The following is a 144,179-nucleotide window of genomic DNA, read 5'->3' on the forward strand; positions in this document are numbered from 1 at the left end:
TCGCTGATAATCCGGGATTACAGAATATCCGCATCTTTCTGGGAACAGCGAGTAATTTAATTAGAAAGCAACTAATGCAAATGATGGAATTAAGGAGAACTCCGCCTCTGCTGCGGCTCTAAATATAGTCCTCCTCCGACGAGAGATCTGTGATTAAGCTGATTGCACTGGCGGTTTAGCACATGCCCTGACGAGTCTGCGGCTACTCTGCGTCCCATTTCTTGCTTCCTTCGAAACGTGGTTTATTAACCACTTTATGTCCAATGACGAGCATGCTCATCGGGCAAAAGCCATGTCCTAAGAGCATTCCCAGCTGAGGCCGAGAGAAAATGCATATATATATATATCTATATAGATAAATATACTCGTGCTTTAAAATGCTGATTGTGTTTTCAGAAAAGAATTCCGAAGAAATCACAGCGGCTTAAGACCTCATTCACACGTACGGTTTTTCTACGTACGAGAAAAACGGACCAATTATTTTGATCAGAGTGAAGTCCAAGTCTTGGTTGCAATTTTCATATTTCCAGATTTTGTGTGATTCCAAGGTTTGTCTTACAGTTACATAATCCTAAGCGTTGCTGAGCCTTCTCTCTGGATTGTGAAGCTGATCCACTTTAAAAGACTGAAAACGGCCATATTTTTTTTTTTTATTACGCGTAAAAACCACAGTCCGAGCTTCATCTGTGTTTTTCATCCGAGTTTCGTCAGTATTTGGTCCATGTGTCAGTTTTTCATCAGTGAAAGTGCAAAATAACTAATGTTTGCGGTGTTAATCATGGAAGATACACGGACTGCACCCTGAAGCCTACCGTGCGCTTTCTCTGATTCTCAAAGGGCAATTTCGATCAGCGTCGCAGATGAAAAATGGACATGTCTTTCTGATTTTTTTTTTTTTTTTCTGGATATTTGGTCCTCGAAAAAACTGCTCCATAAATTACAATGGTTGTGTTCTATCCATGAAAGTCACGGATAGGACACGTATGTGGAAAAATAGAAGTTTATAATGCTGTTTATACTGAATTTTTTTTCCCAATGAGGTTTTGAAAACCTCACCATAAAAGTCATGTCACTTCTTTGATGCAGATTCCTCATAAAATCCACTCCAAACTAAAAAGCTGCAAAAAAATGGGGGAAAAAACAACTACAAAAATCGCATTTGGTCTGAGAAATGTATTTTTAAAAAAACAGCATGAATTTCTAATGACTCTTGTCTTCAAAATCACTTCCAGATTTTCCTTCTCCAAATAAACTGCATTTAAAAAATACCCTAATGGCATGTGCACATGTGTTTTTAGGCAAAACCTGAGCTTAATGCACAGCAGTGCAAAAGCGACATTGCTATGCACATGTTCAGTGTTTTGTCACTTTTTGCCAGCATCAAGATTTGAACAGTGAAATTGTAAAAAGTGATGTCACTCTTCATGTTGCTACTTTTATAAGCCGCCTGCTTTCTATAGTGGAATCAATAGGGAAAAGATACTGGTGGCAAAAGATGGGAAATAGGTAAAAGATGCTGGTGGCAAAAGATGGGAAACAGGGAAAAGATGTTGGTGGCAAAGATGGGAAATATTGAAAAGCTGCTGCAAAAAAATGATGGCATTACCCCAAACAAAAACCTTTGGTGGCTCCGCAGTCAGAATTAGATTGTTGTGTGCACATAGCTCTAACGCATGCATTTCATAACATAGGAGAAAATAAAGCTCTGTGGTTAAAAAAAAATGCTGCCACAAACTCCAACTGCCTAATGTCTTGCATTTCACTATTAACAATAATAAATTTTATTTCTATAGCGCCGACATATTTCAGAGGGGATTTGTACAGACAATAGACATTACAGCATAACAATAATCACATAGATTATAACAGATACCAAGAGGAATGAGGGCCCTGCTCGCAAGCTTACAATCTATGAGGAAAAAGGGGAGACACGAAAGGTGGGTGGTAACAGTTGCCCTGATTGTATGGACCAGCCATAATGTTAAGTGTGTAACAGTACAGACACAGAGGGCTAATGGATGCATAAAGCATGTGGGAACATGATGCGGGGAACCTGGTTATGGTAAAACTTTTGGCTGTGCCACACAGGGATAGATTAGGTTAATGTGTTGAGGCGATAGGCCAGTCTGAATAAATGCGTTTTCAGGGCACGCTTAAAATTGGGATTGGGGACTAATCGTATTGACCAGGGAAGTGCATTCCAAAGAATTGGCGCAGCACGTGTAAAGTCTTTGAGACGGGAGTGGGAGGTTCTCATTATTGAGGATGCTAACCTCAGGTCATCAGCAGAACGGAGGGCGCGGGTAGCGTGGTATACTGAAACAAGGGAGGAGATGTAGGGTGGTGCTGAGCCATGGAGGGCTTTGTGGGTGAGGGTAGTAAGTTTGTACTGGATTCTGGAGTGGATGGGTAGCCAGTGTAATGACTGGCACAAGGTAGAGGCATCGGTGTAACGATTGGTGAGGAATATGATCCTGGCAGCTGCATTTAAGACAGATTGGAGAGGGGAGAGTTTGGTAAGAGGGAGACCGATTAGAAGAGAGTTACAATAGTCAAGACGAGAATGAATAAGAGAAACAGTAAGAGTTTTTGCAGAGTCAAAAGTCAGAAAAGGTCGAATTCTAGAAATGTTTTTGAGGTGCAGATGACAAGAGCGAGCCAGTGATCGAATGTAGGGGACAAAGAAAAGCTCGAAGTCAAGTATGACCCCAAGACAGCGGGCCTGTTGCTGGGGAGTAATAGTGAAACCACACACAGAAATGGCAATGTCGGGTATAGGTGCATTAGTAGAGGGAGGAAACACAAGGAGTTCAGTCTTTGACAGGTTCAGTTTCAGATATAGTGAGGACATGATGTTAGACACAGCGTTTAGACAATTGCCGGTGTTTTCTAGAAAGGCTGGCGTGATGTCAGGAGAAGAAGCGTATAATTGGGTGTCGTCAGCAAAGAGATGGTACTGGAAACCAAATCTACTGATTGTTTGACCAATAGGGGCAGTATACAAGGAGAAGAGGAGGGGGCCTAGAACCGATCCTTGAGGAACCCCAACAGTAAGGAGAAGATGAAAGGATGAGGAACCGGCAAAAGAGACAGTAAAGGAGCTGTCAGAGAGATAGGAGGAGAACCAGGAGAGAACGGTGTCCTTGAGGCCAATGGAGCGGATCATAGTGAGGAGGAGCTGATGATCCACAGTGTCGAATGCTGCAGAGAGATCCAAGAGAATTAGCATGGAGTAGTGACCATTTGATTTAGCTGTTAGTAGATCATTAGAGACTTTAGTGAGGGCAGTTTCAGTAGAGTGTAAGGAGCGGAAACCGGATTGGAGAGGGTCGAGAAGAGAGTTATCAGAGAGATAGCGGATAAGACGGGAGTGGACCAGGTGTTCCAGGAGTTTAGAGATGAAGGGAAGATTAGAGACAGGTCTATAGTTAGCGGCACAGTTTTGGGCGAGGGATGGTTTTTTAAGTAGTGGATGTATGATGGCATGCTTAAATGAGGAGGGAAAAATACCAGAAGAGAGAGAGAGGTTAAATATTTTAGTTAGGTGAGGGGTCACAGCAGGGGAAAGGGACTGGAGGAGATGTGACGGAAATGGGTCACTGGTGCAAGTGGTTGGGCGAGAAGATGCAAGGAGCCTGCTTACTACTTCTTCTGTGACTGGTTCAAAATCATAGAGTGAGCTAGATGCAGTGGGGGAGGGAGGACAGTGCATGGTATGAGGTGATTGGGAGATAATTTCCTGTCGAATCTGGTCAATTTTTTCTTTGAAGTAATTGGCCAGATTATCAGGTCGGAGCTCCGTGGTTGGGGCCTGCACTCTTGGGCTGAGTACTGACTCCTTGCTGGAAAAAAGGCAACACATTTCATTAAAAATGTCCTTTTTACTAAAAGTTCTGAGGGAAGGCACCTTTTGTTATGTTAAACTGGGCAGCTATACTGGATTAAAAAAAAGCAAAAAAAACTACTCAAACTTAAGGAAGTTTTTCAGAGTAATTAAAGTGTTTTTTTTAATATGACTTTTGAAGCAGAATCTGCACCAAAATTCACATCAAAAACCTCTTCAAATACTCTCTGAAAACACTTATTTTTTTTTTTTTATTTAAAAGGGAAATCCACATTGTTTGTAACCCCCTTCCCCCGGCGTTTTTTTTCTTCTTTTTTTGCGCTTACATTTTTCCTCCTCTTCGAAGAGCAATAACTTTTCTTTATCTGCCTTCATAGTCGTGCAATGGCTTGTTTTTTGTGGGGCGTGTTGTAGTTTTGAATGACACCATTCATTTTACCATAGGATGTACTGAAAAATGACAAAAAAAATTCCAAGTGAGTTGAAAAGGTGAAAACATTTATTGCTTTTTTTTGTGTGCAATCTTTGCAGTTTTCATACTATGTTAAAAATAATCTGGAAACCCAATTCTCCAGGTCAGTGTGAATGCAGCAATACCAAACTTGTATAGTCTTTAAGTGGTGAAAAAAAACTTTGTAAAGCTAAAAGTTTTTGGTTTGTGTCACCGTTTTCCGAGTCCAGTCGTTCTTTTTTTTTGTCTTTCTGTCGATGGACATGTGGTTGCAGTATACAGTGTAAATCATGGTCTGCTATGAAGCCTCACCTGGCGTTGAGCTTTGTAGGAGGACCTTCAGCAATACCCTGGCTGGTGCTCCGTGATCAAGTTGCAGATCTTTGATGTGGATACCAAGTGAAAACTGCACCAATGAAGTCAAAAGGCTGCAAAAAATGCACATGGTTAAAAAAAAATGCTTAAAAAACCCAAGCTAGAAATGAAAACCTCTTAAAGGCCATGTGCACACTGAGCTTTTTTTGTAGGCGTTTTTGGAACAGATTGGAGATTTTTTTTTTTAGGAGGTTTTTGGATCAGAAACTAACTGTCCTTTTTAGATATAATTCATCTGGAAATCAACTGAAAAAAAAGCTCTGCAAAAATTGACAAAGTAAAAGCAGCAGTGCTGTGCGCATGTCCAGTATTTTATTGCTTCTTGTGACCTCTTCAGGGTTGGGAAACTGTGGAGCAGTTAGAAGAGTTATCATGTTCATTTTTGGGGTGACTTCCGCTCCGAAGCCTGCTGCTCTCTCAATGAACATAGAAGGGAAAAGACGTCGGCATCGCAAAAAAAATTAGCAGAGCTCCCGGTGGAGCCACTTCAGGGGCAAAAAGACACCGGCTTTATCCTAAATTGACTTCGCCTGGGAAAACATCTAAAGGATGTCGTGTACGCCTTTCCTGAATAGGAACTGAGCAGAAACTTTCCTTCTCCAAAACTTGGAGTTTCTGCCGTGAAAATGCTTTAAAAAGACTCCCATACACACAACCATACACTTGACCCTAACTTGGATTTTTGAGCCTCAAAAGAAACTCTGAAGTGGATAACACTTTACCAACTCTCATCGAAATGCTGCTCGGACATTGTCCCGCTGTGTGCATTTTAACTTTATTGTTTTTGTACATTTTACCCTTCAAAATTCAGATTCTGCCAGAGATTACATGGATGTGGATGGATCCTTCCAGTAGAGATAAGAGAAAGGCAACCCGTTTTTGTCACGTGAAATCCCAGGTGGGATCCCCGGTTTCCATAAAGAGACCCTGGCGTTGGCCGTTATTGCCCAATAATTGAAATTAAAATCTATAGCTTCATACCACTACAGCCAAATAAAAAAATCTTGTTGAGAATTGCTCTCCATGGGGTGAATTAACAGATGATCCCATAAACTAATTAGTAAGGGACCACTAAGACACACTTAGCTTTAAAGCGATTGTCTCCTTTCACCTTCATTTTTTTTTCCCTAAGTCTTAGTGATGTTAAAAAAAAAAAAACCTTTATTTACCCTACCCTGGGACAACACAGTCTCCACTGCTGTCCTGATCTTTATTGATTGGCTGCAGCGGAGATGTCATATCGACAATGCTGCAGCCAATCACTGAGCTCAGCAGCATGGCTGTTGAAGTAGGGCTTAACGAAGACTGTACAGAACAGTGCCAATATTCTTGCTTAGGCTGGTTTCAGATTTGCGGATGTCAGAGCAGCGGAGGGCTGTGTAGCTCCTCCTACTGCTGCACCTCCTCCGTTCAGCTCCGCCTACATCTGTATCTATCTTTAACATTGGGTACGCAGGCCGTGCGGATGTATGTGGATGCGTCCGCTTGCGTCGTTTTGACGCTGCGGCGACCTGCGTCGAACGCAATATGTTGCATTTTGTTGCAGTCACCACATCGTCAAAACGACGCAGGAGGACGCATTCGCATACATCCGCACGGCCTGCGTACCCAATGTTAAAGACAGGCTGCATGCAGATGTAGGCAGAGCTGACCGGAGGAGGTGCGGCAGTGGGTGGAGCTTCACAGAGGAACTATGCAGCCCTCCACAGCTCTGCCGAACGCTAGTGTGAAACTAGCCTTAACTGTAGTCTATATATCCATTAACACTTTCCTGACATCTGCCATACATGTACAGTGTAAGTCAGGAGGGTGTATTGCTGGAGCTCAGAAACAGCCTACCCAATTCTCAGGAGATGATGGCTGTGGTACGTGACCTCAGAGACTGTGTCTGCTCAGTTCCTGGCAGATGATGGCTGTGTTGCACGAGCTCTGAGGCAGAGCCTACCCAGTACCCGGCAGTTCATGGCTATGTTATGTGAGCTCAGAGGCGTAGCCTACCCAGTTCCTGGCAGATGATGGCTGTGTTGCATGAGCTCTGAGGCAGATCCTACCCAATTCCTGGCAGATGATGGCTGTGTTATGTGAGCTCAGAGGTGTAGCCTACCCAATTCCTGGCAGATGATGGCTGTGTTATGTAAGGCAGGTAAATTGGATGCAGCAACACAGAGGCGCAGAGCAAGGGTTAACAGGGGTTTGGTTTAATTAACACAGGGAGGTTTCTCCTCGCAGAGAGAAGAAGGCGTTAAAACAGATTTTAGGCTAACGAATGCAAAGAACAGGTTAACTTAAAGTCACAGTCTAGGCATTTAACTGTTTCACTTATCGTGAGTCTGTGATTGTTCACTTCTCCAGAGATGAAAGTAGGCAGCCGGCTGATGCCGGTGTTGCGATCTTCAGGCTTCCCTGCCCAACAGAACGGTATGCACTCTTCTGGAGGCAACGGGCAGTCTTCAGTCTGACCTGTTGAGCCCCTACTCCATCACACTGCTTAGCAGCAAGGAGTCTTTCACCACAATCTCCCATCTGGCGTGCTCTGCAATCGGGAGTTCCGCACAACACTCTACCGCTTGGCGTACTCTGCAATCGGGAGTTCCGCACAACACTCTACCGCTTGGCGTACTCTGCAATCGGGAGTTCCGCACAACACTCTACCGCTTGGCGTGCTCTGCAATCGGGAGTTCCGCACAACACTCTCCTGCTCAGTCCTGCCTTCACTCATTCCGTCTCCCTAGCGCATAGACTAACTCTCCCCGCAGCTCACTGCAGGTCCCTGCCTTCTCGCTTCTATAGTGGGAACTCTCTCAGTCTTCCAGCACAAAAAACTCCGGTCTCCCTCTCACTTACCATGCCTCCTCTCAGACTGTTATGGGTCCTCTCTGTCCTCAATTTCCTTCCCCCTTGCAAAAAGATACGCGTCCCCAGCAGTTCCGGATCCGGTGCTGTGTCAGCACCCACAGCCCCGTCTTCTTCCTTACAGTTACGTGAGCTCAGATGTTGAGCCTGCCCAATTCCTGACAGATGATGGCTGTGTTATGCGAGCTCAGAGGCTGAGCCTACCCAATTCCCGGGAGATAATGGCTGTGAGTCGCAAGTGAACGAATGAAATTATAAAACAGAAATTACATTCCCTCCCTCTTACAGATATAAGTTCCTTACACAATGCGGATGACGCTGCCGCTCTATATAACACCACAATAGCTGTAGCTTTGGAATCCGCTGCCCCACTTACACATACCAAAACTCGCAAAATCAACAGACAGCCCTGGCACACCAGCCTGACCAAAGAGCTGAGGCGAGCTTCCAGGGCTGCTGAGCGCAGATGGAAAAGATCCCACTCCAACGAGCATTTCATCGCATTCAAACAGTCCCTCACTACTTTCAAGACCACACTCGCCACAGCTAAACAAACCTACTTCTCATCTCTCATATCCTCCCTGTCTCACAACCCTAAACAGTTATTCAACACCTTCAATTCTCTCCTCCGCCCCCCAGCACCTCCTCCCTCCCCACTCATCTCAGCTGAAGACTTTGCCTCATTTTTCAAGCAGAAAATTGATAACATCAGGGACAGTTTTGGTCAACAACCCCCAGAGCCCTTCCTCCCGACTTCCCAGCCCTCCACCTTCAAAACCAACTTCTCCACCATTACAGAAGATCGACTCTCCACTCTACTCTCAAGATCACATCTCACCACCTGTGCACTCGACCCGATCCCATCCCACTTCATCCCAAACCTCACCACAGTCTTCATCCCAACCCTAACCCATCTCTTCAACCTATCACTAACAACTGGTGTTTTCCCCTCAAGCTTTAAACATGCCTCCATCACACCTATCCTCAAAAAGCCCTCTCTTGACCCATCCTCTGTATCTAGCTATCGCCCTATATCACTTCTCCCATACGCCTCCAAGCTACTGGAACAACACGTCTACCTTGAACTGTCCTCCCATCTCTCTTCTTGCTCCCTCTTCGACCGCTTACAATCTGGCTTCCGGTCACACCACTCCACTGAAACTGCCCTTACTAAGGTCACCAATGACCTCTTAACTGCCAAGAGCAAGCGACACTACTCTGTCCTCCTCCTCCTGGACCTGTCGGCTGCCTTTGACACAGTGGACCATTCCCTATTATTACAGACCCTCTCATCCCTCGGCATCACAGACTTGGCCCTCTCCTGGATCTCATCATACCTAACAGACCGGACATTCAGCGTCTCCCACTCACACACCACCTCCTCACCTCGCCCCCTATCTGTCGGAGTCCCACAAGGTTCAGTCCTAGGGCCCCTGCTGTTCTCTATTTACACCTTTGGCCTGGGACAGCTCATAGAATCTCATGGCTTTCAGTATCATCTTTATGCTGATGACACACAGATCTACATCTCTGGACCAGATATCACCTCCCTACTAACCAGAATCCCTCAATGTCTGTCCACTATTTCATCCTTCTTCTCCACTAGATATCTGAAACTCAACATGGACAAAACAGAATTCATCATCTTTCCCCCATCTCACGTGACCCCCCCTACGAACCTATCAATTACAGTAAATGACTGCCCACTCTCCCCAGTCCCACAAGCTCGCTGCCTCGGAGTAATCCTTGATGCTGATCTCTCCTTCAAACCACATATCCAAACCCTTTCCACTTCCTGCCGACTTCAACTCAAAAATATTTCACGCATCCGTTCATTCCTCACCCAAGAATCTGCAAAAACCCTAGTCCATGCCCTCATCATCTCTCGCCTTGACTACTGCAACCTCATGCTCTGCGGCCTCCCCTCAAACACTCTCGCACCCCTCCAATCTATTCTAAACTCTGCTGCCCGACTAATCCACCTGTCCCCCCGCTATTCCCCAGCTTCTCCCCTCTGTCAATCCCTTCACTGGCTCCCAATTGCCCAGAGACTCCATTACAAAACCCTAACCATGACATACAAAGCCATCCACAACTTGTCTCCTCCATACATCTGTGACCTCGTCTCCCGGTACTTTCCTGCACGCAACCTCCGATCCTCACAAGATCTCCTTCTCTACTCCCCTCTTATCTCCTCTTCCCACAATCGCATACAAGATTTCTCTCGCGCATCACCCCTACTCTGGAACTCTCTACCACAACATATCAGACTCTCACCTACCATCGAAACCTTCAAAAAGAGCCTGAAGACCCACCTCTTCCGACAAGCCTATAACCTGCAGTAACCACCGATCGACCAAACCGCTGCACGACCAGCTCTACCCTCGCCTACTGTATTATCACCCATCCCTTGAAGATTGTGAGCCCTCGCGGGCAGGGTCCTCTCTCCTCCTGTACCAGTTATGACTTGTATTGTTTAAGATTATTGTACTTGTTTTTATGTATACCCCCCTCACATGTAAAGCGCCATGGAATAAATGGCGCTATAACAATAAATAATAATAATAATAATAATAATTCACCTATCCTTTTCCCACATTAAAAATAAAAACATAAAAAATATAAAGATACTCCGGGTCTCTACATCTGTTAAAGTCGGATCTATCAATATAAAATTCATTAACCCGACTGGTAAACATCTTAGGCCGGGATTACACATGCGAGCAGGCTCGGACTGGCCCATAGGGTAACAGGGGAATCCCCCGTGGGCCCCTGTGCAGAGCTAAGCCCCCAACCCCACTGTGTGGTCAGTACTTGTCAGAATTCACTTGATTCACTCTGTGCAGAAAAAAGCAGCATCCCATTATCCAAACTACCCAGCTTATTATTATATAGAGATAGAGGTAAATTTGTGAAGGAGGGTAGTGTAATATTTTTATGCTGGTGAAAAGTGGGCCCCCAAAAGTCTGTTACTGGTGGGGCCCTTGGCACTCCAGTCTGACACTGCATGCGAGAAACACGGCCGAGTCTCGCGTGTTAATACCGGGCACTGCCGCCGGCACACGGGAGCGGAGCGTGCAGCTGCATAGAAATACAAAAAAAAACTTAAGCAATCAAAACATTATATCTACTCCCAAAGGGCCCCATTGAACACATTTTTTTCAAAAAACTTTTTCTTCACCACTAAAATAATTTTCCCCATCATCGTACTGACATGAAAAATTGTCATTTTGAAAAAGGAGAAAGAAAAAATGAATGCGGGAAAAAAAAAATAAATTTGGCAGCCTAACAGAACCTTTCATATATATAATTAGTTCTTTATTTTACTCACTTGTATAGGAGGAAACCGGAAAACTCAGAGGAAACCCACGAGAACCTCCTTGCAGATATTGTCCTTGGTGGGATTTGAACCCTGGGCCCCAGCGCTGCCTGGCTGCAATGCTAACCACTGAGCCACCATGCACTTTCAATTTGACCACATTGCAATGGACGGAGCCACCCACTCCTCTTCACCTGGCAGGAAGAATGATGTCTAGGTAGAACAGTAACTACAAGGTTATGTAAAAGACCCTGGAATGAGCCTGCAGCCTACATGGGGCATAATAAGGCGCCAAATGCTCCCTCGCAGCTCCAATGTGATCAGTTCCGGAGACCAGAATGGGCGGTGGACACCCTGGTGTATCTGCCCCACGTTCCATCCAGACTGTCTAGTATATCATTGATTTCCAGCTTGTCATTCTTCATGTGATGTGAAACTACAACTCCCACCATTCTCATAAATCGCACTGATCTAGAAAAATATGGACACTTTTTTCCAAAGACAGCATCACCCCCTGTCCACAGGTAGAGTATAGTATTGCAGCTCATTCACTTCAATGGCATTGGGCTGCAATACCAGACACAACCTGTAGACAGGAGTGGCGCTGTTCATGGATGAGTTTAAAAAAAAAAACTATTGATTTATGAGATTTTTTTTTTTTAAATCATTTTTATCACCTTGAATTTTTTTAACTTTGAGAATTTTTTTTTCTCAACCTTTCTAATTTTCTGTCTTCTGTATCGTACACTTTGTTTGGAAATTAGCTTAAGGTATTAATATGGGAAGTAGGCAGCTGCATCTAATGATTTTGGAAGTAATCTGAACCATCTGCCTCGGTCCGGAGCAGTTCACCCGCTAATCCAGATTATGGCTGACAAACCATTTTTGGCATCTAGTTCCCGGTTACAGTGTGCCCTTGACCAGCTGGTACCGCCGCACACTGCCTGCCTTTATACACTCTTCCGTCTGGGCTTCGTATGGTGGGATAGGCAGCGACATGGCGTTTTTAATCAAGAGCATGGTGGGCAACCCCATGAAAAATTTTGGATTTGGGGAATCGAAAGAGGAGAAGACAGAAGGAGGGAATGAGTCTGACCCGGCTGCCGCCCAGGGAATGACCCGTGAGGAGTATGAGGAGTATCAGAGGCAACTAGTGGAGGAGAAGTGAGTACCAGCTATCTATGACTATAACAGAGGCAGGGTTGTCCCGGTGTAGCAGAGCTGAGTTTGTCAAAATCACAATTTTTGCAAAACTTAGGCTTAAAAAACCAAACATAGCTCTGCTACATCTGAACTATTTTTTGTGGCCGTATTAATTCTGTGTCATCGGGAATAGTGGAAACAAATAATAGAATTTACAACCAAAATATCGAAAGCCGTTTTTAGACTCCTAATTACCGTTAATAATTTTACAGTTTTCATTAAAAATACTAAAAACTGAGATTTGCATCCTTTAATGAAGTCAGAAAGCTGCCGGCACAGAGATGAGGTTGTTATTCGGTGCGTATACAGAACTTAGGGCTAACTTTATACTGCAAGCGAAACTTTTATATATGTGGTAAAAAAAAAAATGATCAGCTCTGCTACATCGGTATATGTAGCGCTAAGAAGTTCTCATCGGTTTAGTTAAAATAGGTAAAAATCTACAATGTCTTGTTATTACTTCTGGTTCCATATATTATTCTTCAAGATCCCTTTCTTTGGTATCAACCAGTCCGTAAGAAGCAGCAAGGGCACATGATATAAGGCCCAACTGGGGGGGGCGTTCTGATTTTTAGGGATCCATTGATTTTAATAGGTCAGTTTGATCCATGACTAGGATCAAAAATGGGCACTTTCATTTTTTTTTTTTTATTTTGCAGGCACAAAAAAATAAAATATGATATGTGAACAGAGCCCTATACCATAACTGATACATGTCCTATCCATTAAACACTCATACATTAAGAACGGAGTCTGTATGAGGCCTTAGAGTACTGTAGAGCTGCTGAGTAATGTGGGATTAGTAGTGACGCACATCCATCAGCCTTCCCGTTGTTTTAAGGATTGCCCCTCGAAATTTAGCCCCACCCACTTTGTGACCATTTGCATGAAAGTGGGCAATCCCAGATAGATTTGGGGGTTGGGCTTGAAAATGTTCCATAAAGGAGGATACAAATTTTGGAACCTGTGGTGATGTCTAAGCCTATACCAAGTACCGCAGCCACCACCTAGGTAGGCTATATCCGTGGCAGCATGTATCGGTCACTGGTCGTAGGATTTCAGCCTTAAATGTTTGACTTTGAAATATACTTTAGAAGACACCGGGAACACTAGTCGGACAGGTGGGTCCCTCGCAGCTTCTCCACGCCCGCTGGTAATGATTGACAGGTCTCTCCCTATACAAACTTGCAGGTAGGGACCTGTCACTCCAGGGAGGTGGGCGGGGAGAACCTAACAAAGACCCGCCTGTCTGACTAGTCACCCGCACGTCTTGGTATTCGGCGGCTTTTAAGGTATGTCTCTAAAGTGCTGCAGCGTTTCAGAGTGAAACGCCCGTTGCTGAAATCCTACAGCCATTGATTGATGTTTGCTATACTATTATGGAAGCCACATCTATGACCCTGGACCTAGCGTGAGACATTGGGTCCTACATATTCTTACGTCATCCGTGGGCAAACTATATTTCACCAAATGTAGAAAAGTTACCGCATCAGAAGCGGGGCTAGGAAACGCTGCATGTTAGACTATTGGCTATTCATATAATGTGATACTCCTGAAGAAGCCTTTTGGTTTGCTGACTTAGGCCTCTTTCACACATCCGTTTTGCACCGTCAGGCGAGAGCCGGCTTTTTTTTGTAAAACCGGATCTGGCGAAATGCCGGATCCGGTTTTCCCCATTGACTTGTATTAGTGCCGGATGGCATTGCGATTCGTCCGTTTTTTACCGGATCCGGCTATTTGGCTCATTCCGGCGTCTGGAAAAAACGGCTACTGTAACGTTTTTTGTCTCCGGCGAAAAAGCCAGAAGCGCCGGATCCGACGCTTCCGGCTTTTTGCCACAATGAAAGTCTATGGGCGCCGGAATGCGCCGGATCCAGAAAAAGACGGATCCAGCCACCGGATCCGTTTTTTGAAGTCTGCGCATGCTCAGATCCAATTGGCCAGCCCCTAGGAAACAGATATAACCTGCTAGATGGATCCGGCAGAAAAACGGATCCGTTTCTACAGTTGTCCAAAATTTTACACCGGATCCGTTTTTTCTAAAAATAGCCGGATCCTGCCTGACGGCAAAAAACTGATGTGTGAAAGTAACCTAAGTCTTAAGAAATTGGATCACGTGATTAGTAAAATTAATCATTATTTACATACTTTGCTTTACCTGCTAGGTCAGTTTCCTTTTTGTCCTAATCCTCCTTATTCCCTCCAATGACCACATTCTATGAGCTACGGCGAAACACTGATGTGCCTGCAATACTATGCAGTGTAAATTCCGGGTTGGGGCCGTGCACACCGTCTGTGGTTAAACATTGACACAAGTGGCAAAATTATGTACATATTGTTTGTGCAAATAAAACCTTGAGAAGAAAGTTAAACACAACCTGAGTACAGGAGCGAAACTCCTCCAACACTGAGTAATCTGCTCCAGTACTTAACAATCACTTCTCTTTATTGCTGGGAAAACAATGAGAGAGGACCTGGCCTCTGCCCAGACGGTGCTGGAATGTAAACTGAGCTGCTGGATCAGGATTTATGTGAAACATACTGTATCTCTAAAACAATTTGATATTGCAGTTTTCACTGTCACCACTAGGCCTAATGTTAGACCTTTACTTTCTATTGGGTACATGGATATTAGGAGCAATGGATAGATCGAGACCCTACTAATTGTAGTGAAAAATTTACTGAATATGCGCTCCTTAAAAGTCATTGTGAATTAAGAAGGAGGAGGTGAGCTGTGACATCTATTGTGAATGAGGTATCCTGTGTTATCAGTCATTGTACAGGAGGGGGAGGAGGTGAGCTGTGAAATCATCTATTGTGAATGGTGGATCCTGTGTTATCTACTGTATATAGAGGTGTTATCAGTCATTGTACAGGAGGAGGTGAGCTGTGATACTATTGTGAATGGTGGATCCAGTGTTTTCTACTGTATATAGAGGTGTTATCATTCATTATATAGGAGGAGGTGAGCTGTGACATCACCTATTGTGAATAGTGGATCTTGTGTTATCTACTGTATATAAAGGTGTTATCAGTTATTGTACAGGATGAGGAGGAGGTGAGCTGTGACATCGCCTATTGTGAATGGTCAATCATGTGTTATCTACTGTATATAGAGGTGTTATCACTTATTGTACAGGAGGAGGAGGAGGTGAGCTGTGACATCACCTATTGTGAAAGCTAAATCCTGTGTTATCTACTGTATATAGAGGAGTTATCAGGCATTGTACAGGAGGAGGTGGTGAGCTGTGACATCACCTATTGTGAATGGTGGATCCTGTGTTATCTGTTGTATAATCCATGTCTAACAATTTAAATTTCTGGTGAAGGTATCAAACCATTTAACATATAATTCTTTAAAATCACTCTTTATTGGTACAATTAAAGTCACCTATACAGTAAAGTGCCAACACACCACAAATGCAAACAAGCATAGGATGAAACCAAGTTATATACTAAATATATGGCACCTTCCTTCAATGTCACTACAGATAAATAAAGGAGAAAGATGTCCCATAGAGAGTGATCTAATTAACTTTGCTTGCTGTATAGTATTCTGAAGGTAAAGAAGGGGGAAACGTTTTTCCTTAACACCTGCCTATTCCGCTAAGGATGGCACCCTAACAAGTTGAGCATGGCGCCCCTGCTCCTCTCCGACTATCCCTGGTATTCCCCAACCTCTCTATTCAGATCAGTCAAGGCGATATCAACTGGCTAAGGTGTCAATAACCGTATAATAACCGAGAAGATGGCACAACACAGATACGAGTAGAGTTCAACATGTAAAACTCTGTTCAAGCTCCCAAGATTACCACAGCAGATAGATGAAGGATCCAGTTAAGTGATGTACATGCCCTTCTCTGGAGGCTTCATACCACCATCTTTAAATTCACCACTCGTTTGATTGCTACCAGAGACAAAATATAGAGGGTAGATAATCCTCTACTTTCCCGCTGTCTTGGGTCCCTGAAACCTACTGCGCATGCGTCCAATGATTATAGGCGCTAGAGGTCCAGACTCCTCTTTCTATCTGCGTACGTGCTGGTCAGCGGCCCCGCTTGTTACTGCGCATGTGTTATACCATACATGTTAGGTATTGAACTACATGCGCAGGCGCCGGTAAAGTGTCCCACTTTCAATCGTGCATGCGCTTTTTAGTTTCTATCGAGTACACACACGCGCCCTCCTCTGTTCTAGAGTTACCAATCCCTCGTGCGCATAGACACGCTGTATTTTCCCCATATTGAGGTGTGGCGCCCCTGAGGCTCAGTCGCCACAGAGGTACTGCACCTTCTCCTAAGGTGTAGTGCCCCACCTTCCAAGTAAGGTGGGAACTCCTTTCCACACTCCAACACTCGCACCCCACACAACAGGGTAGTTCTGCACAACCACATTGCGGCTCAGTGCTTAGAGAGTAGCAGAGCACCTCTGGTGGTTCCCTGCTTGGAACACTGGATGTGCTGGGAGGTGGGTGGAGTTGAGAGATATAAAAGAGTGGTAAAGTGTAGGATGACAGGTCAGTCTGACAGAAGGTCAGTCGGGAAGGAAGCCACTCAGGAGGAGTGGGGATCCCTGGAAGGAGGGATGGAGGAAGGAGTGCTGCAGCTGCCTCAGTGATCTGAGCCAGCTGGCACGGGAAAGGAAAAGAAGGAGAAAGACGTAGAACTGCAACCTAAGCTTCCATAAGAGAGAGAGAGTAAGGAGAACAGAGAGGAGACGTGGGTTGGAAGAGGAACCCTGCCTATAGGTTCTCAGCGCAAGGCTGGGGCCCGGTCCCCGTGGTTGTATGGACACTTATGGTTCTGCAGCAGACACCGGTGGAGTAGTTGGCTATAAATGCTCTTCTCTCATCTAAGACTTGGGGCACAACAGCAACTGATTAGAGAGCCGGGACTCAGGAGAAGGGAGTCCCCGAAGCAGTCTACAGCTGTCTGCCATACGAGTAGAGTTCTTGGGAACATCTGACAGGAGGAACTCCAGAGTACCACGTGCTGGAGCTCTTCACACTTTAAGGCGCAATAGAGGAGTCGTTCAGGAAAGGTACATGTTGGCGGAGTGTTGGAGAGGAGCTTTCCATCTGGCCTGGAGGTTGGCTGAGTCTCTGACCCGGAGGACACGGCCCGGAGACAGGCACCATTGTGTACCGCAGACTGTGAGTAAAGCTTTGGAACTGCATGCCTCGGTGTCCTCCATTCATTCTTGCGCCAACCCGCTCAGCACCGCTACATCTGGGTACCATCCTTTACACTACCTGCTCCTTTCCACAGCCAGTACAACTACACTGCCCTGGGACATCAGCCCTGCCTGTGGAGGGCTATACCATCACTGCTGCATCATACCATCTGTCCCAGAGGATCTGCATGCAGCGTCGGCTTAACACCTCCCTTGCCGAGCACCACAGGTGGCGTCACGAAATATTCCATTCCATTAACTACATTCCCCCATTTCTTGGGCACCCAGGGCCATGGACCGGGTCACCGCTGCTGTGACACATTCCCCTGATACCGGCCCGGTACCGAGTACCCCACAGCCCTGGGAGGGCGACCCAGAGGAGTCATTCATTTCCTGCGCATGCGCTTTATACTACAAGCCGGCACTTGTAAGATGAATAGGATGTGACTACACTGTCTTATGTAGGTGTCAGCCTGGTAGATTTTATAAGCCCAACAGTGGATGTAAAAGGAGCAATCAAATCAATTGATATAAAATAGGTATTAGGGACGAGCGAACGTGCTCAGTGATACTCGGTTATCTCTCTAGTATCTTGGTGCTTGGATGTGCTCGTTACTCGATGATTAATGAATGGTGTTCCATGTCAAACTCGAAACCCCACCCTGCATTTTTGGCGCCTGTTACACAACCAATAAGCATTCGGGGATTGCCTGTGAGTCACTGAAATGCTGTAGCCATCTTGGATGTGGCATTACTATGATTGGCTGGTCATCTGTCATCATCAGATGTTATAAAAGAACAGGCGCTGCCCATCTTGGCACACTGGTGACATCACATAGCTCTGTGACACTTCTTTTTGGAGGGAGACTGCTTGTCTAGGCCTGTGTGTGCACAGTATAACAAATCAGAGGCCTGCAGTGTCGATACTGATGCTGAAGCTGAGCCATCATACTAAGAGCCATTCTAAGGGCTAATCGTTTGCAAAATGTTCAGTTTGTCTGATCTTTCTCTTTATAGGTATATTTGTGAGTAAAATGTAAATTGCTCTTTTATTCTATAAACTACTGACAACATGTCTCCGAATTTCCAAGCACTAAATTTTGTATTTATTTTCACAAAATGAGAAATGGTCAAAATAACAAAAAAATGCAGAGTGCTTGCAGACCTCACATAATGCTAAGAAAACAAGTTCATAGTCATTTAGAAACAACAATACTAATGTTTTAACTCAGGAAGAGTTCAGAAATCAGTATTTTGTGGAATACCCACAGCTTTCATGCATCTTGGCTGCTTTCCACCAGGCTTTCACACTGCTTTTGGGTGACCTTATGCCACTCCTGGTACAAAAATGTAAGCAGTTCATCTTTGTTTGATGGCTTGTGACTATCCATCTTCCTCTTGATTACATTCCAGAGGTTTTTAATGGGGTTCAGGTCTGGAGATTGGGCTGGCCATGACAGGGATTTGATGTGGTGGTCCTTCATCCACACATTGATTGACCTCGCTGTGTGGCATGGCGCATTGACCTGCTGGAAAAACCAGTCCTCAGAGTTGGGGAACATTGCCTGAGCAGAAGGAATCAACTGTTTTTCCAGGATAACCTTGTATGCGGTTTGATTAATACGCCCATCGCAAATATTAACTTGCCCAATTCCAGCCTTGCTGAAGTATCCCCAGATCATCACCGATCCTCCACCAAATTTCACAGTGGGTGCAAGACACTATGGCTTGTATGCCTCTCCAGGTCTCCGTCTAACCATGAGACAACTTCAGCCTGGCTCTCCTTTGCTTCTCATTGATGAAAGGCTTTTTTCTAGCTTTACATGACTTGAGCCCTGCCTCTAGGTGTCATGTCGGACACTGTTCACACCAGGGTGTCCGGCAGACAGCGGTAATACCCTGTTGGGTATTCTGTTCCAGTCGGGATAGGGTTAACCAGGTTGTCATGCTGGCTGAGGGCTGGGCCATGCCCTTGGTCTTTAAATAGTTCGTCCTGACTATGGGCGTCGCCGACTATAGCTTTAGCCTAGTGCTAGCAATACCGGTCAGCAGTGGTGGTGTTGGAGCGTCTGATATCTGGTGCAGTATATCCCTCAGTGGTTCTTTCTCCAATCTGTTATATATATATTTGGTTGCCCTTGCACATTATTGTATTCCCTTGTGTATTAACTGTGTGGTGTTTCTTTTACCCCTGTCCATACGTATTTGTGGGGTCTGGTGTCTGGTCCCCTCACTGGGTGGAGGGAGGTGGGTTCAGCTTAGGGCTGGACAGGAGACAGGGACAGGGTGGAGGCTCAGGCAGGCACACCTTCAGTGTAAACCCTGGGTAGAGGGACAGACAGGGTTCCCCTAGTCTGAGGGACATCGCAGGGGTCCCGGGGTTTTTGCCTAAAGTAACCTAGGCATACCATGACATTATAGTCGGCCCAAATAATAAAGTGAGAGAAAAAAAAAAAAAGGTATAGATAGGGAAAATAGGGTTACTTACTATGGATCCTATACTTTCCCTAACCAAGCAGCTGGAGGCTCTATCCATACAGGTCACTGAACTCAGGGGGGCGGTCCAGCAACAAGGCCTGTCAGCTCCTGTGGTACCTGCTGAGGCTGCAGCCAGGGCAGCTGAGCCCAAGTTTCCCCTTCCTGAACGATTTGCTGGTGATCGTGGTAAGTTCACGGTGTTTCGTGAATCATGCAAATTGTATTTCCGTATGCGTCCACATTCCTCAGGTAATGAGGCTCAACGCGTGGGCTTGGTGATTTCTTTGCTGAGTGGTGACCCACAGGCCTGGGCCTTTTCACTCCCTTCAGACTCACCGGCATTTGAATCTGTAGATTTTTTTTTCTCTGCTCTGGGTTTGATCTATGACGATCCGGATAGATTAAACTTAGCAGAGTCTAAGATACGCTCACTGCTACAGGGTGATCGACCAGCTGAGGATTACTGCACGGAATTCCGGCGCTGGGCAGTGGACACGCAGTGGAATGACCCTGCGCTTAGAAGTCAATTTTTGCATGGGGTTTCTGGAAGGGTTAAACAGACTCTCCTAATGTACGAGACTCCCGCCTCTCTGGAGGCTGCGATGGCACTTGTAGTACGCATAGACCGACGTCTCCGTCAGGGGGCGCTGGTTTCGTTGCCTCCGGGAGGTGGGGGAGTGGTCGGTGAGGTTGCCTCGGGTGAATCCGTGGAACCCATGCAGATCGCTGGTATAGCACAGTCACCGAGTAACAAGCCTAAACGTCCTTGGCACAGAAGGCAGGGGCTCTGTTTTTTTTTGTGGCAAAGGAGGACATTTTATTAACGCTTGCCCCCTGGTACCTAAGAAGGGCGCACCGGCGGAAAACTGATAGGCTCAGAGGGTTTGGAGGAGTCTAGTCTGAGCCTTTGTGTGTATCCTTCGTCATGGTTTCCCAGTGTATGCTCCCTGCTAGGGTGGTACTTGGGGGGCAAATGCTCTCTATTACAGTATTTATTGATAGTGGCTCAGCTGCCAATCTCATTGATGAGAGGTTCGCGCATACAGCGGGATTTCCGGTGGAGAAATTGCCGAACCCCATCCGGGTGGTTACCATCAATGCTTCCCCGTTGTCTCAAGGGGAGATCACAGAGTGTATGTTGGATATACAACTCCACATCGGAGTATTACACTCAGAGCGGGTAACTTGTAAGGTGCTTAGTAACTTACCGGCTCAGATGGTTCTGGGCTTTCCATGGTTGTCAATGCATAATCCTGTTATTGATTGGAAGACCCAGGACATAATTCAGTGGAGCAGGGAGTGTCAGGAGAGGTGCCTGGCTACATGTATTTCCGCTTTGACCCCCAGTATCCCGGAGCCGTTGCTGGACTATGCGGATGTATTTTCTGAGACGGGTTGTTCAGAACTACCACCGCATCGCCCCTATGACTGTGCTATTAGGTTGAAACCAGGGGCCAAGTTACCTAAAGCTAGAATGTTTAATATCTCAGGTCCCGAGAGGCTAGCTCTCAAGGAATACATTGCGGATAGCCTGAGCAAGGGTCATATTAGACCTTCCTCTTCTCCTCTGGCTGCTGGCTTCTTCTTTGTTAAAAAGAAGGATGGCGGTTTACGCCCGTGTCTGGATTTCAGAGAACTCAACCAGATTACGGTCCGTGATCCTTACCCTATGCCACTTATACCCGATTTATTCAACCAAGTGGTTGGTGCCAGGTGGTTCTCCAAACTGGACCTCAGGGGGGCGTACAATCTTATAAGAGTCCGTCAGGAGGATGAGTGGAAGACGGCGTTCAATACCCCTGAGGGTCACTTTGAGAGTTTGGTAATGCCGTTTGGGTTGACTATGGCACCGGCGGTCTTTCAACACTTCATCAATGATGTCTTCTCTCAGCTGTTGGGGAGGTTCGTTATAATTTATCTTGACGACATTCTCATTTTCTCTCGCGACCATGATACACATATAGAGCATGTTAGACAGGTTCTGCAGTTGCTCAGAGAGAACAGGCTCTATGTCAAGCTTGAAAAATGTGTGTTTTTCGTACAGGAGCTACCGTTTTTGGGTTATATAATCTCCGCCTCAGGTTTTAAGATGGACACCGCAAAGGTGCAGGCGGTACTACATTGGGATCGGCCTGATAATCTTAAGGCGCTTCAGCGATTTCTTGGCTTCTCCAATTACTATAGGAAATTTATTAAGAACTTCTCTATGATTGCCAAACCACTGACTGACATGACTAAGAAGGGTACCGACTTTTCTGACTGGTCTGAGCCTGCGGTACAGGCGTTTGAATTCCTCAAGAATAGTTTTGCCTCAGGGCCCATTCTGGTGCAGCCCGATGTCTCCTTACCGTTTGTCGTGGAGGTGGATGCGTCGGAGGTTGGAGTGGGGGCGTAATTATGATATTGGCAACAGGGAATTATTGGCCATCAAATTGGCATTTGAGGAGTGGCGACACTTCTTGGAGGGGGCTGTTCATCAGATTACTGTGATAACCGACCATAAGAATTTGCTTTATTTAGAATCTGCTAGGCGCCTGTCCTCCAGACAGGCTCGCTGGGCATTATTCTTCACCCGGTTCAACTTCATTGTTACCTATCGACCTGGGTTGAAGAATGTTAAGGCAGACGCTTTATCCAGGTGTTTTCCTGGTGGAGAGTTATGTGAAGAGCCGGTGCCTATTCTCCAAAAGGGTGTGGTGGTATCTGCCATCACGACAGAGATTGAGGCAGAGATTGCGGAGGCTCAGGAGGTGGTACCGCCGGGGTTGCCTGCTAATAAATCTTTTGTGCCGCTACATCTACGCTCTAGAGTGTTGGGCGAACATCACGACACGGTACTGGCAGGTCATCCAGGGGTTAAGAGCACTCTGGAACTGGTATCGCGTCGTTTTTGGTGGCCTAAAATCCGGCAGGATGTGGCCTCATATGTGGCTGCCTGTACCACGTGCGCACGGGCCAAGACTCCTCGTTCCCGTCCCGCTGGTAGCTTGCAGCCTCTCGGGGTGCCCAGTAAGCCATGGACTGAGATTTCCATGGATTTTATTACTGACTTGCCCGCCTCGGCAGGGAACTCGGTCATTTTGGTAATTGTTGATAGGTTCTCCAAAATGTCACATTTCGTTGCTTTACCGTCTTTGCCCAATGCTAAGACTCTTGCTCAGATATTTATTCGCGAGGTGGTCAGACTTCATGGTGTCCCGTCTGACATTGTGTCTGATCGAGGTACGCAGTTTGTGGCAAAGTTTTGGAGAGCTTTTTGTTCTCGCCTTGGAATCAAATTATCTCATTCATCGGCTTTCCACCCTCAGTCGAATGGACAGACTGAGAGGATGAACCAAAACCTGGAGCAATACTTGCGCTGCTTTATTTCCGACAATCAGGAAGAGTGGTCAGCGTTTCTTCCTCTGGCAGAATTCGCAATAAACAACCATTGCCAGGAATCGTCTGGGGAATCCTCCTTTTTTTTGTGTATGGTCAACATCCTCAATTTTGCACCTTGCGTCAGGGGTGCTCAGTTGGCGTCCCTGAGGAGGACCAGTTGGGAGCTCAATTGTCGTCTGTTTGGAGGAGAGTCAAGCAGTGCTTGTTGAAGGTGGGTTCCAGGTACAAACGGGTGGCTGACTGCAGACGTGTGCCAGGTCCGGACCTGTGTGTGGGTGATTGGGTGTGGTTATCTACTAGGAACATTAAGCTCAAGATACCGTCACTTAAGTTGGGTCCCAGGTTCATTGGCCCATTTAGAATCTCCACAGTGATCAACCCCGTGGCATTTTGTTTGGAGTTGCCGGCTGTGTATAAGATTCATAATGTATTTCACAAAGCATTGCTAAAGAAGGTCGTGGGTTTGGTGGATGGTTCCCCCGGGCCACCACCTCCCGTCTTGGTGGATGGCGCGTTGGAATTTGAGGTGTCCAAAGTGGTGGACTCTAGGGTTGTGCGTCGCACTCTACAGTACCTGGTCCACTGGCGTGGCTATGGTCCTGAGGAGAGGACATGGGTGCCGGCCTCTGACATTCATGCTGATCGACTGGTTACTATGTTCCATCGTCGCCATCCGGACAAGCCAGGTCCTCGACATGGTGAGGTTCCGGAGGTCCCTCGTAGAAGGCGGGGTACTGTCATGTCGAACACTGTTCACACCAGGGTGTCCGGCAGACAGCGGTAATACCCTGTTGGGTATTCTGTTCCAGTCGGGATAGGGTTAACCAGGTTGTCATGCTGGCTGAGGGCTGGGCCACGCCCTTGGTCTTTAAATAGTTCGTCCTGACTATGGGCGTCGCCGACTATAGCTTTAGCCTAGTGCTAGCAATACCGGTCAGCAGTGGTGGTGTTGGAGTGTCTGATATCTGGTGCAGTATATCCCTCAGTGGTTCTTTCTCCAATCTGTTATATATATATTTGGTTGCCCTTGCACATTATTGTATTCCCTTGTGTATTAACTGTGTGGTGTTTCTTTTACCCCTGTCCATACGTATTTGTGGGGTCTGGTGTCTGGTCCCCTCACTGGGTGGAGGGTGGTGGGTTCAGCTTAGGGCTGGACAGGAGACAGGGACAGGGTGGAGGCTCAGGCAGGCACACCTTCAGTGTAAACCCTGGGTAGAGGGACAGACAGGGTTCCCCTAGTCTGAGGGACATCGCAGGGGTCCCGGGGATTTTGCCTAAAGTAACCTAGGCATACCATGACATTAGGAGCCTGTTGTCAGGAACACCGCACTGCACTTGCTCACTGAGCCAGTGCGCGTGTCCTCAGTACAAAAACAGTGCTCAAAGATACCTGTGGAGCAGGGCAGCAGTGGTGATGATGCATGGTTCAGACTATCACGAACTGAAGCACGTGACTGCTTGGGGCATGACCTAAGCTCCACAGAGCTAGGAGCTGCAGGGAAACTCCTAGAAAGGTAACTACGGGACAAGTTACCAAGGGGCATAGACAGGGACGTAAATCAGATCAAGCTAGGAAAAAGCACGAGAAAGCAGTACAGTACCAAAGGGATAGACAGAGCGAATAGTCAGGACGTAGCAATAGATCAGAAAACCAGAACGGGCAATGGACAGTACAATAGGGACAAACTGTAACGGAGTAACAATAGCCAAGCCAGGAGGTCAGAACCGGAGAAGACAATAATACCAAAGCATGAGACAGAGAACTGAGTGAGGGGACAGACCGGGTCATACACGGGAATCAAACAAGCAATGCAGTATCCACGCACACCAGGGGGGTCAGACACACAGCCAGAATAACAGTATAGCTGACAGGGAATCCTAGTCTGGAGTGAGTATAAATACCCCTCCCAGATCCAAAGAGAGGCTGGCAAAAGTTAACCCTGTGAGAACAGGACATTAACCATGTCCTAACCATGACAGTACCCCCCTCTTAATGGGGGGCCACTGGACCCCCAGGTTTCTCAGGGTATCTGGCATGAAAAGCCCGCACCAGTCGATCAGCGTGCACCGAACTGGCCGGAACCCATGACCGATCCTCAACGGAATATCCCTTTCAATGATTAAGGTACTGAAATCTCCGGCGCACCCACCGTGAATCAATGATGCGCCCTACCTCGTACTCCAGTTTACCCTCTACCAACACTGGTGGAGCCACAGATGAGGGATCTTCTCTAACTGTCCCCACAGGTTTTAATAGGGACCTGTGGAAGACGTTAGATATTTTGAAGGAGGTGGGCAACTGTAATCTGTATGCCACCGGATTGATCACCTCTACAATCTTGTATGGGCCAATAAATTTTGGGCCCAACTTCATAGAGGGTATTTTAAGTTTGATGTTACGGGTGGACAACCAGACTTTTTCCCCCACTGTTAACGCAGGACCCAACCCCCTCCTCCTGTCCGCAAAATGTTTGTACTTCTTCTGGGCTTTGGAGATGTTTCCCTGCACCTCCCTCCAGAGGGTTTTTAACTGTTGTACCATCCCCTCGGCACCAGGGAAATCCGAATCCATACAGGAAAATTCCCCAAACTGCGGAACAAACCCATAATTGACCTGAAAGGGAGACTTTCCGGTAAACTGATTAATACGACAGTTGAATGCAAATTCTGCCATGGGCAATACCTCACACCAGTCTTCCTGTCTGGAGGAGGCCAGGCATCTCAGAATCTGCTCCAACGACTGGTTGGTGTGTTCAGTCTGTCCATTGGATTCCGGGTGATAGGCAGAGGAGAAAGACAACATGACCCCCAACTTCATACAAAACGTTCTCCAAAACCTGGCCACAAATTGCACACCCCTGTCCGACACCACATTCATGGGCACTCCATGCAATCGAACAATGTGCTGTATAAACAAGCGGGCCAAGGTTTCAGCAGATGGTAACGCAGGTAATGGCACAAAGTGGGCTTGCTTAGAAGTAAATCATGTGAGGGTAGATGTCTGAGGGAGTGCATTTAGGTTGCCTCCACAGAGGCTCCCGCTGATCTCTCCTCGCTCCCCAAACACTATCGACAGTATGCGGACGTGTTCTCCAAAAAGGCAGCGGAGACCCTTCCACCGCATCGCCCCTATGACTGTCCTATTGACCTCTTGCCTGGTGCTGAGCCTCCCCGGGGTCGAGTCTATCCCTTATCTCTCCCGGAGACAGAGGCCATGTCTCAATACATCAGGGAGAATCTGGCAAGAGGATTCATTAGGAAGTTAGTGTCACCAGCGGGGGCGGGATTCTTCTTCGTCAAGAAGAAGAGTGGGGAACTACGTCCTTGCATTGATTACAGGGGTCTTAACGCCATCACCGTTAAGAATAAGTATCCTCTGCCCCTGATATCAGAGCTGTTTGATAGGCTACGTGGAGCGAGGGTGTTTTCCAAACTTGATCTGCGGGGGGCTTACAACCTGATTCGCATCCGTGATGGGGACGAATGGAAGACGGCATTTAACACCAGGGATGGGCACTATGAATACCTGGTGATGCCCTTCGGCCTCTGTAATGCCCCGGCCGTCTTCCAAGACTTTGTGAACGACATCTTCCAGGATATGCTTACCACCTCGGTTGTAGTCTATCTGGATGATATTCTCATCTACTCTCCAGATATTGACTCCCACCGGAGAGATGTTTGCAAAGTTTTCAATCGCCTGCGGGCAAACTCCCTCTATGCCAAGTTGGAGAAGTGTGTGTTTGAGCAGGAGTCCTTGCCTTTCCTGGGCTATATAATCTCCGCCCGGGGATTGGCCATGGATCCTGCCAAGCTACAGGCAGTGATGGATTGGCAGGAACCTCATTTTCTCAAAGTGGTGCAGCGCTTTATGGGGTTCATAAATTACTATCGCCAATTCATCCCTCACTTCTTGACTTTGGTAGCACCCTTGGTAGCCCTCACCAAGAAGGGTGCAAATCCCAAGTTGTGGTCGGATCCGGTCTCCAAGGCCTTCTCCTCCATTAAGTCCCATTTCGCTAGCGCTCCCATTCTACTGTACATCGCCCTGATGTAGATAAGCCCTTCATTCTGGAAGTGGATGCCTCTTCCGTCGGTGCTGGAGCGGTCCTGTTTCAGAAGGACACGCAAGGTCGGAAGCACCCATGCTTCTTTTTCTCCAAGACCTTCACACCGGCGGAGAGGAATTATGCCATCGGGGACAGGGAGTTGCTAGAGATGAAGTTGGCCTTCTCGTAGTGGAGACACCTCCTGGAGGGGGATCGCCACCCTTTCCAGGTGTTCACCGACCACAAAAACTTGGTGTATTTGCAAACAGCCCAGTGGCTAAACTCTCACCAGGCCAGATGGTCTTTGTTCTTTTCCCGTTTCCACTTCACCCTCCATTTTCTCTCCGGGGAGAAGAATGTCTGGGCCGATGCTCTCTCCCGCTCCGTGGTGTCATCGGAGGAAGAGGAGGAGGAGCCTTGGCTGATCGTCCCTTCTGAGAGCCTGAGGACTGTGGCTCCGGTTGCCCTTGAGTCAGTACCTCCGGGCAAAACATTTGTCCCTGCCCGTCTTTGACCAGAGGTCCTCTCTTGGGCTCATTCTTCCAGGGTGGGTGGACATTTTGGGATAAAACGGACCTCTGAGCTTTTGGCGAGGACATACTGGTGGCCGCATATAGCCCGTGACGTCAGGGACTATATTCAGTCGTGCATCTCTTGCGCCCAGAATAGGTCCTCTCGGTAGCGGCTGGGCTTATTTTTCCTCTGCCTGTAGCGGACAGGCCCTGGGAGATGGTCAGTATGGACTTTGTGGTGGGGATACCCAAGTCCAGTGGCAGCACGTTCATTTGGGTTGTCACCGACCATTTCTCTAAGATGGTGCACTTGGTACCTCTATCCCAGTTACCTTCTGCGCGGGGCATGGCAGTATTGTTCATTAAGCACGTTTTCCGCCTGCATGGCATGCCGGACAAGATTGTCAGTGACCGGTGTCCTCAGTTTGCGTCCCGGTTTTGGATAGCTTTGTTCCTTGCTCAGCATTGAGCTGAATCTCTCCTTGGCCTATCATCCCGAGACGGGTTGGTAGAGAGAGCCAACCAGACCCTGATCACAGATCTTCGACATTTTGTCTCGGCCAGGCAGGACGACTGGGCATCCTTGCTGCCGTGGGCAGAGTTCGCTTTGAACAATGCTGTGGCCGACTCCACCGGTCAGACCCCATTCCTCCTAAATTACGGTCAGCATCCGCGCGTCCCTGTGCCCATGCCCATGTCATCCACCGACTCCAGGGTGGCAGACTGGGCGGTGGTGGCACGCGACATTTGGGATCGCACCCAGGATGCTAACCGGGCTTCCAAGGAGAGAATGAGGACCTCCGCTGACGCACACCGGCGCCCTGCTCCGACTTTTGCCCCTGGCGACTTGGTGTGGCTCTCCGCCCAAAACCGTCTGGCCCTTCCACCACACTTGGCTATCTCTGATACATTCCACGTGTCCCTCCTTAAGCCTGTTCACTTGTCCCGGTTCTCCGAGTCATCTGCCGGGACATCAGACTTGTCTTCGGATGAGATTGAGGTCAATGCCATCGTGGGATGCAAGGTGATGCGGGGCAAAAAGTTTTATTTGGTGGATTGGAAGGGTCATGGTCCAGAGGCTCGGACCTGGCAGCCAGTGGAGAACATCCACGCTCCACTCCTCATTGCGGCGTTTGAGCGTAGCGAGGCTCCGAGGGGAAGGGGCCCATGTTAGGCGTCAGCTTCCTGCCACTGCACAGCAGGAATCCAGAGCCTTGCACCCAGCGGTCTCCCATTCTTCTTCAGCCGCAGTGGAGCCTGCTCAGCAGATTCGTCGGCCCCGGCGCTCTGCCCAGGCCAACTCCATGGGTTTGCTTGCTGCTGCCACCTCTGGCACAGCTATGACAATGCATGCTGCTCAGCATCGAGATTCTCCAGTCCTCATGTCGGGCCACTGAGCATGCCCGTGGAGTGATCTCCCATTGGAGATCGAGGGTCACGTGCTCAGGTCCTGCTCGTGTTCGGATTGGCCCATCCGAGAAGCCAGGAAGGTCCCGGACGCCCGTGGCTATAAAAGGATCGCATGGCCGCTCGCCCATGTGCTAGGATAGACTGTATTTACACAGACTATGTGGAGTGAGTGATGTATGCACGTATGAATGTATCTGGTCACTGACTCATTATGAAACCCCTACCCTTGGTACGCATGTGTTGTGCAGCCTAGCCTGCTAGCGCCCAGGCTTAGGCATAGGTAGGTCTGAGGTTGAGTCAGGCATCAGGCCTTACCAGGGACTCGGCACGCCTCAGTGCACATGCTCCATAGCCAGCATCTATAGCGGCGCTCGCAGCAGTGATGCCGCGCGTTCAGTGGGCCTAGAAGGACTCTAACCCCGTATCCTTGGGGTAGAGTTCTGTGGCCATACACTGCGCTTTTTTAGCCGTGCTCTGTGAGCACAAACAGGCCCCGGCGTTTATGTCCAGCGGTAGTGCGGCTCTGTGAAGCAACAGAGCCCGCCCCTGTACACACCGGGTGACGTTAACCCGCGTGTGTTCTTATAGTATACCGCCATATAGCATCCGCCATTACTGAGCAGCAGGTTACCACCCCTGCACGGTGGACCCCAGGCTGCGAACGCACCTTATTTCCATCTTTATTATTTGGAGCATTCCGCCAGCCCTAACACCCGGTCTGTGGCCTCAGGCAGTCAATGTAAAAGGGGTAAAGTGATGGGGATAAAGTTATTGAGATGATTCGTGATGCCACCTGTGGTTTCTGGTCAGTTTGACCAGCGCTGCAGGGTAGCTTCTCTAGGACAGATGGTGTGGTGCAGCAATAATGTTGGAGCTCCCCACAGGTGGAGCTGTATTCCCAGGGCAGTAGTAATAGGTCTTGAGGGAGAGGGTGCAGTGTTAGGCACAGAGATGTAGCAGTGCTGAAGGGGTTGCAGGAAGAAGGCAATGACACAACAGGGTGCAGTTTCCTTTACCTTTACTGTGCTTTGTTAGTGCAGTCCAGGATCCAGATCACAGACGGAACAGGAGTTGATTAGCCTGGAAGCAACTCAGGAATCTCTCTATGCAGATGGGTTGTGTAGTCTCCTTCCTAGCGCTTATCTGAGGTACTTGCAGTACTGAGTTACACTGAAGTCCTCCTTGCTTGCTCTCTTTAGAACGCCCCTCGTATGGCAGGCAGCCATAGCCTTCTATCTCTTCTGGCTCACAGACGTTACTCCTGTGCCTCTGAGTCTTAGTTGGGAACAGAGCATTCTGTTCCTCCGGTTTCTGCTGCAGGACCATCAGCATCCATGCAACTTCGGATACCGGACTCCGAACCATGCGCTTGAAGCCAGAAGTGGGCCTGAATTCCCCTCAATCCTCCAGCTCCTCTTTTCCACATCCACAAACTTTGCCCTCCTCACAGAACTAACTTTCCTTCCCGGCCCCCAGAGAGCAGCTCCTCCCCCCCAGTTTGGTTCAGAGCTCCCTCTGCTGGCCTGGAGTGGGAACTGTGCTGTATTTAACTGATGGATCCTTCATTGCTTCCAAGCATGACATCACCCTCCCTAGGAGGAAGGTAATGCCACTGTGGCGACCATACTCCTTGGGGCGCCACACTTTTAAGGACTAATTCTGCATTGTATAGGTTCCAGTGTTAGGCAGGCAGGGGAGTGTGCGTCACTGTATACACATTAGTGCAAGTCTCCTGCAGGCACTGTATGTGTGTATATAGAGCATTGCATATATCATATCTGTGCGTGCTGAAAGTTTAGCCAGTATACGGCTTTTTTCTCTTTTTTGCCTGGCTGTTATTTTTGCTTAAATAAAGCAGTATTTAGGCCAAAAAAAACCACACAGGCCACCCATTTTTTGGTGCGGTATTTTCGTGCCAGCTATTATCTGTGTATGGTGAAAGTGTTGCCAGTTTATGGCTTTTTTCTCTTTTTTGCCTGGCTGTTAGTTTTGCTGAAATAAAACATTATTTATGCCACACAAAAAAAAGGCCACACATTTCTTGGTGTGGTATCTTCATGCAAGCTCTTATCTTTGCATGGTTAAAGTTTGGCCAGTTTACGTTGATTTCCTTTTTTCGGCCTGGCTGTCAAAGTTGTTATATCCAGCAGTCTTTGGTATCCCAAATATAATAAAAAATTATGTTATCTCAGGCTGAGGCCTGGTGTATCTGTGGCGCCCCTGAGGCTCAGTCGCCACAGAGGTACTGCACCTTCTCCTAAGGTGTAGTGCCCCACCATCCAAGTAAGGTGGGAACTCCTTTTAATACTCCGGAGGGACATTTTGAGTACCTGGTGATGCCTTTTGGGCTGTCCAATGCACATTTTGTCTTCCAGTCCTTTATGAATGATATTTTTCGAGACTTTGTAGATAAGTTTTTGATCATCTATCTGGATGATATTTTGATCTTTTCTAGTGATTGGGATTCCCATGTGGAACATGTCCGGACTGTGTTCCGGATTTTGAGGGAGAATTCCCTGTTTGTTAAGGGATCGAAATGCCTCTTTGGTGTACAGAGGTTTTCATTTTTGGGACTTATCTTGTCTCCATCGACTATTGAAATGGACCCGGCCAAGGTACAGGTCATTTATGATTGGGTTCAGCCTACTTCTTTGAAGGCTCTCCAGAAGTTTTTGGGTTTTGCTAATTTCTATCGTAAATTTATAGGTAATTTTTCTAGTATTGTCAAACCACTGACTGATCTGACCAAGAAGGGAGCTGATGTGCTGAATTGGTCTCCTGAGGCTGTCTCAGCATTTCAGGAGCTTAAGCGGAGATTTATTTCAGCTTAAGTTCTACGGCAACCTGATATCTCACTTCCATTTCAAGTGGAGGTATATGCTTCTGAGATTGGTGCAGGAGCTGTTTTGGCCCAAAAAGATCCTGTGACTTCTAAGATGAATCCCTGTGTCTTCTTTTCTCGAAAGTTCTCCCCATCTGAACGCAACTATGGCGTGGGGAATCGGGAATTGTTGGCCATGAAATGGGCATTTGAGGAGTGGAGACATTGGTTGGAGGAGAGTTTCAGGAGGACAAACCTGAGCGTTGTCCCATTGGAAAATTGTATGTTCCTGACCAGTGGAGGAAGAGAGTGATGTCTGAAGTTCATTGCTCCGCATTGGCTGGTCATCCAGGTATTTTTGGTACTAGAGATTTGGTGAGTCGGTCTTTTTGGTGGCCCGCCTTGTCTCGTGATGTCAGGAATTTTGTGCAGTCCTGTGGGACTTGCTCCCGGTCTAAACATTGTTCTCGCTCTAGTGGGTTGTTGATGCCTTTGCCGGTGCCTAAGAGGCCATGGACCCATATTTCAATGGATTTTATCTCTGATATGCCTGTCTCTCAGAGAATGACTGTTATTTGGGTGATTTGTGATAGACTCTCTAAGATGGTCCATCTTGTACCACTCCCTAAGTTGCCATCTTCCTCAGAGTTGGTGCCCTTGTTTTTGCAACAGGTGGTTTGCTTGCACGGGATTCCTGAGAACATTGTATCTGACAGAGGAGTTCTGTTTGTTTCTAGATTTTGGAGGACTTTCTGTTCCAAGCTGGGAATTCAGTTGTCCTTCTCCTCTGCGTTTCACCCTCAGACCAATGGGCAGACGGAGAGAACAAACCAGACTTTGGAGTCGTATTTGAGATGTTTTATTTCTGCTGATCAGGATGATTGGGTTTCATTTTTGCCCTTGGCCGAATTTGCTTTAAATAATAGAGCTAGTTCTGCCACTTTGATGTCACCTTTTTTTTGTGACTTTGGGTTTCATCCTCGATTCTCTTCAGGGCAGGTGGAGTCTTCTGCCTGCCCAGGTGTTGACACTGTGGTGGAGAGAATGCACCAGATTTGGGACCAAGTGGTGGATAAGTTGTCTCTCTCCCAGGAAAAGGCCCAGCGGTTTTCCAACCGGCATAGGACGATTGGTCCCCGGTTTAAGGTGGGTGATATGGTTTGGTTGTCATCAAAGAATATCACTATGAAGGTGACTTCTCCAAAGTTTAAACCTTGATTTATTGGACCTTACAAGATTTTGGAGATTCTTAATCCGGTCTCTTTTCGATTGGCTCTTCCTGTTACATTCAAGATCCATAACGTGTTTCATAAGTCTCTGTTAAAGAGGTTTGTTGAGCCAGTAGTTCCTGTGCTGGCACTTCCTGACCCTGTATTGGTTGAAGGTAATGTGGAATATGAGGTTGAGAAGATACTGGATTCTCATCTGGCTAGACGGAGACTCCAGTATTTGGTTAAATGGAAGGGTTATGGCCAGGAGGATAATTCTTGGGTCCCTGCATCCGATATTCATGCCGAAAGATTGGTTCGTGCTTTTCATCGGGCCCATCCTGATCACCCTGGTGGCGTGGATGAGGGTTCGGTGACCCTTCCTCAAGGGGGAGGTACTGTTGTGAGTTCATTCTCCCCTTCACCTTTGATGTCTGATGAACTCCCTCTGCTGGTGAAGAGAGGTAGTGAAACTGATTGGGATGGGAAGAACCTGTCATCTGAACAGGCGGAGTGTTATTGGACATCTGGAATCTCTGAGTGGATATAAGGCAGCCGACTCCCTGCAGGGCTGCTGGTGATCCTTTCTGCTCTGAGCTCTTGCATCCAGCTTAGTTCCTGTCTACTAAAAGCTAAGTTTTTGCCCTGCTATTATTCCATGAGATTTTGTCTGGTTTCCTTAGTGTTTGTATTCAGCCAGTCCTGGTTGGGACTGGCTGAATTCCATTTTTGTCTCTGATCAGTTGATCTCTTTGCTCTGTTTTCAGAATATACCTGAGTGCTGATATAGTGATTTTGAAGTGTAGCAACTTCAGGGCCTTTTTCCCTATCAGACGGTTGGGACATTTTTGGTAGGGTTTTTTGCGGATTGCAGCCAGCATCTTTTCTGTCCTGTCCTATCTAGTTAGTTGGGCCCCATCGTTTGCTCAGCCTGTCTTTCTGTCTGTGTTTGTGTTTTCATCTGTTTTTCACCGACAATACATGTTGGGGTCTGTCTATTGCTTTGGGGTCTGCTCTGGGGCAGTTTAGATTTCCCCTTTCCTTCTTTAGGCTTATGTAGTTCTCCGGCTGTGACGAGGGGTCTAGGGCACCAAAGGAACCCCCCACGGCTACTGTTAGTTGTGGTGTATAGGATCAGGGGTCTGCAATCCGATAGCTACCAACCTCTCCGGTTTTCTGGACTTAGCTTGTATTTTTGTTTTCTCCTACTCTGGTGACTCATTCATAACATCAGTGGTAGCAAAACTGCTAGCTTGACCACCACCAGCATGATTAGGCTCATGACAGCAAAGCACCTGACTTTGTGGGCTAAACCCCAGGCTCCAGGATCACTGTCTGCAGGTGACAACACTGCTTCTTCCACTGTTTCGCATCCAAGCCAATCCCCAGTTCACCGTGCCTGGGAAGATTCCTCGGGCCCTGCACCTGTTGTTGCCCACAGTCAACCAGCACCATCATCAAGCCCGTCCAAGTCCTTGTGCCAACCCAGCCTTCAGTTGTCTCTACCCCAGTCATTGGCACGCAAGCAGAAATAAGCAGCCAATGCCCCACAGGCCACAGTACTTAATTACTTAATTAGCACATTTCTCGTCTGCTTGCTCTCGAAATGTTGCCTTTTAGGCTCATTGAGACGGAAGCTTTCCACAACCTGATGGTAGCGACTGTCCCAAGGTACTCAGTCCCCAGTCGCCACTATTTCTCTCGTTGTACCGTACCTGTATTACACCGACATGTGTCCCACAACATTACCCGTGCCCTCAACAATGCTGTTACTGGGCAAGTCCACCTAACCACGGACACGTGTACGAGTGCCTGTGGGCAGGGATGGTACATCTCACTGACGGCACACTGGGTTAATAGAGTGGAAGCTGCGACCCTGTCGGACCTTGGGAAGGAACACATCCTCCCCACGCCGAGGATTGCGGGTCCTATGTCAATCAAGGTTGCCCCCACAGTCTACAGCTCCTGCACCTCCTCCTCCTCTTCTTCAGCTGGAAGCACTGCAGCACTGCCTCAGCAAAGCGGCAACAGGCTGTACTGAAGCTAATCTGCATAGGTGACAAACCGCACAATGCAGAAGAGTTGTGGACAGCTCTGAAACAGCAGTCAGATATTTGGCTAACACTGTTGAACCTACAGCCAGGCATGGTCGTGTGTGACAATGGCCGGAACCTGGTGGCGGCTCTGAAGCAAGGTGAACTCACACACGTACCTTACCTGGCTCATGTGTGTCATGATGCATGTTGGATTGTGACAGATTTAGCACAGATAACCTTTTTCTTTTCCTTTAAGCCTTTGGCTTAAGGTTAGTTTTGCCCCCGGTGGCCGCTGGGGTTATTACATGTAAATTACCAAGCAGGTGTGATTACCCTGGCTCCTACCAAAAAGGAGTATCAGGTGTTCTCAATCACTGTTGGTGATATTGTTCATTCCCAACCATCCTTGGTTGAGAAAGGAGCTATTGAGAGGAGTTCCTTGCAGCTCAGCCAGAGCTTGGCATTAGAAGCTATTCAGGTGGAAGCTGTATCCGGGTGCCGTACTCTGTTCCTTGGAGCAATTGCAGCAGAGCAAAGCTAAGTTGTGTGTTTTCCCTGTTTTGTTGTATTTTCCTTGTGTGTATTAGTACAGTGGTGGGACTAGTGTCTGCACCATCCCGTTCACTATTAAGGGTTATGTGCAGGGCGAATAAGGGATTGAGGTATCCTGCTCAGCGACAGGTGAGGAGCCTGTATAGGGAACATTAGGAGTGTTCAGGGACACTGCCTCAGGGGAGTACAGGAGGTCTCCATGTCCCCGTTCCCTATTGCAGGGCCCACTGCTATAACTGTTTCCCCGGTGTTCCCCTTGTTTGTCCTGGTTTTAGTGCCGTCCTGCGGGTCGCGGCACAGAGGACTGGTCACTCCGTGACATTATCACCAACCCATTTTTTCCTGGTGAGCCATGGGCCTAATGCAAACCTTTGCCCAATTGCTGCAGACCTTTACTGATGAGGTTAGGGGGCTGCGTGGTGAGGTGGTGCAGCAACTGCAACTGTTGGTGGGCTTTAGGGGCTTGGTTCAGGAGCAGGCTCAGCCAGAACCCAAGATATCCCTCCCTGACAGGTTTTCTGGAGGGAGAGATAAATTCTTGGTTTTTCAGCAAGCCTACAAGCTATACTTCAGGCTTCGCCCTCGTTTATCAGGGAGTGAGGAACAACGGGTGAGAATCATTATGTCCCTTCTTAAGGGGGATCCCCAATCCTGGGCCTTCTCCGTGCCTGTCGATTCACCATCCTTAGGATCTGTGGACGAGTTTTTCGGGGCATTGGCGCTAGTGTATGGGGATCCTGATGGCGTCTCCCTGGCGGAAACACAACTCCGTAGGATTAAACAGGGTGCCCGGCTTTCTGAGGAGTACTGCTCAGAGTTCAGGAGGTGGGCCACTGACACACAGTGGAATGACCCTGCACTTAGGAGTCATTTTGTGCAGGGCCTGTCTCCAAAGTTGCAGGATACTCTGGTGCAGTACGCCGCCCCCAGATCGCTGGAGGCCGCCATGTCCCTTGCCATCCGGGTGGATAGACGCCTCAGGGAGAGACATACACCTAATGTGCCCCCTATAGTCCTCTCTAGCGAGGAGGACACACCAGTGCGGACTGAGGATCCCAAGAAGCTCGGAGTTGTTGGTGCTAAAAAGGGGTTGCCTGTGGGTCACCGTGGTGTGGGGGTATGTTTTTCCTTTGGGAAGCCTGGCCATTTCATAAGAGCCTGCCCAGTGCGTGCCAAACCTCCAGACTAACCCATGCAAGTAGGAGGAACTAGTTGTCATACAGTGTTGCCTACGGTTCGTGGAGTGGTGGGGGCATGTTTTCACTGTGGGCAGACTGATCATGTCCTAAAGGCTTGCCCAACATGCACCAAATTATCTGTTGCAGCTAAGAAGCCATGTCCCCCTGGTCGTGTGGAGGAAGATGACCTGGGAGTGTATATTTCCTCCATTTTGCCCTCTGAAAGTACTATGTAAGCAGAAGTGGTGGTTGGCGGGGTACCTAAGGGCATACCGGTGCTTGTGGACAGTGGAGCAGAAGTCAGTCTGGTGGATGCTCGTTTTGTCCAGACTCATGGCCTGAGGTGTAAGACGCTGAGCAAACCCTTAAGCGTCCAGGCCATTAACTCTGTCCCACTGAGCCAGGGGAGGTTGACCCAAGTTGTAGAAGACATTCAGCTGCGTATAGGACGTCATGAGGAGTTCCTGTCATGCTACGTCTTGGAGGGAATGTCAGTACCTATCGTTTTAGGCCTCCCTTGTTTGAAAAAACACAACCCGGTCTTAGATTGGCGGACTAGGGAAGTAGTCAGCTGGGGGCAGTCGTGTGAGGGCTGCTGCCTGGGGGCTACTGTCTCTGCCGTCTCTGTACAACCATCCCCTTCCTCTCCAGTGGGGGCAGAAGAGGTGCTGCTGGGGAGTAGGGGCAAGTCTCAACCTTCGCCATTAGCCAACCCTGAGAGGCGCAGGCCTTGTAGTAGGAGGGGTCAAGGGGTGGTGTTTCCCTCTGTGAATTGCAGGGGTGTGAGTGTGGTGACACAGGGGGACGCCTCTGTTGTCAGTTCCATAAAGAGTTCACCGTCTTGTGGCAATAAACGTTCAGGTCCGGACCTGTGTGTGAATGAGTATGTATGGGTGGCCACCAAAAACATCCAGTGGAAGTGTGTTGCTGGGGTCTGGAGTTCTCAGGTGATCGGGCCGTATCGGTCATCCTCAGCCCGGAGACTTACCAGCTGGAGTTACCCCCTAATATGCCCATACACAACTCGTTCCCTAGGTCGGCGCTTTGGAGATTTATGGTGCCTCCGGAGCATACATTGCCACTAACAGCTGTGCACATTTGTCATAAACCTGAGAGTCAGGTAGTTGCTGGGGTGAACTCGGACCCGGGCGTCCCCACTGTAGGTGGTTTTCTGGTGAGGAGCGGTCTTGAGGGTCAAGAGGCCCCTCATTGAGGGAGGATACTGTCACGATCCATGTTGGATTGTGACAGATTTAGCACAGATAACCTTTTTCTTTTCCTTTAAGCCTTTGGCTGCCCCCGGTGGCCGCTGTGGTTATTACACTGTAGTTGCTTTAGTTCTGGTTTTTGCCCACGGTGGCCGCTGGGGTTATTACATGCAAATTACCAAGCAGGAGTGAGTACCCTGGCTCCTACCTATAAAGGAGTATCAGGTGTTCTCAATCACTTTTGGTGATATTGTTCATTCCCAACCAACCTTGGTGGAGAAAGGAGCTATTGAGAGGAGTTCCTTGCAGCTCAGCCAGAGCTTGGAATTAGCAGCTATTCAGGTGGAAGCTGTATCCGGGTGCCGTACTCTGTTGCTTGGAGCAATTGCAGCAGAGCAAAGCTAAGTTGTGTGTTTTCCCTGTTTTGTTGTATTTTCCTTGTGTGTATTAGTACAGCGGTGGGACGAGTGTCTGCACCATCCCGTTCACTATTAAGGGTTAGGTGCAGGGCGAGTTAGGGATTGAGGTATCCTGCTCGGCGACAAGTGAGGAGCCTGTATAGGGAACGTTAGGAGTGTTCAGGGACACTGCCTCAGGGGAGTGCAGGAGGTCTCCACATCCCCATTCCCTATTGCAGGGCGCACCACTGTAACTGTTTCCCCGGTGTTCCCCTTGTTTGTCCTGGTTTTAGTGCCGTCCTGCGGGTCGCGGCACAGAGGACTGGTCACTCCGTGGCAATGTGCTGTGAGAATCATATGGGAATAGTGGATGAGGGCAGGTATATCTCGCCCAGATTCCTTTCCTATGTGGCCTAGTCTGGTCGGTATCGCACCTGCTTGCTAATGAATAATGGGAGGTGGATATAAAAGGATGCCAGGTGGTTGTGTGAGTGTCTCAGCCTGGGAACACAGAGAGTCTGTCTGTGTGAGAGACACGTGAGTGAAAGCAGTGCCCACTGCAACTGTGGTTTGGCTGGACGGGAGAAGCCCGCCAGTTGGTAGTTAGGTTGTCCATTGTTTAGTTAGTGCCGGACAGGCAAGGATTTGTTTTATGTTTTATTTCTTTATGCATTGCTTTCACCATTAATAAACCTGACCCAGTGTCAGTTATACCCGAATCCCAGCTCTGCGCCTGAGTTTCATGCTGAACGCACGTGACCTTTGACCCCAGCAAAGGCGATCCCGGAGTGTTTTATCACAGTGCTTAACCTCGTGGTTGAATGTTTTCTCAAAAGCTACCCGGAGCTGCTGGCTCTGCTAGTGAAAGTACGCCGTCTGTCTGCCCATTTTAGAAAGTCAGCTACAGCTTCAGCCGCACCTGCATCTTCCAGCGCACCCATTTTAGAAAGTCAGCTAAAGCTTCAGCAGCATTTGCATCTTCCAGCTCACCGACTGATGTGTGACTACCAGCATCAACAAGGCCGTCGATATTCAGTTGCGACTCCACACATAAGACCTCAGGAGTGGACATGGATGTCAGACATATGTACCATCCTCCAGAACTTTGAGGACTGCACCAAGATGGTGAGCGGCGATGATGCCATCATTAGTGTCATCATCCCGCTTCTCAGCTTTCTGAAAACCTCTCTGCTCACAATTAAAGATGATGCATTGCAGGTAGAGCATGAAGACATGGAGCAAGGAACTATACAAGGTGATTACACTCAGCCCAGCCTCATGTCGTCACAACATGGATTGGTAGACAATGAGGAGGAGGAGGAAGAAGAACAGGAGCTACTCTCATGCGCTATAGATGGTACTACAAGCACAGCTGTCATACCATCTGTTCAGCGGTAGAGATGAGCGACTTTGCCTTTTTTCGGGTAGAGTCGGGTTTCACGAAACCCGACTTTCGCAAAAGTCGGGTCGAACGAAATCGGCCGACTATAGGGAAAAGTCGGGGGTCCGACTGAAACACGAAACCCAATGTAAGTCAATGGGGAATAAAAGTCGGCAGTGAGAGGAGGACAGGAAACACACCTACAGTGCCCATTTGAATGCCAAAAGCATAAATTCTTATTACTGAAGCTTGTCAACCTTAATTTGCTTCATAATACTAGTTAGACACTGAAAACTGGGGGTTATTTGGCTAAAGTTGTGGGGGGGTAGGGCTGGCACCAGGTTTTCGTGGTCCCTGGGCCAAAGAGCGCCCCTTTAACACATACGACAACTCATGATGCTCCGATACGGCAGAGAAATAGCGGTATAGTACAATGAAAAATACTTCACTTTTTACATCTCATGACTGATAGCCATTTTAAATTCTCCAATAGCTACAAAAACGGACAGTATATTACTCTATACAGTATTATGGCCAGCGCATAGTGCGCTATACAGAGTAATGAGGCCCAAATATTTCTCCATACAGAATCATTGGTCCCATATAATGTTTGAAACAGTATATGATGAGCTCCACATAATGCTACAGTATATGCTGGTCCCCATGGATGAAGCTCCACTGTCTTATGGGTCCAAATAATGCTCCATATATAATGGGCCCCATTTCTAATGCTCTAGTGTATAATGGGCCCTGTAAATGCTGCTCCAGTGTCTGATGTCCACCTTTGGAATGCTCCAGTGTATGGTGGGCCCCATATATCATTCTCGAGAGTATAGTGCTCCCCAAAAATTGCTGTCCCAACATTGAAAACAATTAAGTAAGTCTCCTTGCTAGGGAATCCCTGAACTAGTCTGGACTCCTCGTCGTCCCCATCTTCCATCTCACTGCACTTGGCTGTTTAGGCAGAGGCCGCACTGACATGATGTCATTGCGCTCTCTGATCAGAATATCACTGTCAGGACACGCGGAAGACGTCATGGCGGTGGAACAGGGAGAGGTAAATATTTCAACTTTGCAAGTGCTGTGATCCTGAGCAAGCAGGGGGGGCCCACTCATTGGCAACGGCACTGGCACAGGGCCCCTCATAGTACGGCGGTGAGTGGCGGTGTGTCTGACAGCGGGTGGGCCTCCCACCGGCAGACACTTTTGCGTACTTGTGGGACAATGTTCCAGGTGTCAGTGATACACTTAGAGTGTTGGTTGGAGGAGGACTTCCTGGCAGAAAGGGTAGAGTATCACCAGATACCAGGTATATATAGCATAGTTTAAACATTATCAATGTACGTCTATATATCAGGAGTAATGTTGAGCCACCCCGCTAGTGTTTTGGTTCGTCGCACAGTAGGCAAGTTCGTAGAATGTTCGTCGAACGTTCGACGAACACCATCGAACCCCATTGAAAACAATGGCAGGCAAACACAAACACAGAAAACAATAACAAAACACCATAAAAGGTGTCCCAAAGCACACAAAATGCTCAGAAGACAAAAATAACATGGAAAACGACAACTGCATTTTGAAAAGAGGTGGAGGAGTAAAAGGAGGAGGTGGAAGAGACACAGATATAGGCTTGTCATGCCCTTATGAAGTCAAGAAAGGCTGGAATAAAAATGTAAAATACAAACACACAAAAAAAATTCTGAAATCGAACACGATCATATACCGTCGTACTTCCCACCAATAAATTATGCCAACTGCATGCATCCATGAAGGCAAAGTGTTTGGTTTCCGGGGGCAGTATGATTGCAAAGCTGAACCTTAAAGGAATGTCCAAAAGGGCACCACCAGGAGTGGAGCCTGTGGCTTAATTGGACTCCACCCGGGAAACCACAACCATGCCACCTAAAGAAAAGATGCACACATTGAAAGCTTTGTCGATTCTGTGTGTGGTGTGGTATGTCCGTTTGTAGTTGTGCTAGCGATTTGCAGCTTTATTCCGTTAACGACCGAGACTCCGGCATGCCCCCGCGGTACGCGTCAAGATTACTAGAGGGATACGCGAGGCTCTGGCAAGCGAGATCGAGCAATAAAAGGTCTATCATGCCCTTACATGTCCGGGGCTGCATGCGCGCTACACTGAAAGGACCAGCTTTTGTCGCTTACAGGTACAGATAACCTGCTGAACACCATTAGTGATGGGGATCTGGGATTCCAATTATTCCCCGCGAACGATGATTTCCCAGTAAGGCTACTTTCACACTTCAGGTTTTCGGCGTCAGGCGCGATCCGGCGTCGTGCCGGAATGCCGGATCCGGCAAATGTTTAGTAAAACCGGATGTGACGGATCCGGTTTTCTGCCGGATCCGTCTTTTTCTTGACAGACAAAACCGGATCCGTCTCATCCGGTTCATCCGTTTTTCTATCCGTTTTTCGACGGATTACGCCGGATCCGGTTTTTAAAATTGACCCTTGTGGCCTTCCGAACGGGATTGGCTACTGGAAAACTATATATAGCATGTTCCTACAGCCCTTCTTTGACAGGTTGTAGAGGAGAAAGTGCAGGTTGGAGAGAAGAGCAAGTTACTGGCGAAGATGGATGTTGTCATTGGAAATATTTTGAAGAATTTGGCGGATTTTATAGCGGAGGCGAATCGTTTGAGGGTGATTGTTCTGGAGAAGGAGAGAGCGAGACAGCAGCGCATCAGGCATCGTAGACGACGTTTGTGGATCCACCCCATCACAGCCAAGAGAATGACGCGTGGGGTCTATTCTACACTCTGCATGGACCTTCGACGAAACCCGGATACATTTTTTGGATATGTTAGGATGAAAATGGAGAATTTTGATTACTTGGTGGAGCGCATTGCACACCTCATAAGAAAAGCGGACACCTATTGCCGCTTCTCTGTTTCACCCGCAGAGCGTCTGATGGTGACTTTAAGGTAAGCCACATTTATTGGATGTGCTCGCATCAGAGCACACTTTCACTGCAATCTTGTTGGTGGTAGTTTGTATCTCCAAGTGTTATAGCTCAGTTTTGGTATGTAATGCTGTGATTTAAAACTAATTTATTGTTTTTTAATTCCCCACAGATTTCTTGCAACTGGAGAATCCCTTTCGTCACTGCATTTCCAGTACAGACTCGGGATTTCCACCATATCTGGAATAGTGAAGTACACATGCCGTGCACTGTGGGACTCCTTAGCTGAAGAGTTTTTACCAGAGCCCACAACAGAGAGGTGGATTGAAATTGCTGACAAGTTTCAACAGATATGTCAGTTTCCCAACTGCTTTGGCGCTGTGGACGGGAAACATATCCGCATTGTAAAGCCAGCTGGATCGGGATCGGAATATTTCAATTACAAGAAATATTTTTCAATTGTCCTCATGGCCATCGCTGACGCGGAATACAAATTTATTGCGGTTGATATTGGGGCCTATGGCCGCTCCAATGACTCTCAAGTTTTCAAATTGTCTGCCATGGGGCGTAAACTGTATGGAAACACCTTCCAGTTCCCACCACCTAGACCGCTGCCGCAAACATCTGGTCCACCTATGCCATTTGTCTGTGTAGGGGATGAAGCCTTCCAGCTGTCAGAACACCTTTTGAAACCGTACTCTAGCAGAGGATTGACAAGACCAAAACGCATTTTTAATTACCGCCTCACAAGAGCAAGAAGAATGGTTGAATGTACCTTTGGTATTCTGACAGCCAAATGGCGGGTCCTATTGACTGAGATCAACCTCAAGACAGAAACTGTGGACGAGGTGATCAAAGCGTGCGTGGTACTCCACAATTTTGTTATCTGCAAGGAACCCATTTCCATTGAGGACACCTCTGAAGAAACCACCTTGCAAGATTACCAGAACATTACCACTAGAAGTTCTGTGACGGTTTCAGTAATGAGGGACAATTTTGCACTATACTTTATGTCACCACAAGGCAGAGTACACTGGCAGGATGACAGAGTGTGAAAGATTTGTGCCCAACCAAACTTGTGTACCTTCTGTACCAACAGTATATACCTTTGCCAACCAAAGTTGGCTATCTTGTCATGGTCTCTATTTTTAGCTTTAGTCCACAGGTGTGTACCTGGTTGTGTTTTATGCAAAGTATTTCACCTTTTAACAAAAGTTGTGTACATTGTTAGGAAATACCAACAATAAACACAACTTTTTAGGTGAAATACTTTGCTTCAAACACAACCAGGAACACAACTGTGGCAAAAAGCTAAAATTTACCCACAGTTATATACCTAGTTTTGAATACCATTTCACCTTTTAAATACCCTGTATTTAACCTTTTTCGCCACAGAAAGAAATGACAGACAACCAGTGTAAAATAATTTAACTTTTATTGAAAAATGTTTTTTTTAGTAAACTTTTTTAAAATTTTAATAAACTTGTTTAATAAAGCTTTGAAACCATAAAACTGGTCATATTTATTTAAATACACACATTATAAATCTGTGTAGTGTGTGGTGGAAATACTGCTGGAGGGGCTGTGGGACACTTCGACACTGGGAGTGTGGAGAGAGGACTGGGATCGTGGTGGGGAAGGAACAGTTAGAGGTGAAGGTGTGGAAAAAACTACAGAATGGGTGGACATGTGGGAAGCAGAAGAGGTGGTGGGTGGTGGAGTGGAGGGTTGGGCAGGGACTGTAGGAGCAGATGATGTTGATGGCAAGTTGTATGGGGAAGGAGTTTGGTACGGGGCAGGTTGCTGGAAGTGGGGAGATGTCTGGTACGGGGCAGGTTGCTGGAAGTGGGGAGATGTCTGGTACGGGGCAGGTTGCTGGAAGTGGGGAGATGTCTGGTACGGGGCAGGTTGCTGGAAGTGGGGAGATGTCTGGTACGGGGCAGGTTGCTGGAAGTGGGGAGGTTGCTGGTACTGGGGAGGTTGCTGGTACTGGGGAGGTTGCTGGTGCTGGGGAGGTTGCTGGTGCTGGGGAGGTTGCTGGTGCTGGGGAGGTTGCTGGTGCTGGGGAGGTGGATGGTGCTGGGGAGGTGGATGGTATGTAATAGGAGGGGGAGGATGGAAAGTAGCTGGAGGGGGTGTAGATGTAATAGGAGGGGGAGGATGGAAAGTGGCTGGAGGGGGTGTAGATGTAATAGGAGGGGAGGATGGAAAGTGGCTGGAGGGGGTGCAGGTGGAGGAACTACTGTGGTGGGAGGAGGAGGTTGGGAGGTAACTTGCTGGAGAGCAGCGTGGCATGAATGCATTACATGCATCTGCTGGGCAGGAGAGAGCGTTTCCATGCGCTCCACAACAGACCTGAAAAAGGTGTGGTTTGGCGAAGATCTTGCTTCTGAATGCATGGTTTGCAGAAGTGTCTTCACCTCCAGAATGCTGGAGTTGATCTGCTGATAGCCTGCGGAGATTTGCTCTGACAAGACTTTTAGACAGTTCTGGAAAGATGCATTCAGATGCAAGAACTCTGGCGCATAAGTCTTTTCCTGACCCCTCTGCCGCTGCCGCCCAGTACCCGCAGGTGTACTAGAGGTGGCAGGGGCAGAAGGGTGGGGTAAAGGGAAAGCGATCTCCTCACCAGCAGCTTCATGTAATGTAGGCGGCCACGATGCTCCTGTGCTGGTGGATGGGACAGATGGGTCGAATGTGTGGGAAGGCTGGGAAGGTGCAGATGTACCGGGGCGGTCGAAGTGTCCCTCGGTGCCGGTCTCCTCAGGGATCGCCTCAGAAGGGTCCAATCGTGCAGGCTCCCGAGTGCTGCTCACCGTGCTGTGGAATAAAGAGAAAAAAAAACAATTAAAATAGTGACATGGTATGGCCCTGGCTGAAAAAAAAAAGTTACATCTAAACATTTTTTTGTCACATGTGGTGTGTAATATTTACCTTCTGGTGAGCATTGTCTCCCGGAGGAACGACAGGGCTCGTGCGTACTTGTACTTGCTCCTGCGTCTTCCAGATCCACTCGGGGCCCGCATCTCTTTATTGAACTCCTTCTTGAAACGATCCCTCACAGACCGCCACCGCTTCACAATTCTCTCCCCTGAAACGAGAAAGGACAAAGTGGTTAGTATACAACATCAGTGTTTCCCAAACTCCAGTCCTCATGGTCCCCAGGGGTCATGTTTTCAGGATTTCCAAAGTAAATAGAAATCCTGAACACATGATCCGTGGGGACCACGAGGACTGGAGTTCGGGAAACACTGGTTTAAATCAAGCAACCGGTACTGTATATACTTACGCTCTTTAATCTGGGCCCGAGCTTCGAGGTCCTCCCAGCGGTCCACAAGGAGCGAACAGATTTCCTCCCAGAGTCGTCGGGTAACGATCAGGTCAGCGTGGCGTCGGTCAGCCATATTCCAGAGCGGCTCCCTTTCTCTGACGAGATCGATGAGGCGGTCCACATCAATCCCTCCATCCTCACCGTCAGAGTCGGGAGCACGCTGTGAAGGCTGTTAAAGAAAAAGACAAAAATAACATAATTAGCCTCCACAAAAGAAATGAAATAAAAAGTGCAAAAAAAACAAAGCAAAAATATTTATACTTACACGCTGGTGACCGCCGCGTTGCTGTCGCCGACGACCCTGGGAGGCACTGCGAGGACCTCTTGGCCGAGCACCAGATTGGGAAGACTAGAGAAGAAAACAAAAAATGTTATGTCTTTGGATGTAGGCATTTGTTTGCTGTGTGTGGTCTGCAGAACATTGTTTTCTATGTGTTGTGTGTAGTGTGATGTTGTGTTTCTGCGTTTGATGCAAAAAACTTACCAATTGTGAGCCCACTCCAAGTGTCTGTCCACCCCTTCCTTCTTCTTCTGGGAGCTCGTCTTCATCTTGTGATTCCTGTTTTGAAATAAAAGGCAATGAATACACATATATTACAGAGATGATGGATTTTGGAAATAAAAACTTACCGTCAAATGCTGACGATGCGAGGGAGGGCTCCCAGAAGATGTGCTGTCTTCCTCATGGCCAGACTCCATGGCTGTGGGTGGTGTTTCTGCTGCTGCCATTGCTGCTGCTGCTGCTGCATCTATTGGGCGGCTGTTGAATAAAGAGAAACAAAGGGCCAATGAATATCTTGATATTCCATAGCCCTAGTTTGGAGGAATGGGGGATTTGATAATTACCGTCTCTCATCTGCTGCTGGACTCCCCTCCCGTTGTTCAGCATGCTGCTCCATTTGGGGTGGTGCTGATGGTGCTGCTGCTGCAGATGTCTGCTGCCTTCTCCTGCTCCTGGTTCTTGGCTTGGGTGGCATGTTGGGTGTGGCTGAGGGTCCCATTGTCTTGCTTTTATATATGTCCTGTGGGCAGAGCTACTGAGCATGCTCAGACCAAAGAAACCAGATCCGGCCGCCGCCGGATCCGGCGCATTGCGGCGCTCATAGGCTTTCATTGTATGAAAAAGCCGGACACGCCGGATCCGGCGTGTCCGGCTTTTTCGACGGATACAAAAAACGTTACAGTCTCCGTTTTTTCCAGACGCCGGATCGCGTCACATTGCCGGATCCGGCGAAAATCGGATGAAACGCATGGCCATCCGGCTCGATCTGGCTCTAATGCAAGTCAATGGGGGGGAAACCGGATCCGGCATTGCATTTCGACGGATCCGGTTTTAGTCAAAAGTGCCGGATCGCGCCTGAAGCCGAAAACCTGATGTGTGAAAGAGGCCTAAGTGCAGGTCAACCGCAATTCCGGAATTAGGCCTAACCGTCAATCCTGAAAAAATGAAAAACTTACGTGTCCAAACCACAGGTGCTGTAGCTTGCTTAACAGCTCGGCAGCCGTTCTCAGGCCCAGTATGGATTCGACAACATTGTAGAAAGTTGATAAAGGGTACAGTTTCACCGGATAACACGTATATATGTAGCATAGTTTACACATTAAAAATATATGTCTATAGATCAGGAGGCAGACTCAGATGTTCTCAGGCCCAGTATGGATTTAACCAGATGGTACAAAGTTGAGATAGGGTACATTATCACTGGATAGCAGGTATATATAGCATAGTTTAAACATTTAAAATCTCCGTGTTCTCAGTATGGATTAGACTACAATCTAAAAAGTAGAAAAAAGAAAATGCATTTGAAGCGTACACCAGTATACACTTTTGGTGGTATTTTTAAATCTTCATATATATTTCTGTCTCAGTAAGACAGTCCAGCCTCTACGCAATAGGAAATGAGATGCATAGAATTACTGACATAAATTCTAGTGATTGCAGAAATCTAGGAATTCCTATTCATGGGATAAACTTCCATCACACTTCTCAGAGGTGATGCAGACCCTCAATTAATTAGTGTGTGGAGACAGCGAAAACATTTATTTGTGAATAAAGTGTTGCTGTATCGCAGTACCATTGATCCCATCACCGTTACTCATCTCCATCAAATTTTTATCACACGGAGCGATGTAAACATGGTGCTCACTGCCTATCATGATGTGTCACGTAACTTTGGAGTGCAAAAGACAGAAGCCACAGGCCGTAGGCGATTCTATTTGATTGGCATGAGACAGACGGCACATTTAAAAATGTGCGCCGGAATGTCACACGTCTGTGAGTAGGAAAACTGTGAAAGCTGATGATAAACCACCACTGCATGTCATTGTGAGTCGACGTCCATAAGAAATGGAAGCCATTGATCATCTGAAGCTAGAGCCCGGCCAGCAGGACAGGGCATAGCTACGTCTTAACCATCATCTATCAGTTCAACCAATTTGTAGTGGCAGTCCCAGTGAAGGATTTGACAGCCCAGACTACACAGCGGAGGAACAGGGAGAGGTAAATGTTGCAAATGCTGGGGCCCTGCTCAAGCAAGGGGGGCACACTCGTGGGCGTCAGTACTGGCACTTGGCCCCTCATAGTACGGCGGTGTGTCTGACGGCGGGTGTGCACCCCCACCGTCAGAGACACTTGATTGCACTATGAGGGACCCTGTGCCAGTGCCCATGCCCAAGAGTTGGCCTACCCACCTGTCCAGGGCAACGGCACTCGCACGGTTGCATGCGCTAGGTGGTAACCCCTGCCATGGGGGGGGGGAGGCAGCCCAGTTAGGGAGGTTTACAAAATGGCATATGTTGATGTGGGACATTCAGCTGATGCTAAAGGCGAAATTGGTCAAGTCCCAGGAAGAGGAGGACCAAAGCAAGCCATTTTTCTGGCAACCTATGTGTCATCACGGGTAAGGTGGGACAAAATCCTTGGAAACCCATGCATGGTTCATGGTTCATTTTAGTGAAGGTTAGATCATCCACATTTTGGGTCGACAGACGGGTCCTTTTTTCTGTCACGATTGATCCAGCTGCACTGAAGACTCTTTCCGATAGCACACTTGCAGCTGGGCAAGCGAGCTCCTGTAAGGCATATTGTGCCAGTTCAGGCCAGGTGTCAAGTTTAGCGGCCCAATAGTCAAAGGGGAATGACCTGTGAGGGAGAACTTCAATATGGGAGGAAAAGTAGTTTATAACCATAGTTGACAACTGCTGTCTCCTGTCACTTTCCATCAACGCAGTATTACCAGTCGTGTGAGCGAGACTTGAAAAATCAGTCCACAACATTGTCATGAAACCCTGTCTCCAACGCCACTTCTGATATGTGCACCACGAACACCTCTTCCAAGCTGCCCCTACGGCTCGTGTGAGAACCATCACTGCTGCTGTGTGCTGGGAATGCCTCAACCAACCAGTTTACCAGAGTTGCTTGTTTGTTAGCCAATATTAGGTCAAGGTTCTCCTGTGGCATGATGTTTTCGAATTTGCCTTTATAGCGTGGATCCAGGATGCTGGCCAACCAGTAGTCGTCATCGTTCATCATTTTGGCAATGCAGGGGTCCCGTTTTAGGATCTGCAAGGCATAATCTGACATGTGGGCCAATGTTCCCGGTGTCTATGATGCACTGCGAGTGCTGGGTGGAGGAGCACTTTCTGGCAAATCCACACCCCTCCAGTCACGCAGAAAGCCTGTACCAGACCTTGCCACGCCAACATTTTCTCTTGCCCCACGAGAAGCATCCTCCTCCCCTAAATAATCATCCCCATCATCATCCTCCTCCTCCTCTTCCTCCATCTCATCCATGAGAGGTCCCGGAGCAGACAATGGCTGAATGTCATCAAGTCTTCCCTCCTCCTCTTCCTCATCATCCTCGGCTGCAGACGCCTGCTCCTTAATGTATGTCAAAGTTTGCATGAGCAGACGCATAAGTGGGATGCTCTTGCTAATAATGGCGTCGTCTGCGCTTACCAGCCATGTGCATTCCTCAAAACACTGAAGGACTTTACAGAGGTCTTTCAGCTTCGACCACTGCACACCTGTCAACTCCATGTATGCCCTCAAAGTGCCTGCCCGTGTATCCTCCCACAAATGCATTACGGCCTGCCTCTGTTCGCACAGCCGCTCAACCATGTGCAGGGTGGAGTTCCACCTTGTTGCAATGTCGATAATTAGGCGGTGCTTGGGAAGGTGGAGCAATCGCTGCAGCTTCTGCATACGACTGGAATGTACAGGCGACTGGCAGATGTGGGAGCACAGTCTTCGCACCTTCTGGAGCAGGGCTGTTAACTCCGGATAATTATTGAGGAAGCACTGCACCACCAGGTTCAAGGTGTGAGCCAAGCAAGGTATGTGTCTGAGTTTTGAAAGGTCTATGGCTGCCACAAAATTCCGGCCGTTATCACTAACTACATTGCCTGCCTCAAGATGTAGACTGCCCAGCCATGACTCAGTTTGTCACTGAAAGTAGTCGGCCAGTACCTCCGTGGTGTGCCTGTCGCCCAAACACATCATCTTCAACACAGCCTGCTGACGCTTTCCACTAGCTGATCAATAGGGGGACACCTCGTGTGCAACACTGGCAGCTTTGGATGGAGTGCTTGCGCGACTGCGCTCTGTGGACAAGCTTTCGCTTCTGGAGGAGGGTCGAACACCTACAACCAACTGTTTCCTATACCATGGGCTAGGCAGCACTGTCCCACCACCGCTGTCCCCTGTGGACCCTGCATCCACCACATTAACCCAGTGCGCTGCGATGGACACGTAACGGCCCTGGCCATGCCTACTGGACCATGCATCATTTGTGAGGTGCACCTTTCCACTCACTGATTGATTCAGTGCATGGACAATGCGGTCTTTCACATGAAGGTGGAGGGCTGGGATGGCTTTGCGAGAAAAGAAGTGGCGACTGGGTAGGTCATAGCGTGGTACTGCGTAGGCCATGAGTTCGTGGAAAGCTGCGCTCTCCACCAACCGATAGGGCATCATCTCTAACGAGATTAGTTTGGCAATGTGGGCGTTCAAACCCTATGTACGCGGATGAGAGGATGAGTATTTTCTTGTCCTACTCATAGTCTCTGGTAGGGTGAGCTGGACTTGAGAGCTGCATATGGTGGAACTAGCGGTGGACAGGGCGGACTGAGAGAGGGTTGATGATGGTGATGGAGTTGGTGTTCTTTCTGATGGCCTAGATTCAGTCTTTCGTTGATATAACATTCTGATTCCCTGACTGCTTTGGCCTTGTGACGACACCTCCACATTTGTTGCTGGTGGTGTGCTAACCTGTGGGCTTACAGTGGGGGAAACAATGTAGCGTTGCTGACTACCTTCTTTGGGAGAAGTTGCACATGTAGCACGTGAGGTTTGGTAGTCCGTCCACGCTTGCAAGTGCATGGTGGTTAAATGTCTAAGCATGCAACTGGTATTCAAATTGCTCAGATTTTTCCCTCGGCTAAAGGTCTTTGCGCACTTCTTACAGATAACCTTTGCCTGATCATTAGGATTTTGTTAAAAAAAGTGCCACACTGCACTCTTCCTACTATGGAAGACATTTTGCGGCCTTGCACGCTGCGCTATTTTGACCGTGTTGCCAAGCTGTCCTGCAACTCTGCTGGTTTTTGTAACCCGTTTTTGGACTGCTCCGGGCCATCCAGATAACAGCTGTTGCGATGTCGATGCCTGCTGCGGATGCTTCTCCTCCTCTTCTGAGCTATTGCCAGCGGCACCCTCTTCCACCAATGGATGCCAATCTGGGTCAACAACTGGGTCATCCATCACCTCCTCTTCAATGTCATGTGCACCTTCCTCTGTGTCACCGTGTATGGTGGTATGGTATGCGGGAAGGGGCACCTGAGTTTCATCAGGGTCAGAATCTGGCTCAGTACACTGCGAGGACAATGTAGTGCTCTGAGTGAATGTACCAGCAGAATCATCTAGCAGTGGCTGTGCATCAGTGCACTCCATGTCAGATTCATCTTGGCCTGGGTAATTCACCATTTGACTTGATAACCCAGGCATGGTATGTGAAAACTGCTCCATGGAGTAATCTGTAGTGTGGCCTGCCGCATCCTTCAATTTTGGTTGGGGTGAAGGACACAAGGAAAGGTGTGGTTCATGACCAGGAGCCTCCAATGACGACTCAGTGCTTTTATTTGTTAAAACTTCAGAAGAGGAGGCGATGGAGCTGGAGACTGAGTCAGCAATGTAAGCCAAAACTTGTTGCTGAAGCTCCGACTTTAAAAGCGGTTTACCTACTCCCAGAAAAGAGAGCCTTCGAGGCCTTGTGGAGCCAGACGATGAAGCAGGCTCAACACCTCCTGGATTAGGTGCTATTTTGCTTTTGCCACTACCAACAGATCTACCACCACCACCATCATTACCAGCTGGCAACCCCCGCCCACTTCCACGGCCTCTTCCACCACACTTCCTCATTTTTTTGGAAAATGTACCCAAAATTCGACCAACTATATGGTACTGTAAAACAAGGTACAAGGTGTATATAGTAGTGGGGAGAATTTGAATCTCCTTACAGACTTCTGGACACTGTTGGATTGTCTCAGGCCCAGTGTATATTACACCTCTGTATCACAGGCCGAATTTTGATGGTGTAAAAAATGTGTATATAGGCCTGGGGAGAATTGGAATCTCCTTACACACTTCTGGACACTGTTGTATTGTGTCAGGCCCAGTGTATATTACACCGCTATATCACAGGCTGAATTTTGCTGGTGTAAAAAATGTCTATATAGGACAGGGGAGAATTGGAATCTCCTTACACACTTCTGGACACTGTTGTATTGTGTCAGGCCCAGTGTATATTACACCGCTATATTACAGGCTGAATTTTGCTGGTGTAAAAAATGTCTATAGAGGACTGGGGAGAATTGGAATCTCTGTAAAGACTTGAGGACACTGAAGGATTCTCTCAGGCCCAGTGTATTTTACACCGCTATGTCACAGGCAGAAATTGGCTAGTGTATAACTAACTACAAGGTGTATATAGAATTGGGCAGAATTGGAATCTCCCTAGAGTGTAGGTCTGTAAGAATGGACAAACTCCTCGGCTTTTCCTTACAGAGTCACACACAGATAGCTTGCCTGTGGCCATGATAACAGCCGGTACACGGTACTGTGTGAGGAGCGTACACCGCTGTACGGTGTGTGAAAAAATGCACGCTCAGTACCTCACCAGGACAAAACAATTAAATTTGGATTGCTTTTAAAAAAGCAGTTTGAACACCAGTGTGCACACAGAAATGCAGCTACCAGGTAGCCTTAGAAGGCAGCCTAATAACCAACAGAGCTGATCCACCAAAATATAGCCTCCCCTTGCACTGCACAATGACTGGTGTGTTGTACAGGCAAAATCGCTAGCAGCAGAAGCAGTTTTTTTTTCTTCTTCCCTGCCTAACTCTCTCCCTACAGAATCACCAGCAGCTCTCCCAATTCTGAGATCAGCATAAGTAAGATGGCGGTCGGCATGCACGCCCTTTTATACCCCCTGTGACGCCCCCCAAAGCAAGCCAATCACTTGCATGCCCTTCTCAAAGATGGTGGGGACCGCTGCCTATGTCATCACATTGCCCACAGTGTCCGTTGTTCCTGATTGGCTGAAAAAGGGCGCAAAAGCATTTTTGAAACGCGACTTTGGCGCTAAAGTCGCCAACCTAGTGGCCGACCTCACCCTAGGGTCGGGTTTCGTTTCATGAAACCCGACTTTGGCAAAGGTCGGTGACTTTTGAATTTTTTCGACCCGTTTCGCTCATCTCTATTCAGCGGGGATTGTTGTGAATTCACTTTCTGGCCTACCTCTGGTTACTAGTGAAGGTAGTGGAGCTGGTTATATTGACAGAGGGGTCGCGAGTTCTCTTTCCGGGCTCCCTCTGGTGGTTACAGGAGGTAATAGAGCTGATCAACAGTAATTAACAGAGGTCTGCCACCTGATAATGAGGAGGACGATTGGATATCTGGAGTTTCTGATTGGATTTAAGACAGCCGACTCCCTCTATTCAGGCTGGTGATTTTTTCCTGCCTCCTGAGGTCTTGTATTCCAGCTCAGTCCCTGCATGCTCAAGCTAAGTGTTCTTTTGCTATTGTTCACATTTGATTTGGTTTTGTCTATTTCAGTTTTGTGTGGTCAGTCAGCCCCGGCTGGGGCTGTGCTGAATTTTCATCCTTATGTTACTGTTTGTGCCAGTTTGTTTTTGTCCCTTATTAGATTAGCCCCTCTTTGCTCTGTTTTCAGAATATACCAGAGTGCTGATATAGTGTTGTGAGTTCATTTTCTGGTCTACCAGTTCTGAGTTCTCCTTCCAGGCTCCCTCTGGTGGTAACAGGAGGTAGTGAGGCTGATTTAATCAGTGGAGATCTTCCACCTGATAAGGAGGATGACGATTGGACCTCAGGAATCTCATACTGGATTTAAGACAGCCGACGCCCTATTCTGGTGCTGTGATTCCTTCTGGTTTGTCAAGTCTTGGTCCTCAGCTCTGTTCCAGTCAGCTCAAGCTAAGTTTTTCTGCTAATGTTCACACTTGATTTTGTTGGTCTATTCAGTTTTTTGTGTGGTCAGCCAGCCCCGGCTGGGGCTGTGCTGAATTTCCACTCTTACTTATCTGTATTTGCCAATTTGCTTTTTGTCCCTTATTAGATTGGCCTCTTTTTGCTCTGCCTCAAAATATTTCAGAGTGCTGATATAGTGGGAGAAGTCTAGTGACTTCAGGGTTAATTTTGTTATCAGAAGTGTTGGACATTATTTTTGTAGGGTTTTTGGCAGATTGCAGACAGTGTCTTTCCTTTCCTATCCTTTCTAGTTAGTTTGGGCTCCATCATTTGCTCAGCCTATTTTCCTGCCTATGTTTGTGTTTTCATCTTGTTTCACCATCAATACATGTGTGGGGGCTGTCTATTCCTTTGGGGTCTGCTCTGGGGCAGTTAGTTTTCCCCTTTTCTTGCTTTAGGCTTATTTAGTCCTTCGGCCATGACGTGGCATCTAGGTTCATCGTAGGCACGCTCCACGGCTGCTGCTAGTTGTGTGGTTAGGATCAGGGATCTGCATAGTTACCAACCTCTCTGGTTTTTCTGGGGCTTAGCTTGTTTAGGTTTTTTCCTCCACGGTGACTCATTCATAACAGAATCACCAGCCATACCGCAGATTCTAGGGTACTCAAAAGCAGGGAAAAGTTGTTAGAAAAGAAGAAAAAAAAGTGTCAATTTTTTTTTTATGTATTTTTTCCTCTTTTTTTTTTTCTGGGGCCGTAGGAGGATTTTTTTTTCCTAATGGAGATAAAGCAATTGTCTGATTGTGTGGAGCAACTTGCTGGTGAAGTGCAGGGAATTTACACCTACCTCATTCAGTTACATGCTGCTGAACCTGAGATCCCTACTCCTGATGTGTTTTTTAGGGATCGGTCTAAATTTCTGAATTTTAAGAATAATTGTAAATTATTTCTTGCCTTGAAGCCTAATTCATCGGGGAGCTCTGCGCAGCAGGTTAAAATTGTCATCTCCTTGCTGCGCGGCGATCCCCAGGGTTGGGCTTTTTCTCTGACACCTGAAAATCCTATTCTGACTAATGTGGATGCATTTTTTCAAGCCTTGGGGTTGTTGTATGATGAACCTTTTGCTGTTGATCAAGCTGAGAGAACCCTGTTGGCATTAAACCAGGGTCAGGATTCTGCAGAGTTATGCTGTCAAAAATACCGAAAGTGGGTGGTCCTTACTACATGGAATGATAGTGCATTGGCAGCTCTCTTTCGGAAGGGTTTATCAGAGACTGTAGAAGATGTTATGGTGGGATTTCCTGTTCCCTCTGACATGGATGATTCTATGTAATTGGCCATTCAAGTTGATCGGCGTTTACATGAACGTAAAACTACATGGGAGGCGCTGCCACCTTTTGAACAAACATCTGAACCTATGCAATGTGATGGGGTTTTGTCTAGGATGCAACGTCAGGAGTTTAGAAGGCGTAATAAGCTGTGTTTTTTTCTGTGGAGACGCCTCTCATACTATTTCTGTCTGCCCTGAATGAGAGAAACGTTTTGCACACACATTTGCTGTGGGCAGTGTACAAACTAAGTTCCTTTTGGCAATTACTCTGATCTGCTCCTTATCCACGTTTTCCACTAAGGCTTTTGTGGATTCAGGAGCAGCGTTGAATCTGATGGATTTGGACTTTGCTAAACGTTGTGGTTTTTCTATGATGCCTCTGTGGATGCCTATTCCTTTGAGGGGTATTGATGCTACTCCTTTGGCGGAGAATAAACCTCAGTTTTGGACCCAGGTGATAATGCGAGTTGCCCCAGACCACCAAGAAAATTGTAAATTTTTGGTGCTGCATAATTTGCATGATACTATTGTTCTGGGTTTTCCCTGGTTGCAAAATCATAATCCAGTTTTGGATTGGAAATCTGGGACTGTGGTGAGTTGGGGTTGTCAGTGTGTTCGTAGGGACGCTCCTGTTTTCTCTACCTCTCCTCAGTCTCATGATATTCCAGATTATCTGGCCGATTTTTCTGATGTGTTTAGTGAAAGTAAGTCTGCGTCTTTGCCTCCTCATAGGAGTTATGACTGTGCAATTGAGTTGATGCCTGGGTGTAAATTTCCCAAGGGTTGGCTTTTCAACTTATCAGTACCTGAACATGATCCTATGCGATCCTATATTAAGGAGTCGTTGGAGAAGGGTCATATTAGACCATCCTCGTCACCTTTAGGTGCTGGGGATTTTTTTGTGGCCAAGAAAGATGGTTCATTAAGACCGTGTATTGATTATCGTTCCCTTAACACAGGGGTGGGGAACCTCAGGCCCCAGGGCCATTTACGGCCCTCAATGACCTTTTATCAGGCCCCCGAGCAGATTCTCAGGGACCGCATTCTTGGGCAGGGAGCTGTATTTTGATTGCCACAAGCCCCTTAATTTCTTCTTGCTCTGTTGGCACACACGCATTGTTCACTACTGAACATTGAAGGGCATGCAATGAAAGATTAAGTCATGAAACCAGTGCCAGAGTCAGGATGTACTTTGTGGGCGGAGTTTGTACGGCCCCGAAGGATGGTATAAATATCCAAATGGCCCTTGGCAGAAAAAAGATTCCCCACCCCTGCCTTAACAAGATGACGGTTAAATATCAGTACCCGTTAACTCTGGAGAATAAATCAGACAACAGAGGTAAGAGTGCCTGCTGGTTTACTAAGCTTGACCTCAGGGGGGCGTATAATCTTATTCGCATCAAGCATGGGGCTGAATGGAAGACGGCGTTTAATAATCCAGAGGGACATTTTGAGTACCTGGTGATGCCTTTTGGGCTCACTAATGCCCCTTCTGTCTTCCAATCCTTCATGAATGATGTTTTCCGGGACTTTGGTGGCCCGCCTTGTCTCGTGATGTCAGGAATTTTGTGCAGTCCTGTGGGACTTGTTCCCGGTCTAAACCCTGTTCTCGCTCTAGTGGGTTGTTGATGTCCTTGCCGGTGCCTAAGAGGCCATGGACCCATATTTCAATGGATTTTATTTCTGATCTTCCTGTCTCTCAGAGAATGACTGTTATCTGGGTGATTTGTGATAGATTCTCTAAGATGGTCCATCTTGTACCACTCCCAAAGTTGCCATCTTCCTCAGAGTTGGTACCCTTGTTTTAACAACAGGTGGTTCAGTTACATGGGATTCCTGAGAACATTGTATCGGACAGAGGAGTTCAGTTTGTTTCCAGATTCTGGTAAGCCTTTTGTTCCAAGCTGGGAATTCAGTTGTCCTTCTCCTCTGCGTTTCACCCTCAGACCAATGGGCAGATGGAGAGAACAAACCAGACTTTGGAGTCCTATTTGAGATGTTTTATATCTGCTGATCAGGATGATTGGGTTTCAGTTTTGCCCTTGGCCGAATTCGCTTTAAATAATAGAGCTAGTTCTGCCACCTTGATGTCGCCCTTTTTCTGTAACTTTGGGTTTCATCCTCGATTTTCCTCAGGGCAAGTGGAATCTTCAGCCTGCCCAGGTGTTGACACTGTGGTAGAGAGAATGCAGCAGATTTGGGACCAAGTAGTGGATAAGTTGTCTCTCTACCAGGAAAAGGCCCAGCGGTTTTCTAACCGGCATAGGACCATTGGTCCCCGGTTTAAAGTGGGTGATATGGCTTGGTTGTCATCAAAGAATATCTCTATGAAGGTGGCTTCTCCAAAGTTCAAGCCAAGATTTATTGGACCTTACAAGATTTTAGAGATTCTTTGTCCGGTTTCTTTTTGATTGGCTCTTCCTGTTACGTTTAAGATCCATAAAGTGTTTCATAAGTCGCTGTTGAAGAGATATGTTGAGCCAGTAGTTCCTATGGCTGCACCTCCTGACCCTGTATTGGTTGAAGGCAATGTGGAATATGAGGTTGAGAAGATACTGGATTCTCGTCTGGCTAGACGGAGACTCCAGTATTTGGTCAAGTGGAAGGGTTATGGCCAGGAGGACAATTTTTGGGTCTCTGCCTCTCATATTCATGCCGATAGATTGGTTCGTGCTTTTCATCGGGCCCATCCTGATCGGCCCGGTGGCGTTGATGAGGGTTCGGTGACCCCTCCTCAAGGGGGGGTACTGTTGTGAGCTCATTTTCGGGTTTGCCTCTGGCTTCTGGTGAGCGTTATGGAGCTGGCTGTGCTGACAGAGGAGTAGTGAGTTCTCTATCTGGACTCCCTATGTTGGTGAAGGGAGGTAATGGAGCTGATCTAAATGGCAGAGACCGGCCACCTGAGGAAGAGGACTGCGATTGGACATCAGGAGTTTCTGATTGGATTTAAGGCATCCGACTACCTAGTTTCTTGCTGGTGATTTTTCCTGACTGTGGCTTCTGGTTTCCAGTTTGGTTCCTGCCTTCCTAAAGCTAAGTTTTCTCTGCTATTGTTCATATGAGTTTTGTCTGGTTTACTTAGTTTTTGTGTTCAGCCAGCCCTGGCTGGGACTGGGGTGAATCCCCATTTTGTCTCTGATCAGTTGATCTCTTTTGCTCTGTCTTCAGAATATACCTGAGTGCTGATATAGTGATTTGAAGTCTAGCGACTTCAGGGCCTTTTTCTATCAGACGTGTTGGACATTTTTTTTGGCAGGGTTTTTTGCGTGATTGCAGACAGCAGCTTTTCTTTCCTGTCCTTTCTAGTTAGTGAGGGCCCCATCGTTTGCTCAGCCTATATTTCTATCTGTGTCTGTGTTTTCATCTTGTTTCACCAACAATACATGTTGGGGGCTGTCTATATTGCTTTGGGGTCTGCTCTGGTGCAGTTTAGATTTTTCCTTTCTTTCTTTAGGGTTATTTAGTTCTCCGGCCGTGACGAGGCGTCTAGTACCACCGTAGGCACGCTCCACGGCTACTGCTAGTTGTTGTGGATAGGATCAGGGGTCTGCAATCCGCTAGTTACGAACCTATCCGGTTTTCTGGGCTTAGCTTGCTTTTTTTTTCCTCCTCGGTGACTCATTCATAACAGAGAGGTGTACAAAAATGATGATGTACCAGAGGGTCCTTGCAGCGAAATTACTGAAAAAATTCCCATGTGATAACGCTGGCAGCAGACATCAGAGTTTGTTGTACAGCCAAGGAATCCAAGCGAGAGAGACAGAAGTACAATCCAGCTCAGGCAGAGGAACAATGGCAAAGTTCTGGGACAGTTTTCTCAGACCCTCACATCATACCACCACAGAGGCAAGGGGTGGTGTCTAGAGTTGAGCATTCCGATACCGCAAGTATCGGGTATCGGCCGATACTTGCTGTATCGGAATTCCGATACCGACATCCGATATTTTTTCAATATCGGGCATCGGAATGGGAAGTTCAAAGTTGATTGACAGCCGAAATGACGTCATCATGATGCGCGGTGTGTGCGCATCATGATGCGCCGTCATTTCGGGCCTTCTGGGGGTCTCTGCCGGCCTGCGGGGGGCTGTGCCGGCCTGCCAGGGGGCTGTGTGGACTGCCCGGGGTCTGTACTGGCCTGCCGGGGGGCTGTGCCGGCCTGCCGGTGGTCTGTGCACCCTGTGGGGGTCTGTACCGGCCTGCCGGGGGGCTGTGCCGGCCTGCCGGGGGGCTGTGCACCCTGTGGGGGTCTGTACCGGCCTGCCGGGGGGCTGTGCTGATGTCCGGGGGTCTGTGCAGGCATCGTCCGATGGGACTACAAGTCCCATCGGGCGATGCCTGCTACCATGACAGTGATTGACACATTAGCCAATGATGGGACAGTAGTAGTCCCATCATCCGGCTAATGTGTTAAATGAAAAAAATACTACATACATACTACATACATACTACATGCATGCTACATACATACCACATATATACTACATGCATGCTACATACATACTACATGCTACATGCATGCTACATACATACTACATACATACTACATGCATGCTACATACATACTACATGCTACATACATACTACATATATACTACATGCATGCTACATACATACTACATGCTACATACATACTACATACATACTACATGCATGCTACATGCATACTACATGCTACATGCATGCCACATACATACTACATGCTACATACATACCACATATATACTACATGCATGCTACATACATACTACATGCTACATGCATGCTACATACATACTACATACATACTACATGCTACATACATACTACATGCTACATACAGTGGGGAAAAAAAGTATTTAGTCAGTCAGCAATAGTGCAAGTTCCACCACTTAAAAAGATGAGAGGCGTCTGTAATTTACATCATAGGTAGACCTCAACTATGGGAGACAAACTGAGAAAAAAAAATCCAGAAAATCACATTGTCTGTTTTTTTTTCATTTTATTTGCATATTATGGTGGAAAATAAGTATTTGGTCAGAAACAAGCAATCAAGATTTCTGGCTCTCACAGACCTGTAACTTCTTCTTTAAGAGTCTCCTCTTTCCTCCACTCATTACCTGTAGTAATGGCACCTGTTTAAACTTGTTATCAGTATAAAAAGACACCTGTGCACACCCTCAAACAGTCTGACTCCAAACGCCACTATAGAGAAGACCAAAGAGCTGTCAAAGGACACCAGAAACAAAATTGTAGCCCTGCACCAGGCTGGGAAGACTGAATCTGCAATAGCCAACCAGCTTGGAGTGAAGAAATCAACTGTGGGAGCAATAATTAGAAAATGGAAGACATACAAGACCACTGATAATCTCCCTCGATCTGGTGCTCCACGCAAAATCCCACCCCGTGGGGTCAGAATGGTCACAAGAACGGTGAGCAAAAATCCCAGAACCACGCGGGGGGACCTAGTGAATGAACTGCAGAGAGCTGGGACCAATGTAACAAGGCCTACCATAAGTAACACACTACGCCACCATGGACTCAGATCCTGCAGTGCCAGACGTGTCCCACTGCTTAAGCCTGTACATGTCCGGGCCCGTCTGAAGTTTGCTAGAGAGCATTTGGATGATCCAGAGGAGTTTTGGGAGAATGTCCTATGGTCTGATGAAACCAAACTGGAACTGTTTGGTAGAAACACAACTTGTCGTGTTTGGAGGAAAAAGAATACTGAGTTGCATCCATCAAACACCATACCTACTGTAAAGCATGGTGGTGGAAACATCATGCTTTGGGGCTGTTTCTCTGCAAAGGGGCCAGGACGACTGATCCGGGTACATGAAAGAATGAATGGGGCCATGTATCGTGAGATTTTGAGTGCAAACCTCCTTCCATCAGCAAGGGCATTGAAGATGAAACGTGGCTGGGTCTTTCAACATGACAATGATCCAAAGCACACCGCCAGGGCAACGAAGGAGTGGCTTCTTGAGAAGCATTTCAAGGTCCTGGAGTGGCCTAGCCAGTCTCCTGATCTCAACCCTATAGAAAACCTTTGGAGGGAGTTGAAAGTCCGTGTTGCCAAGCGAAAAGCCAAAAACATCACTGCTCTAGAGGAGATCTGCATGGAGGAATGGGCCAACATACCAACAACAGTGTGTGGCAACCTTGTGAAGACTTACAGAAAACGTTTGACCTCTGTCAATGCCAACAAAGGATATATCACAAAGTATTGAGATGAAATTTTGTTTCTGACCAAATACTTATTTTCCACCATAATATGCAAATAAAATGAAAAAAAAAACAGAAAATGTGATTTTCTGGATTTTTTTTTTCTCAGTTTGTCTCCCATAGTTGAGGTCTACCTATGATGTAAATTACAGACGCCTCTCATCTTTTTAAGTGGTGGAACTTGCACTATTGCTGACTGACTAAATACTTTTTTTCCCCACTGTAAATAAGATAACTCATGCTGACAGACAGACTGTCTTTATTATGAGCACAACGAGCTATTCAAGGCCTATATAATCCCCTGCTGAATACCTAATACAGCACGTAACTGAAGAAGGTCGCAATTGACCGAAACGTTTTGTATGCGTACTACAATAAATCTTCTTTTTGATCACATCCAAGTTGAGTGCTAGGTTTATAACTTCTACTTTTACGGTTTGGGAACCAAACCATTAGCACCATCCTCCAGTTGTGCTCACGGTGTTTTATTCCTTGTTTGCTTTCTGTGTGTGATTTTGTGCAGTTCTGTGATTTCTAGTTCTGCCAGTTTTGTTTTTGATTTTCTGTTCGTTGCTGCAGCGTCCTCTATTTTCCTACTAGGAGGTTACCTGTTTTTTGTTCCCAGTCCCTAGACCGTTCAGGGAGACCCTTCCCCCTACCCATAGGTCTTCGTTTGAGTTTAGTCTAGGAAACGTCGGTGGGTCTATTCACAAGGAATAGGTCGCCCACTCCATCGTAGGGTTTTAGCATAGTCCTAGTGCAGGGTCAGCTTTTCCAACCCTAGTCCTGAGTTGCAGATCCATAACAACTATTCCCTGATGGCACACTGTGTGAACGTTGTGGAGGTCGGGGCCGAGTCCCACCCTGGCACGACACATGTTCTATCAACGTCAAGGATTGCTGCTCCTAACTTTATCTGGATTAACTCCAGCTCCTACACCTGTTCCTCCAGCCCCTCCTGCTTCTCCTCATCCTCCATCTCCGTTGTGCTATCTTAGAGCATGACGTCCACATCAGCTGAAAGCTCTGAAAGCACTGCCTCAGTGAAGAGGCAACAGGCTCTGATGACGCTAATTTGTCTAGGAGATAAACTGCACACCACAGAAGAGTTACTTAAAGGAATAACAGACCAGACAGATCTGTGGTTTTTGTGGCTGAACTTCCAACCATGTATCGTCAAGTGTCAAAATGGGCGTAACCTGGTGGTGTCTGTGAAGCTTGGCAAGCTCACACACGTACCATGCATGGCACATATGCTCAACTTGGTAGTTCAGCGGTTTCTGAAAACATACCCAGATTTCACAGAGATTCTGGTCATTGTACGCCGCGTCGGCTTCTATTTCCGCAAGTTGCCTACAACTGCCGCTGAACAACAGAAACAAAGAAGTAATGAGAAAAATAAAATAAAGAAGTATCTTTAATTAATTAAAAAAATGAAGTACAGAAAAAATGACATTACCAGAAACAAGAAGGGGAATGGAGGAAACAGTTCCTAGCCTATTCAAGCCTGAGTGTATGCTACTTAGAATCATAGAATCGCAGAGTTGGAAGGGACCTCCTGGGCCATCTGGTCCAACCCCCTGCTCAAAGCAGGATTCGCTAAATCATCCCAGTCAGATGTCTGTCCAGCCTCTGTTTGAAGATTTCCATTGAAGGAGAACTCACCACTTCTCATGGCAGCTTGTTCCATTCATTGATCACTCTAACTGTCAAAAAGTTTTTTCTAATATCTAATCTGTGTCTCCTCCCATTCAGTTTCATCCCATTGCTTCTAGTCTTTCCTTGTGCAAATGAGAATAAAGTTGATCCTTCTACAATGTGACAGCCCTTTAGATATTTGTAGACAGCTATTAAGTCTCCTCTCAGTCTTCTCTTTTGCAAACTAAACATTCCCAAATCCTGCAACCTTTCCTCATAAGACAGGGTTTGCAGACCGGTCACCATTCTGGTCGCTCTTTTCTGAACTTGCTCCAGTTTGTTAATGTCTTTTTTAAAATGTGGCGCCCAAAACTGGACACAATATTCCAGATGAGGTCTGACCAAAGAGGAGTAGAGGGAAATAATGACTTCACGTGATCTAGACTGTATGCTTCTGTTAATACATCCTAGAATTGCATTTGCCTTTTTTGCTGCTGCATCACACTGTTGACTCATATTCAGTCTGTGATCTATTATGCATTTTGCATTTGCATTTTGCATCTGTTTTCTCTCAGAAAGGAAATGCAACATCAACTGTTATTCACTGTCCTATTAAGGGAATAGAAGAATCCAGGATATCTATAAACAGAAAGATAGTGAGGAAACACTTAGCTAACCTAAATGAATTCAAGTCTCCAGGTCCAGATGAATTACACCCCAGAGTACTGAAGGAGATAGCAGAAGAAATTTTTGAACCCCTCTCCATAATCTTTGAAAATTCTTGGAGAACAGGAGAAGTGCCAGAAGACTGGAGAAGAGCAAATGTTGTTCCTATCTTCAAAAAGGGGAAGAAGGTGGACCCAGGCAACTATAGGCCGGTGAGTCTGACTTCTATACCAGGAAAGATCTTTGAACAAATTATTAAACAACATGTATGTCAATACCTGGATAAGAATGAAGTGATTAAACAGAGTCAGCATGGGTTTGTAACTGATAAGTCATGTCAGACTAACTTAATTTCCTTCTATGACGGTATCACTGATTGGGTGGATCAAGGAAATGCTGTAGATATAGTATATCTTGACTTCAGCAAAGCATTTGACAAAGTCTCTCATACAATCCTTATTGAAAAAATGACTAAGTATGGAATGGACAAGGCAACTGTTAGGTGGATTCATAACTGGCTTAGTGATCGGACCCAAAGAGTGGTCGTAAATGGCTGCACATCCAGTTGGAAGAATGTCTCAAGTGGGGTACCACAGGGCTCTGTCCTGGGCCCTGTATTGTTCAACATCTTTATCAACGATTTAGATGAAGGAATTGAGGGTAAACTGATTAAATTTGCTGATGACACAAAGCTAGGAGGGATAGCTAATACTAGAGAGGAGAGAGAGATGATTCAAAAAGATTTAAATAAACTGGAGAAGTGGGCAGCAACTAACAGAATGGTTTTTAACAGGGAGAAATGCAAAGTACTACATCTGGGCAATAAAAATGAAAAAAGCATATATAGAATGGGAGGAATAGGGCTACGTGACAGCACATGTGAAAAAGACTTGGGTATACTAATAGATCACAGACTGAATATGAGTCAACAGTGTGATGCAGCAGCCAAAAAGGCAAATGCAATTCTAGGATGTATTAACAGAAGCATACAGTCTAGATCACGTGAAGTCATTATTTCCCTCTACTCCTCTTTGGTCAGACCTCATCTGGAATATTGTGTCCAGTTTTGGGCACCACATTTTAAAAAAGACATCAACAAACTGGAGCAAGTTCAGAAAAGAGCGACCAGAATGGTGACCGGTCTGCAAACCCTGTCTTATGAGGAAAGGTTGCAGGATTTGGGAATGTTTAGTTTGCAAAAGAGAAGACTGAGAGGAGACTTAATAGCTGTCTACAAATATCTAAAGGGCTGTCACATTGTAGAAGGATCAACTTTATTCTCATTTGCACAAGGAAAGACTAGAAGCAATGGGATGAAACTGAATGGGAAGAGACACAGATTAGATATTAGAAAAAACTTTTTGACAGTTAGAGTGATCAATGAGTGGAACAGGCTGCCACGAGAAGTGGTGAGTTCTCCTTCAATGGAAGTCTTCAAACAGAGGCTGGACAGACATCTGACTGGGATGATTTAGCGAATCCTGCTTTGAGCAGGGGGTTGGACCAGATGGCCCAGGAGGTCCCTTCCAACTCTACGATTCTATGATTCTATGATTCTATTAGTATACCCAAGTCTTTTTCACATGTGCTGTTGCTTAGCCCTATTCCTCCCATTCTGTATATGCTTTTTTCATTTTTATTGCCCAGATGTAGTACTTTGCATTTTTCCCTGTTAAAAACCATTCTGTTAGTTGCTGCCCACTGCTCCTGTTTATTTATATCTTTTTGAATCCTCTCTCTCTCATCTCTAGTATTAGCTATCCCTCCTAGCTTTGTGTCATCAGCAAATTTAATCAGTTTACCCTCAATTCCTTCATCTAAATCGTTGATAAAGATGTTGAACAATACAGGGCCCAGGACAGAGCCCTGTGGTACCCCACTTGAGACATTCTTCCAGCTGGATGTGCAGCCATTTACGACCACTCTTTGGGTCCGATCACTAAGGCTACTTTCACACATCAGGTTTTCGGCGTCAGGCGCGATCCGGCGTCGTGCCGGAACCCCGGATCCGGCATATGTTTCGTAAAACCGGATGTGATGGATCCGGTTTTCTGCCGGATCCGTCTTTTTCTTGACAGACAAAACCGGATCCGTCTCATCCGGTTCATCCGTTTTTCTATCCGTTTTTCGACGGATTACGCCGGATCCGGTTTTTAAAATTGACCCTTGTGGCCTTCCGAACGGGATTGGCTACTGGAAAACTATATATAGCATGTTCCTACAGCCCTTCTTTGACAGGTTGTAGAGGATAAAGTGCAGGTTGGAGAGAAGAGCAAGTTACTGGCGAAGATGGATGTTGTCATTGGAAATATTTTGAAGAATTTGGCGGATTTTATAGCGGAGGCGAATCGTTTGAGGGTGATTGTTCTGGAGAAGGCGAGAGCGAGACAGCAGCGCATCAGGCATCGTAGACGACGTTTGTGGATCCACCCCATCACAGCCAAGAGAATGACGCGTGGGGGTCTATTCTACACTCTGCATGGACCTTCGACGAAACCCGGATAAATTTTTTGGATATGTTAGGATGAAAATGGAGAATTTTGATTACTTGGTGGAGCGCATTGCACACCTCATAAGAAAAGCGGACACCTATTGCCGCTTCTCTGTTTCACCCGCAGAGCGTCTGATGGTGACTTTAAGGTAAGCCACATTTATTGGATGTGCTCGCATCAGAGCACACTTTCACTGCAATCTTGTTGGTGGTAGTTTGTATCTCCAAGTGTTATAGGTCAGTTTTGGTATGTAATGCTGTGATTTAAAACTAATTTATTGTTTTTTAATTCCCCACAGATTTCTTGCAACTGGAGAATCCCTTTCGTCACTGCATTTCCAGTACAGACTCGGGATTTCCACCATATCTGGAATAGTGAAGTACACATGCCGTGCACTGTGGGACTCCTTAGCTGAAGAGTTTTTACCAGAGCCCACAACAGAGAGGTGGATTGAAATTGCTGACAAGTTTCAACAGATATGTCAGTTTCCCAACTGCTTGGGCGCTGTGGACGGGAAACATATCCGCATTGTAAAGCCAGCAGGATCGGGATCGGAATATTTCAATTACAAGAAATATTTTTCAATTGTCCTCATGGCCATCGCTGACGCGGAATACAAATTTATTGCGGTTGATATTGGGGCCTATGGCCGCTCCAATGACTCTCAAGTTTTCAAACTGTCTGCCATGGGGCGTAAACTGTATGGAAACACCTTCCAGTTCCCACCACCTAGACCGCTGCCGCAAACATCTGGTCCACCTATGCCATTTGTCTGTGTAGGGGATGAAGCCTTCCAGCTGTCAGAACACCTTTTGAATCCGTACTCTAGCAGAGGATTGACAAGACCAAAACGCATTTTTAATTACCGCCTCACAAGAGCAAGAAGAATGGTTGAATGTACCTTTGGTATTCTGACAGCCAAATGGCGGGTCCTATTGACTGCGATCAACCTCAAGACAGAAACTGTGGACGAGGTGATCAAAGCGTGCGTGGTACTCCACAATTTTGTTATCTGCAAGGAACCCATTTCCATTGAGGACACCTCTGAAGAAACCACCTTGCAAGATTACCATGACATTACCACTAGAAGTTCTGTGACGGTTTCAGTAATGAGGGACAATTTTGCAATATACTTTATGTCACCTCAAGGCAGAGTACACTGGCAGGATGACAGAGTGTGAAAGATTTGTGCCCTAACCAAACTTGTGTACCTTCTGGACCAACAGTATATACCTTTGCCAACCAAAGTTGGCTATCTTGTCATGGTCTTACTATTTTTAGCTTTAGGCCACAGGTGTGTACCTGGTTGTGTTTTTTGCAAAGTATTTCACCTTTTAACAAAAGTTGTGTACATTGTTAGGAAATCACCAACAATAAACACAACTTTTTAGGTGAAATACTTTGCTTCAAACACAACCAGGAACACAACTGTGGCAAAAAGCTAAAATTTACCCACAGTTATATACCTAGTTTTGAATACCATTTCACCTTTTAAATACCCTGTATTTAACCTTTTTCGCCGCAGAAAGAAATGACAGACAACCAGTGTAAAATAATTTAACTTTTATTGAAAAATGTTTTTTTTAGTAAACTTTTTTAAAATGTTAATAAACTTGTTTAATAAAGCTTTGAAACCATAAAACTGGTCATTTTTATTTAAATACACACATTATAAATCTGTGTAGTGTGTGGTGGAAATACTGCTGGAGGGGCTGCGGGACACTTCGACACTGGGAGTGTGGAGAGAGGACTGGGATCGTGGTGGGGAAGGAACAGTTAGAGGTGAAGGTGTGGAAAAAACTACAGAATGGGTGGACATGTGGGAAGCAGAAGAGGTGGTGGGTGGTGGAGTGGAGGGTTGGGCAGGGACTGTAGGAGCAGATGATGTTGATGGCAAGTTGTATGGGGAAGGAGTTTGGTACGGGGCAGGTTGCTGGAAGTGGGGAGATGTCTGGTACGGGGCAGGTTACTGGAAGTGGGGAGATGTCTGGTACGGGGCAGGTTACTGGAAGTGGGGAGATGTCTGGTACGGGGCAGGTTGCTGGAAGTGGGGAGATGTCTGGTACGGGGCAGGTTGCTGGAAGTGGGGAGATGTCTGGTACTGGGGAGGTTGCTGGTACTGGGGAGGTTGCTGGTACTGGGGAGGTTGCTGGTACTGGGGAGGTTGCTGGTGCTGGGGAGGTTGCTGGTGCTGGGGAGGTGGATGGTGCTGGGGAGGTGGATGGTATGTAATAGGAGGGGGAGGATGGAAAGTGGCTGGAGGGGGTGTAGATGTAATAGGAGGGGGAGGATGGAAAGTGGCTGGAGGGGGTGTAGATGTAATAGGAGGGGGAGGATGGAAAGTGGCTGGAGGGGGTGCAGGTGGAGGAACTACTGTGGTGGGAGGAGGAGGTTGGGAGGTAACTTGCTGGAGAGCAGCGTAGCATGAATGCATTACATGCATCTGCTGGGCAGGAGAGAGCGTTTCCATGCGCTCCACAACAGACCTGAAAAAGGTGTGGTTTGGCGAAGATCTTGCTTCTGAATGCATGGTTTGCAGAAGTGTCTTCACCTCCAGAATGCTGGAGTTGATCTGCTGATAGCCTGCGGAGATTTGCTCTGACAAGACTTTTAGACAGTTCTGGAAAGATGCATTCAGATGCAAGAACTCTGGCGCATAAGTCTTTTCCTGACCCCTCTGCCGCTGCCGCCCAGTACCCGCAGGTGTACTAGAGGTGGCAGGGGCAGAAGGGTGGGGTAAAGGGAAAGCGATCTCCTCACCAGCAGCTTCATGTAATGTAGGCGGCCACGATGCTCCTGTGCTGGTGGATGGGACAGATGGGTCGAATGTGTGGGAAGGCTGGGAAGGTGCAGATGTACCGGGGCGGTCGAAGTGTCCCTCGGTGCCGGTCTCCTCAGGGATCGCCTCAGAAGGGTCCAATCGTGCAGGCTCCCGAGTGCTGCTCACCGTGCTGTGGAATAAAGAGAAAAAAAAACAATTAAAATACTGACATGGTATGGCCCTGGCTGAAAAAAGAAATTTACATCTAACATTTTTTTTCACATGTGGTGTGTAATATTTACCTTCTAGTGACCATTGTTTCCCGGAGGAACGACAGGGCTTCTGCGTACTTGTACTTGCTCCTGCGTCCTCCAGATCCACTCGGGGCCCGCATCTCTTTATTGAACTCCTTCTTGAAACGATCCCTCACAGACCGCCACCGATTCACAATTCTGTTCCCTGAAACGAGAAAGGACAAAGTGGTTAGTATACAACATCAGTGTTTCCCAAACTCCAGTCCTCATGGTCCCCAGGGGTCATGTTTTCAGGATTTCCATAGTAAATAGAAATCCTGAACACATGATCTGTGGGGACCACGAGGACTGGAGTTCGGGAAACACTGGTTTACATCAAGCAACCGGTACTGTATATACTTACGCTCTTTAATCTGGGCCCGAACATCGAGGTCCTCCCAGCGGCCCACAAGGAGCGAACAGATTTCCTCCCAGAGTCGTCGGGTAACGATAAGGTCAGCGTGGCGGCGGTCAGCCATATTCCAGAGCGGCTCCCTTTCTCTGACGAGATCGATGAGGTGGTCCACATCGAGTCCTCCATCCTCACCGTCAGAGTCGGGAGCACGCTGTGAAGGCTGTTAAAGAAAAAGACAAAAATAACATAATTAGCCTCCACAAAAGAAATGAAATAAAAAGTGCAAAAAAACAAAGCAAAAATATTTATACTTACACGCTGGTGACCGCCGCGTTGCTGTCGCCGACGACCCTGGGAGGCACTGCGAGGACCTCTTGGCCGAGCACCAGATTGGGAAGACTAGAGAAGAAAACAAAAAATGTTATGTCTTTGGATGTAGGCATTTGTTTGCTGTGTGTGGTCTGCAGAACATTGTTTTCTATGTGTTGTGTGTAGTGTGATGTTGTGTTTCTGCGTTTGATGCAAAAAACTTACCAATTGTGAGCCCACTCCAGGTGTCTGTCCACCCCTTCCTTCTTCTTCTGGGAGCTCCTCTTCATCTTGTGAATCCTGTTTTGAAATAAAAGGCAATGAATAGACATATATTACAGAGATGATGGATTTTGGAAATAAAAACTTACCGTCAAACGCTGACGATGCGAGGGAGGGCTCCCAGAAGATGATGTGCTGTCTTCCTGGTGGACACACTCCATGCCTGTGGGTGGTGTTCCAGCTGCTGCCATTGCTGCTGCTGCTGCTGCTGCATCTATTGGGCGGCTGTTGAATAAAGAGAAACAAAGGGCCAATGAATATCTTGATATTCAATAGCCCTAGTTTGGAGGAATGGGGGATTTGATAATTACCGTCTCTCATCTGCTGCTGGCCTCCCCTCCTCAGCATGTTCCATTTGCTGCTCCATTTGGGGTGGTGGTGGTGCTGATGGTGCTGCAGTGGTCTCCTGCCTTCTCCTGCTGCGCTTGGTTGCTTTCTTGGGTGGCATGTTGGGTGTGGCTGTGGGTCCCACTGTCTTGCTTTTATATATGTCTTGTGGGCAGAGCTACTGAGCATGCTCAGACCAAAAAAACCGGATCCGGCCACCGGATCCGGCTTTCGCCGGATCCGGCGCATTGCGGCGCTCATAGGCTTTCATTGTGTGAAAAAGCCGGACGCGCCGGATCCGGCGTGTCCGGCTTTTACGCCGGAGACAAAAAACGTTACAGTAGCCGTTTTTTCCAGACGCCGGATCGCGACACATTGCCGGATCCGGCGAAAACCGGATGAAACGCATGGCCATCCGGCGCGATCCGGCGCAAATGCAAGTCAATGTGGGGGAAACCGGATCCGGCATTGCATTTCGCCGGATCCGGTTTCTGTCAAAAGCGCCGGATCGCGCCTGACGGCGAAAACCTGATGTGTGAAAGAGGCCTAAGCCAGTTCTGAATCCACCTAACAGTTGCCTTGTCCATTCCATACTTAGTCATTTTTTCAATGAGGATTGTATGAGATACTTTGTCAAATGCTTTGCTGAAGTCAAGATATACTATATCTACAGCATTTCCTTGATCCACCCAATCAGTGATTCCGTCATAGAAGGAAATTAAGTTAGTCTGACATGACTTATTAGTTACAAACCCATGCTGACTCTGTTTAATCACTTCATTCTTATCCAGGTGCTGACATACATGTTGTTTGATAATATGCTCAAAGATCTTTCCTGGTATAGAAGTCAGACTCACCGGCCTATAGTTGCCTGGGTCCACCTTCTTCCCCTTTTTGAAGATAGGAACAACATTTGCTCTTCTCCAGTCTTCTGGGACTTCACCTGTTCTCCAAGAATTTTCAAAGATTATGGAGAGGGGTTCAAAAATTTCTTCTGCTATCTCCTTCAGTACTCTGGGGTGTAATTCATCTGGACCTGGAGACTTGAATTCATTTAGGTTAGCTAAGTGTTTCCTCACTATATTTCTGTTTATAGATATCCTGGAATCTTCTATTCCCTTAATGGGACAGTGAAGAACAGTTGATGTTACATTTCCTTTCTGAGAGAAAACAGATGCAAAATAGAAATTTAAAAGTTCGGCCTTCTCAACATCCTGTCTTACCATTTCATCATTTTCATCCGGTAAAAGTCCTATAGCATCTTTGACTTTTCTTTTACTTTTGACATATCCCCAAAATCCTTTATTATTGCTTTTGACATCTCTTGCAAGCCTCAATTCATTGTCAGCTTTAGATAATCTGATTTGTGCCCTGCAGGTTCTGCAGACAGCATTATATTCTTCTTTAGATATGCCTCCCTCTTTCCATTTTATAAACATTTTTTTCTTCCTTTTTAGCATGTGCTTAAGTTCTGTGTTCATCCATCCTGGCTTCCTTAAATGCTTCCTATTCTTCCCTCTTTTCGGAATTGTTAACAGTTGTGCTTTGAGAATTTCATTTTTCAAGATTTCCCATCCTTCCTGGACATTTTTGTCTTTAACCCCTTCACCCCCAAGGGTGGTTTGCACGTTCGTGACCGGGCCAATTTTTACAATTCTGACCACTGTACCTTTATGAGGTCATAACTCTCGAACGCTTCCATGGATCCCGGTGATTCTGACATTGTTTTCTCATGACATATTGTACTTCATGTTAGTGGTAAAATTTCATTCAAATAACTTGCGTTTATTTGTGAGAAAAACGGAAATTTGGCGAAAATTTTGAAAATTTCGCAATTTTCCAACTTTGAATTTTTATGCCCTTAAATCACAGAGATACGGCACACAAAAAACTTGATAACTAACATTTCCCACATGATTACTTTACATCAGCACAATTTTGGAACCAAAATTTTTTTTTGTTAGGAAGTTATAAGGGTTAAAAGTTGACCAGCGATTTCTCATTTTTACAACACCATTTTATTTTTAGGACCACATCACATTTGAAGCCACTTTGAGGGGTCTATATGATAGAAAATACCCAAAAGTGACACCATTCTAAAAACTGCACCCCTTAAGGTGCTCAAAACCACATTCAAGAAGTTTATTAACCCTTTAGGTGCGTCACATGAAATTTTTTGAATATTTAAAAAAAAATGAACATCTAACTTTTTTTCATAAAAAAAATACTTCAGGTTCAATTTTTTTATTTTACCAAGGGTAACAGGAGAAATTGAACTGCAAAAGTTATTGTGCAATTTGTCCTGAGTACGCAGATACCTGATATGTGGGGGGGAACGACTGTTTTGGCGCATGGCAGAGCTCAGAATGGAAGGAGCGCAGTTTGACTTTTTCAATGCAAAATTGGCTGGAATTCAGATTGGACGCCATGTCACGTTTGGAGAGTCCCTGATGTACCTAAACAGTGGAAACCCCCTACAAGTGACCCCATTTTGGAAACTAGACCCCCCAAGGAACTTATCTAGATATGTGGTGAGAACTTTGAACCCACAAGGGCTTTACAGAAGTTTATAACGTACAGCGGTACAATTAAAAAATCATATTTTTTCCACAAAAATGATCTTTTCACCCCAATTTTTATTTTCCCAAGGGTAACAGGACCCTAAAAGTTATTGTGCAATTTGTCCTGAGTACGCTGATACCCCACATGTGGGGGTAAACCACTATTTGGGCGCATGGCAGAGCTCGGAAGGGAAGCAGCGCCATTTGACGTTTTTGGCTGGAATTGAGATTGGACACCATGTCGCGTTTGGAAAACCCCTGATGTACCAAAACAGTGGAAACCCCCCACAAATGACACCATTTTGGAAAATAGACCCCCTAAGGAACTTATCTAGATGTGTGGTGAGAACTTTGAACCCCCATGGGCTTCACAGAAGTTTATAACATAAAGCCATACAATTAAAAAATATTTTTTTTCCACAAAAATGATCTTTTCACCCTCAATTCTTATTTTCCCAAGGGTAACAGGACCCTAAAAGTTATTGTGCAATTTGTCCTGAGTACGCTGATACCCCACATGTGGGGGTAAACCACTATTTGGGCGCATGGCAGAGCTCGGAAGGGAAGCAGCGCCACTTGACATTTTTGGCTGGAATTGAGATCGGACACCATGTCGCGTTTGGAAAACCCCTGATGTACCAAAACAGTGGAAACCCCCCCACAAATGACACCATTTTGGAAACTAGACCCCCTAAGGAACTTATCTAGATGTGTGGTGAGCACTTTGACCCCCCCAGTGCTTCACAGAAGTTTACAACGCCCGGGCGTGAAAATAAAAAATTCGTATTTTTTCCACAAACATGATCTTTTAGTCACCATTTTTTTATTTTCCCAAGGGTACCAGGAGAAATTGGACCCCAAAAGTTGTTGTCCAATTTGTCCTGAGTATGCTGATACCCCATATGTGGGAGAAAACTACTGTATGGGCACACGTCGGGGCTCGGAAGGGAAGTAGTGACGTTTTGGAATGCAGACTTTGATGGAATGGTCTGCGGGTGTCATGTTGCCTTTGGAGAGCCCCTAATGTACCTAAACAGTGGAAACCCCCCACAAATGACACCATTTTGTAAACTAGACCCCCCAAGGAACTTATCTAGATGTGTGGTGAGCACTTTGACCCCCCCAGTGCTTCACAGAAGTTTACAACGCCCGGGCGTGAAAATAAAAAATTCGTATTTTTTCCACAAACATGATCTTTTAGTCACCATTTTTTTATTTTCCCAAGGGTACCAGGAGAAATTGGACCCCAAAAGTTGTTGTCCAATTTGTCCTGAGTATGCTGATACCCCATATGTGGGAGAAAACTACTGTATGGGCACACGTCGGGGCTCGGAAGGGAAGTAGTGACGTTTTGGAATGCAGACTTTGATGGAATGGTCTGCGGGTGTCATGTTGCCTTTGGAGAGCCCCTAATGTACCTAAACAGTGGAAACCCCCCACACATGACACCATTTTGTAAACTAGACCCCCCAAGGAACTTATCTAGATGTGTGGTGAGCACTTTGACCCCCCCAGTGCTTCACAGAAGTTTACAACGCCCGGGCGTGAAAATAAAAAATTCGTATTTTTTCCACAAACATGATCTTTTAGTCACCATTTTTTTATTTTCCCAAGGGTACCAGGAGAAATTGGACCCCAAAAGTTGTTGTCCAATTTGTCCTGAGTACGCTGATTTCCCATATGTGGGAGAAAACTACTGTATGGACACACGTCGGGGCTCGGAAGGGAAGCAGTGACGTTTTGGAATGCAGACTTTGATGGAATGGTCTGCGGGTGTCATGTGCGTTTGGAGAGCCCCTGATGTACCTAAACTATTGAAACTCCCCACAAGTGACCCCATTTTGGACACTAGACCCCCCACGGAACTTTTCTAGATGTGTGGTGAGCACTTTGAACCCCCAAGTGCTTCACAGAAGTTTATAACGCTCGGACGTGAAAATAAAAAAATCATTTTTTTCCACAAAAATGATATTTTTGCCCCCAATTTTTTATTTTCCTAAGGGTAACAGGAGAAATTGGACCCCAAAAATTGTTTTGCAATTTGTCCTGAGTAGGCTGATACCCTACATGTGGGGGTAAAACACTGTTTGGGCGCATAGCAGAGCTTGGAAGGGAAGGAGCACCATTTGACTTTTTCAACTCAGAATTGGCTGGAATTGAGATCAGACGCCATGTTGCATTTGGAGAGCCCCTGATGTGCCCAAACAGTGGAAACCCCCAATTCTAACTCCAACCCGAACCCCAACACGCCCCTAACCCTAATCTCAGCCCTAACCCTAGCCCTAACCCTAGCCCTAACCCTAGCCCTAGCCCTAACCCTAGCCCTAACCATAGCCCTAGCCCTAACCCTAACCCTACCCTAACCCTACCCCAACACACCCCTAGCCCTAACCCTAGCCCTAACCCTAATGGAAAAATGGAAATAAATACATTTTTTTTATTTTATTATTTTTCCCTAACTAAGGGGGTGATAATGGGGGGTTTGATTTACTATTTATGGCGGTTTTTATGTTTGGCGGCTGTCGCACGCTAAAAGACGCTTTTTATTGTAAAAATAGTTTTTGCATCACCACATATTGAGAGCTATAATTTTTCCGTATTTTGACCCACCGAGTCATGTGAGGTCTTATTTTTTGCGGGACGAGTTGACGTTTTTATTGGTACCATTTTCGGGCACGTGAAATTTTTGATCGCTTTTTATTCCGATTTTTGTGACGCAGAATGAACAAAAACCAGCGTTTCATGAATTTCTTTTGGGGGGGGGTGCGTTTACACCGTTCCGCGTGCGGTAAAATTGATAAAGCGGTTTTATTCTTCGGGTCAGTACGGTTACAGCGATACCTCATTTAGGTCGTTTTTTTATGTTTTTGTCGGTTTTATGCAATGAAAACTATTTTATATAAAAAATAATTATTTTTGCATCGCTTTATTCTGCGAGTTATAACTTTTTTATTTTTTCACTGATGATGCTGTATGGCAGCTTGTTTTTTGCGGGACAAGATGACGTTTTCAGCGGTACCATGGATATTTATATGCGTCTTTTTGATCGCGCGTTATTGCACTTTTTGTTTGGCGGTATGATAATAAATCATTATTTTTTGCTTCGTTTTTTATTTTTGTTTTTTAAGGGGTTCGCTAAAGGGGTTAACTATTGGGACAGTTTTATAGGGCAGGTCGTTACGGACGCGGCGATACCTAATATGTGTACTTTTATTGTTTTTTTTTTTTTATTATTTTCAAAAAATGAATTTATTGGGGAATATTTTTTTTTTTTTTTTTACTAATTTATTTGGCGATTTTTTTAAATTTATTTTTACACTTTTTTTTAATTTTTTTTTTACTTTATTACATAGTCCCAGGTGGGACATCACTGTCCTGTGACAGATCGCTGATCTGTCACATCACAGATCACTGTGACAGATCAGCAATCTGTCACAGGCAGTGCACAAGGCTTCCTCATGCCTGCGCTTTGCAGGCACTGAGGAAGCCAGCTTCCCCAGGCCCCCGAAGGCCCCCGTCGCCATCTTGGATTCGGGGGCCTGGAGGAAAGGAGCCCCCCGCAGCAGCGCTGCACATTGCGCTGCCGTGGGGGGCTCTGGGAAGCGCGGAGGGAGCCCCCTCCCTGCCGATGCTTCCCTTTAACCCCCGGTACACCGCGATCATGTTTGATCGCGGTGTGCAAGGGGTTAACGTGTCGGGGGCGGTCCGTGACCGCCCCTGACACATTGTGCCGGGTGTCAGCTGTGATAATCAGCTGACACCCGGCCGCGATCAGCGGCGCTCACCACGTGGGCGCCGCTGATCGCGGTAGACGTACTATCCCGTCCCCGGTCATACGGGCCCGGGTACCGTGGACGGGATAGTACGTCTCATGTCAGGAAGGGGTTAAGGATATCCAGCCATTGGATCCCTCCAATTCTCTTTCTGAATCCCTTAAAATCTGCTTTTCTGAAATCTAACCTTGACGTCTGAGTCTTCACAGGTCTTCCTCCTCTAGTTATCCAAAATTCTTATTTTCTTCCTGCGGACCTTGCACATTGCAAAAGATTAATCAGCTGGCAGCATGCAAAATAATTCTCAAAACCAAGACTCCTGCCTGTAAGACTAGCCACCACCATGATCACAATCAGAGCTTTCAGGCATTGTTCAGCCCATTAACCAATACTCGTTGCAACATAACCTGCTTCTGATCTGACCGCAGAAGAAGCAGATCTGTTCCAGAGAGATATTTTGGTCAGACATTGGATCCACTATTGTTAACAACACCACAATCCTCCTCTAATAACATTACCTACTTGTCACTCCGATCAGGTGCCAAGTCTAGTCAACCACACAATCATCATCATTGCTGTCTCAACATACAGTTCTTTGAGCTCCTTTCCACCCCTAGATTTGCACTGGCTCAGAATGCCACTACCTCCTTGGCTGTCAGTGCCAGTGCCCCAACTGACAAAGTTGATAGAGCCAGGCATTTGCATCATGAGCGCCATCTCCTTTGGCCCCATGTTATCCAAGTACAAAGGCTGACTGTTCATCTCATCCAGTATATAAACAGGAAAAATGTGTCAAATATCTTCCTTAGCCATTGGAGAGCTGTGGCCTAGCGGACTAAATGGCAAAACAAATAAAGGTGTCATGTAAATGTCAATGTAAAACATTAATTGTTATGATGGCAGAGGAGAGTAGCAATGCAGAATGTTGAATGAAACTGAAGATGTCACTGACAGAGGTAACATCATCTTGCTTCTGTCAGAAATTACATCATCTTGCTGTGACTGAGACATGTGATGCGCCATTTCCATATTCCTTAATGCTTTCCACTCCCTCCCCACCAAAATGCTGGTCAGTAGATACATATCCAAAAAACCTACTGCAACAACAGGTTGCAGTATAAGCATGGCATCTACGGTTGTCAAATTGGACTAGTAACACAAGTGTGCAAAAATAGAGATACTCAGTAAAATGTTTAGTTTGTGTTTTCTTCAAATTTTTTTTAACAAAATATAATCCCATTCCTAAAATGGACATAGCAGCAGATGCTAAAGAGAAAAATGTCCTAAAATACAGCACCTCTAACAGGCCACTGTATGGATGTAAACTTTGAGTAATAAAAAAAAGTTATGACATGCACACTTACAGTTAGATGCCTGGAGTTTGGAAATTCACTTTTGTATTTTTCAAAAATAATTATTTCACAAAAACAATTGCACAAGAAATGCAAAAACTAAAGTAGTGTTGCTAGTGAAAAAGCAAGCACATAAAAAAAATCTGAACAAAGTGTTAGTTGGAGATAATGTGACATTATCTCTAACACTTTGTTCAGTTTTTTTTATTAAACAATATTGCGCTGGCTTGATGCTCTTTTCAACTGTATTAAGAATAAAGTAAAAAAAAAAATGTAATTGTTATACTTGTTATTCACATGCAGTAGAACAGATACCAGTTACACCATATCAGTGATCAATCACCATGAGTCTTGCACTGTAACTGCTGGCATGTTCTTTGTCTCTCATCTTTCTGTGTCTCACTGGTCTTCTTCACTGCTGCAGTTGCACAACACATCACTATCTGCAGTATTTGTCCAATATTTTAGGGCATTCTCTTGTTATCTCCATTACTGAGCTTTTGACATCCATTCTCTATACTGAATTACCCAAAAAAGGCTGCTGCATTTCCCACCCCTGCTTTTATACAGACTCTAATAGTCCAGCCTGATTGTCTGCTATACCATGTGATATAATAGGTTCAAGGCATTATAGGTAAGCCTGCGCAGCTGTGCTTGAGTTGAGCCTTTCATGATGTAATCAACAGCAATGTGTAAAATTGCAGCAGGCATTTTGTGAAGAGATTCCCATGAATTGAACTGCAAACTGTTTAAAGTCACCTGGACAAGAGAATTTTCTACAATTTGATTGGCATTAAATTGATTTGATAAACTCTACTATGTAGCCTGGCCCCAAGGTAAAGTTATAAAGTACAGCCCTAATTGCTGAAATGTTGAACTAATATAACATACTCACATTCACTGCTGCAGTGCTGCTAACCAGACCTTCAGGGGCATATTTATGGTTTTAAAAGATCAAAGGCACAATGCCCAAGGCCTGTGTTCCCCACACAAAAAAAAATATTTATATTGTAAAGTTTTGGCTTTGAGGTAAGCACGGGAAGCGGTTTATTTAAAATGTCCAGGCAGGTTTATTAAGACTCCATAAATTATGCCATTGTCAGGAAAATATGAATGTTTACATTCTATGTATACTTCCCCCATCAAGTTTGTGCAGTGTCACACTGAGCTCTCACGGCTGCAGCGTCCAACCCCCTCCCACTCAGTTCCCTCTGCCTGTGTGGAATTCAATCCCACTCTTTCCCCCTTCCCTCAGGAATGTGGCTTTTGACCAGGCAAATCCAGTCCGTCTGCAGCACATGGTTTTGGAAGTTCCTTTGTTCATTAAGGATCGAATATAACAACACCAAATCTTCAAAGAGGCAGGAAACTTGTATTTTTGGAAACTGCATGGTTAGAGCTATCCACAGGTGGGTTTTGAAGCTTCGGCGCCCCCCGAGGAATCGAGAAAAGGGTTTCCGCCGTCCACTAGCCCACAGGTAGTTCTTGTTTGGTATCGATAGAAAGATAAATTCACAAGAGATAACATGATACTTCGGTAATCATGTTTTCTAGTAACTTTCAAAAGGGGAGTACATTCCCTAGCTCCGCCCACCCAGTGAGGTCATCCAGAAGAAAGTATAAGGCTAGGATGCCCAATTGGGAAGTTGTCATTCACCCGGGGTGCCAGCAAGGAAGCTGTGCTAATAGACCATTTTCCCTTGGGGAAAGCACCCCTCCCCTCTCCTCCACATGGTGTGCCATGGACTCATAAGTGTAAGTTCTTATTTTAATCCATTTTATTTTGTAATTGCCTGTATATATTGTATCTTGTCTCATTTGTAACATCTTTTATATATTTGTAAACACTGTCTATATTTTCAGGAGTAAGTCTATAAAATTTGCTAGTTTCATTTTCCTTGCTCTATAATGGACCGCCATGATCCCCTTGCTAAAGTTTTCTCTACCTTTTGGGTTGGCTCCTGACCCGATATTGATTTTAAAATAGAATGAGGAGCTGGTAGCAGCAAAGTGTTCTGGGGTATTAGGGACCCTTCTATTTTTGATTACCAGCTAAGGCAAAGCTCATAGCTGGGGGCTGCACTCCACAGCTGTTGGTTTTGCCTGCGCTGGTTAGCAAAAATATACAAGAGCCCCTGCACTGTAGCCTTGCAACAAATTTTGTTCAGGCTGCCAAACCCGAACAGTAGCATGGACTTCCTGGAAAAATCAGTGTTCGGGGTCCATGCGCGGACACTAGGTGTTCGGTATTGACCGCTGAAATTTACAATTCGGGTTCATCCTTCCCTAGACTTCATACTTTGTGGGAGGGCAAAATACTGTCTATGAGGGAATGTACTGTGTGTGGTGGGCTGTGGGGGTCATCATATTGTAATTGTGGCTAACTGTGGGGGCATCATACTGTGTGTGTGTTATTGTACGGTGGGCTTTGAGGAGCATCATGCTGTGGGGACATCATACTGTGTGGGAGATAGTAATGTGTGGTGGACTGTGCAGGCATCACACTGTGCGTGGGGAAAGTACTTTGGAGGGCTGTAGATTCACCACAGTGTGAGGTGAGTAAACTGTCTGGGCCATTTTTCAAAACTCAGATCCAGCACACTAATGAAAATAAGCACAGATCTTTCACAGTACAGAGACCATAAACATAGCGATGTAACAGTAGAGAAATAATAACAGTACTGTCACATTATAGGGATTATAAACACAGCGATGTCACATTACTTCTTTGAAGAAAATGTAAAAATCATTTTCTGTGAAAATGACCAATATTTTTTATATTTTTTCGCAGGATGGAAAGAGATGCAAAGTTTGTTCAGAAAAAAGCAGAGAGAGCCACGTTGCGTGTACATATGAGGGAAAAATACAGATTACCACAGGTATGGCAGGAATTTAATTAAGGCTTAAATGGAGACCTTATTATTCCTGATTTGTGGCAACATTTTTGAAAATCAATGTGAGATCATAAATATTTCACAATAGGAACCTTATGACAATATCTGACCAGAGTTTACAGGGAATATTCCAAATAATGTGTATTCTGACAAATGCTGCCAAACAACATCAAATTATTTCCAATTTTGGGGATTAGTGTTAACATTCTAAAAAATCATTTAGATAAGTAGATATGGTGTGCAGAAGTTTGGAAAAGTCAGAGTACAGTTATAAAAATTGCCATGTTGTTTGTCCCCTTTTCTACAAACATACTGTCCTGGTCAAAAGTTTGGACACACCTGTTCATGCAATGGTTTTCCTTGTTCTTATTGGAATGTGCACATTATAGATTGAGTCTGAAGGCAGCAAAGCCACAAAGCAACACAAATGGAAACAAGAAGTAAAGGAACATGTGTCAAACAAATTAGAATATGTGTTAAACCTTAGATTTCTAATTTTACTCCCCTGTTACTCTGATGACAGGTTTATACCCCCTTGGCATCATTTAAAGGGGTTGTCCGGGCTTTTCACATAATCTCAGTTCATATCTGGGCTGCAGAATGGTGACAATAAGTAATTTACCTTCTGTCACCAGTTTGCAGGGTTTTCTAGATATCACTCTCTTGCTTCTGATCAGAACGTCCAAGGGGTGGTGTGTTCTGGCATTGAAATGAGAACTGGTTGTTTCCTCCTACTCTACTGAAAACCTGCCCTCTATAGCAACAACCCCACCCTCCATAGCTACAGGCCCTCCCCGTCCACATGAACAAGCCCTCCTCACACAGTAACAAATACTCCCCCTCTAGCAGCCTCAGTGCAGAGAGCAGAACCACCCAGCTGCTCCTCCCCCAGACACACACTGAGCAGTGATCTATTGAAAGTGAAACTCTAGTGAGGAGGGAAAATCGTCCTGTATTCTGGGCCACTCCATTATTACAGTACATAACACACTCATTATCAGTGATTCCTTCCCTCAGTGTCCCAGGCTGCTGGCAGTGATGGGGCTTGGGCTGGCAGTGATGGGGCTCGGCTGCTGGCAGCAGTGAGAACAGTCTGTGTGATGGCCAGTGATGGGGGTCTGCAGCTTCTAATCTGCACAGGGGATGGCAGTCACTGATGTAATCTGTTGTGTGACAAAGCCTCTGCTGTGTGAATGAGACAGCTCTGTGCCACTGATGTCTTCACACAGCAGCAGATTTGGTGCAAGATTATGTGAAAAGCCCGGACAACCCCTTTAAGCAACTTCATCAGGTCAATGCCTGTAATGGCTTCCAATGAACAGTTATGTCTCTTTAAGAGTTTACTTGTGGAATCAAGGCCTCCAGAAATGTTTGTGACCATCAGGTGTGTTTTGCACAGATAGCATTGGTCACAGTTCTCTACAGTCCTGTGCTCTATTTCACAACTGTTCGAAGCCAGAATATGGCAAGAACAACTCATTTAAGTAGATTTATGGTCAGTTAATCAGAAAATTGCTAGAGTCTTAAAGGTATCCTAAAATGCAGTCATGAAAACCATCAATCACTATGATTAAACGAGTTTGGTACAAGACTACACCAGGAAAGAAAAACCTAGAATGACTTCTGCTGCAGAGGATAAGTTCAACAAAGTTACCGACCTTAGAAAACACAAATTGACAGCATATCAGATTAGAGCACTCATAAATGATGCACAGACATTAAGTACAGGAGCATCTCTACATTAACTGTCCAGAGGAGACTGCGAGGAGCAGCCTTTATGGTTAAATTGCTGCAAAGAATTACTGAGGACTGCAAACAGAAGAGACTTTTTGGGGGCCAGTCAACACAAGGACTGGATATTAGATCAGTAGAACTTTGTCCTGTAGGCTGATTAGTCAAAGTTTGAGATATTTGGTACTAAGTGACACTTTGTGAGAGGCAAAAAAGATGCGAGCAGATGGTTTCTACATGTGTGGTACCCACCATGAAGAATGGAGGGGGAGGTGTAATGGTGTGGGGTGCATTGCTGATGAAATTGTTAATGATGAATACCAAATTCAAGGTGATCTTACCCAGCATGGCTACCACAGCATTCTGCAGCATCCGCCATCCTGTCTGGTTTTGCTCTCAATGGGACTATAATTTGTGTGACAACAGTACAATAACCCAAATCCAAGCTCAAGGCAATGCGAGGGAGATTTAACCAAGAAGGGGAAGGATGGAAGCTGCCCAGATGACATGGCATCCACAATCGCCCAGAAGAGATGGGATTTGTTGGACACAGAGTAAAGGCAAATCAGGTAAAAGGGGGTACTGTTATGAATGAGTCACCGTAGGAGGCAAAAGCAGAAATACAAGCTAAGTCCAAAAACCCAGAGAAGTTGGCAACTATAAGATTGCAGACCCCTGAACCTATCAACACAACTAGCAGTAGCCGTGGGGGGTTCCTACGATGCCCTAGACCCCTCGATCACGGCCGGAGAATTAAATAGGCCTAAAGAAAGAAAGGGGAAATCTAAACTGCCCCAGAGCAGACCCCAAAGCAATAGGCAGCCCCCAACATATAATGACGGTGAAGCAAGATGTAAACACTAACACAGACAGAAAGATAGACTGAGCAAAGACGGGGCCCAAAACTACCTAGATAGGAAAGGACAGGAAGGCTGCTGTCTGCAATCTGCCAAAACCCTATCAAAGACATAAGCCAACAAGCTGATATGAAAAAGGCCCTGAAGCAGCTAGGCTTCAAAAACTAAATCAGCACTTAGGTATTTTCAGAAGAAAGAGCTAAAGGAATTCAGCACATCCCAGCAGGGAATGGCAGAAATCCAGAAAAACAAAGCAAAACAAAGTCAAGCACCAATGCAAAAGGCCGAGACGCAAACTTAGCTTTAGAGGAGCAGGAATTCAGACTGGTCTCCAAGGATCCCACAGAGAAGTCACCCGCAGGGCAGAAGGGCGTCGGCAGCCTTATATCCAGTCAGTAACTCCACTCAGCCAGTCATCATCATCAGCCTCAGGTGTTTGATAATCAGGCTCACTACCTTTCTTTACCAGAAGAGGGAGTTCCTCGGGCCTCAGTAATGAAGGGGAAAATGAACTCACAACAGTACCTCCCCCTTGAGGAGGGGTCACCGAACCCTCAACTACGCCACCAGGGCGATCAGGGTGAGCCCGATGAAAGGCACCAATCTTTTGGCATGAATATCAGAGGCAGAGACCCAGGAATTATCCTCCTGACCATAACCCTTCCACTTAACCAAATACTGGAGTCTCCGTCTAGCCAGACGGGAATCCAGTACTTTCTCTACCTCATATTCCATGTTACCTTCAACCAATACAGGGTCTGGAGGTGCCACCCCCTGAACAACAGGTTCAACAAACCTCTTCAACAAAGATTTATGGAACACATTATGGATTTTAAATGTGACAGGAAGAGCCAAACGAAAAGAGACCGGATTAATAATCTCCACAATCTTGTAAGGTCCAATAAATCTAGGCTTAAACTTAGGAGAAGCCACCTTCATAGCAATATTTTTTGATGATAACCACACCATATCACCAACCTTAAACTGGGGACCAATGGTCCTATGTCGGTTGGAAAACCGCTAGGCCTTTTCCTGGGAGAGAGATAACTTATCCACCACTTGGTCCCAGATCTGGTGCATTCTCTCCACCACAGTGTCAACACCTGGGCAGGCAGAGGGCTCCACCTGCCCTGAAGAAAATCGAGGATGAAACCCAAAGTTACAAAAAAAAGGTGACATCAAAGTGGCAGAACTAGCTCTATTATTTAAAGCAAATTCGGCCAAGCGCAAAAATGAAACCCAATCATCCTGATCAGCAGAAATAAAACATCTCAAATATGACTCCAAGGTCTGGTTTGTTCTCTCTGTCTGCCCATTGGTCTGAGGGTGAAAAGCAGAGGAGAAGGACAACTGAATTCCCAGCCTGGAACAGAAAGTTCTCCAAAATCTAGACACAAACTGGACTCCTCTGTGAGATACAATGTTCTCAGAAATCCCGCGCAAACGAACCACCTGTTGTAAAAACAGGGGCACCAACTCAGAGGAAGACAGCAACTTAGGGAGTGGTACAAGATGAACCATCTTAGAGAACCTATCACAAATCACCCAAATAACAGTCATCCTTTGAGAGACAGGCATATCAGAGATGAAATCCATTGAAATATGGGTCCATGGCCTCTTGGGGACAGGCAAAGGCATCAACAACCCACTAGAGCGAGAACACGATTTAGACCGGGAGCACGTCCCACAGGACTGCACAAAATTCCTGACATCACGAGACAAGGAGGGCCACCAAAAAAACCGACTCACCAGATCTCTAGTACCAAAAATACCTGGATGACCAGCCAAAGCAGAGCAATGAACTTCAGACATCACTCTCTTCTTCCACTGGTCAGGAACATACAACTTTCCACTGGGACAACGCTCAGGTTTGTCCTCCTGAAACTCTTCCAGAGCACGTCTCAAATCTGGCGAGATAACAGAAAGAACTACCCCTTCGCCTAAGATGGTAGCAGGCTTGGTCACCACAGGAGAATCAGCAAAGAAGCTCCTAGAGAGGGCGTCTGCCTTGACATTCTTCGTTCCAGGAAGAAAAGAAACCACAAAATCAAAACGTGTAAAAAACAAGGCCCACCTAGCCTGTCTAGGGTTCAAGTGCTTAGCCGACTCTAGGTAAATCAAATTCTTGTGGTCAGTGAGGACCACGACTTGATGCTTAGCTCCCTCCAACCAGTGTCTCCACTCCTCAAATGCCCATTTCATGGCCAACAGTTCCCTATTCCCCACATCATAGTCACGTTCAGATGGAGAGAACTTTCGGGAAAAGAAAGCACAGGGATTCATTTTAGATGTTACAGGATCCTTTTGGGACAAAACAGCTCCTGCACCAATCTCAGAAGCATCCACCTCTACCTGGAATGGAAGTGAGACATCAGGTTGCCGCAAAACCGGGGCGGAGGTGAATCTTCGCTTCAGCTCCTGAAAGGAAGAAACAGCCTCCGGAGACCAATTTAACACATCAGCACTAGAGTTGAGCGATACCGTCCGATACTTCAAAATATCGGATCGGAATGGATCGGCCGATCTTAAAAAAAAGTATCGGTATCGCCGATTCCGATACCGGAAGTCCCATTCAAGTCTATGGGACTTCCGGTATCGGAATAAGAAAAATCCTGTTTTTCCCTTGTACAGCCTCTCTGGGGTCTGTACGGGCCTTTCGGGGGGCTGTGCCGGCCTGCCAGGGGGTCTGTGCAGGCTCCGGTGGTCTGTGCAGGCCTGCCGGGGGGCTGTGCAGGCTCCGGGGGGCTGTGCCGGCCTGCCGGGGGGCTGTGCCGGCCTGCCGGGGGGCTGTGCAGGCTCCGGTGGGCTGTGCCGGCCTGCCGGGGGGCTGTGCCGGCCTGCCGGGGGGCTGTGCAGGCTCCGGTGGTCTGTGCCGGCCTGCCGGGGGGCTGTGCAGGCTCCGGTGGGCTGTGCCGGCCTGCCGGGGGGCTGTGCCGGCCTGCCGGGGGGCTGTGCAGGCTTCGGGGGTCTGTGCAGGCATCGTCCGATGGGACTACAAGTCCCATCGGGCGATGCCTGCTACCATGACAGTGATTGACACATTAGCCAATGATGGGACAGTGGTAGTCCCATCATCCGGCTAATGTGTTGAATGTAAAAAAAAAAAAAAAAATTACATGCTACATACATACAACATGCATACTACATACATGCTACATTCATACTACATACATGCTACATTCATACTACATATATACTACATGCAACATACATACTACATATATACTACATGCAACATACATACTACATATATACTACATGCATGCAACATGCATACTACATATATACTATATGCTACATACATACTACATATATGCTACATACATACTACATATATACTACATGCATGCTACATACATACTGCATGCTACATACATACTACATGCTACATACATACCACATATATACTACATACTACATGCATGCTACATACATACTACATACATACTACATACATACTACATACATACTACATGCATGCTACATACATACCACATACATACTACATACATACTACATGCATGCTACATACATAACACATATATACTACATGCATGCTACATACATACTACATGCTACATACATACTACATACATACTACATACATACTACATACATACTACATGCTACATACATACCACATACATACTACATACATACTACATGCTACATACATACTACATATATACTACATGCATGCTACATACATACTTCATGCTACATGCATGCTACATACATACTACATACATACTACATGCTACATACATACCACATATATACTACATACATACTACATACAATACATTCATACAATACATACATAGACATACAGTACATATAACATAGAGTAACATACTTACCAATACTTGTCACATTGTTCCCTGAAGCCATTGTCTTTTACGGAATAAATATTAACATAACAAACCACAAAAATACTCACCCACGATCTGAAGCAGTCCACGAGTGTGTCCCACGACGATCTTGGGTAGAGAACTGCAGCATCAGCTGTTGCTGCCGTTCTCTACGGGCTGCAGGAATCCAATGACGGAAAGGTAGGTATCCTTCCGCACTGTATTCCTCCGCCACTTAAAAAAAAAAAAAGTCCCTAGTCTCACTTTATGCCATTGCTGCGTGGGAATTTCCCACACAGTAATGGCATAAAGTGAGACTAGGGACTTTTTTTTTTTTAAGTGGCGGAGGAATACAGTGCAGAAGGATACCTACCTTCCGTCATTGGATTCCTGCAGCCCGTAGAGAACGGCAGCAACAGCTGATGCTGCAGTTCTCTACCCAAGATCGTCGTGGGACACACTCGTGGACTGCTTTGGATCGTGGGTGAGTATTTTTGTGGTTTGTTATGTTAATATTTATTCCGTAAAAGACAATGGCTTCGGGGAACAATGTGACAAGTATTGGTAAGTATGTTACTCTATGTTATATGTACTGTATGTCTATGTATGTATTGTATGAATGTATTGTATGTAGTATGTATGTAGTATATATGTGGTATGTATGTAGCATGTAGTATGTATGTAGTATGTATGTAGCATGCATGTAGCATGCAGTATGTATGTAGCATGCATGTAGTATATATGTAGTATGTATGTAGCATGTAGTATGTATGTAGTATGTATGTGGTATGTATGTAGCATGTAGTATGTATGTAGCATGTAGTATGTATGTAGCATGCATGTAGTATATATGTGTTATGTATGTAGCATGCATGTAGTATGTATGTAGTATGTATGTAGCATGCATGTAGTATATATGTAGTATGTATGTAGCATGTAGTATGTATGTAGTATGTATGTAGTATGTATGTAGTATGTAGTATATATGTAGTATGTATGTAGCATGTAGTATGTATGTAGCATGCATGTAGCATGCATGTAGTATGTATGTAGTATGCATGTAGCATGCATGTAGTATGTATGTAGTATGTATGTAGTATGTATGTAGTATATATGTGTTATGTAGTATGTATGTATGTAGTATGTATGTAGTATGTATGTAGCATGTAGTATGTATGTAGCATGCATGTAGTATGTATGTAGTATGTATGTAGTATTTTTTTTTTTTTTTTTTAACATTTAACACATTAGCCGGATGATGGGACTACTACTGTCCCATCATTGGCTAATGTGTCAATCACTGTCATGGTAGCAGGCATCACCAGATGGGACTTGTAGTCCCATCGGACGATGCTTGCACAGACCCCCGGACATCAGCACAGCCCCCCGGCAGGCCGGCACAGCCCCCCGGCAGGCCGGTACAGACCCCCACAGGGTGCACAGACCACCGGCAGGCCGGCACAGCCCCCCGGCAGGCCGGTACAGACCCCGGGCAGTCCACACAGCCCCCCGGCAGGCCGGCACAGCCCCCGGCAGGCCGGCAGAGACCCCCGGAAGGCCCGAAATGACGGCGCATCATGATGCGCGCACACCGCGCATCATGATGACGTCAGGCTGTCAATCAACTTTGAACTTCCGATTCCGATGCCGACTTCCGATATTGAAAAAATATCGGAAGTCGGTATCGGAATTCCGATACAGCAAGTATCGGCCGATACCCGATACTTGCGGTATCGGAATGCTCAACACTAATCAGCACCCTTTTTAGTCAAATCAGTCAATGGCTTGGCAATACTAGAACATTTTGCTATAAATTTCCGATAAAAATTAGCAAAACCCAAAAACTTCTGGAGGGCCTTCAAAGAAGTGGGCTGAACCCAATCGTAAATGGCCTGTACCTTGGCCGGGTCCATTTCAATAGTTGACGGGGACAAAATAAATCCCAAAAAAGAAATCCTCTGTACTCCAAAAAGGCATTTAGATCCTTTGACATACAGGGAATTCTCCCTCAAGATCCGGAACACAGTCCGAATATGTTCCACATGAGAATCCCAATCCTTGGAGAAGATCAAAATATCATCCAGATAGATAATCAAAAATTTATCGACAAAATCTTGGAAAATATCGTTCAAGAAGCACTGGAAGACAGAAGGGGCATTAGTGAGCCCAAAAGGCATCACCAGGTACTCAAAATGTCCCTCCGGAGTATTAAACGCCGTCTTCCATTCATCCCCATGCTTAATGCGAATAAGATTATACGCCCCCCTGAGGTCAAGCTTGGTAAACCAGCAAGCACCTTTAACTCTGGAGAATAGATCAGAAATCAGGGGTAACGGATACTGATATTTAACAGTAATTTTGTTGAGGGCACGATAATCAATACAAGGTCTTAATGATCCATACTTTTTGGCTACAAAAAAAAAACCGGCACCTAAGGGTGACGAGGATGGTCTAATATGACCCTTCTCCAACGCCTCCTTAATATAGGATCGCATAGCCTCGTGCTCGGGTACAGATAAATTGAAGAGCCGACCCTTGGGAAATTTACACCCCGGGCTCAGTTCAATTGCACAGTCATAACTCCTATGAGGAGGCAGAGACGCAGACTCATTCTCACTAAATACATCATAAAAGTCTGCCAAATAATCAGGAACATCATGCGACTGAGGAGAGGTGGAAAACACCGGAGCCTCACTAAAGGCACACCGACAACCCCAACTCACCACAGACACAGATTTCCAATCCAAAACTGGATTATGAATTTGTAACCAGGGAAACCCCAGAACAATAGTATCATGCAGATTATGCAACACCAAAAATCTGCAATTTTCTTGATGGTCTGGGGCGACCCGCATTACCACCTGGGTCCAAAACTGAGGTTTATTTTTAGCCAAAGGAGTAGCATCAATCCCCCTCAAAGGGATAGGCGTCTGCAGAGGTGTCATCGGAAATCCACAACGTTTAGCAAAATCCAAGTCCATTAGGTTCGGGCTGCTCCCGAATCCACAAAAGCCTTGGCGGAAAATGTGGACAGGGAGCAGATCAGAGTAATAGCCAGAAGAAACTTAGGTTGAACACCCCCAACAGAAAACGTATGTGCAAAGCGTTTCTCTCGTTTAGGACAGACAGAAATAATATGCGAGGCATCTCCACAGAAAAAACACAACTTATTACACCTTCTGAACTCCTGACGCTGCTCTCTGGAAAAAACTCTATCACATTGCACAGGTTCAGACATTTGTTCAACAGGTGGCAACACCTCTCGTGCAGCTTTGCGTTCGCGCAAACGCCGATCAACCTGAATGGCTAATGACATAGAATCGTCAAGACCAGAGGGAACAGGAAATCCCACCATAGTATCTTTTACGGCTTCTGACAACCCCTTCCGAAAGAGAGCAGCCAAGGCATTATCATTCCAGGTAGCAAGTACTGCCCACTTTCGGAATTTTTGACAGTACAATTCTGCAGAATCACGACCCTGGTTCAATGCCAGCAGGGTCTTTTCAGCCTGATCAATGGCATTAGGTTCGTCATACAACAATCCCAAGGCCTGAAAAAATGCGTTCACATTAGTCAGAATAGGATCATCTGGTTTCAAAGAAAACGCCCAATCCTGGGGATCGCCACGCAGCAAAGAGATGACAATTTTAACCTGCTGCGCGGAGCTCCCTGACGAGTTAGGCTTCAAGGCAAAAAATAATTTACAATTATTTTTGAAATTCAAAAATTTAGACCGATCCCCAAAAAATACATCAGGTGTAGGAATCTTTGGTTCAGCAGCATGTGAATGAGCAAGGTAGGCGGAAATTCCCCGCACTTCCGCAGCGAGCTACTCCACACGATCAGACAATTGCTTTATCTCCATTGAGAGAAAAAAAAATTCCCCCTACGGCCTCAAAGATATAGAGGAAAAAATATACACACTTTTTTTTTACAATTCTTTCCTGCTATTGAGTATCCTAGGATCTGCGGTATGGCGGGTGATTCTGTTATGAATGAGTCACCGTAGGAGGCTGAAGCAGAAATACAAGCTAAGTCCAGAAAACCAGAGAAGTTGGCAACTATCAGATTGCAGACCCCTGAACCTATCAACACAACTAGCAGTAGCCGTGGGGAGTTCCTACGATGCCCTAGACCCCTCGATCACGGCCGGAGAATTAAATAGGCCTAAAGAAAGAAAGGGGAAATCTAAACTGCCCCAGAGCAGACCCCAAAGCAATAGGCAGCCCCCAACATATAATGACGGTGAAGCAAGATGAAAACACTAACACAGACAGAAAGATAGACTGAGCAAAGACGGGGCCCAAAACTACCTAGATAGGAAAGGACAGGAAGGCTGCTGTCTGCAATCTGCCAAAACCCTATCAAAGACATAAGCCAACAAGCTGATATGAAAAAGGCCCTGCAGCAGGTAGGCTTCAAAAACTAAATCAGCACTCAGGTATTTTCAGAAGACAGAGCTAAAGGAATTCAGCACAGCCCAGCAGGGAATGGCAGAAATCCAGAAAAACAAAGCAAAACAAAGTCAAGCACCAATGCAAAAGGCCGAGAAGCAAACTTAGCTTTAGAGGAGCAGGAATTCAGACTGGTCTCCAAGGATCCCACAGAGAAGTCACCCGCAGGGCAGAAGGGCGTCGGCAGCCTTATATCCAGTCAGTAACTCCACTCAGCCAGTCATCATCATCAGCCTCTGGTGTTTGATAATCAGGCTCACTACCTTTCTTTACCAGAAGAGGGAGTTCCTCGGGCCTCAGTAATGAAGGGGAAAATGAACTCACAACAGGGTGCAGTCTAAGATGTAACAAATTCTGTATTGTGTCACACGTATTTCTTTATTGCTTGTATATGTGTTACTTTGTGGCTTTGCTGCCTTAATTCTGAATCCAAAATGTGCGCATTCCAACAAGACCAAGTAAAACTATTGCATGAACAGGGGTGTCCAAACTTTTTACCTTTTTACCGGTACCTTAAAACTATAACATGACTGACAAGGATTACAGAAAAAAAGACTTAAAAGGGATTGTCTAGCTAATAAAGCCTATGTGGTGCAGCAGTAAGCGCGTTCCCGCAAACTGTCGTTCTAGTATGGCACAATGATTTTGCTGGATCACAAGCAAAACCGGCAGAAATCGTCAGTGGGTGTCGGCAGCAAAGTTCTCAATGGGTGCTAGCATCGATTGTGACAGTTTAACCCCACAGATGCCACTGCCAGTATAGAGGTGCATGTTTAACCCCTTCACAACATATGACGTACAATTACATCATATGTCGTGTCCCTGACATTGATGCTGGCTGGCACACCGAACCCCCATCTTTCCCAATAGATGATGGCTAATTTAATCAGCCATCATGTGCCTCTAACAGAGTTCTGCCCGTAGTTGTTAGCTTGTTAAATGCCGCTGTCACTCTCAGAGTGGGATGTAACACGCGCCCCAGCAGGAGGGCACGTCATTCCATGCGCCTATCGGCATTCCCGTGACATAATTGCGGGGGTGCCGATGAGTCGCCATGTCAGCCGAGGGTCTAATGAAGACCTCTGTGTCTGTCATTACGATCCTACTGTGGAAGCCAAAAGTACATTTCAAAAGTACAACTCGTCCCGCAAAAAACAAGCCCTCACATGGCTATGTGGACGGAAAAATAAAAAAAAGTTATGGCTCTTGGAATAAGTGGAGGAAAAAACGAAGGCACAAAAATGGAAAATCGGGAGGTCAAACCATAGGTATTTTTTTCGTGGAGGCGCCACAGGGAAATTGAACACTTCTCGGCAAGATCCCTCCTGCAGATCACCGCAGATCGGTCTAGCAATCGTTATTAATGTCTGTCCTATTATTTTCCTAGAGTGAGAAGGACGACAATCAGATCCAGATGGCCGGAGACGATATCGAGCTTCCGGAGGAGCTCCAGAAGATGGTGGCCGAAGATCAAGTCGAGGAGGAGGAGAAAGGCTCGTTCCTTGGTCAAATGCAAAATATTCAGAATATGGACATGGATACACTTAAAGAAAAGGCAACAGCGACATTCACAGAAATGAAGCAAGCGGCCGAAGAGAAGTGCAGTGTGATGTAGCAGCGGGAGGAGCGGTATCGCTTGTAATATGGAGCCATTGGATGGAGAACCTGATGCCGATAACTCTCCTACCAGGACTATGCAGGAATTGCTGAGCAGCACTATGTTATATGAGTAGAACAACTTGACCGCTTATTTATTTTTTTTAAACTAGCGCCACAGCAGTTTACAGGCCATGTGTGGTACTGCACCTCATAAGGGATAAAAGCTGCAGTACCAGACATAACCCCTAGGCGCTGCTTCTGGAAGAAAGTAACCATGTGTTTTGTAATCTTGCGCAGCTCCTTTCATTGGAACGTTACTTGCTTCAGGTTAAAGCTAATCGTTGGACTCCTAGCGACAAAACTTCTGTTATCGCAGGAAACCGTCAGGAAGTCCGAAATTCACCTAGAGCATAGTCAGCCATTGTCCAAACTGAGCTGCTCATGTGGCCGGAAAAAAGATGAGGAAAGCAAAAGAGGAAACGTTCAAGTATGTATATTCTACTATCACCGCAGGCAGCACATCGATGGCTGGAGAGTGAGAACGACCCACAAGTGTACCAATATTCCATTAGGGGATAATCGATCAATGAGAGCTGCACTAACCATTCTGTATTAGCATGATGTATACATGTAATGTATGTACCCAGTGACTGCACCAGCAGAATAGTGAGTGCAGCTCTGGAGTATAATACAGGATGTAACTCGGGATCAGTAATGTAATGTATGTACACAGTGACTGCACCAGCAGAATAGTGAGTGCAGCTCTGGAGTATAATACAGGATGTAACTCAGGATCAGTAATGTAATGTATGTACACAGTGACTGCACCAGCAGAATAGTGAGTGCAGCTATGGAGTATAATACAGGATGTAACTCAGGATCAGTAATGTAATGTATGTACACAGAGACTGCACCAGCAGAATAGTGAGTGCAGCTCTGGAGTATAATACAGGATGTAACTCGGGATCAGTAATGTAATGTATGTACACAGTGACTGCACCAGCAGAATAGTGAGTGCAGCTATGGAGTATAATACAGGATGTAACTCAGGATCAGTAATGTAATGTATGTACACAGAGACTGCACCAGCAGAATAGTGAGTGCAGCTCTGGAGTATAATACAGGATGTAACTCAGGATCAGTAATGTATGTACACAGTGACTGCACCAGCAGAATAGTGAGTGCAGCTCTGGAGTATAATACAGGATGTAACTCGGGATCAGTAATGTAATGTATGTACACAGTGACTGCACCAGCAGAATAGTGAGTGCAGCTCTGGGGTATAATACAGGATGTAACTCAGGATCAGTAATGTAATGTATGTACACAGTGACTGCACCAGCAGAATAGTGAGTGCAGCTCTGGGGTATAATACAGGATGTAACTCAGGATCAGTAATGTAATGTATGTACACAGTGACTGCACCAGCAGAATAGTGAGTGCAGCTCTGGAGTATAATACAGGATGTAACTCAGGATCAGTAATGTAATGTATGTACACAGTGACTGCACCAGCAGAATAGTGAGCGCAGCTCTGGAGTATAATACAGGATGTAACTCAGGATCAGTAATGTAATGTATGTACACAGTGACTGCACCAGCAGAATAGTGAGCGCAGCTCTGGAGTATAATACAGGATGTAACTCGGGATCAGTAATGTAATGTATGTACACAGTGACGGCACCAGCAGAATAGTGAGTGCAGCTCTGGAGTATAATACAGGATGTAACTCAGGATCAGTAATGTAATGTATGTACACAGTGACTGCACCAGCAGAATAGTGAGTGCAGCTCTGGGGTATAATACAGGATGTAACTCAGGATCAGTAATGTAATGTATGTACACAGTGACTGCACCAGCAGAATAGTGAGTGCAGCTCTGGAGTATAATACAGGATGTAACTCAGGATCAGTAATGTAATGTATGTACACAGTGACTGCACCAGCAGAATAGTGAGCGCAGCTCTGGAGTATAATACAGGATGTAACTCAGGATCAGTACAGGATCAGTAATGTAATGTATGTACACAGTGACTGCACCAGCAGAATAGTGAGCGCAGCTCTGGAGTGTAATACAGGATGTAACTCAGGATCAGTACAGGATCAGTAATGTAATGTATGTACATTAATAACAGAATAACAGAATATTATAGGTAGATGGTTGACCCAGCTTAGGGGAAGGAATTTTTTTCCCTATGGAGAAAATTGGCTTCTACTCTGTGGGTTTTTTGCCTTCCCCAGGATCAACAATGCAGAACATCTGCACTAAAAATAGGCTGAACTAGATGGACATAAGGTCTTCCTTCAGCCTTCAAAACTATGTTACTATGTTACACAGTGACTGCACCAGCAGAATAGTAAGTGCAGCTCTGGAGTATAATACAGGATGTAACTCAGGATCAGTACAGGATCAGTAATGTAATGTATGTACACAGCGACTGCACCAGCAGAATAGTGAGTGCAGCTCTGGAGTATAATACAGGATGTAACTCAGGATCAGTACAGGTTCAGTAATATAATGTATGTACACAGCGACTGCACCAGCAGAAAAGTGAGTGCAGCTCTGGAGTATAATACAGGATGTAACTCAGAATCAGTACAGGTTCAGTAATATAATGTATGTACACAGCAACTGCACCAGCAGAAAAGTGAGTACAGCTCTGGAGTATAATACAGGATGTAAATCAGGATCAGTACACGATCAGTAATGTAATGTATGTACACAGTGACTGCACCAGCAGAATAGTGAGTGCAGCTCTGGAGTATAATACAGGATGTAACTCAGGATCAGTACACGATCAGTAATGTAATGTATGTACACAGTGACTGCACCAGCAGAATAGTGAGTGCAGCTCTGGAGTACAATACAGCATGTAACTCAGGATCAGTACAGGATCAGTAATGTAATGTATGTACGCAGTGACTGCACCAGCAGAATAGTGAGTGCAGCTCTGGAGTACAATACAGCATGTAACTCAGGATCAGTACAGGATCAGTAATGTATGTACATAGTGACTGCACCAGCAGAATAGTGAGGGCAGCTCTGGAGTATAATACAGGATGGAACTCAGGATCAGTACAGGATCAGTAATGTAATGTATGTACATTAATAACAGAATAACAGAATATTATAGTTAGATGGTTGACTCAGCTTAGGGGAAGGAATTTTTTTCCCTATGGAGAAAATTGGCTTCTACTCTGTGGGTTTTTTGCCTTCCCCAGGATCAACAATGCAGAACATCTGCACTAAAAATAGGCTGAACTAGATGGACATAAGGTCTTCCTTCAGCCTTCAAAACTATGTTACTACAGTGGGGAAAAAAAGTATTTAGTCAGTCAGCAATAGTGCAAGTTCCACCACTTAAAAAGATGAGAGGCGTCTGTAATTTACATCATAGGTAGACCTCAACTATGGGAGACAAACTGAGAAAAAAAAATCCAGAAAATCACATTGTCTGTTTTTTTTTCATTTTATTTGCATATTATGGTGGAAAATAAGTATTTGGTCAGAAACAAGCAATCAAGATTTCTGGCTCTCACAGACCTGTAACTTCTTCTTTAAGAGTCTCCTCTTTCCTCCACTCATTACCTGTAGTAATGGCACCTGTTTAAACTTGTTATCAGTATAAAAAGACACCTGTGCACACCCTCAAACAGTCTGACTCCAAACTCCACTATGGTGAAGACCAAAGAGCTGTCAAAGGACACCAGAAACAAAATTGTAGCCCTGCACCAGGCTGGGAAGACTGAATCTGCAATAGCCAACCAGCTTGGAGTGAAGAAATCAACTGTGGGAGCAATAATTAGAAAATGGAAGACATACAAGACCACTGATAATCTCCCTCGATCTGGTGCTCCACGCAAAATCCCACCCCGTGGGGTCAGAATGATCACAAGAACGGTGAGCAAAAATCCTAGAACCACGCGGGGGGACCTAGTGAATGAACTGCAGAGAGCTGGGACCAATGTAACAAGGCCTACCATAAGTAACACACTACGCCACCATGGACTCAGATCCTGCAGTGCCAGACGTGTCCCACTGCTTAAGCCTGTACATGTCCGGGCCCGTCTGAAGTTTGCTGGAGAGCATTTGGATGATCCAGAGGAGTTTTGGGAGAATGTCCTATGGTCTGATGAAACCAAACTGGAACTGTTTGGTAGAAACACAACTTGTCGTGTTTGGAGGAAAAAGAATACTGAGTTGCATCCATCAAACACCATACCTACTGTAAAGCATGGTGGTGGAAACATCATGCTTTGGGGCTGTTTCTCTGCAAAGGGGCCAGGACGACTGATCCGGGTACATGAAAGAATGAATGGGGCCATGTATCGTGAGATTTTGAGTGCAAACCTCCTTCCATCAGCAAGGGCATTGAAGATGAAACGTGGCTGGGTCTTTCAACATGACAATGATCCAAAGCACACCACCAGGGCAACGAAGGAGTGGCTTCGTAAGAAGCATTTCAAGGTCCTGGAGTGGCCTAGCCAGTCTCCAGATCTCAACCCTATAGAAAACCTTTGGAGGGAGTTGAAAGTCCGTGTTGCCAAGCGAAAAGCCAAAAACATCACTGCTCTAGAGGAGATCTGCATGGAGGAATGGGCCAACATACCAACAACAGTGTGTGGCAACCTTGTGAAGACTTACAGAAAACGTTTGACCTCTGTCATTGCCAACAAAGGATATATCACAAAGTATTGAGATGAAATTTTGTTTCTGACCAAATACTTTTTTTCCACCATAATATGCAAATAAAATGAAAAAAAAACCAGACAATGTGATTTTCTGGATTTTTTTTTCTCAGTTTGTCTCCCATAGTTGAGGTCTACCTATGATGTAAATTACAGACGCCTCTCATCTTTTTAAGTGGTGGAACTTGCACTATTGCTGACTGACTAAATACTTTTTTTCCCCACTGTATGTTACACAGTGACTGCACCAGCAGAATAGTGAGTGCAGCTCTGGAGTATAATACAGTATGTAACTCAGGATCAGTAATGTAATGTATGTACACAGTGACTGCACCAGCAGAATAGTGAGTGCAGCTCTGGGATATAATACAGGATGTAACTCAGGATCAGTAATGTAATGTATGTACACAGTGACTGCACCAGCAGAATAGTGAGTGCAGCTCTGGAGTATAATACAGGATGTAACTCAGGATCAGTAATGTAATGTATGAGCACAGTGACTGCACCAGGAGAATAGTGAGTGCAGCTCTGCAGTATAATACAGGATGAAACTCAGGATCAGTAAAATAAGTAATGTATGGCGGTGCTTAAAAGTTTGTGAACCCTTTCGAATTTTCCATATTTTTGCATAAGTTGATGTAAAACTACATCAGATTTTCACAAAAGTCTCAAAAATAGTTAAAGAGAAATCAAATAAATGAATAAAAAATAATAGACATTGTCATTTTTTATTTAAGAAAGTGGTCCATGTCTGTGAGTTTCAAATATAAATGAATCTTTAGGATTAGCAAATAATTTCAAGGTAAAATTAGGGTCTGGTGTTTTCAATCAATGTGATGACAATCAGGTGTGATAGTGTGAAGTGTTTTATTCAAAGAACAGGGCTCTATCAAAGTCTGACCTTCACAACATGTTTGTGGAAGTGTATCATGGCACGAACAAAGGAGATTTCTAAGGACCTTAGAAGGAACGTTGTTGATGTTCATTAGACTGGAAGAGGAAAAAAACAAGATCTGAAGCATTTTGACTTCAACAATCCACAGACCACAGTAAATCAGAAGATGCACAGATAGAAATTCAAGATCATTATTACTCTTCCTATGATTGGTCAACCAGCAAATAGGAGTATCACTCCAAGAACAAGGCATGTAATAATCAATGAGGTCACAAAGAAACCCAAGGTAACCTCTAAGCAATTAAAGGCCTCTCTCACATTAGCATATGTTAATGGGCAGGAGTCCACCATCAGGAGGTCACTGTACAACAATGATGTGCATGTTAGAATTGTGACAAGAAAGTTAATGCTCTCCAAAAAAGAATATTGCTGCCCATCTGCAGTTTGCTAAATATCATCTCGACAGGCCAGAAGGCTGTTGGAACAATGTTGTGTGGATGGATGAAAGTGAAATAGAGCATTTTGGCTTAAATAAGAAGCGTTATGTTTGAAGAAAGAAAAGCACTGCAGTACAGTATAAAAAGCACATAACATCTGTGAAGCAAGGCCCCTTTCTGTATTACTGTCCCCCATCCTGGTCCCCTTCCTATTATACTGTCCACATCATGGTTCCTTCCTGTAATATTGTCCCCATCTTGGTCCCCTTCTGTAATGCTGTCCCCCATCCTGGTCCCTTCCTATAATACTGTCCCCATCATGGTCCCTTCCTGTAATACTGTCCCCCATCCTGGTCCCTTCCTGTAATGCTGTCCCCCATCCTGGCCCCTTCCTGTAATACTGTCCCCCATCCTGATCCTTTCCTATAATACTGTCCCCCATCCTGGCCCCTTCCTGTAATACTGTCTCTCATCCTGGTCTCTTCCTGTAATACTGTCCCCCATCCTGGTCTCTTCCTGTAATACTGTCCCCCATCCTGGTCCTTTCCTATAATACTGTCCCCCATCCTGGTCCCTTCCTGTAATACTGTATCTCATCCTGGTCTCTTCCTGTAATGCTGTTCCCCATCCTGGTCCCTTCCTATTGTACTGTCCCCCAACCTGGTCCCTTCCTGTAATACTGTCCCCCATCCTGGTCCCTTCCTATAATATTGTCCCCCATCCTGGTCCCTTCCTGTAATACTGTCTCTCATCCTGGTCTCTTCCTGTAATACTGTCCCCCATCCTGGTCTCTTCCTGTAATACTGTCTCTCATCCTGGTCTCTTTCTGTAATACTGTGCCCCATCCTGGTCCCTTCCTGTAATACTGTCCCCCATTCAGGTCTCTTCCTCTCTCACATTAGCATATGTTAATGGGCAGGAGTCCACCATCAGGAGATCACTGTACAACAATGATGTGCATGTTAGAATTGTGACAAGAAAGTTAATGCTCTCCAAAAAAGAATATTGCTGCCCATCTGCAGTTTGCTAAATATCATCTCGACAGGCCAGAAGGCTGTTGGAACAATGTTGTGTGGATGGATGAAAGTGAAATAGAGCATTTTGGCTTAAATAAGAAGCGTTATGTTTGAAGAAAGAAAAGCACTGCAGTACAGTATAAAAAGCACATAACATCTGTGAAACAAGGCCCCTTTCTGTATTACTGTCCCCCATCCTGGTCCCTTCCTATTATACTGTCCACATCATGGTTCCTTCCTGTAATATTGTCCCCATCTTGGTCCCCTTCTGTAATGCTGTCCCCCATCCTGGTCCCTTCCTATAATACTGTCCCCATCATGGTCCCTTCCTGTAATACTGTCCCCCATCCTGGTCCCTTCCTTTAATACTGTCTCTCATCTGGGTCTCTTCCTGTAATGGTCCCCCATCCTGGTCCTTTCCTAAAATACTGTCCCCCATCCTGGTCCCTTCCTATAATACTGTCCCCATCATGGTCCCTTCCTGTAATACTGTCCCCCATCCTGGTCCCTTCCTTTAATACTGTCTCTCATCTGGGTCTCTTCCTGTAATAGTCCCCCATCCTGGTCCTTTCCTGTAATACTGTCCCCCATCCTGGTCCCTTCCTTTAATACTGTCTCTCATTCGGGTCTCTTCCTGTAATACTGTCCCCCATCCTGATCCTTTCCTATAATATTGTCCCCCATCCTGGTCCCTTCCTGTAATACTGTCTCTCATCCTGGTCCCTTCCTGTAATACTATCCTCTATCCTGGTCCTTTCCTATAATACTGTCCCCCATCCTGGCCCCTTCCTGTAATACTGTCTCTCATCCTGGTCTCTTCCTGTAATACTGTCCCCCATCCTGGTCTCTTCCTGTAATACTGTCCCCCATCCTGGTCCTTTCCTATAATACTGTCCCCCATCCTGGTCCCTTCCTGTAATACTGTATCTCATCCTGGTCTCTTCCTGTAATGCTGTTCCCCATCCTGGTCTCTTCCTGTAATGCTGTCCCCCATCCTGATCCTTTCCTATAATACTGTCCCCCATCCTGGCCCCTTCCTGTAATACTGTCTCTCATCCTGGTCTCTTCCTGTAATACTGTCCCCCATCCTGGTCTCTTCCTGTAATACTGTCCCCCATCCTGGTCATTTCCTATAATACTGTCCCCCATCCTGGTCCCTTCCTGTAATACTGTATCTCATCCTGGTCTCTTCCTGTAATGCTTTTCCCCATCCTGGTCCCTTCCTATTGTACTGTCCCCCAACCTGGTCCCTTCCTGTAATACTGTCCCCCATCCTGGTCCCTTCCTATAATATTGTCCCCCATCCTGGTCCCTTCCTGTAATACTGTCTCTCATCCTGGTCTCTTCCTGTAATACTGTCCCCCATCCTGGTCTCTTCCTGTAATACTGTCTCTCATCCTGGTCTCTTTCTGTAATACTGTGCCCCATCCTGGTCCCTTCCTGTAATACTGTCCCCCATTCAGGTCTCTTCCTGTAATACTGTCCTCCATCTTGGTCCCTTCCAATAATACTGTCCCCCATCCCTGTCTTTTCTGATAGTTCTGTCCCCCATCTTGGTCCCTTCCTTTAATAATATACACCATTCAGGCATTCTTTTACAACACATAAAATAACAAAAATAATTAATTTTTCTATTCTTTTTACCTCTTCCCATTTCCACGACGCTTGGCGTCCTTTTCCTTGTAGACAGTGCAGGAGGGTGGGACAGTTCATGCCAGTGATCTGATGCACCATGCACAATGGACATGCTAATGTCAGTTGCCAACCTCTGTTTGGCTGTAGAGCAATTGCTGTGCAGGGAGCCAATGGCTCTCTGCGCCGCATCACATTTCAACTTCAAGGACAGCATGGTCACTCAGTGGTTAGCACTGCAGCTTTGCAGTGCTGGGGTCTTCCTGGGTTCAAATCCAAACAAGGACAACATCTGCAAGGAGTTTTGTATGTTCTTACCTGTTTGTGTGGGTTTTTTCTGGGTTCTCCGGTTTGCTCCCACTTTCCATGGTCGTACCCCTTGCAGCCGTGATCGTTTCGCCCCAGGTTATGGATGATGCCAATAATCTCCTTGACTGTCCACTGTGTTTGATACTGGTCTAATTCTGCCAGTGTTGATGCCCTTATTCAATCAGACATCCTGTTTCTTTCATTAATTTTTTTTTTAACCTTCTTGCTGCCAAAAAAGAAATATATATTGTTTTAAATTATTACATGACAGCTAACAAAAACTGTTGTTCTTTGCAGTCCACATTGTGCTTAAGAAATATTTACAATTTTTTTCCACAAAAAAAGTTTACAGCTCTGCTACACAAAGTTTGTTCAAAGTATTTGTCACATGTCACTGAATAAAGCTATTTCTTTATCATCATTTTTGTTTCATTGTTTTTGATGTAGGCAAGAAAAACATTGTAACAAATAATGATGAGCGAACGTGCCCGGCTCTCGTGTTGTCTGAGCATGCTCAAATGTTATCCGAGCATCTTCGATGTGCTCGAAAAATATGTTAGCATCCCAGCAGCTGTTTGTCTCGCAGCTGTTAGACAGCCGAAGCACATGCAGAAACTGCTTAACGTACAGGCAATTCCTGCATGTGTTATGTAACAGCCTCGGGAACTCAACCATATATTTTGAGCATGCCCAAGATACTCGGAGAACACTTAAGCATGCTCGGATAACATAAGATCCGGGCACGTTCGCTCATCACTAGTAACAAACCTTTTACTGCAGCCTAAAAAAATGTCGTCAAAGGGCCACAGCTGAAAATATAACTAACCATCGCGTTTTTATTTGCCAAATGCTCTGGGCCCTGGACTCGTGCTTCCCAAGGCTTCGTCTAATTCACTTTATGAACAAACAACAAACTTGTTGCTCCTCCACAAAAGGAATAATTAATCATTTTTTTGACGGCTAAGAGAAAACAAGTCATTGCTTGTTTAGTTTTAAAATATCGAATATATTGTTATTCCCCAAAGGGGATAATTTTTGGACCACTGCTTGATAAAAAGCCATGGCTTCTTCCTTGTAGACCATGTAGCAATACCAGGTAGGTAGGGTTAAATCCTTGCCTTGCAGGCTTTGACTTGTACACATCAAAGTGAGTCTGCTGGGGAGGTTGAGCAGACTGGATGTGTCTTGAAGTTGAAGAGAGAAACATGCCAGAATCTCTTTGAGAAGAGTCTGCACAAGTCTTGCATACCAAACTGCAAGTATCAGTGGTTGCTATGCAGGATATCAGTTTTGTGTGATTAAACTGGGGCTAGCTCAGTGGTGTCCTCCTAATGCTGCATTTGCTGCACCTGGACAAATTACTTAACAAGCTCCTCCATGCTTTCAGACTGCGTTTGGAATGATGCAGCTGCCTTTACCCAGGACATTCAATCTTTACACTACAATTGCCTGTGCGCTCTGGGATTTCACATGTGCATTACATCCACCAATTGTAGGAATTCACTTGTTCTGGTAGGCATTAGACCTTAGGTCGTGTTCACACAGGCAATGCAGATTTTGTCTAAACACATGTAATTTTCACTGCCTTCCACTGGTTGCACAGCACCAAAACAATAAAATCAAACATAAATCCTTATCCTTGTCCAGGTGCTAACTAAACAGTATAGACCCTGATTACTTAGGAAAGATACAAGCTTCACCCAGACCAATGGGCAGAGGTCTTAGCGCCATACTTTACGGGGGGATCACAGAAATTATGCTATCACCTTGATTTGCAGGATGCCAAGGAGTAAGACAAGAAGAATATAGAGATAATGCAAGTTTGTCGAAGCACATTAGGTGCAACTCTTGCGCTACCAAAAAGACAAATCTCCATGGTCCCAGATGTTTGACCTGTTACACTTTGTGCAAAAATAGCTGCATCCCGAGACCTACCTCCAGCACAGATGGTGGTAAGAGTGGTAGTGGACCAGTTTATTCACTCACTACCAAAATCTGTGCAAATCTGGGTTGGCCAAGGAGATCCCGAGAAAGAAGTTCCCAAGGAGCCGGGAGTTGACAGTCAATTTCCTCAAAGGGCTGTGCATAATGATTTGTTGTGTCATGGGAACAAAGTGAAGGGACAGGTAATAGAGCGCCTCCACAAAACCCAAGAGGAATAATCCAGGGGGTATAATTGGTTGGCTCAAATGAGGCAATTTGAGTCTGGGGATCAGGTACTTGTCTTAGTGCCCACAGGGGAGAACAAGTTCCTTAACCCGTAGCAGGGGCCCTATTAAGTTGTTGAAAAGTTGGGAGAGGTAAACTAAAAAGTATACCGACCAGGGAAAAGGAATCCCTTTCCCATACATTATGGCAACCTGCTAAAACCCTGCAAGGATAGGGACTCGCTAGAAACCATTTGCTTGCTAGCCCACTTAGAAGCCATAATTCCTGATGTCAAAGTAGCAGGAAATTTGTCATCTTCCCAAAGACAATTCATTTGGAAATTCATACCCAAAAATACTTGCAGGGTCTTGAAGTTCCCAGGTCATATTCATGTTACCAAACATGGGCCTAAGCGGGTTAATTTAAAGCACTATAGAATTCCTTAGGCCCACTGGGAGATAGTCACAGAGGAGGCTATACAAAACTGGCCATGCCCCCTCACAAAATCAGTTTTGGTAAAGTTGGCCATATAGGCACTGACGGGTTTGCAGACTGTGCCCTGTCCTCAGCTTTTGGGCAGAGTGGGAGGGGAAGAGGTTTGATAAGATATGCTACAAAGTTTATTTTCATGTGTACTATTGATTTATACAAAAAAAATAATAAAACGCTGGATACTCTTTAAAGAAAAACTTTATAAAATGTGTATGTGTAGTGTAAGAAGCATGTTATCTTCAACTTTATCTTATTCTATTTCCTACTAAACCATAGGAACCTGTTTACCTAATTCCTGAGGATGGTAGGAGTGATGTTCGACCGCGCAGAGGCGGAGGCGGTGTCAGCTCACATTTGTATACCTACGTTGATCACATTGTTAGGCGGGCCTGGTACACAGGTGTTGCTTAGTAACAATGGTGGAGAGGTAGAACTGGCTCCATAATAGGTGTCTGGGGGATTAGCCGAAAGTGATTAACAACTAAACCCCATTAATCCCTTTCAAATGAAGTGATGCGTCTAACGAGTGCAACTACATACAGTATGTAACAATTAATGAACTGCCATCAACAGGACACAACCTTCAATGAAAAGTGTGGAAGCATACATTTAACCCGAATTATGCCACATAGAAGAGGAATGATCAATGAAGCGTCAGCCCATTTGCAAACAATGATTTAAGGAATTCATGGAAAACCTTGTCCTCTTCTCCTAAATTTGGAAGATATACATTGCATAATTCAGATATCCCTATGCGATACTTGCCAAATTCTGAGAAGTGATATCAGTAAGATTCGGCAAAGTGACGTCAATGAGATTTCGAGAAGTGATGTCATTAAAATTTGAAGAAGTGATGTCAGTGAGATTCGGAGAAGTGACTTCAGTGAGATTCGGAGAAGTGACTTCAGTGAGATTTGGAGAAGTGTCATTAGTTTGATTTGGAGAAGTGACGTCAGTAAGATTCGGAGAGTGGACGTCAGTAAGATTCGGAGAAGTGACGTCAATGAGATTTGGAGAAGTGACGTCAGCGAGATTCAGAGAAGTGACTTCTGTGAGATTCAGAAAAGTGACATCCGGAAGATTTAGAGAAGTGACATCAGTGAAATTCGGAGAAGTGACGTCAATGAGAATCGGAGAAGTGATGTTAGTGAGATTCAGGGAAGAGACGTCGGTAAGATTCGGAGAAGTGACATCAATGAGATTTGGAGAAGCGACGTCAGCAAGATTGGGAGAAGTGACATCAGGAAGATTCAGAGAAGTGACCCTATAAAAATACAGACCCTCTAAACAAATACAGACCCCAGAACAGTCCTTGTTCATAGTTCAATGTTTTACTTTACTGGAGATACGACTGGTTTCTTACATTCCCAATAAAACCAAACAGGAGCTGTGCCCATGTAAAACAGGAAATTGGATGCAGCGACACAGAGGTGCAGAGCAAGGGTTAACTGGGGTAAACAGTTGTTTTTAATTGTTACAAGGAGAAATCTCCTGGCAGGGAGCAACAGGGGATAAAGCAGACTAAAGGCCCCGTCACACTCGCTAGCAATATCGCTTAAGCGTCACCGATTTTGTGATGCAGCAGTGATATTGCTAGCGATATCGCTATGTGTGATAGTTACCTCCGACTGGCTCCCCCGCTGTCTTTCGCTGATCGCGCGAGAACGTCCTGGGCCGTTTCTCGTCAGCTGCTTCCTGCTGGCGCCGACAAGCGATGCGTGGACGCGGGCGGGAGGACATCTTCATCGCCACGTCTGACAGGTAAGTAACGACTGCCGACCGCTGCTGCATCGCTGGTGAGATCTGCCTGTTTGGCAGCTCACTAGCGACCATTTAGCAATGCACCAGCGATCCTGACCGGGTCGTATCGTTGTCGAGATCGCTGTTGCATCGCTAAATGTGACGGTACCCTAATGCTAGGGATTACAAAAGAACAGAGCAACTTAAGGTGGCAGTCTATATGTAAGTCTATTTCACTTAGCGTGAGTCCGATGCTTGTCCCTTCCTCTGGAATGAATGCTGGCTGTCGACTGAGGCCAGTGCTGAGGTCTTCCGGCTTCCCCTCCTAACAAATCAGTCTTCTCTCTTCTGGCGGCAGCGAGCGGTCACCGGTCTGACCCACTGAGCACCTAGTCCATTACGATGCTCTGCAGCCAAGAGTTTTTCACAGCAGTCTCCCGCTTGACGTGCACTCCTATGCATGCCCGACGACGTCCTCAGGTCCTTTCTTCCCCCGACCCCTATCGCTGCCACGCGGCCCCCTCTACCCAGGTCATGGGTCTCCTCCGTCTTCAATTTCCTTACCCCTGCAACAAGAAGCTCGACCCCAGCAGTTCCGGACCCAGTGTCCTGTCAGCACCCACAGCCGGTCTTCTCCCCTACACCCGCACGATCACTGCTCCGAGCTCCTGCAGCACAGCCAGAGATCACAGCATTTAATTGCTTGTGTAAGCGAGGATGCTAATAAAGCCTGGGGTATAAAACATGATCAAGAAGTCACACGTAGATAAAAAATATCACTGAAAAACCGTTATTGTCACTACTCAGCTCTGTCAGCAGAACAAAAAAAAAGTTAGAATATGGCAATGTATAAAAAAAAATGTTTTCTCCAAAATTACAGACCTCTCCATTCTTTGTAGGTGGGGGTGGGAAAACTTGCAAAATCAGCAGTGTACTAAATACTTATTTTCCTCACTGTATGTTATTTTTTTTACAGTATTATGTGCAGTATGACTGTTGTCGAATTTTCGGTATTTTCATAAATAACACATATCGTATAGACTTAAATTTAACACTAAAGTACAATGTGTCACGAAAAATCAATCTCAGGATCACTGGGGTACAGTATGTAGAAGCGTTGCAAAGGTATTACCACATGTCTGAATGGAAAAATTTAGCCTGGCCAAGGAGGTAAAAACTGGTTTAGATGGGAAGGGGTTAAACAGTGGCGAATTACAAAATAGTAATGGGAAGTTTTAGATGGGGGACTTTTTTATTTTTCGGAGGCAAACGCTTTAGTCAATTCTTCTAGCAGAAATACCTAAGAGTCGATTTTGATGAATACAATTGATTTCCAATCTAGATGTCCTTTATGAAGGATCTGATCTGACGATTGGGGTTTATATACTTCAAGAAATTCATGTCAGCAAGATGGAGAGTATTCTGTGCTCCACATTCCCCAGTAAACTGTATAGCATAGGGAATTTGATGACATATTTTCCATTTATTGTCAGGATGCTGCTTGTTTATTGATAATCCCAGTGTTAATAATACAGGGGAGAAAATAATGGGAGGACACAATAGGTAAAGGTCACTTTGTCATGGTTGGTAGATAATGCGGGCATTCTATACGACACTCAGTAAATAAGCAAATGCTTAAATATTATTCGACAACACTCAATGCAGATTGTTCTGTAAGCTTTTTGTATGTTGTGACCCTGAGATTCAGGACACCTAGAGATCGCCCTTGTGAACCGAAGATCAATGCCTGACATTCTTACACAACAGAAATGTGCATGAAACAGTAGAAAAGAAGAAATGTCAGCCCAAGGTTATATCCCAGACCAGGTTTTATACATTATAGAATGAAAAAAAAAAGTTGTATATAGTGATGGAGGTCAGAGAAAGATGCGAATGAAAAGGATATGTCATAGTGGTGGTGGGGAATGGCACTCTGCATCCAACATGGATGAGAAAGCTGGAAGTCCATGGAGAAATGTTCTGATTCTCCTTGTGGATATCCAGCAAGTGTAGGAAGTCGTCTTTATCACTCTGAGTTTTATTATATTTATTATGAAGCAGATCCACTTTAAAATCCACATGAAAACAGTACCCAAAAAAAACATACCCTAAAGGCCCCCCCATGAAAAATTAGACAAAAGTTGGTCAAACCTGCTAATATAGGTGGGATTGGCAGTCAGTCTAATAGAAGGCTCCCACTTATAACTCGCTCTCTTAGGGTGCAGTTGTGGGGAGGATGACATGACAGGGACACTCAGATCGATGAAAAAGGGTGTCATAATGAAAGTGACCATTAGAGGGCAGTGAGGAGCTTGCAAAGGGTGGTTATGTAACTGTCAAGAGAGTGTTACATAACTGCCAGAGGTCAAGGTTACTCTCATTGGTCAAGAGGTGCCTGTCAGGTGACAGTGGGCGGGGCTACCTGAGCTGAGAGTATAAATCCTGAGGTAAGCTTCTAGAAGCTTCAGTCAGCCCAGGGAGCTCACTAGAGAGGAGGACCTGCTGTAGGGAGGAAAGTGGAATACCCCTACAGAGAGTAACTGACGGTGGAGACGGTCACGGCTGGTGACCCATAGTGTGGTGGCAGCAGACAGTAACACTTGGAGAGTGAAGACTATGGTGTACTCTGGTGCTGTGGTGAAGGTGCTTAGAGCAGCCACAGCAAAGAGAACCGCAGGGGACACCACGATGTTGACACACAGACAGAAAAAGAAGGTACCCGGGTCTGTTTGAAGAGCAATTCCCAAGGAGTTATGTCATGGTCTGTGGAAGTTGTTGAGGAAGTCGACGAATAAAACAAAGACCTGTTTAATATGCTTTCCTGGCTCAGTCTCCAGTCTGTCTGCGCCAAGAGGTGGGTCACCCCCCCTTGACCTGTAGCATCATTACCACCCCAGCATCACAGCACACCTTCCCCGCCTTCCATCTTCAGCAACACCTGAAGGCCAGCTCCGGCCCCTGCCTCAGCCACTGACCCTACACTTGGCATAGTTGGCAGGATACTTGCTGCCAATACAACATCTTCAGCGGCAGGCCTACCACCAAGTATGTGGGGTGAAGAATTGGTATTGTTCCCTGTGGATTACAATTTGAAATTGGACTGTGGATTGCTGGCTGCCAATACCGGAGCAGAAAAGTGGACTAAAAAAATCAAAAAACGGCTGTGGTTATTTGGCATCCTAAGAGAGAGACAGACTTTGCTAATTGTACTGGATAACCCAGGGCTTTATTACATCCGCCCCTGGGGGAGTGGTGTTCATTTGAAGAGAGCTGTTACCTCATGCTGGACCCTGGAAAATGGGTGGAGAAGCCCATTGCCGCATTCCCCAAGAACGGGAGTGGCCCAGGTTGAGAGACCTGCTGTGGCTGTTTGGCGCCATTCAGCTACTGGACCTCGGACGGCATGAGACGCTGTTGCTGTCGGGGTATCGGACGCCTGGAATGGCTGTGGCGCAAAGACTTGGAGACCTGCCCAGAGAGTTTCCCTGCGGAGCTGTCGGGCCTGAAGGCCGGCCCTGTCGGACGGCGGGGTGAAGATCAATGGCTGAAAAGGGAGCAGTGGGAAAGCCTGCAGGGAGCCGCGGCGGCTGTGAAGGTGAGCGTGTCCCTGGTCCCGCCAGCAGCACTCCAGCCCAACCTCATCTCCCCGCTCCATGCATCGGACAGACCGCGGGGTCCCGACACCGGCCCTCGGCCTCCCTACCCGATGACTTGCACTGTAACGCCTACTGTTCTGGATGACGGCGTGGCCCCGGCCAAGCTGACTGCCGCTGTATCCGCCACGCTTCCGGCCACTACTGAAATCGGGCCATCAACTGCAGTGTCCGACTCACCGGAAAGTGCGGCCGCTGCTTCATCAGTGATCCTGCCTGAGTTTGCTTTGCCGGAGCCCGTGGAAGTCTTGGTACCAGCTGCGGCCTCCCCTGCGGCGCGCTGACATCGCTGCCAAAGCCGGCTGCGGCCTATACTACATCGGAGTCTGCGGCCGCTTCTGCCTCGCCCCCGACCTTGACCGCGACCCGCCCACCGGACTCTGCGACCTATACCGGACCCTCCGCCTGGGTTGCGGAGGTTATCGAAGGGAAGAAGGCCAGAGAGTGGGAGATCTGGGGGCTTCTGCATGAGAAAGGAGAGGCTAGTATGTCTGTCCCCCGATCATACGGGCGGCTGGTTTATGTGGACACTGGCAAGGGCTATGGCTTCATTAGAGCAACACTGGCTACAAAGTATATTTAAATGTGGCCTCCATCAGACACGGTCAGGTTCCTCAACCGGGAGATTTAGTCTCCTACTACAAGGAGTATTGCCCCCCGGGTATTACGCTGTAGCCGTCACCGCCTACCCTGAGGGGTACAAGCCTCCATAAAAGGACAAGGACTCCTGGGTCTCAGGCATCAGGGACACTCAAGGCCCAGAGGTATTTTTGGCATCCCAGAGACTCCACGGCTGTGGAGTCCCACTGTTATGGCGAGACATCGTCCGCCAGGAGGTGGACCGGAGTACCTACTGTTTTGGACTGCCGGGACTGCGGTGCACTGTTGCACTGATAGGGGACTGTTCCGCGTCCCCATGGGAAGCATATCCTCTGATGTAGCAGGGATGCCTTATGATAGTGTTTTACTTAAAGAAAGGGGGAGCACCCCTGTCCTCAATGTTTTTTTTGTTTGTTTGTTTTTATTATTGTTTGTTTGGTTTTCTGGAGTGTATTGTTTTGTTAGCAAGAAAAAGGTAAAAGGCTAAAGAAAAAAATGTTTTGGAAACAAAAGAAAAAAAAAACCGTATTACAGCCAATTTGAAAAAAGTGCTAGTGAATTTGAAATGTTAAAATGTTATTGTTATTTAAAAAAAAAAATGTGTATTCAGCAGGTCCTGGGTATGGATAGTATGACGACCACGACTTGTCCAGGTTGACAGGACAAGAAGAAAACACATGGACCGGGTACCTGAGCCAAAGAGTCTGTGTGACACAAGGGTCTGTGTGACACAAGGGTCTGTGTGACAAAGGGTCTGTATGACCAAGAGTCTGTGTGACACAGGGGTCTGTGTGACCGAAGGTCTGTATGACCAGGAGTCTGTGTGACAAAGGGGTCTGTGTGACCAGGAGTTTGTGTGACTGGGGGTCTGTGTAACCCAGATGCCGACCATGTCAGTGATAGGTTCTTGACACCACTTTCACCCCAGGATGAGATTGTCGAGGATGACAATGGTCAAAGGAAGAGAAATGTGGGGAGGTTGACCTGACAGGGACAATCAGATCATTGAAAAAGGGTGTCATAATGAGAGTGACCATTAGAGGGCAGTGAGGAGCTTGCAAAGGGTGGTTATGTAACTGTCGAGTCTTACATAGCTGCCAGAGGTCAAGATCACTCTCATTGGTCAAGAGGTGCCTGTCAGGTGACAGTGGGCAGGGCTACCTGGGCTGAGAGTATAAATCCTGAGGTAAGCTTCTAGAAGCTTCAGTCAGCCCAGGGAGCTCACGAGAGAGGAGGACCTGCTGTGGGGAGGAAAGTGGAATACCCCTACAGAGAGTAGCTGACGGTGGAGACGGTCACGGGTGGTGACCCATATTGTGGTGACAGCAGACAGTTGCACTTGGAGAGTGAAGACTACGGTGTACTCTGGTCAGTGAAGTGCTGTGGTGAAGGTGCTTAGAGCAGCCACAGCAAAGAGAACCGCAGGGGATGCCACGACGTTGACACACAGACAGAAAAAGAAGGAATAGACAGCCCCCACACATGTATTGATGGTGAAACAAGATGAAAACACAAGCACAGGCAGGAAAATAGGCTGAGCAAGCGATGGGGCCCAAACTAACTATAAAGGATTGGAAAGGAAAGACACTGTCTGCAATCTGCCAAAAACCCTACAAAAATAATGTCCAACATGTCTGATAACAAAGTCAACCCTGAAGTCACTAGACTTCTCCACTATATCAGCACTCTGAAATATTCTGAGACAGAGCAAAAAAGAGGCCAATCTAATAAGGGACTAAAAAGCAAATTGGCAAATACTGATAAATAAGAGTGGAAATTCAGCACAGCCCAGCCGAGGCTGGCTGAACACACAAAAAACTGAATAGACCAACAAAATCAAGTGTGAACATTAGCTTTGAGAAGGCTGGAACAGAGCTGAAAACCAAAACCTCAGAAGCCAGAAGCAATCACCAGCACTGACTTAGGGTGTCGGCTGTCTTAAATCCAGTCTAAGATTCCTGAGGTCCAATCGTCATCCTCTTTATCAGGTGGTATTAAATCAGCCTCACTACCTCCTGTTACCACCAGAGGGAGTCTGGAAGGAGAACTCACTACTGGTGGACCAGAGAATGAACTCACAACAGACTGCCTTCTGGAGATCTGTCAAGTCAGCAGTCTTCCCCATGATTGTGGAGCCTACTGACACAGGACCTTTTAAAATGCTTAGGAAGCCTTTGCAGTTGTTTTTTGTTAATTATTATCCTAATTTACTGAGATAATGACTTTTGGGTTTTCATTGGCTGTAAGCCATAATCATCAACATTAACAGAAATAAACACATGAAATAGATCACTCTGTGTGTAATGACTCTATATAATATATGAGTTTCACTTTCTGCATTGAAGAACTGAACTAAATTAGCTTTTTGATAATATTCTAATTTTGTGAGAAGCACCTGTGAGATGTAAGTAAGCATCGAAGCCCTTCTTGGAACTATGAATGGTTCCTGCTATTCCCACTCCTAAGGTTGGATGCTCCACAGATGAATAGTTCTTATTTTAAAGAAGCCTTGTCTCTGCTGGAGGTTGAACCTTTATACAAGAGGAAATACCCTCTTTTCTTTGAAGGGAGTTTACATGAAAACAACTTTTGACCACAGAAGATGATAAAGAGACTAATAACCATTGAAGCAATGGATTTCTGTTGAAAAATATGAGCCTATTGTGCCCATCTTGCACAGAGGTCTATCTGGAAATTTCATACCATTTAATGCCCATAAAATCCTAATTTTGTTGAAATTGAAGATGACAGTAAATAAACTAATAATCATGGATGGCATGGATTCTTGCTTTTTGTCCATAATCTTGTTTAGGTTCCTACCAAGGAAATTTATAATGGCTTGCACAAGTATTAACTCCCCTTGACATTTTTCGTTTTGTTACCTCACAACTTGGAATTTCCCCCGTGAAGGCTAGTTTCACACTAGCGTTTATGAGCGCAGCGACGGCCTGCGCACGGCCGCCGCTAAGCCCCGCCCCTGTCGCGCCTCCGTCGGTAGCTCCGCCCACCGGCACATGACGCTGCATGCGCCCTGCGTCCCCTATCTTTATCACAGGGGGCGCAGGCCGTGCACAGTATGCGTTTGGCGGCGCATGCGCCTTTTTGACGGTGCGCCGACGCAACCAAACTGCAGCAGGTTGCGTTTGGCGCAGGTCGGCGCACCGTCAAAAGGACGCATGCCGCCAAACGCATACTGCGCACGGCCTGCGCCCCCAGTGATAAAGATAGGGGACGCAGGGCGCATGCAGCGTCATGCGCCAGTGGGCGGAGCTAACGGTGGAGGCGCGGCAGGGGGCGGGGCTTAGCGGCGGCCGTGCGCAGGCCGTCGCTGCGCTCAGAAACGCTAGTGCGAAACTAGCCTTAGTGGGACAAAATAACTGAAATCTTCAGTGTGCATAATCAGTCACCTCCCTAAAGTCATTACTTTGTAGAGCCTCCTTTAGTGGAAATTACAGCTGCAAGTCACTTTGGATAAGTCTCTATGAGCTTTCCACATCTTGCCACTGGGAATTTTGCCCATTTCTCAAAGCATAACTGCTCAAGCTTCTTCAAGTTAGATGGTTTCCTCTGGTGTACAGTAATCTTCAAGTCTGACCGCAGATTCTCAAATGGATTAAGGTCTGGGCTGTGACTAGGCCTCTCTATAACATTTACACATTTCCCCTTAAACCAGTGTTACTTTAACAGTATGCTTTGGGTCAATGTCTTGTTGGAAGGTGAGCCTCAGTTCCAGTCTAAAATCACTGACAGACTGAAACAGGTGTTGCTCAGGAATATCTCTGTATTTCATACCACCCATCTTCTCCTTGACTCAAACCATTTTCCCTGTCCCTGCTGTCAAAAAACATCCCAACAGCATGATGCTGCCACCACCATGTGTCACTGTGTTGATGGTGTTTTGGGGGTGATGAGCTGTGTTGGTTTGGTGCCTGACCTAGCGTTTACTTTTGTCACCAAAAAGTTCAATTTTGGTCTCATCTGACCACAACACCTTCCTCCATACATTTGGGGAGTCTCCCACATGTCTTTTGGCAAACTCAAAACGAGCCTTACAATTTTTGTGTATACAGTTGTGTGAAAAAGTGTTTGCCCCCTTCTTCAATTCCTATTCTTTTGCATGTCTGGCACACTTAAATGTTTCAGATCACCAAATAAATGTAAATACTAGACAAAGGTAACATAAGTAAACAGAGAATGCAGTTTTTAAATGAAGGTCTTTATTATTATTAAAGGAGTTGTCCACTTCTAGGACAACCCCTCCTTAAGCTAAATTTTTGACCCCTATAAAATAATAAAGCCTATACTCCCACTCCATTCTAGCAGTGTCGGCACTCATGGTCCCTGGGTTGTAAAGCATAGGATTGACACGTGATGCCCGGCATCCAATCAGCGCTGGCGTCACTGTCTCCGCCTTCGGACAAACAGAACATGAAGAGGAAGTCTGGGATGAGCTGCAACCCTGGCTTCCTCTTCATGTTCAGTTGGTATGAAAGCAGGGACAGTGAAGCCAGCACTGATTGGGTTCTGGAGTAACGTGTCACAACACTGCATCACAGGCCTGGGGAGAACGAGTGCTGACTAGTGATGAGCAAGTATACTCGTTGCTCCGGTTTTCCTGAGCATGCTTGGGTGTCCTCCAATTATTTTGGCATGCTCAGAGATTCAGTTTGTGTTGACGCAGCTGTATGATTTACGGCTACTAGACAGCCTGAATACATGTGAGGAATGCCTGTTTGTTAGGGAATCTCCATATGTATTCAGTCTGTCCAGCAGCCGCATATAAAACAGCTGTGTCGACACAAACTAAATCTCCGATCACGCCAAAATACTCGGAGAACACCCGAGCATGCTCGGGAAAACTCGAGCAATGAGTATACTCGCTCATCACTAATGCTGACTAGAGTTGAGCGAAACGGGTCGAACAATTTCAAAAGTCGCCGACTTTTGGCAAAGTCGGGTTTCATGAAACGAAACCCGACCCTAGGATGAGGTCGGCCACGAGGTCGGCGACTTACGCGCCAAAGTCGCGTTTCAAAAGTTTGTTTAGCGCTCTTTTTCAGCCAATCAGGATCCACGGACACTGTGGGCAACGTGATGACATAGGCAGGGGTCACCATCATCTTTCAGAAGGGCATGCAAGTGATTGGCTTGCTTTGGTGGGCATCACAGGGGTTATAAAAGGGCGTGCATGCCGACCGCCATCTTACTTCTGCCGATCTTAGCAAAGGGAGAGGTTGCTGATTCTGTAGGGAGAGCGTTAGGCAGGGAAGAAGACAAAAAAACTGCTTCTGCTGCTAGCGATTTTGCCTGTACAACACACCAGTCACTGTGTGTGCAGTGCAAGGGGAGGCTATATTGTGGTGGATCAGCGGTGTTGGTTGTTAGGCTGCCTTCTAAGGCTTCCTGACAGCTGCATTGCTGTTTCCCCACTGCTCTGCAAACTGCTTTTTTAAAAGCAATCCCAATTTTTTTTTTTGTCCTGCTAAGGTACTGAGCGTGCATTTATTCACACCATACAGCGGTGTACGCTCCTCACACAGTACCGTGTAACGGCTGTTATCACAGCCACAGTGAAGCTATCTGTGTGTCACTGTGGAAGGATAAGTGGAGGACTTGTTCCATTCTTACAGACCTACACTCTAGGGAGATTCCTATTCTGCCCAATTCTACAATTCACTTTTTTCACACCTGTGCCATCGAGCCTGTGACATAGCGCTCTGATATTCAGTGGGCCTCACACAATCCAAAAGTGTCCAGTGTCCACAAGTGTCTGCAGAAATTCAAAATCTCCCTTATCCTGTAGTCACTTTTTTCACACCTGTGCCATCGAGCCTGTGACATAGCGCTGTGATATTCAGTGGGCCTCACACAATCCAAAAGTGTCCAGTGTCCACAAGTGTCTGCAGAAATTCAAAATCTCCCTTATCCTGTAGTCACTTTTTTCACACCTGTGCCATCGAGCCTGTGACATAGCGCTGTGATATTCAGTGGGCCTCACACAATCCAAGTGTCCAGTGTCCACAAGTGTCTGCAGAAATTCAAAATCTCCCTTATCCTGTAGTCACTTTTTTCACACCTGTGCCATCGAGCCTGTGACATAGCGCTGTGATATTCAGTGGGCCTCACACAATCCAAGTGTCCAGTGTCCACAAGTGTCTTCAGAAATTCAAAATCTCCCTTATCCTGTAGTCACTTTTTTCACACCTGTGCCATCGAGCCTGTGACATAGCGCTGTGATATTCAGTGGGCCTCACACAATCCAAGTGTCCAGTGTCCACAAGTGTCTGCAGAAATTCAAAATCTCCCTTATCCTGTAGTCATTTTTTTCACACCTGTGCCATCGAGCCTGTGACATAGCGCTGTGATATTCAGTGGGCCTCACACAATCCAAAAGTGTCCAGTGTCCACAAGTGTCTGCAGAAATTCAAAATCTCCCTTATCCTGTAGTCACTTTTTTCACACCTGTGCCATCGAGCCTGTGACATAGCGCTGTGATATTCAGTGGGCCTCACACAATCCAAGTGTCCAGTGTCCACAAGTGTCTGCAGAAATTCAAAATCTCCCTTATCCTGTAGTCACTTTTTTCACACCTGTGCCATCGAGCCTGTGACATAGCGCTGTGATATTCAGTGGGCCTCACACAATCCAAGTGTCCAGTGTCCACGAGTGTCTGCAGAAAATCTAAATCTCCCCTGTCCTATAGACACCTTGTACCTTGTTTTACATTACTATATAGTTTGTTGGATTTTGTCTACATTTCTACCAAAAATGAGGAAGGCTGGTGGAAGAGGCCATGGAATTGGGCGGGGGTTGGCAGCTGGTAATGATGGTGTTGGTGGTGGATCTGATGGTAGTGGCAAAAGCAAAATAGGACCGAATGCAGGAGGTGTTGAGCCTGCGTCATCGTCTGGCTCCATAAGGCTTCGAAGGCTTAGTTTTCTAGGAGTTGGCAAACCGCTTTTAACGCCAGAGCATCAGGAAAAAGTTTTGTCTTACATTGCTGACTCAGCCTCCAGCTCTATCGCCTCCTCTTCTGAAGTTGTAAAAAGTAAAAGCACTGAGTCGTCATTGGAGGCTCATGTTCATGAACCACACCTTTCCTTGTGTCCTTCACCCCAACCAAGATTGAAGGATGACGCAGGCCATACTACTGATTACTCCATGGAGCTGTTTTCACATACCATGCCTGGATTATCAAGTGAAATGGTGAATTACCCAGGCCAAGATGAATCTGACATGGAGTGCACTGATGCACAGCCGCTGATAGATGATTCTGCTGGTACATTCACTCAGAGCACTACATTGTCCTCGCAGTGTACAGAGCCAGATTCTGACCCTGATGAGACTCAGGTGCCCCTTCCCGCACACTATACCACCATACACGGTGACACAGAGGAAGGTGCACATGACATTGAAGAGGAGGTGATGGATGACCCAGTTGTTGACCCAGATTGGCATCCATTGGGGAAGAGGGTGCTGCTTCCAATAGCCCAGATGAGGAGCATCCACAGCAGACATCGACATTGCAACAGCTGTTATCTGGCAGGCCCGGAGCACTCCAAAGACAGGTTCCAAAAATCAAAAGAGTTGCTGGACAGCTTGTCCAGAGGGTCAAAACATCACAGCGTGCTAGGCCGCAAAATGTCTGCCAAAGTAGGAAGAGTGCAGTGTGGCACTTTTTTGAACAAAATCCTCATGATCAGGCCAAGGTTATCTGTAAGAAGTGCGCAAAGACCTTTAGCCGAGGGAAAAATCTGAAAAATTTGAATACCAGTTGCATGCTTAGATAATTTAACCAGCATGCACTTGCAAGCGTGGACACAACACCAAACCTCAAGTGCCACATGTGCAACTGATCACAAAGAAGGTAGTCAGCAACACTACATTGTTTCCCCCACTGTAAGCCCACCGGTTAGCACAGCAGCAAATGTTGAGGTGTCGTTGCAAGGCCACAGAAGTCAGGGAATCCAGCTGTTATATCAACGAAATACTGAATCTAGGCCATCAGAAAGAACACCAACTCCATCACCATCATCAACCCTCTCTCAGTCCGCCCTGTCCACCGCTACTTCCACCATATGCAGATCTCAAGTCCAGCTCACCCTCCCAGACACTATGAGTAGGTCAAGAAAGTACTCAGTCTCTCATCCGCGTACACTGGGTTTGAACGCCCACATTGCCAAACTAATCTCGTTTGAGATGATGCCCTATCGGTTGCTGGAAAGCGCAGCTTTCCGCGAACTCATGGCCTATGCTGTACCACACTATGACCTACCCAGTCGCCACTTCTTCTCTCGCAAAGCCATCCCAGCCCTCCACCATCATGTGAAAGACCGCATTGTCCATGCACTCAAGCATTCAGTGACTGGAAAGGTGCACCTCACAACTGATGCATGGTCCAGTCGGCATGGCCAGGGCCGTTATGTGTCCATCACTGCGCACTGGGTTAATGTGGTGGATGCAGGGTCCACAGGGGACAGCGGTGGTGGGACAGTGCTGCCTAGCCCACGGTACAGGAAACAGTTGGCTGTAGGCGTTCCACCCTCCTCCTCCTCCTCCTCCAGAAGCGAAAGCTCGTCCACAGAGCGCAGTCGTACGAGCACTCCATCTGCAGCTACCACTGTTGCACACGAGGTGTCCCCCTATCGAGCAGCTAGTGGAAAGCGTCGGCAGGCTGTGTTGCAGATGATGTGTTTGGGCGACAGACACACCGCCGAGGTGCTGGCCGAGTACTTGAAGCGACAAACTGAGTCATGACTGGGCAGTGTACATCTTGAGGCAGGCAAGGTAGTTAGTGATAACGGCCGTAATTTTGTGGCAGCCATAGCCCTTTCAAAACTCAGCCACATACCTTGCTTGGCTCACACCTTGAACCTGGTGGTGCAGTGCTTCCTCAAAAATTATCCGGAGTTAACAGCCCTGCTCCATAAGGTGCGAAGACTGTGCGCGCACATCCGCCGGTCGCCTGTACACTCCGTTCGTATGCAGAAGCTGCAGCGATTGCTCCACCTTCCCAACCACCGCCTCATTATCGACATTGCAACAAGGTGGAACTCCACCCTGCACATGGTGGAGCGGCTGTGCGAGCAGAGGCAGGCCATAATGCATTTGTGGGAGGATACACGGCCAGGCACTTTGAGAGCAGACATGGAGTTGACAGGTGTGCAGTGGTCGAAGCTGAAAGACCTCTGTAAAGTCCTTCAGTGTTTTGAGGAATGCACACGGCTGGTAAGCGCAGACGACGCCATCCTAAGCATGAGCATCCCACTTATGCGTCTGCTCATGCAAACTTTGACGCACCTTAAGGAGCAGGCGTCTGCAGCCAATGTTGACGAGGAGGAAGAGGTGGAGGGAATCCTTGATGACATTCAGCCATTGTCTGCTCAGGGACCTCTCCTGGACGAGTTGGAGGAAGAAGAGGAGGAGGAGGATGATGATGGGGATGATTACTTAGGGGAGGAGGATGCATCTCGTGGGGCAAGTGAAAATGTTGGCGTGGCAAGGTCTGCTACAGGGTTTGTGCGTGACTGGAGGGATGTGGATTTGCCAGAAAGTGCTCCTCCAACCAGCACTCACAGTGCATCATTGACACCGGGAACATTGGCCCACATGTCAGATTATGCCTTGAGGATCCTAAAAAGCGACCCCCGCATTGCCAAAATCATGAACGATGACGACTACTAGAGTTGAGCGAAACGGGTCGAAAAAATTCAAAAGTCGCCGACTTTTGGCAAAGTCGGGTTTCATGAAACGAAACCCGACCCTAGGATGAGGTCGGCCACGAGGTCGGCGACTTACACGCCAAAGTCGCGTTTCAAAAGTTTGTTTTGCGCTCTTTTTCAGCCAATCAGGATCCACGGACACTGTTGGCAACGTGATGACATAGGCACGGGTCACCACCATCTTTCAGAAGGGCATGCAAGTGATTGGCTTGCTTTGGTGGGCGTCACAGGGGGTATAAAAGGGCGTGCACGCCGACCGCCATCTTACTTCTGCCGATCTTAGTATAGGGAGAGGTTGCTGCTGATTCTGTAGGGAGAGCGTTAGGCAGGGAAGAAGACAAAAGAACTGCTTCTGCTGCTAGCGATTTGGCCTGCACAACACACAAGTCACTGTGTGTGCAGTGCAAGGGGAGGCTATATTGTGGTGTATCAGTGGTGTTGGTTGTTGGGCTGCCTTCTAAGGCTTCCTGACACGCTGGCATTGCTGTTTACCCACTGCTCCGCAAACTGCTTTTTTAAAAGCAATCCAATCTCCCTTATCCTCTAGTCACTTTTGTCACAGCTGTGCCATTGAGCGTGTCACATAGCGCTCAGATATCAGTGGGCCTCACACAATCTACAAGTGTCCAGTGTCCAAAAGTGTACGCAGAGATTCAAAATCTCCATTATCCTCTCGTCACTTTGGTCACAGGCAGCTGTGCCATCGAGCGTGTCACATAGCGCTCAGATATCAGTGGGCCTCACACAATCTACAAGTGTCCAGTGTCCAAAAGTGTACGCAGAGATTCAAAATCTCCATTATCCTCTCGTCACTTTGGTCACAGGCAGCTGTGCCATCGAGCGTGTCACATAGCGCTCAGATATCAGTAGGCCTCACACAATCTACAAGTGTCCAGTGTCCAAAAGTGTACGCAGAGATTCAAAATCTCCATTATCCTCTCGTCACTTTGGTCACAGGCAGCTGTGCCATCGAGCGTGTCACATAGCGCTCAGATATCAGTGGGCCTCACACCATCCACAAGTGTCCAGTGTCCAAAAGTGTACGCAGAGATTCAAAATCTCCATTATCCTCTCGTCACTTTGGTCACAGGCAGCTGTGCCATCGAGCGTGTCACATAGCGCTCAGATATCAGTGGGCCTCACACAATCTACAAGTGTCCAGTGTCCAAAAGTGTACGCAGAGATTCAAAATCTCCATTATCCTCTCGTCACTTTGGTCAGAGGCAGCTGTGCCATCGAGCGTGTTACATAGCGCTCAGATATCAGTGGGCCTCACACAATCTACAAGTGTCCAGTGTCCAAAAGTGTACGCAGAGATTCAAAATCTCCATTATCCTCTCATCACTTTGGTCACAGGCAGCTGTGCCATCGAGCGTGTCACATAGCGCTCAGATATCAGTGGGCCTCACACAATCTACAAGTGTCCAGTGTCCAAAAGTGTACGCAGAGAATCAAAATCTCCATTATCCTCTCGTCACTTTGGTCACAGGCAGCTGTGCCATCGAGCGTGTCACATAGCGCTCAGATATCAGTGGGCCTCACACCATCCACAAGTGTCCAGTGTCCAAAAGTGTACGCAGAGATTCAAAATCTCCATTATCCTCTCGTCACTTTGGTCACAGGCAGCTGTGCCATCGAGCGTGTTACATAGCGCTCAGATATCAGTGGGCCTCACACAATCTACAAGTGTCCAGTGTCCAAAAGTGTACGCAGAGATTCAAAATCTCCATTATCCTCTCGTCACTTTGGTCACAGGCAGCTGTGCCATCGAGCGTGTCACATAGCGCTCAGATATCAGTGGGCCTCACACAATCTACAAGTGTCCAGTGTCCAAAAGTGTACGCAGAGATTCAAAATCTCCATTATCCTCTCGTCACTTTGGTCACAGGCAGCTGTTGCATCGAGCGTGTCACATAGCGCTCAGATATCAGTGGGCCTCACACAATCTACAAGTGTCCAGTGTCCAAAAGTGTACGCAGAGATTCAAAATCTCCATTATCCTCTCGTCACTTTGGTCACAGGCAGCTGTGCCATCGAGCGTGTTACATAGCGCTCAGATATCAGTGGGCCTCACACAATCTACAAGTGTCCAGTGTCCAAAAGTGTACGCAGAGATTCAAAATCTCCATTATCCTCTCGTCACTTTGGTCACAGGCAGCTGTGCCATCGAGCGTGTCACATAGCGCTCAGATATCAGTGGGCCTCACACAATCTACAAGTGTCCAGTGTCCAAAAGTGTACGCAGAGAATCAAAATCTCCATTATCCTCTCGTCACTTTGGTCACAGGCAGCTGTGCCATCGAGCGTGTCACATAGCGCTCAGATATCAGTGGGCCTCACACAATCTACAAGTGTCCAGTGTCCAAAAGTGTACGCAGAGAATCAAAATCTCCATTATCCTCTCGTCACTTTGGTCACAGGCAGCTGTGCCATCGAGCGTGTCACATAGCGCTCAGATATCAGTGGGCCTCACACCATCCACAAGTGTCCAGTGTCCAAAAGTGTACGCAGAGATTCAAAATCTCCATTATCGTCTCGTCACTTTGGTCACAGGCAGCTGTGCCATCGAGCGTGTCACATAGCGCTCAGATATCAGTGGGCCTCACACAATCTACAAGTGTCCAGTGTCCAAAAGTGTACGCAGAGATTCAAAATCTCCATTATCCTCTCGTCACTTTGGTCACAGGCAGCTGTGCCATCGAGCGTGTCACATAGCGCTCAGATATCAGTGGGCCTCACACAATCTACAAGTGTCCAGTGTCCAAAAGTGTACGCAGAGATTCAAAATCTCCATTATCCTCTCGTCACTTTGGTCACAGGCAGCTGTGCCATCGAGCGTGTCACATAGCGCTCAGATATCAGTGGGCCTCACACAATCTACAAGTGTCCAGTGTCCAAAAGTGTACGCAGAGAATCAAAATCTCCATTATCCTCTCGTCACTTTGGTCACAGGCAGCTGTGCCATCGAGCGTGTCACATAGCGCTCAGATATCAGTGGGCCTCACACAATCCACAAGTGTCCAGTGTCCAAAAGTGTACGCAGAGATTCAAAATCTCCATTATCCTCTCGTCACTTTGGTCACAGGCAGCTGTGCCATCGAGCGTGTCACATAGCGCTCAGATATCAGTGGGCCTCACACAATCTACAAGTGTCCAGTGTCCAAAAGTGTACGCAGAGATTCAAAATCTCCATTATCCTCTCGTCACTTTGTTCACAGGCAGCTGTGCCATCGAGTGTGTCACATAGCGCTCAGATATCAGTAGGCCTCACACAATCTACAAGTGTCCAGTGTCCAAAAGTGTACGCAGAGAATCAAAATCTCCATTATCCTCTCGTCACTTTGGTCACAGGCAGCTGTGCCATCGAGCGTGTCACATAGCGCTCAGATATCAGTAGGCCTCACACAATCTACAAGTGTCCAGTGTCCAAAAGTGTACGCAGAGATTCAAAATCTCCATTATCCTCTCGTCACTTTGGTCACAGGCAGCTGTGCCATCGAGCGTGTCACATAGCGCTCAGATATCAGTGGGCCTCACACAATCCACAAGTGTCCAGTGTCCAAAAGTGTACGCAGAGATTCAAAATCTCCATTATCCTCTCGTCACTTTGGTCACAGGCAGCTGTGCCATCGAGCGTGTCACATAGCGCTCAGATATCAGTGGGCCTCACACAATCTACAAGTGTCCAGTGTCCAAAAGTGTACGCAGAGAATCAAAATCTCCATTATCCTCTCGTCACTTTGGTCACAGGCAGCTGTGCCATCGAGCGTGTCACATAGCGCTCAGATATCAGTGGGCCTCACACAATCCAAAAGTGTCCACTGTCCACAAGTGTGTGCAGAAATTCTAAATCTCCCCTGTCCTATAGACACCTTTTACCTTGTTTTACATTACTATATAGTTTGTTGGATTTTGTCTACATTTCTACCAAAAATGAGGAAGGCTGGTGGAAGAGGCAGTGGAATTGGGCGGGGGTTGGCAGCTGGTAATGATGGTGTTGGTGGTGGATCTGATGGTAGTGGCAAGAGCAAAATAGGACCGAATGCAGGAGGTGCTGACCCTGCGTCATCGTCTGGCTACATAAGGCCTCGAACGCTTAGTTTTCTAGGAGTTGGCAAACCGCTTTTAAAGGCCGAGCATCAGGAAAAAGTTTTGTCTTACATTGCTGACTCAGCCTCCAGCTCTATCGCCTCCTCTTCTTCAGTTGTAAAAAGTAAAAGCACTGAGTCGTCATTGGAGGCTCATGTTCATGAACCACACCTTTCCTTGTGTCCTTCACCCCAACCAAGATTGAAGGATGACGCAGGCCATCCTACTGATTACTCCATGGAGCTGTTTTCACATACCATGCCTGGATTATCAAGTCAAATGGTGAATTACCCAGGCCAAGATTAATCTGACATGGAGTGCACTGATGCACAGCCGCTGATGGATGATTCTGCTGGTACATTCACTCAGAGCACTATATTGTCCTCGCAGTGTACAGAGCCAGATTTTGACCCTGATGAGACTCAGGTGCCCCTTCCCGCACACTATACCACCATACACGGTGACACAGAGGAAGGTGCACATGACATAGAAGAGGAGGTGATGGATGACCCAGTTGTTGACCCAGATTGGCATCCATTGGGGGAAGAGGGTGCTGCTTCCAATAGCTCAGATGAGGAGCATCCACAGCAGACATCGACATCGCAACAGCTGTTATCTGGCAGGCCCGGAGCACTCCAAAGACAGGTTCCAAACATCAAAAGAGTTGCTGGACAGCTTGTCCAGAGGGTCAAAAGATCACAGCGTGCTAGGCCGCAAAATGTCTGCCAAAGTAGGAAGAGTGCAGTGTGGCACTTTTTTGAACAAAATCCTCATGATCAGGCCAAGGTTATCTGTAAGAAGTGCGCAAAGACCTTTAGCCGAGGGAAAAATCTGAAAAATTTGAATACCAGTTGCATGCTTAGACATTTAACCAGCATGCATTGCATGCGTGGACACAACACCAAACCTCAAGTGCCACATGTGCAACTGATCACAACGAAGGTAGTCAGCAACGCTACATTGTTTCCCCCACTGTAAGCCCACCGGTTAGCACAGCAGCAAATGTTGAGGTATCGTTGCAAGGCCACAGCAGTCAGGGAATCCCACTGTTATATCAACGAAAGACTGATTCTAGGCCATCAGAAAGAACACCAACTCCATCACCATCATCAACCCTCTCTCAGTCCGCCCTGTCTACCGCTACTTCCACCATATGCAGCTCTCAAGTCCAGCTCACCCTCCCAGACACTATGAGTAGGTCAAGAAAGTACTCAGTCTCTCATCCGCGTACACTGGGTTTGAACGCCCACATTGCCAAACTAATCTCGTTTGAGATGATGCCCTTTCGGTTGGTGGAAAGCACAGCTTTCCGCGAACTCATGGCCTATGCAGTACCACGCTATGACCTACCCAGTCGCCACTTCTTCTCTCGCAAAGCCATCCCAGCCCTCCACCATCATGTGAAAGACCGCATTGTCCATGCACTCAAGCAGTCAGTGAGCGGAAAGGTGCACCTCACAACTGATGCATGGTCCAGTCGGCATGGCCAGGGCCGTTACGTGTCCATCACTGCGCACTGGGTTAATGTGGTGGATGCAGGGTCCACAGGGGACAGCGGTGGTGGGACAGTGCTGCCTAGCCCACGGTATAGGAAACAGTTGGCTGTAGGCGTTCGACCCTCCTCCTCCTCCTCCTCCTCCAGAAGCGAAAGCTCATCCACAGAGCGCAGTCATACGAGCACTCCATCTGTAGCTGCCACTGTTGCACACGAGGTGTCCCCCTATCGAGCAGCTAGTGGAAAGCGTCAGCAGGCTGTGTTGCAGATGATGTGTTTGGGCGACAGACACACCGCCGAGGTGCTGGCCGAGTACTTGAAGCGACAAACTGAGTCATGGCTGGGCAGTGTACATCTTGAGGCAGGCAAGGTAGTTAGTGATAACGGCCGTAATTTTGTGGCAGCCATAGCCCTTTCAAAACTCAGCCACATACCTTGCTTGGCTCACACATTGAACCTGGTGGTGCAGTGCTTCCTCAAAAATTATCCGGAGTTAACAGCCCTGCTCCAGAAGGTGCGAAGACTGTGCGCGCACACTCCGTTCGTATGCAGAAGCTGCAGCGATTGCTCCACCTTCCCAACCACCGCCTCATTATCGACATTGCAACAAGGTGGAACTCCACCCTGCACATGGTGGAGCGGCTGTGCGAGCAGAGGCAGGCCATAATGCATTTGTGGGAGGATACACGGCCAGGCACTTTGAGAGCAGACATGGAGTTGACAGGCGTGCAGTGGTCGAAGCTGAAAGACCTTTGTAAAGTCCTTCAGTGTTTTGAGGAATGCACACGGCTGGTAAGCGCAGACGACGCCATCCTAAGCATGAGCATCCCACTTATGCGTCTGCTCATGCAAACTTTGACGCACCTTAAGGAGCAGGCGTCTGCAGCCAATGTTGATGAGGAGGAAGAGGAGGAGGGAATCCTTGATGACATTCAGCCATTGTCTGCTCAGGGACCTCTCCTGGACGAAGTGGAGGAAGAAGAGGAGGAGGAGGAGGAGGATGATGGGGATGATTACTTAGGGGAGGAGGATGCATCTCGTGGGGCAAGTGAAAATGTTGGCGTGGCAAGGTCTGGTACAGGGTTTGTGCGTGACTGGAGGGATGTGGATTTGCCAGAAAGTGCTCCTCCACCCAGCTCTCGCAGTGCATCATTGACACCGGGAACATTGGCCCACATGTCAGATTATGCCTTGCGGATCCTAAAAAGGGACCCCCGCATTGCCAAAATGATGAACGATGACGACTACTGGTTGGCCAGCATCCTGGATCCACGCTATAAAGGCAAATTACAAAACATCATGCCACAGGAGAACCTTGACCTAATATTGGCTAATAAACAAGCAACTCTGGTAAATCGGTTGCTTGAGGCATTCCCAGCACACAGCAGCGGTGATGGTTCTCACACGAGCCGTACGGGCCGGGGGCAGCTTGGCAGAGGTGTTCGTGGTGCACACAGCAGAAGTGGCGCTGGAGACAGGGGTTTCATGACAATGTTGTGGACTGATTTTTCAAATACCGCTCACACAACTGGTAATACTGCATCGATGGAAAGTGACAGGAGACAGCAGTTGTCAACTATGGTTACAAACTACTTTTCCTCCCATATCGATGTTCTCCCACACAGGTCATTCCCCTTTGACTATTGGGCCGCTAAACTGGACACCTGGCCTGAATTGGCCCAATATGCCTTACAGGAGCTCGCTTGCCCAGCTGCAAGTGTGCTATCGGAAAGAGTCTTCAGTGCAGCTGGATCAATCCTGACAGAAAAAAGGACCCGTCTGTCAACCCAAAATGTGGATGATCTAACCTTCATTAAAATGAACCACGCATGGGTTTCCAAAGATTTTGTCCCACCTTCCCCTGATGAAACATAGGGTGACAGAAAAATGGCTTGCTTTGGTCCACCTCTTCCTGGTACTTCACCTATTTCGCCTTTTGCATCAGCTGAATGTCCAACATCAACATATGCCACTTTCTAAAACTCCCTAACTGTGCTGCCTCCCCCCCCCATGGCCGGGGTCACCACCTACCGCACGACATCGTGCGAGTGCCGTTGCCCTGGACAGGTGGGTAGGCCGCCTCTTGGGCGCGGGCACTGGCACAGGGTCCCTCATAGTGCAATCAAGTGTCTCTGACGGCGGTGGTGCACACCCGCCGTCAGACACACCGCTGTACTATGAGGGGCCCAGTGCCAGTACCGACGCCCACGAGTGGGCCCCCCTTGCTTGGGCAGGGCCCCAGCATTTGCAATCTTTACCTCTCCCTGCTCCTCCTCTGTGTAATCTGGGCCGTCAAATCCATACTGTGCCTGACACCGTCTGAGCCTGCCTCCTGAGACATATATTTTGAATGTGTACGCTATCCATACATGTTATCCGGGGATACGGTACCCTTTCTAACCTTTGTGCAATCACGTGCAATCCATACTGGGCCTAACACCGTCTGAGCCTGCCTCATGCTGTATAGACATATATTTTGAATGTGTACGCTATCCATACATGTTATCCGGGGATACGGTACCCTTTCTAACCTTTGTGCAATCACGTGCAATCCATACTGGGCCTAACACCGTCTGAGCCTGCCTCATGCTGTATAGACATATATTTTGAATGTGTACGCTATCCATACATGTTATCCGGGGATACGGTACCCTTTCTAACCTTTGTGCAATGACGTGCAATCCATACTGGGCCTAACACCATCTGAGCCTGCCTCATGCTGTATAGACATATATTTTGAATGTGTACGCTAACCATACATGTTATCCGGGGATACGGTACCCTTTCTAACCTTTGTGCAATCATGTGCAATCCATACTGTGCCTGACACCGTCTGAGCCTGCCTCCTGAGACATATATTTTGAATGTGTACGCTATCCATACATGTTATCCAGGGATACGGTACCCTTTCTAACCTTTGTGCAATGACGTGCAATCCATACTGGGCCTAACACCGTCTGAGCCTGCCTCATGCTGTATAGACATATATTTTGAATGTGTACGCTATCCATACATGTTATACGGGGATACGGTACCCTTTCTAACCTTTGTGCAATGACGTGCAATCCATACTGGGCCTAACACCGTCTGAGCCTGCCTCATGCTGTATAGACATATATTTTGAATGTGTACGCTATCCATACATGTTATCCGGGGATACGGTACCCTTTCTAACCTTTGTGCAATGACGTGCAATCCATACTGGGCCTAACACCGTCTGAGCCTGCCTCATGCTGTATAGATATATATTTTGAATGTGTACGCTATCCATACATGTTATCCGGGGATACGGTACCCTTTCTAACCTTTGTGCAATCACGTGCAATCCATACTGTGCCTGACACCGTCTGAGCCTGCCTCCTGAGACATATATTTTGAATGTGTACGCTATCCATACATGTTATCCAGGGATACGGTACCCTTTCTAACCTTTGTGCAATCATGTGCAATCCATACTGGGCCTGACACCGTCTGAGCCTGCCTCCTGAGACATATATTTTGAATGTGTACGCTATCCATACATGTTATCCAGGGATACGGTACCCTTTCTAACCTTTGTGCAATCACGTGCAATCCATACTGGGCGTGAGAACGGCTGGCGAGCTGTTAAGCAAGCTACAGCACCTGTCCAGACAAGTACAGGGATTCCCTAGCGAGGAGACTTATTTGATTGTTTTCAATGTTGGGACAGCAATTTTTGGGGAGCACTATACTCTGGAGAATGATAGATGGGGCCCACCATACACTGGAACATTCCAAAGGTGGACATCAGACACTGGAGCAGCATTTACAGGGCCCATTATACACTAGAGCATTAGAAATGGGGCCCATTATGTTTGGAGCATTATTTGGGCCCATAAGACAGTGGAGCTTCATCCATGGGGACCAACAGATACTGTAGCATTATGTGGAGCTCATCATATACTGTTTCAAACATTATATGGGACCAATGATTCTGTATGGAGAAATAGATGGGCCTCGTCATGAGATGTAAAAAGTGAGGTATTTTTCATTGTACTATACCGCTATTTCTCTGCCGTATCGGAGCATGATGAGTTGTGGTATGTGTTAAAGGGGCGCTCTTTCGCCCAGGGCACATGAAAACCTGGAGCCAGCCCTCCCCCCCCACAGTTTGTAGCCAAATAACCCCCATTTTTCAGTGCGTAACTTGTAATATGAAGTTAATTAAGGTTGACAAGCTTAAGAAAGAAGAATTGATGCTTTTGGCATTCAAATGGGCACTGTAGGTGTGTTTCCTGTCCTCCTCTCACTGCCGACTTTTATTCCCCATTGACTTACATTGGGTTTCGTGTTTCGGGACGACCCCGACTTTTCCCTATAATCGGACGATCTTACTCGACCCGACTTTTGGAAAAGTCGGGTTTCACGAAACGAAACGCGACCCTAAAAAACTAAAAGTCGCTCAACTCTAACGACTACTGGTTGGCCAGCATCCTGGATCCACGCTATAAAGGCAAATTATAAAACATCATGCCACAGGAGAACCTTGACCTAATATTGGCTAATAAACAAGCAACTCTGGTAAATCGGTTGCTTGAAGCATTCCCAGCACACAGCAGCGGTGATGGTTCTCACACGAGCCATACGGGCCGGGGGCAGCTTGGCAGAGGTGTTCATGGTGCACACAGCAGAAGTGGCGTTGGAGACAGGGGTTTCATGACAATGTTGTGGACTGATTTTTCAAGTACCGCTCACACAACTGGTAATACAGCATCGATGGAAAGTGACAGGAGACAGCAGTTGTCAACTATGGTTACAAACTACTTTTCCTCCCATATCGATGTTCTCCCACACAGGTCATTCCCCTTTGACTATTGGGCCGCTAAACTGGACACCTGGCCTGAATTGGCCCAATATGCCTTACAGGAGCTCGCTTGCCCAGCTGCAAGTGTGCTATCGGAAAGAGTCTTCAGTGCAGCTGGATCAATCCTGACAGAAAAAAGGACCCGTCTGTCAACCCAAAATGTGGATGATCTAACCTTCATTAAAATGAACCATGCATGGGTTTCCAAGGATTTTGTCCCACCTTCCCCTGATGACACATAGGGTGACAGAAAAATGGCTTGCTTTGGTCCACCTCTTCCTGGGACTTGACCTATTTCGCCTTTTGCATCAGCTGAATGTCCAACATCAACATATGCCACTTTCTAAAACTCCCTAACTGTGCAGCCTCCCCCCCATGGCCGGGGTCACCACCTAGCGCACGACACCGTGCGAGTGCCGTTGCCCTGGACAGGTGGGTAGGCCGACTCTTGTGCGCGGGCACTGGCACAGGGTCCCTCATAGTGCAATCAAGTGTCTCTGACGGTGGTGGTGCACACCCGCCGTCAGACACACCGCCGTACTATGAGGGGCCCAGTGCCAGTACCGACGCCCACGAGTGGGCCCCCCTTGCTTGGGCAGGGCCCCAGCATTTGCAATCTTTACCTCTCCCTGCTCCTCTGCTGTGTAGTCTGGGCCGTCAAATCCATACTGTGCCTGACACCGTCTGAGCCTGCCTCCTGATGTATAGACATATCTTTTGAATGTGTACGCTATCCATACATGTTATCCGGGGATACGGTACCCTTTCTCACCTATGTGCAATCACTTGCAAGCCATACTGGGCCTAACACCGTCTGAGCCTGCCTCCTGATGTATAGACATATCTTTTGAATGTGTACGCTATCCATACATGTTATCCGGGGATACGGTACCCTTTCTCACCTTTGTGCAATCACGTGTAATCCATACTGGGCCTGAGAACGGCTGGCAAGCTGTTAAGCAAGCTACAGCACCTGTGGTTTGCACACGTAAGTTTTTCATTTTTTCAGGAATGGCGGTTAGGCCTAATTCCGGAACTGCGGTTGACCTGCACTTACTGGGAAATCATCGTTCGCGAGTAGTGTTGAGCATTCCGATACCGCAAGTATCGGGTATCGGCCGATATCAGCGGTATCGGAATTCCGATACTTAATTCCGATACTTTTTTCATATCGGATTCCGGGATCGGAATCGGAATAGGAAGTTCCCATCATGCTATGAGCCTGCTTGCTTTGATTAAGCCAATGGGAATCCTCCGAAGTGTGGGCACATCCTGTTAGGCATGTAGGCATGTTAACTATTGGCATGGCTGTGATTGGCTGCCGAAATGATGTCATGATGCACTATAAAAGCCACCGCAGCCGCCATTTCTGGTCACTCTGCTGTGAATTCAGTTAGGGACAGGCTGCTGTAGAAGACTGTGAGGGACAGTTAGAAATAGCGATTCTAAAAACAATATTGTGCTTTATCCAGGCTACATAAACCACCACTGTAGCTTGCTTTTCCCTAGCAGCGCTGTTTTCACAGCTGTCTGCAAGGGCTGTGTGAGTGCAGCTCACGCTGTGGAGTGGGTCCTGCAGCCACGTCAGGCTGTAGGCCACCCAGTGTGATCACTGCTGCCTCATACATCTTTTATTTTTTGAGCTGCATTTTTTAAATAATTTCAATCTAGTGTGCTTCCATCCGTATCCATATACGTTGGTTGCAAACACTAGTAGTAGACAGCGGAGCCTTTCTGCAGCCTTTCAGTGCTAGTGTCCACTTTGCTGCACTGTTCACGGCTGTCAGAGAGGTCTCTGACTGTGTGTGAGTGCAGCTCACGCTGAGTAGTGTGTCCTGCAGCTACGTCTGGCTGTAGGACGCTCAGCGTGCGTCACTGCCTCACACATATTTTTATTTGAGTGCAGCTCATTTTTTCTTCTATTAGTGTGCATCCATCCGTCTCCATCTACGGTGGTTGCAAACACTATATAGGAGTACACAGCGGAGCCTTTCTGCAGCCTGTCAGTGCCAGTGCCCACTTAGCTGCACTGTTGACGGCTGTCTGAGAGGTCTCTGACTGTGTGTGAGTGCAGCTCACGCTGAGTAGAGTGTCCTGCAGCTACGTCTGGTTGTAGGACGCTCAACGTGCGTCACTGCCTCACACATATTTGTCTCTGAGTGCAGCTCATTTTTTCTTCTCCTATTAGTGTGCATCCATCCGTATCCATCAACATTGGTTGGTTGCAAACACTATATAGGAGTAGATAGAGGAGCCTTTTTTTCTGGCTTGTGCCCTGCCGGCGCAGCCAGATTAGTATTACCCAATTTTTTTGGAGCCTCATCTTTTGCATTGTAGGTTACCTGCCTGCATTGTAATAGCTCCAAAAAGTTGGTGATACTATCAGTTTCAATTCTTTGTTCTCATACTTTGAGTTTGTTTCAAACAAAGAAACCACATAAAAAGTTCACCAAACACTACATTTTGAACTTGTGTAGGCCACATCAGCTCCTATTAAAGTCTAGTCCACACACACACACTTCATAAAATTAGTGTTTCTTGTACCTGTAACCAGCTGTTCAGGAATAAGCACACTAAGGCCCCCCTTTGTCCTTTTTTGCCTATCTTAAGCAGTCTTGCAAGATGAAGAAGGCAGGGAGTAAGGCGCGGGGGCGTGGGCGTGGGCGTGGAGTTTCAGCAGGGAGAGGACGTGGGGATTCTGCAGGGAGAGGACGTGGGGATTCTACAGGTAGAGGACGTGGGGATTCTGGGCCTGCTGCGGGCACCAGTGGATCAGCATCCCCCAGTTTTAGCAGGCAACAGTCCTTTATGCGCAGCTTTGTAGGACCTCAACGTACCCCACTGCTGCGGGAGGAACAAATTGAAGCCGTTGTCGGATGGATGGCAGCTAACGCATCGACTTCAATTACTTCCGCATCCTCTCAGGGTCAGAGCACCGAAGAGCAACCATCTGTCTCTTCACCACCTGCCAAAGTGCCCAGGCAGTCAGAGAGACATGGACAGGAGCCATCACAATCTCTACTTCTGTTCTCGGAATCTGTTGGCTTGGAAAGAGGGGGCCAGCCAAGCAGCATTCCTGAATGTGAAGAAGAGGGAGTATGCAGTGATGCGCAACTTCTTTGTCCCTCTGAATCTGAAGAGGCGAGTGGGCCAGTGCCTATGGTCAGCACACCTCAGTACGCATCAGATGATGACGAGACTCAGTTGCCACTTTCTGGTGCGTACGGTGCTGGCGAGACAACCCCGGAGAAGCAGCTGTTTGAAGAGGGGAGGGAAGATGATGAGGTCCTTGACCCATCATGGCGTGAGCAACAGGAAGGTGGTGGGAGCAGCTCGGAGGAAGAGATTCCCCTACCGGCCAAAACAGGAGGCAGAGGGAGGGGGAAGACTTGGTTGCCTGTACCCTCCACTTCGGCACCCGTTAGGAGCATTCCTCCTTCCAAAGGCAAACCGGGCGCTCACAAGAGTTGCAGTGCGTGGTCCTTTTTTGACACAGTTGCAGATGACATTTGCTTTGTCAAATGCAAGCTGTGTCATCAGAGAGTCAAAAGAGGGAGAAATGTCAGCAACCTCAATACCACAAATATGTGGAAACATGTGCGCACCAAGCACGAGTTGGAGTTGCAGAGACACCCTCAAGACGTAGGCCAACGTACAGCACCACCTACCACCTCTTCAGTTCGTGTTGGGCCCTCTTCCTCCAGCTCACACACTGCTGGTTCGGCTTCCTCACAGGATCGCCAAGGAAGAACCTCTGCCACTGTTGTCCGGAGACCCTGTCAGATTCCACCCATAACAGCACGTTCCCATCCATCACAGCCATCGGTAGCACAGGCATGGGATAAAAGGCGCCCTTACTCGGCAAACCATCCCCGAGCACAGTCTCTGAATGCTGGCATTGCCAAACTTCTGGCAGTTGAAATGCTGTCATTCAGGCTGGTGGACACTGACACCTTCCGGGACTTAATGGCATTGGCAGTCCCCCAATACAACGTGCCCAGCCGCTTTTATTTCAGCAGGCGAGCCGTCCCTGCCCTGCAGAAACATGTTGAGGGCAAAATAAAACATGCGCTACTAAACGCCGTTAGTAGCAAGGTCCACCTGACCACCGATGCGTGGACCAGTAACCATGGACAGGGACGATACCTTTCCCTCACTGCCCACTGGGTCAATGTTGTGGAGCCGGGTACGGATCTGGAGAGTGGCGCTGTACGTGTTCTTCCAACGCCACGGATTGCAGGACTCCAGTCTGTACACATAGACTCCTCCTCCTACTCAAGTTCCTCAGAAACAGCAGAGCAGGAGCCTGTTACGACCGATATGAGCACAGCCGTGGCCAAACGTCAACAGGCTGTACTCAAATTAATTTCTTTGGGGAATCGAAGCCACACAGCGCAGGAGCTCTGGAATGCTATCAAGCTGGAGAGCGATGTGTGGTTTGGGCCAGCGAATCTCCAGCCGGGCTTGGTAGTGTGTGACAATGGCCGAAATCTGGTGGCAGCTCTTGGCCTAGGCAACCTCACACACATCCCATGTCTGGCACATGTTCTTAACTTGGTCGTGCAGAGCTTTCTGAGGGACTATCCGGATCTTGATGCACTGTTGCACAAGGTCCGCATAGAGTGCGCTCACTTGCGACGTTCCAGCACGGCAAGATCGCGCCTCGCTGCTCTGCAGCGACGATTTGGCCTTCCAGAACATCGCATCATATGTGACCTACCCACCCGGTGGAATTCAACGTTACATATGTTGGAGCGGTTGTGTGAGCAGCAGGCAGCAGTCATGGAGTACCAGCTGCATCAGGCGCAAACAAGTCGCACTGTGCGCCGTTCACACTTCAGCACCATTGAGTGGGCCTCTATGAAGGACATCTGCCTCGTTTTGCGTGCCTTCGATGAATCCACGCGGATGGCGAGTGCAGATGATGCACTAGTCAGCATGACTGTCCCCCTTATCTGCCTGCTTCAACAAACACTGCAAGCACTAAGGGATGAGGTTTCAGAAGAGGTGGAGGATGAGGAGTCCCAAATGCCATCTGCTTCTGGACAGTCTGCGCTACGTGTTTCCTCACAAAGGCCTAGGCAGGGGACACTTTGTGAGGAGGATGAGGAGGAGTCGATGGAGGAGGAAGACATCTCTCCAGAGGAGGGAGGTACACAAACCTCTACTCAGTATGTACAGCGAGGGTGGGGTGATGCAGAGCAGGTCGAGGTCACGCCTCAAACAGGGGACAGCGGTTCTTTGGCAGTTGGGAGTCTGCAGCACATGGTTGATTTCATGCTGCAGTGCCTGAGAAACGACCGCCGCATCGCCCACATTCTCGTCTCGGCTGATTATTGGGTGTACACCCTCCTAGATCCTCGCTACCGGGACAGCGTACAAAGGCTCATACCAACGTTGAACCGGGAGCGTAAAATGCGGGAGTACGAAGAGTCACTGGTGCAGTCCATAATGTTTTCCATTCCACCCGACAGCATTGTTGCAAGTGCTTTACAAAGCAGCTCTGTGCGTCGAGGCAGTGGAGGAAACTCTGCACAAAGAGGGAGCAGAGGCAGTGCCGCAGCACAAGGCAAGACCACTATGGCCCAAATGTGGCAAAGTTTTGTGTGTCCACCACAATTGTCTACACCATCAGCGACGCCTCGAGTCAGCAGGAGGCAACGCTTCCGTCAGATGGTGTCAGACTACATGTCTTGCCCTGTCGCTGTACTCCCAGATGGCTCTTCCCCCTTCAAGTTTTGGGTCTCTAAGCTGGATACATGGCCAGAGCTTAGCCAGTATGCATTGGAGGTGCTGGCTTGCCCTGCTGCCAGTGTATTATCGGAACGTGTCTTTAGTGCCGCAGGTGGTGTACTAACAGACCGTCGCACGCGACTATCTTCCGATAATGTTGACCGGCTGACTTTTCTGAAAATGAACAAGGCCTGGATCTCCAAAGACTTTGCCATTCCTCTTACAGACTAAATTAGTGGTTGGCAACTGTATCCAGGTCTGCTGGTGTGTTCATTTTTCTACCACCTGAACTATAATCCCTGTGCTTCAACACAGCCAGTTGTCGCTCAGATGTGTCGTCTGCACAGAGAAACACACTAGCTCCTGTGTTACTGGGGTTCAGTAATGCCAGCTGATCCCCTGCTGTGTGGACGGCAGAGTCACCAGCTCCATCAACATTCAAACCACTACTGATTTTTAACCGTGCCCAACTTAGGTCTCTGGCTCCACTGTCTCTACTATTTCCCCTGACCTCCAACCCCGCCATCTACATCTCTGAAGTGGCGTCAGCACAATCTACACTTGTTCCTGTGTTCCTGTGGCTCAGTCCCATCAGTTTATCCCCTGATGTGTGTCCGGCAAGGTCTCCTGCTCTGTCCACATTCCCATAACCAGTAGTGGGAATGAGGACAGAGCTGGCGAACTTGCCGGACAAACATCAGGGGATCAACTGATGGGACTGAGCACCAGTAACACAGGAACAAGTGTAGATTGTGCTGACGCCACTTCAGAGATGTAGCTGGCGGGGTTGGAGGCCAGGGTAAATAGTAGAGACAGTGGAGCCAGAGGCCTAAGTGGAGCATGGTTAGAATCAGTAGTAGTCCACAACCTCCATAAAAACCGCTGCCCATTGGCCTCTGCATGCGGCATGCGTAATCCTGGGCACCAACAGCGTCAGTTGGTGTTCAGAAGTGTCGTCTCCACAGAGCCAAACACATTCGTTCAAGTGTTAGTGGGGTTCAGCACTGCCAGCTGTTCCCCTGCTGTGGAGATGGCAAGTCTCCTGCTGCCTTCACCTGCCCAAATCCAGTAGGCCCCAGCCTGCTCCTCGCCTAATCCTGGGCTCCAACAGCGTCAGTTGGTGTTCAGAAGTGTCGTCTCCACAGAGCCAAACACATTCGTTCAAGTGTTAGTGGGGTTCAGCACTGCCAGCTGTTCCCCTGCTGTGGAGATGGCAAGTCTCCTGCTGCATTCACCTGCCAAAATCCAGTAGGCCCCAGCCTGCTCCTCGCCTAATCCTGGGCTCCAACAGCGTCAGTTGGTGTTCAGAAGTGTCGTCTCCACAGAGCCAAACACATTCGTTCAAGTGTTAGTGGGGTTCAGCACTGCCAGCTGTTCCCCTGCTGTGGAGATGGCAAGTCTCCTGCTGCCTTCACCTGCCAAAATCCAGTAGGCCCCAGCCTGCTCCTCGCCTAATCCTGGGCTCCAACAGCGTCAGTTGGTGTTCAGAAGTGTCGTCTCCACAGAGCCAAACACGTTCGTTCAAGTGTTAGTGGGGTTCAGCACTGCCAGCTGTTCCCCTGCTGTGGAGATGGCAAGTCTCCTGCTGCCTTCACCTGCCAAAATCCAGTAGGCCCCAGCCTGCTCCTCGCCTAATCCTGGGCTCCAACAGCGTCAGTTGGTGTTCAGAAGTGTCGTCTCCACAGAGCCAAACACGTTCGTTCAAGTGTTAGTGGGGTTCAGCACTGCCAGCTGTTCCCCTGCTGTGGAGATGGCAAGTCTCCTGCTGCATTCACCTGCCAAAATCCAGTAGGCCCCAGCCTGCTCCTCGCCTAATCCTGGGCTCCAACAGCGTCAGTTGGTGTTCAGAAGTGTCGTCTCCACAGAACCAAACACGTTCATTCAAGTGTTAGTGGGGTTCAGCACTGCCAGCTGTTCCCCTGCTGTGGAGATGGCAAGTCTCCTGCTGCCTTCACCTGCCAAAATCCAGTAGGCCCCAGCCTGCTCCTCGCCTAATCCTGGGCTCCAACAGCGTCAGTTGGTGTTCAGAAGTGTCGTCTCCACAGAACCAAACACGTTCGTTCAAGTGTTAGTGGGGTTCAGCACTGCCAGCTGTTCCCCTGCTGTGGAGATGGCAAGTCTCCTGCTGCCTTCACCTGCCCAAATCCAGTAGGCCCCAGCCTGCTCCTCGCCTAATCCTGGGCTCCAACAGCGTCAGTTGGTGTTCAGAAGTGTCGTCTCCACAGAGCCAGCACGTTCGTTCAAGTGTTAGTGGGGTTCAGCACTGCCAGCTGTTCCCCTGCTGTGGAGATGGCAAGTCTCCTGCTGCCTTCACCTGCCAAAATCCAGTAGGCCCCAGCCTGCTCCTCGCCTAATCCTGGGCTCCAACAGCGTCAGTTGGTGTTCAGAAGTGTCGTCTCCACAGAGCCAAACACGTTCGTTCAAGTGTTAGTGGGGTTCAGCACTGCCAGCTGTTCCCCTGCTGTGGAGATGGCAAGTCTCCTGCTGCATTCACCTGCCAAAAACCATTAGGCCCCAGCCTGCTCCTCGCCTAATCCTGGGCTCCAACAGCGTCAGTTGGTGTTCAGAAGTGTCGTCTCCACAGAACCAAACACATTCGTTCAAGTGTTAGTGGGGTTCAGCACTGCCAGCTGTTCCCCTGCTGTGGAGATGGCAAGTCTCCTGCTGCCTTCACCTGCCAAAATCCAGTAGGCCCCAGCCTGCTCCTCGCCTAATCCTGGGCTCCAACAGCGTCAGTTGGTGTTCAGAAGTGTCGTCTCCACAGAGCCAAACACATTCGTTCAAGTGTTAGTGGGGTTCAGCACTGCCAGCTGTTCCCCTGCTGTGGAGATGGCAGTCTCTCCTGCTGTCTCCGCATTACAAAGACAGTAGGCCTCTGCCTACACCCTCCTATTTCCTGGGCTTCAACACAGCCAGTTGTAGTTCGGAAGTGCCGTCCACACGGAAAGAGATACTTGCTCCCGTGTCTCAGTGGGGTTCAGTAACGTCAGCTGATCCCCTGCTGTGTGGATGGCAGTCTCTCCTGCTGTAAACTCATTCAAAATACAGTAGGCCTCTGCCTACACCCTCCTATTTCCTGGGCTTCAACACAGCCAGTTGTAGTTCGGAAGTGCCGTCCACACGGAAAGAGATACTTGCTCCCGTGTCTCAGTGGGGTTCAGTAACGTCAGCTGATCCCCTGCTGTGTGGATGGCAGTCTCTCCTGCTGTAAACTCATTCAAAATACAGTAGGCCTCTGCCTACACCCTCCTATTTCCTGGGCTTCAACACAGCCAGTTGTAGTTCGGAAGTGCCGTCCACACGGAAAGAGATACTTGCTCCCGTGTCTCAGTGGGGTTCAGTAACGTCAGCTGATCCCCTGCTGTGTGGATGGCAGTCTCTCCTGCTGTAAACTCATTCAAAATACAGTAGGCCTCTGCCTACACCCTCCTATTTCCTGGGCTTCAACACAGCCAGTTGTAGTTCGGAAGTGCCGTCCACACGGAAAGAGACACTTGCTCCCGTGTCTCAGTGGGGTTCAGTAACGTCAGCTGATCCCCTGCTGTGTGGATGGCAGTCTCTCCTGCTGTCACCTCATTCAAAATTCAGTAGGCCTCTGCCTACACCCTCCTATTTCCTGGGCTTCAACACAGCCAGTTGTAGTTCGGAAGTGCCGTCCACACGGAAAGAGATACTTGCTCCCGTGTCTCAGTGGGGTTCAGTAACGTCAGCTGATCCCCTGCTGTGTGGATGGCAGTCTCTCCTGCTGTAAACTCATTCAAAATACAGTAGGCCTCTGCCTACACCCTCCTATTTCCTGGGCTTCAACACAGCCAGTTGTAGTTCGGAAGTGCCGTCCACACGGAAAGAGACACTTGCTCCCGTGTCTCAGTGGGGTTCAGTAACGTCAGCTGATCCCCTGCTGTGTGGATGGCAGTCTCTCCTGCTGTAAACTCATTCAAAATACAGTAGGCCTCTGCCTACACCCTCCTATTTCCTGGGCTTCAACACAGCCAGTTGTAGTTCGGAAGTGCCGTCCACACGGAAAGAGATACTTGCTCCCGTGTCTCAGTGGGGTTCAGTAACGTCAGCTGATCCCCTGCTGTGTGGATGGCAGTCTCTCCTGCTGTCACCTCATTCAAAATTCAGTAGGCCTCTGCCTACACCCTCCTATTTCCTGGGCTTCAACACAGCCAGTTGTAGTTCGGAAGTGCCGTCCACACGGAAAGAGATACTTGCTCCCGTGTCTCAGTGGGGTTCAGTAACGTCAGCTGATCCCCTGCTGTGTGGATGGCAGTCTCTCCTGCTGTAAACTCATTCAAAATACAGTAGGCCTCTGCCTACACCCTCCTATTTCCTGGGCTTCAACACAGCCAGTTGTAGTTCGGAAGTGCCGTCCACACGGAAAGAGATACTTGCTCCCGTGTCTCAGTGGGGTTCAGTAACGTCAGCTGATCCCCTGCTGTGTGGATGGCAGTCTCTCCTGCTGTCACCTCATTCAAAATTCAGTAGGCCTCTGCCTACACCCTCCTATTTCCTGGGCTTCAACACAGCCAGTTGTAGTTCGGAAGTGCCGTCCACACGGAAAGAGATACTTGCTCCCGTGTCTCAGTGGGGTTCAGTAACGTCAGCTGATCCCCTGCTGTGTGGATGGCAGTCTCTCCTGCTGTCACCTCATTCAAAATTCAGTAGGCCTCTGCCTACACCCTCCTATTTCCTGGGCTTCAACACAGCCAGTTGTAGTTCGGAAGTGCCGTCCACACGGAAAGAGATACTTGCTCCCGTGTCTCAGTGGGGTTCAGTAACGTCAGCTGATCCCCTGCTGTGTGGATGGCAGTCTCTCCTGCTGTAAACTCATTCAAAATACAGTAGGCCTCTGCCTACACCCTCCTATTTCCTGGGCTTCAACACAGCCAGTTGTAGTTCGGAAGTGCCGTCCACACGGAAAGAGACACTTGCTCCCGTGTCTCAGTGGGGTTCAGTAACGTCAGCTGATCCCCTGCTGTGTGGATGGCAGTCTCTCCTGCTGTAAACTCATTCAAAATACAGTAGGCCTCTGCCTACACCCTCCTATTTCCTGGGCTTCAACACAGCCAGTTGTAGTTCGGAAGTGCCGTCCACACGGAAAGAGATACTTGCTCCCGTGTCTCAGTGGGGTTCAGTAACGTCAGCTGATCCCCTGCTGTGTGGATGGCAGTCTCTCCTGCTGTCACCTCATTCAAAATTCAGTAGGCCTCTGCCTACACCCTCCTATTTCCTGGGCTTCAACACAGCCAGTTGTAGTTCGGAAGTGCCGTCCACACGGAAAGAGATACTTGCTCCCGTGTCTCAGTGGGGTTCAGTAACGTCAGCTGATCCCCTGCTGTGTGGATGGCAGTCTCTCCTGCTGTAAACTCATTCAAAATACAGTAGGCCTCTGCCTACACCCTCCTATTTCCTGGGCTTCAACACAGCCAGTTGTAGTTCGGAAGTGCCGTCCACACGGAAAGAGATACTTGCTCCCGTGTCTCAGTGGGGTTCAGTAACGTCAGCTGATCCCCTGCTGTGTGGATGGCAGTCTCTCCTGCTGTCACCTCATTCAAAATTCAGTAGGCCTCTGCCTACACCCTCCTATTTCCTGGGCTTCAACACAGCCAGTTGTAGTTCGGAAGTGCCGTCCACACGGAAAGAGATACTTGCTCCCGTGTCTCAGTGGGGTTCAGTAACGTCAGCTGATCCCCTGCTGTGTGGATGGCAGTCTCTCCTGCTGTAAACTCATTCAAAATACAGTAGGCCTCTGCCTACACCCTCCTATTTCCTGGGCTTCAACACAGCCAGTTGTAGTTCGGAAGTGCCGTCCACACGGAAAGAGACACTTGCTCCCGTGTCTCAGTGGGGTTCAGTAACGTCAGCTGATCCCCTGCTGTGTGGATGGCAGTCTCTCCTGCTGTCACCTCATTCAAAATTCAGTAGGCCTCTGCCTACACCCTCCTATTTCCTGGGCTTCAACACAGCCAGTTGTAGTTCGGAAGTGCCGTCCACACGGAAAGAGATACTTGCTCCCGTGTCTCAGTGGGGTTCAGTAACGTCAGCTGATCCCCTGCTTTGTGGATGGCAGTCTCTCCTGCTGTAAACTCATTCAAAATACAGTAGGCCTCTGCCTACACCCTCCTATTTCCTGGGCTTCAACACAGCCAGTTGTAGTTCGGAAGTGCCGTCCACACGGAAAGAGATACTTGCTCCCGTGTCTCAGTGGGGTTCAGTAATGTCAGCTGATCCCCTGCTGTGTGGATGGCAAAGTCTCCTGCTGCCTACACAGTCGTACCACTACTGATTTTTAACCGTGCTCCAATTAGGCCTGTGGCTCCACTGTCTCTCGTATTTCCCCTGTCCTCCAACCCTGCCAGTTACAGCTCCGAAGTGGCGTCTGCACAATCCACACTTGTTCCTGTGTT

General features: G+C 47.0%; 1 protein-coding gene across 1 annotated transcript; it reads left to right on the forward strand.

Moving 5' to 3' along the window:
• The first annotated feature begins 11,483 nt into the window (after positions 1 to 11,483).
• On the forward strand, positions 11,484 to 94,502 carry CPLX4 (complexin 4). The gene is made up of 3 exons (XM_073584841.1): positions 11,484 to 12,006; positions 81,699 to 81,786; positions 94,082 to 94,502. The coding sequence occupies exons 1-3, from the start codon at positions 11,840 to 11,842 to the stop codon at positions 94,307 to 94,309; spliced, it is 483 nt and encodes a 160-aa protein (XP_073440942.1). The 5' UTR covers positions 11,484 to 11,839; the 3' UTR covers positions 94,310 to 94,502.
• The last annotated feature ends 49,677 nt before the right edge of the window (positions 94,503 to 144,179 follow it).

The sequence above is a fragment of the Dendrobates tinctorius genome, unplaced genomic scaffold, assembly GCF_039654945.1.
Source record: "Dendrobates tinctorius isolate UK_male_01 unplaced genomic scaffold, ASM3965494v1 ptg000085l, whole genome shotgun sequence".
NCBI classification, from domain to species: domain Eukaryota; kingdom Metazoa; phylum Chordata; class Amphibia; order Anura; family Dendrobatidae; genus Dendrobates; species Dendrobates tinctorius.

Bases quoted from the DNA above. Each gene is read 5' to 3' on its own strand.
- CPLX4 (XM_073584841.1), top strand. From the start codon at position 11,840: ATGGCGTTTTTAATCAAGAGCATGGTGGGCAACCCCATGAAAAATTTT. The intron at 12,007-81,698 runs GTGAGTACCAGC...ATTTTTTCGCAG, and splicing joins AGGCAACTAGTGGAGGAGAA to GATGGAAAGAGATGCAAAGT. The intron at 81,787-94,081 runs GTATGGCAGGAA...TTATTTTCCTAG, and splicing joins AAAAATACAGATTACCACAG to AGTGAGAAGGACGACAATCA.